General features: G+C 42.8%; 1 protein-coding gene across 1 annotated transcript; it reads left to right on the top strand.

Annotated features, from left to right (window-relative positions):
* Positions 1–37,733: 37,733 nt before the first annotated feature.
* On the top strand, positions 37,734–92,462 carry IRS1 (insulin receptor substrate 1). The gene is made up of 2 exons (XM_004576764.2): positions 37,734–42,067; positions 91,257–92,462. The coding sequence occupies exon 1, from the start codon at positions 38,306–38,308 to the stop codon at positions 42,044–42,046; it is 3,741 nt and encodes a 1,246-aa protein (XP_004576821.2). The 5' UTR covers positions 37,734–38,305; the 3' UTR covers positions 42,047–42,067; positions 91,257–92,462.
* The last annotated feature ends 43,497 nt before the right edge of the window (positions 92,463–135,959 follow it).

Genomic DNA, 135,959 nt, shown 5'->3' with positions numbered 1-135,959 from the left:
GGCCACAGTGTGTGTGGGTTAATGGCGTTCCTCATTTACTGGCGGTTCCCAACAGCAGCGCCAATGAATCTACCCAAACAGCAACTGTGTAAAGCAAAAGAGCTTCTCTTTTGTCATTGTGTTTTTGAAATTTGAAAGGTAAATGAAAAATCGACTCCTGTACGGAATGTGTAAGTCTATTGACGGAAGGATATGTACGCAACTATATATGTATTATCAGACTCTCCAGTGACAAAGAAGAAATCTCAAGTATGTTAAGCTTGACTGGCAGTGAGAAACTGTATTCTTGGAAAAGAAAAAAAATCAAAGAGTAATTAAAAAAAAGTAAATTGCCTTTTTGCATTTTTCTTTAGAAGCAGTGAATTGTAATTTCTCAAAACAAAAGGGATCTCCATTTATCCTGCTGATCCATGATCCTGTGCAGGCATTCAGTCATGCTAACTCTACCTTCACTTCTCCACCATTGAGTACACCCTTCTACAATTGCATAATTTTCTCACCTTTATCAGAATACATCAAATACAGGGTAATTTTAAGGAAGCCACAAGTCAAAAAGCCACAATACAGTAATCTCAAAAACTTAATTATATCTATAATGGTTAAAGGCATAATCAAATAATTCTGTTTCAAATATTATAAGTTAAAAATTTCACATTTAAAAAGACAAAAGATACACCTTTTTAAAAATGACCTCTGCTGTCCTAAATGATTTATTGTGCACGCTGGGTTTCTTTTTTGTTTGTTTAATTCCTACTGAAATGAGCATGTTGTATTATGCTCAAGTCCCATCTAAACTGATAATCGTAACTTGGATCATAATTGCATATCTTTTTTTTTTTTTAAGATTTATTCATTTTATTACAGCCAGATATACACAGAGGAGGAGAGACAGAGAGGAAGATCTTCCCTTCGATGATTCACTCCCCAAGTGAGCCGCAACGGGCAGGTGAGCGCCGATCCGATGCCGGGAACCTGGAACCTCCTCCGGGTCTCCCACGCGGGTGCAGGGTCCCAAAGCATTGGGCCATCCTCAACTGCTTTCCCAGGCCACAAGCAGGGAGCTGGATGGGAAGTGGAGCTACCGGGATTAGAACCGGCGCCCATATGGGATCCCGGGGCTTTCGAGGCGAGGACTTCAGCCGCTAGACCACGCCGCCGGGCGCCATAATTGCATATCTTTAACATATGGGGCAGTCAGCAGTGTTCTTGCACTGAAAAAGGCTTAAAAATATCGAGAATCAAGACTTAGCACTTCTGTAAGCATTGCCATATAAAATAACTCCCCAAAACTCTGAAGTGTGGATGTTTATTATGACAAAATGCAAGCTGTAGAAGTTGTGCACATTGTGTATAACACGCAGGATTCAGCTGTTTGGCTTACCTGGGTATTTCTCACATGTGGTATTGGCTACAGAGAAGTTGTGGCAACAAGCTCTGTGCAGTTTGTGAATCCAAGATTGAAACCGACAGCTAGGCAGACAGCTAAGCCTTCTCAGCTTACAAAACTCGGCGTGAGGCTATGAAGACACAGATACCACCACCAATCAAGAAGCACACACCTGATTCCCCTTTCAAGAGAAGGGCTTCTTGTGTGTGGTCTCATTGCTTGAGCACATGCCGTATTTATTGTTAGACTCCGGACATGCATAGCTGATCAAAGAATTCACAACTTTGTTGCTATGGAAAAGGTTGAAATTTAATTCAAGAATGACTGAAGAACTATAAATTGTGCGTGATGATGATGATGATGAGGCCAACAAAACAACTGCAATAGGCCATGCAAACTTTGACCGCCAAACAGGTAGTAGCTGCACAATAACAAAGTAGTCTCAAAGAGGTATTGCTAGAGACAAAGAGGTGCTTACCAGTGATGAGTAGTAATATTTCAAAAAGATATAACCACTTAACTATATACACTCAACAACAGCCTAAATTCATGATGCAGAAATTGACAAATGAAACAATGGTGGTTTTATATTTCAATACTCTGCCTACTAATGAAGAAAGTTAGATAGTGTTGTTCAAAGATTCTGTTACATGATTTTCTGTCAACAGAACTGATATGAATAGGGCACTCACTGTACTTAATGCCAACAAAATTTAAATTCCTTTAAGAAGTATGTTTTCCGGGCCCGGTGGCGTGGCCTAGCAGCTAAAGTCCTCGCCTTGAACGCACCACAATCCCATATGGATGCCGGTTCTAACCCCAGCAGCTCCACTTCCCATCCAGCTCCCTGCTTGTGGCCTGGGAAAGCAGTCGAGGATGACCCAAAGCTTTGGGACCCTGCACCCGCGTGGGAGACCTGGAGGAGGTTCCTGGTTCCCGGCATCGGATCGGCGCAGCACCAGCCGTTGCGGTCACTTGGGGAATGAATCATCAGACGAAAGATCTTCCTCTCTGTCTCTCCTCCTCTCTGTATATCTGACTTTGTAATAAAAATAGATAAACCTTTAAAAAAAAAGAAGTATATTTTCCAGCATGGCCCTTGTATCCCCAATGTAAGTCAGAAATGACTAGAGTCATATGTTCTATGGTGTCCAGAGATGAATACTAGGAACCAACATGAAAACAATGTCGCTCAGTATGGGCATGGACTGTATCTGGGCCATGCCAGACTAGGATAGATTCTAGCATCCTCTGGTGCTCATGAGAGCCAGAGTGGGTATAGGAGAGGTTGGACTAATTTCTGCTCCCACTGGGCCTCATGAGAGCTGTGTTAGAGCATGGACCAGGTCTGGCTGGTCTGTAACACCCAACAGTAACAACCAGATTGGGTACAGACCAGTTGGGCAGGCCACTACTCCAGGACAGGTGGTGGACTAAGTCAGCCTGGAACAAACACCCTTGGTATGCACAAGATCTACTGCTGAGAGGGGACCCAATAGAGGAGACTGGGGGACTCCTTTGTAGGGGATCAATCCCTGCAGGTGAGCACAAGAATCAAGCCTAGGAGCAGCCTAAACCAGGCCAGACCACAGTACCCACAGGCATATGTGTGGCTCAGGTATGGGGACAGGCGAGGCTGGACCAGTTCATAACACCCACCAGCAGATCTGAAAACCAGAATGGCATGCAAGACAGACAAGGTCAGGTTGCAGCACAATCCAGTTCACATTAGGGCCAGGAGTGGGGGCTGACTGCACCGGGTTGAGTGGCAGCACCCACCAGTGCAAGCTGGAATGGGGGAAGACCGGGCCAGGCCAGGCTACAGCACCAGCAGGCAAATGCTGAAGTGAGATGGGCCATGCCAGACTGAGCTGTAGCACCCACCAGCACACATGAGACCAGGAGTGGGGGTGGGCAGAGGTGTGTGAGCCTGGTAGGGGAGTAGTAGGGATTCCAGTACTGGGCCACTGTTCCTGCTGGTGAGTGTAATAGCTGGGACTGGGGGCAGACTAGGCTAGGCAGGGCTACAACACCTGTTGGCCTACTTGTGAACTGGGTTGGGGAAGAGCCAGGCTGGGGTGGCCGACTGTATCCACTGGTACAGGCATGAGCCAGAATAAGGACAGGTGGGTTAGGCTTTGTCTCAGCATGTGCTGAGCAAAGTGCTGGGAATAAGGGGCAAGTCTTGTCAAGCTAGACCTCAGAACCACCTGGAGAGTACAAGACCCAGGGCAGGGAGTGGGTCCAATAGGGAAATTGTGGATTCCTCTCTGTGTACTACAACTCCCACTTGTGAGCACAAGAACCAGGACTGGGGTGAACCTGGCTGGACAGATAGTGGCACCCACTGGCATGAGTGTGTGCTGGAGGGTGGAACTGGTTGGGTTGAGTTAGGCTCCAATGTCTAATGATGTATATGAGATCTGAATGGGATGTAGGGCAGACCAGACCAGTCCACTGCATATGCTGGCAGGCACAGGAACCAGAGCTGGGGGCTGGTCCAGTGGGGGTTATAATATGGGTCACTCTGACTGGGCTGCAGCTTCCCCTGGTGTACATGAGGGCTGAGTGTGTGGCGGGCAGGGCTTGGCTGTGTTGCAGCACCCACTGGTTTGCAGAGGAAGGAGGGCAAAACAAATTGATTAACTACCCCAGTGAAGCTTGACCGCAAACTTAGACACAAATGGAGACTCTGATGTGGACTATGTCAGCCAATTGACCTTGGAAGGATTTCCTCATTCTTGGAGCGGCAATATCAACGGCATCTCAGAACTATCAAAAGCACCCGAGCAGAACCCTCAGAAAACGTTCCACATTGGGGAACTTGTGATGACATTAGGTGGCAGTTCCCAATCCCCGGGGCAATGCGACATTTGGGAAGCTGGGCATGGTTTCATCTCTTGTATCCCTCTCTCCCCCATATACGGGAAGAAGAAGAAAATATATAATCAAGGGTTTCATGCACTATGCCCTGATTTTTGACCCATTCCACCCTGACCAACTGTAAACATCATCAATGTTTTGAGAAAGAGAGAGAGAGAAAGCATCTTGGCATTAACATCTGTACTGTTCCACCTTAGCAGTGAACAGAGGGTGAGGAATACAAACATTCAGGGACCATGTTCAGGGGATATATGTCATCAGAGTCTGTCTGTGGGAAGCCAGAGAGTAAATAGAAGGGCAAGAGTTGGGAGTTCCAGGGCGGAGGAAGCACATGGCCAAGAGAGAAAGCCCCTCCCTGTTATGGGCCTTCTGGGGGATTGCAAGGGGAGTGGCTAAGCAACAACACAATACTGCCCTCTCTCAGGTTCCTGATAATGATAAGTGAGTGGTGCAGATGGGCAGAAAGGACCACATGCTTGAGGGTGGAGTGGGGAGAGGGTATGTGTGGCTTCTAAGCTCTGAATCCTCAATTAGCTGCATACCCAGCATCTGTAAGCATTGGAGAAAGTGGGTAGAAGTTCTTTATGTCAAGATGTTTTTCCATCTCAGGAACCACCTTAAGCACAGCATCATCATCATCAACATAGTAGTAATAATAATGATAGTAACAATTTAGGCAACTGGGGAGTTGGCACTTTTTGATTCACAAGAGGAGGATAATTTGCATGTAGCTAAAAAAGACTCTCCTCCCTCTTTCAAGGAATCACCTTAAAGGCCTCCTTCTGCTCCCAAAGTTTGTGGCAGACCCTAATAATTCCTCCTTGGACCAATTGATCCAGGCAGCCAATGCCATTTACTATGGTTGAGACTTAAAAGAAGGAAAGGCAGAAAGGTAGGCAACATAGTGAGATGTTGGACACAGTGAGTGTGTCCAGCTCAGAAAAACAAGACCCCACAGTGCTGCTACAACTGTGGGAAGCCAGGCCATTTTAGGAGGAAATGCCTGAAACCAAAAACCAGGAGTTTTTTGGAGGATCATTTCCCATCTGCAAGGGGGATCATTGGAAATCAAAATGCCCTAAGCTCTAGAGGGAGCCAGTATCTGCTGCCCAGGAACCCCAGTGATGGGTCCTGGGCTCTCCTATCCAGTCTTCAACCACCTGGGCTCATACTGAGGAGCCTCATGTCTCCCTGATCGTGGGTTCTCAGGCCAATTTCTTATTAGACACAGGTGTCTGATTTTTTTTGCCTGGTAACTATTCAAGCATCTGTGCCAGCTTCTCAAATGGTGTTTCATCCAGCCATTGGCTTGCACTTGGAGAGGTCTCCATTTCCACCAATCTTTCCTTGTTATTCCTGAGACACTTGCTCCTTTAACTGGGATGAGATATATTGGCGAAGGTCCTTGTAGGTTTAGTCTTACCCCCTATGTGCAAGGCTGTTTTCCATCTCTGATGTACATATTGACTCTACAGCTTGCTCTCAGCGCTCCCACTCAACCAGGTTCTCCAGAACCAACCTGTGGAACAATGGAGGATTTGAAGCTGCGTTTCAGAAAGCCACCTGCCAAATAAGTTTAGCAACCAAAATGTTGTTTCCGTGGGCAAGAATTGCTTATTGCAGGGCTACAATCAAAAATATCAGTCACATTTGAGGACAGCATCTGCTCGCCAGAATAAATACCCTTAATGTCTTGTATAAGTGCTTAGTGGGAATGGTATTAAAAAGTCTGCTCTGTTTGGACCCTGTACTCTGAATTGTCCTGTGTTCTTTGTTTCCCAATTAGGCCCTAAATGTGCAACATTGTATGACAACCAGCTTCTCTCACAGCAGCTTGGATGGCCCAGACCACAGATCACTCTGTGGGTCCCACACTTTCAGAGTCCTAAACCCAAATGATGCCCTGCTTCAGCATCAAGTAGCTAGAAGACATTTTCACTCTTTACCCTTACAGAAGTGGGATGTAGGGTTCCCAGGGGCAGGGTGGTCTGAGACCATTCAAGCCAGCTGAAATCTTGGCTACACCTTCAAGCGGGTGGCACAAGCATTGCCCCCAATTTCCTAAATGGTTAAAAGACCACCAGTTGGGAACCTTTTACCTGTAGGTTCCTGCCCAAGCAGTAGATAGCAGGGAACATTTAAAATCTCAAAATCATTCTTCAAATTTTTGGTGTTTCTCCCTTTCTCCTTTTGAGAGGCACCCCAACTCCTGGCTCCCTCTTAGGAGGTGCTTTCTCCTTCCCTCTTCCCTCCGCATTCAACTGGCAACATTGCAAATAAAACTTCTCTGTCTGAAAAAAAAATTGAGCGCAATAACATACCCTTTTCATTCCTAACCATTGATTAAAATAATAGTGCTATATAAAATAAAAGTGACCCTAATGATACCACTCTTTTTATGTTTGACCTGGAATGTTGTTCTATTCATTAATCAAACAATGAAAATTTTGTGCAACTATGCAGATGAATGAAAACAAAGTTAGCTGTTATGTGGTTGAATTACTTGATAATTGCACATCAGTTTTCATTAATAAACTGAATCTAGTGGAGCTGAGAAGAACTTTGATAACAATAAAATAACTTGTATGACTCTATATGTGTTTCAATACTTAAAATTTAATACTTAACCTCCTGCCCCTAGATCAATCATTCCTTGATTTTCACTCATACAGTAAACAGTTAGATTTATTTCTTATATTGTGCTGTTAAACCATTGAAATGTCATTTCTACATCATGCACCCTCTAAAGTTTTGTGAAAGGAGTAGTCTCCTGTCACAGAAACATGAATTACCTACTTCTTCCTTGCTGTTCCTAGACACCAGCAGAGAGCAGGAATGTAATGTGGGAAATCTCTGAATCACAGACTCTCCCTTGAGCTTTGCACATTTGGGAGGATGTGGAGGTGGCTGGTGATTACATCACCACAGCCTTGGAGAGAGTGTCCTACTGCATGTCAGCCAGGGACAGGAAGGATGTCAGCTTGAGTATCTCAGGATACTCTCAACTTTACCAAAACCCTGAAATATCTTACCTCCTAAGATATTCTAGCCAAGTAAGATAGTGGGTTTTTTTAAATTATTTTTATATTGGAAAGGCAGATATCCATTGAGAAGGAGATACAGAGAGAAAGATCTTGTGTCCACTGTTGCATTCCCCCAGTGGGTACAACAGCTAGAGACAAGCAGAGGGGAATCCAGGAGCCAGGAGCTTCTTCCAGGTCTCCCACAAGGGTGCAGGGTCCCTAGGCTTTGGGCCATCCTCTCCTGATTTCCCTGGCTACAAACAGGGAGCTGGATTGGAAGTGCAACAGCCAATGTATGGACCACACATATGGGATCATGGATCATGCAAGATGAGGATATGGCCATAGGTTATTGTGGCAGGCCTCAAAATCATGCTTTTATAGGTGTTATCAAACTGCATGTACACAGAGCAAGTGCTGTGGCTCAACAGGCTAATCCTCCACTTTGAAGCCCTAGCATCCCGTGTGGGCACCAGTTTGTGACCTACCAGCTTAGCTCCAACTGTTATGGCCACTTGGGAAGTGAACCAGTGGATGGAAGGTCCTTCTCTATGTCTTGCCTTCTGTTAATAAATCTGCCTTTCCAATAAAAATAATTTAATCTTCAAAATCTCTTACACAATAAACATCCAATGCTTTTTAGCTGTTACTATAACTGCTATTCATAACTGTGAGTCGAGTATCTGTTGCATGCTCAGTGCTTAGAGCCATTGCATAGAGGGATGAAGAGTTCAAACTCAACTTCCAGCACATTATTCTACTTCCAAATATTAGATTTCTGGTCCTGAGTGTCAGTGGATGTGGCATCATCCACATAAGAGCTAATTTTGATTTCTCTCATGTGCATTATTGCATAAAGTTTGCATTGTTTCATTAATTATCTAAATTTTAAAAACTTAAAATAACACGAGGTAAGTACCCATTTAAGGAAGTATTTTTTTCTATTGGATATTTTGGGTAATTCTTCCTTAATTTTCTTTTAAGACACTATGATGATTATCCAAAAATTACATTAGTACAGATATCTCATTGTTCTTATGTTTACAGGATAATAGTATAATAATATTGTTTCAGGATTCCTGTTTCTTTTAACTAACAAACCCTAAATAAGAATTTTAGGAATCAGCGCTTTAGAGTGCTTTTTACATCTGCAACTGTCATTTCTATTTTGGGTCAACTAAAATTCCAAAGTGTTTGTGACTACACTTAATCATTTTACTCCAACTGCGCAAACCTATTTTCTGTGTACCATTTGAAGCTCATAGAAGCCTTCCTAAACCACATCGTGTAAAATCTGGCAGAATGGTTCATGAATATCAGGGATGTGCTTTATGAAAAACTAATTTAGGTGCTGAATTCTTAGGAAAAGAGGGCTATGAATATTTTTAAAAATTTGTTTATTTTTATTGCAAATTCAAATATACAGAGAGGAGGAGAGACAGAAAAGAAGATCTTCCATCCGATGATTCACACCCCAAGTATCTGCAATGGCTGGAGCTGAGCCAATCTGAAGCCAGGAGCTTCTTCCGGGTCTCCCATGTGGGTGCAGGGTCCCAGGGCTTTGGGCCATCCTCAACTGCTTTCCCAGGCCACAAGCAGGGAGCTGAAGGGGAAGCGGGGGCACCAGGATTAGAACCAGCACCCATAGGGGATCGTGGTGCGTTCAAGGCAAGGACTTTAGCCTCTAGGCTACTGCGCCGGGCCCTATGAATGTTATGCTAGGAAAAGATGCTTTAAAAAGAGCTTGGACAATCAAGACCTAGTTATAGTCTTAATGCTTAAGTCTCATGCACTTGAGCTTAACTTTCTTTTTAAAAAATTGTTTAAGATTTATTTTTAAATTATTTTGAAAGCCAGATTTACAAAGAGAAAGAGAGACACAGAGAAAGATGTTCTATCTGCTAGTTCCATTCCTCAAGTGGTCGGAAGTGAGCAGATCCAAAGGCAGGAGCCAGAAGGCAGGAGCGTCCTCCAGGTCTCCCACATGGACGCAGGCTTCCAAGGTTTGGGGCTATGCTCTGCTGCTTTCCCAGGTCACAGGCAGGGCCTGGCTGATGGAAGGCGAGAACTTCAGCCACTAGGCTACGACATTGGCCAAGTTTAGGTTTCAGGTGTATATGTGATCTGAGAGTAAGATATCCTTTAGGCATTTGAGCACATACATACAGCTGGATCTCTTCCACTGCCTGCTGTTAATGAATGGTTCTTCAAAAATGTCTTTCCATCCACAATTACATCTAATATATTTTAAATGTAGGATATTAGGAAATGCTTAATAAAGAACGCATGTCAGTTCAAAGTCAGTGGGCCCACAGACTAAAGGTTACCCTGAGTATGACTAGTAAGACCTAAAGGCAAAGGATTCTGGGTGGAAACAGGCTGTCACAAAAGACAGGATACCAAAAAAATTCTGAATTATTGTTCAGATTCTACTCAAATTTCTAGAATAGGGCTAGGGAAAATAGAAACACGCCGTAGAGTAGAAGTATGGAGACTTTTTGATGCTACTGTAATCCAAGTTAACTTCACTTCTCCTATACAGATCTTGTTTTAATTTAATATGTCCAGCTTCTGGCAAAAGCATTCATTTCCCTAAGGGTCTGTTAAATGAGAGCTAACTATACAAGAAATCTTCCATCAGTTTGTGAAAAATGCAAAAGTCCATCAACTTTTTGAAGTTTCCCTATGGATGAACACACACACACACACACAATTTTTTTTCTGAATCATTTGAAGGTATGATGCCCCTTTACTTCATTATGTACTAGTATTTTCTGTAAAGAGAACAAAGATATTATATTATTAACAGAAAAGTATTAATCTATTCTACCCATTTTAAGTTGCCAGTATCCATGTGTCACACTGAGCAGTTGTGGGGAAACCTTGATCACACACCCAAATATTAAATACAATAAAACTGAAGCTTTAAAAAAGTTTATTCTTTTTAAAATTTTTTATTGCAAAGGCAGATTTACATAGAGAGGAGAGGCAGAGAGACAGAGATCTTCCACCCACTGGTTTACTCCCCAAATGGCCCCAGTGGACAGAGCTGGGCAAGTCTGAAGCTGGGAACTAGGAGCGGAATCTTCCTCTGGGATCCCACACAGTTGCAGGGTCCAAAGGAGTTGGGCCATCCTCTGCTGCTTTGCCAATCCACAAGCAGCTGGAATGGAAGTGGCATCACTTGGATGATAACCAGGGCCCATATATGACTCCACGGTGATGGTCCCACAAACTTCATTTTTGAAAAACAAAATACAAATTGACTTAATTTGTGTGACAAAATATCTTAGTCTGGATAGTTTAACAAAAGCTAGGAGCAAGATGAAGGTGCCAACAATGTCAGTGCCCAGGGAGGGCACTCTGCCCCAGAGCTGGTGTCCTTTTGCTGTGTCCTCTTGTGGCAGAGGGCAGAAAGGACCAGAGAAGTTTCCTGAAGCGTTTAGTACATGTACACTAATCCAATTCACAGGACTCCAGTCATGACTCAGTCACATCTCGAAAACCTCACTCTTTGACATTAGTACATTGGGAATGAGATTTCAACGGAGCAATTTGGGAAGGACATAGACATTCAGATCAAAGCAGGCTCTTTGAGCTGAACCATTGACATGGCTTTCTTCATATGCACAAAAGAACTGGCATCCAAATAGAATTGAAGTCATTTAACTAAATAATAGCCCAAAGCCTTCAAATTAATTGAATATACTTTAAGCCAAAAGAATGCAAGTTATAGAACTGGATGAAAGAGATATAAGAGTCTAATAAGCTATGATAAAACTTAGGGTTACCCAAAGCTATAAAGCTATTAGGAGCCTAATAAAAGTTTTTGTTACTAATAATTTTGACTTACAATGAGCAAGAAAGCATAAAAAATTGGATAGTGAAGAGTATTATTTTCAACTTGACCGCTAGCTCTGTGGCTTTGAATAGGTCATTCAAAACCCCTGAGGATGATGCAAGAACATGAACTTATTTCTGAAGTCTCTTCTATCTTAGGTGTTTTTCTAAGATTTTGAAGAAACAGTAGCTAGCAAATTAGAAAATCAAAGAAAACAATCAGGTATTAAGATGACGTGAGAAATGAGTTCCTGAACCAATATAAAGGTAAAATTTTGAAGTGGAAATAAGAAGTTGCTATAATTTTTATATTTAAAATCCACATGGGCCCGGCGGCATGGCCTAGCAGCTAAAGTCCTCACCTTGAAAGCCCCGGGATCCCATATGGGTGCCAGTTCTAATCCTGGCAGCTCCACTTCCCATCCAGCTCCCTGCTTGTGGCCTGGGAAAGCAGTTGAAGATGGCTCAAAGCTTTGGGACCCTGCACCCGCGTGGGAGACCTGGAGGAGGTTCCTGGTTTCTGACTTCGGATCGGCACAGCACTGGCCGTTGTGCTAACTTGGGGAGTGAATCATCGGACGGAAGATCTTCCTCTCTGTCTCTCCTCCTCTCTGTATATCTGACTTTGTATTAAAAAAAAAAATCTTAAAAAAAATCCATAGACTTTATTAAAGTTTTGATACTACATAAAATTGAAAGAATAAAAGTTAAGGCCGAGTGAGTTAAGTTTCCAGTTAGAAAGTAGAGACTAGTGTGAACAGTGCTCTGTTGTGGAGAAGAAATCTGAGTGCCTGTCTTTTCATGGGGTGAATAGAACTGCCTCAAACAGAAATTGAGAAACAGACCTCGTAGTCAGTGCAGCTAAGAATTTACCCCTCACCAATCAAAATAAAGGGGCCATCATCTACTGAATCCATGCTATGCATTTTATCTGTAAAAATACAGGTTTCCTCTTAATTATTCTATGCATCAGAATTATTATCCCATTTTAGTAGCCAGAATTCAGAAACAGTGTCTAGTAGAAGGTCACACAGCCCAAAAGTGAATGCCTTGAAACCTAACCATATGTCATTGTGACTTTATCTGCACATGTTCAGCAACCCTTACTACAAAGGAGACCCGAATTGCAGGAGAAATGCAATACTGTACTGTGTGGTATTCAAACCTACATCTTGACTTCATGTTGTGTTTGCAGGTTTTTAGTCTTGAGTTTCTTTAAGGTTTATTTTCAGTGCATATAATCAGGAGAGTAAAAACAATGAGAGAGGCTTACTTTTCCAGCGCCTGGTTATATTTGAGCTTCCAAAAGGCAATATGTTGTTTAATTTCAAAAGCTTTGCTGAGAAATTATATGAAGTATTTTTGTAAAATGGAAGAAATGTAGGCTATTTTGTCCATTGAAATTTCTTGAACTATTAAGCATGTGTGTTTAATATAACATTTTTTAAAGCATTACTCCATTTGGACAGGAAGAGATGTGGAAATTCCCCTGTGTATTCCTTGCCCTCATGTGTGCACAGCTTTCTATTTTATCAACATCCCCACCATTGGGTACATTTAAACCATTGACAAATCTACCCAGACACGTAACAATTCCCAGAGGTGAATCCTTTCAGATGGCTTTAAAATGACTATATTTTTAAATAAAATGTTGTAAACAGTTACGTTTTCTGTAAAGAAAAAAATGAGAGTTAAAAATAGTCTCTATGATCTTGGTGTAGAAAATACTGGAAAAAATATGCACATCGCGTGGATGTGGCAAATTGTGCAGGCTTTTAGAGAGACTTGAGTGAGGTTGAGCCTTCTTTTGATTAATGGGCTTTCCTTCAATGAATTAGCCTCGATTCTGTGAGGAGCAGAGTGTGGGCATCCCAGGGGAATGTAGTGGAACAAAGCTAAACGTGGAATATCTGTCTTCATCATCAAATACTGTTCAAAAGCAATTGGTTTTGAAGCACTCTTAAGACAGGGGTGATATACTCAGGTGCCTAGAGGATTAAGGAGGTGATCTAAATGAGTCAAGTGGGCCAGGTAGAGGAGAACGTTTGTAGCCTTTTGCTGCCGGGTAGCACCTGACACTTGGCCATGGTGTCAGAGAGATGATGCCAAGTCGTAGGATTATAGCAAACTGGCCACTCAAAGGGGTTGTTGCTTTTCCGTTTTAGCCGCCTTAGGCCATGAGAAATTCGGGAGATGGGGTACTGTTCTCAAATCCTTTGATTTTAAAAAACAAAGTAGAATTTTAGATACTGGTATGTTATTTTCAAATGCCTAATGCTGGAAGTTTAATCTTAAAAATTATGGTTTGTATCATTTGAAAAGATAGCCATGGTCCAACTTCATCTGGACAGCAGACCACCCACCTTTTCACAATTTCTGATTTAGGGAAACAAGACAGATGGAAATGATACCTAAAATTACCTTTCTCATTCAGAATTATTTTACCTCCAAAAATTACTTTTAGGTGATCTTAAAAAGATATGTAACTTATACTATACTGAACAAAGGGAATATTTATCAATGTATGAGGCTGTACACCACTTGATTCAGAATGGACTGAAAAACTTGATAAAAAGCTGCATGCCAACTTTGCATTTAGTAGGTCCAGGTGGGCCCTAGATTCAGACTTTGTACATATGTCCCCCATTTTCTATATGATTATAATACCAATATGAATATTGAATTTCTTCCTTTTTTTGCTAGTTAGCTGCCTTGGCTTCTGTATTCTGCTTATTCTCCCAGGCAGGCCAGCTCCGACTGTTAGAGGTTAAGCTGTAGATTCTTTTGGACACCTGCTTGGTTGGGTGATCCAGAACACATCTATGTGTGTAGGTGAGTTACATGGTCCCAGCTTGATACTTCATGATGACAGATTCTTACTTCATTGGCTTCCATTTTATGTGTATTCATGTAGCTAATTTCTTAGCAGTATATTTCCTCTTGGCTGCCCACTGAGTATTATGTCCAGTAAATGACTTTTGGTAATCTATCTTAATGCATTAAGTTGAACACATCAACCAGGCCTAGAAGATCAACTGTCTGACCAAACTGAACAGTCATTTATTGTAACCTGCCAGGTGTTTGAGTGAGGCCAGTAAGTGGACTAATTATGAGTTTTCAGAAAATTATTTGATAGGACTGACTGGAAGACTCCATCCTCAAATAACTAATTTAATTTCTGGCGTTATTTATTCTTCTATTTATGAAGTAAGCCGATCACTGCTTGTGTACTCTTATATAAGGAACGAACAATATCGGGCCCAGCGTGATAGTATAATGGTTAAAGTCCTCGCCTTGCAGTCACCGGGATCCCATATGGGCACCAGTTCTAATCCTGGTGGCCCCACTTCCCATCCAGCTCCCTGCTTGTGGCCTGGGAAAGCAGTTGAGGATGGCCCAAAGCTTTGGGACCCTGTACCCATGTGGGAGGCGCGGAAGAGCTCCTGGTTCCTGGCTTCAGATTGGCATGGCACCAGCCCTTGCAGTCACTTGGGATGTGAACCATCGGATGGAAGATCTTCCTCTCTGTCGCTGCTCCTCTATATATCTGTCTTTCCAATAAACATAAATAAATCTTTAAAAAAAAGAAAAGAACAATATCATGGGTAGTATGTACATAACACACAATTGGGAGCCAGGAAACAAGAGCTGTGGAAAAATGCTGATAGACTGACATGTTTAAACAACTACATACTTAAATGTATCTTGGGAGAAAAACCCCACAATTGAAATTCAAATTGTTATTTTGCTTCAGTGAAAAATGAACTAAAGGTACATGATGTCCTTTAAAAATATAAAAATCAGTAAAAAGCATTAGACTAGTGTTTTCTATCTTGTGTTCATACCTCACAAAGAAAATAGTCTTGGATGTAGGGCATAGTATAAAATGTTTTTCCTGCCTTTACCTAGGCTATAAATAGACTACTTCTAAAGCTGTTTCAAGCATCTTTTATTTTTTTCCAAGCATCTTTAAGTAAAAGAAAGTATGACCTCTGAGACAATCTTCGCTGTATGGTAAACTGCTAATATTTTGCAAAAGTTGTCTTGTTTTGTCATTTACGTACTTTTCTAGTCAATGCAACTGGGCTGATCATTCAAAATATTTAGATATGCTGCTGGATTTCTGGGAGCAGGGATGGTTCTTACATTCGTCCTAGCAGGGGGAAGTAACATTGAATTTGTCACTGCTTGGTCTAAGTCAGCAAGATGGTACTGTATAATATCCTTAGAAAAACTAAGTTATGAAGTCCGTGGGGAAGAAGGTGGAAAGAAGGTCAGCTACTGATTTCAAATCAAGCACCAGATGCAATGACCCTTAATCAGGGGCTTGTATCCTGCAAGTCAGCGTAATATTGTTGCATCCAGCTGTAAATGGAAGCCAGCAGCCTTGACAGAGACTTCCCCACTTGCACACTCATGCTACATGTCACAAAGTAGAGACCCACAGCAAGGGGAAATTCATTAAAAAAAAAAAAAAGACTGAAAGTTATAAATGGTTTCTCATTTTCTACTCCCAACTCCAAATTGCTGGCCTTTATTTTAATGTCTGAGGGATCCATAAATATGTTATAAACTCAGAAAAAGATGAACATTAACCTTTGAGATCCTGAGTCCTTCTAAAAATTGTACTTTAAAGAACTTCTGGAAAATGAAGTCTTCTATTTGTTAAAAACTGGAATAACAGACTTGAACTAGAAACAAAAACAGTGACAACTCTTTAAACATTTTTTTCCTCTACAGTACATATTTAACAAATATAGCTGGAGCTAGAATGAATGGATGGACTCGCCAGTGCAAATTTTATTGTTTGCTTTTGCCTTCTCTTTTGAATCTCCTCTTTTGATCTTTAGAAATGCACCAACTTTCATATGGTTTGATTAATATAATAAGAAAACTTTCAAAAAAACTGCTGTGTCACCAGAGGAATTAAGAAGGAAAAATATTCCATGCATTTTAAAGTTAAGATGAATGTGAAGTAACTATTGTTTTATATTCTGACCTTTAGTTTAGAAAAAGAATCTCCACACTGGATGAGACGTGAGATTCCAGAGGCAGATTTGAGGAAAACTTTCCTGACAAAGACAGAACTTCGAAAAGTTCCATTAGGGCAAAGAGAATAGATTTCATGTATCTCATAGATTACAATTCTAAGAAAATAGGAGGTAATCATACTTCCTTCCTCCTTCTTTCATTTTGTTTTAATTTCTGGAATTACACAGTTTTATTCCACTCTAATTGCAGGCTTCATTTGTCATAATATTCAACAAGTAACACATTTACAAAAACCCCAGTTCCACCATAACTCCAAAAGGGGTTAAAAATCAAGTTGTCTGTTTAGTTGTTGTATATTTTTTATATTGTATGTTAGTTATTATATATCAGAGAAGACACATGACATTTGTCTGTCGTGTACTAGTTTAGTTTGCGAAGCAATTCTTCATTTTGATAACTGAATAGCGTTCTACTGTTTATATTGCTCACATCTTGTTTATCCAATCATAGGCTGACAGACCTCTGGATTGACTCCATCTCTTAGCTATTGTGAATTTAGCTGCAATAAACATGGGTGTACAAACAATTCTCTAATATGCAGATTTCATTTCTTTTAGTAAATCCTTATGCATGGGATGGTTGGGTCATATGGTAAATCTATTTTCAGCTTTTTTTTAAATTTACTATTGGAAAGGCAGATATACAGAGAGAAGAAGAGACAAAGATCTTCCATCCACTGGTTCACTTCTCAAGTGGCCACAATAGCTGGAGCTGAGCCATTCCGAAGCCAGGAGCCTGGCCATTCCTCCAGGTGCAGCATCCCAAGGCTTTGAGCCATTCTCTACTGCTTTCTCAGGCCACAGGCAAACAGCTACATGGGAAGTGGAGTAGCCGAGACATAAACCGGCACCTATAGGGGACCCTGGGACATGCAAAATGATGATTTAGTCACTAGGCTACTTCACAGGGTACCCCTATTTTCAGATTTCTGATGAATCTCTGTACTAGCTTCCACAATGGCTGTGCCAGTTTACAGTCCCACCAATAGTATATTAGGGTACCTTTTCATCCACATCCTCACTTACACCCTCCTTTCCTCCCTCTTTCTCTCCCTCCCTCCCTTCTCCCTCCCATCCTTCCTTTTTTCCTTTTTTCTCTTCTCTCTCTCTCTTTTACATTTTTGGATGATAGCCTTTGTAACTGGGATGATGCAAAATTCACCATGGTTTTGGCTTGCATTTGCCTGGTGGCTAGCAAATCAGAACATTTTTCATATGTCTGTTGATCATTTGTATTTCATCATTTGAAAAATGTGTATTCATGTCTTTTACCAATTTCTTAACCGAATTGTTTGTTTTATTGCTGCTGCTGGTCTTTAACTCTTTATAGATCCTGGATATTGACCATTTATCAGTTACATAGTTTGCAAACATATTCTCCAGCTGCGTCAGTTTTCTCTTCACTCTGTGGAGGGTTTCCTTTGCAGGGAAGAAGCGTCTTAGCTTCTTGTGTCCCCATTTGTTTAGTTTTCCGCTTTCTGCCTATGTTATGGGATCTTTTCCAATATTATTTTTTGTCTATTTCAATGTCTTGCAAAGTTTCTTTTTATTTTTGATCTGATAATAAGGCTATCTGGTCATTGGATATTTTATACCATTGATTCATCGTGAATTTATTTTGTATAAAATAAGACATTAGCTCTGCAAGCTTAGATGGCATTTTCTCAACTCAGTATGATGAAGAGATTCTCTTTTCTTTAGGGATTGATCTTAGCTCATTTGTTGAAGATTAATTGTTGTAGATGTGTAGATTAATTTCTGGGGTTTCTATTCTGGTCCATTGGTTCACACGTTTATTTTTGTGCCAGTACAGGCTGTTTTGATTATAACTGCTCTTCAGGATGTCTTGAAATATGGTATTGTGGTGATTCTGGCTTTGCTTAAATTGTTCAGGATTTCTTGCATTTTCATATGAATTGTAACATTGTTTTATCTAGAACTGAGAAGAATGTTTTTGGTATTTTGATTGGGATTACATTTGGATAGTTTGGATATTTTGACATACAGTATTTTCCAATCAATGAAAATAGAAAATTTTTCCATTTCTATTTTTTCTTTAATTTCTCAAATTATTTTCTTCAATGTTTTATAGTTTTCATGGTAGAGATCTTTCACATCCTTGCTTAGATCTATTCCAAGACACTCAAATTTTGGGGTAGTTATTGTGAATGGAACTGAGCTTACAAGTTCTTTCTGCACCACAACACTGTCTGTGTATACACAGGCTATTGATTTTTGCGTGTTGATACTGCATCCTGAAAGTTTAACAAACTCTGTTAAGAGTTGCTATCGTCCCTTCATGGAGTCTTTTTTGGAAACAGGGATGTTTTCACTTCCTCCTTTTCAATTTGTATTCTTTTGATTTTTATTTATTTTGTTTGCCTTTTGCCTTTGTCTGAAATTTCTGTATTGAATAGCAATGGTGAAAGTGGGCATCCTTGTCTGGTTCTGAATCTTGGTGGAAATGTATCCAACTTTTCCCCATTGACTATGATGCCGGCTTTTGAACTACCTTGATCATGTTGAGGAATGTCCCTTCTTTACCACATTTGCTTGAAGTTTTGTTTTGTCTTTTTTGTTTTTTGTTTTTTGTTTTACTGTGAAAGGATGTTGTATTTTTACCAAATGCTTTCTTTGCATTAATTGAGATAATTATGTCTGTTTTATCCTTCACTTCTTGATGTGATCTATTGCATTTATTGATTTGTATAAGTTGAACTACCCTATCTTTTTTATGTTTGTTGGATTATGTTAGCTGGTATTTTCAGGTTTATATATTTTGATTTGAAAGGTAGATTTGCAGACAGAAGTAGAGAGGTGCAGAGAGAGAGAGAGATCTTTCTTTGGCAGCTTCACTCCCCAGATGGCTGCAGTGCATACACAGGGAGCTGGATGGGGAATGTGGGAAGTGGAGCAACCGGGGCTAGAACCAGCACCATATGAGATGCCAGTGCTAGCAAGCAGATCATGCTGTTGAACACTGCACTGGTCTCAGTTAACTAACAATTTTTTGAGGACTTCTATATCAATGTTCATTAGAAATATTGTTCTAGCATTCCCCGTGTGTCTTTTTTTCTGGTTTTGGAATTAAGGTGATGCTGGCCTTCTAGAAAATGTCTGAGGGGTATTTCCCATCTTTCAATAGCTTTGAATAGTTTCAGAATAATTAGAATTAGTTCTTGAAGGTTTGTTTAGAGTTCAGCAGGGAAGCCATCCAGCACTGAGTTTTTCTTTGTTGGAGGGTCTGTATTACTTCATTCAGCTCTGTCTTGGGTATTGGGTTATTTAGGTGTTCTGTATCTTCATGACTCACTTTTGGGAGGTTGTAATTGTCCAGAAATTTGTCAATTTCTTCTAGATGTGCAAGTTTGTTGGCATATAGCTGTTTGTAGTAATCCTTTTTTAAAGATTTATTATTTATTTTTATTACAAAATCAGATATACAGAGAGAGGAGGAGAGACAGAGAGGAAGATCTTCCGTCTGATGATTCACTCCTCAAGTGAGCACAATGGCCAGCGCTGTGCCGATCCAAAGCCAGAAACCAGGAACCTCCTCCAGGTCTCCCACGCGGGTGCAGGGTCCCAAAGCTTTGGGCCATCCTCAACTGCTTTCCCAGGCCACAAGCAGGGAGCTGGATGGGAAGTGGAGCTGCCAGGATTAGAACTGGCACCCATATGGGATCCCGGGGCGTTCAAGGTGAGGACTTTAGCTGCTAGGCCACGCTGCCGGGCCCATGTAGTAATCCTTAATATTTTCCCTGTGTTATTCATTATATAATCTCTTTTTTAATTGTTTTTTGATACAATTTGGTTGGTAGTGGGCTATCCCCTCCCCCTCCCCCAAATTCCCTCCCCTCCCCTCTGTTCTCCCCTCTAGGTTCATAATGTGTGTCCATAGTGAATTTTGCCAAGTCATCATGCTTCCATTGGAGTGTCTCCCAGCCATGTAGGAGAAGAACTAAGTTGTAGGTTAATTCTTGTATCCTGGAGTCTTACTAATGCAGGTACAGTGAGGATTAGGCCTTCGTTGTTTATGGGCAGTACCAATAAGTTATTAAGTGGGCACTGACTATCTCAGGCAGTTATAAACAATCCACCTCTTGTGAATGGTTAATTAATGAATTACATCATAAGTTCTTGTTACCTTAAGTACAGGTAAGTATGAAGTAACATTGATTAACATAGAGTAAGATTCACATATGATATCTCTACATTTGACATCATATCATATTATATTAGAACAAAAATATGATATCTGACCTTTTGAAATTGGCACATTTCCCTTTGCATAATGGTCTCTAGTTTGGCACATTTGGCCACAAAGTATTGAGTTGTTTTTTAATTGCCGAGTAGTATTCCGTAGTGTAGATGAACCACAATTTCTTTATCCAGTCCTCTGTTGATGGTGATTTAGGTTGCTTCCAAGTTCTTGCGATTGTTAATTGTGCTGCAATAAACATTGGGGCGCATGTTGCTTTGTCATATAACAAGTTTCTCGGGCACATTCCTAGAAGTGGTATTACTGGGTTATATGGTAGATGAATTTGTAATTGCCACAGTGGCTGCACTAGCCTGCATTCCCACCAGCAGTGGAGTAGGGGTCCCTTTTCTCCACAACTTCGCCAGCAGGTGTTGTTGGTAGTTTTCTGTATATTGGCAATTCTTTCAGGTGTTAGGTGGAACCTTAGTGTTGTTTTTGTTTGAATTTCCCTTATTGCCAGAGAGCTTGAGCATTTTTTCATGTGTTTGTTAGCCATTTGGATTTGCTTCTTTGTAAAGTGCCTATCTCTTGACTGGTTTGTTTTGATGTTTTTGTTGTTCTGGAACTCTCTGCGTATTCTGGAAATTAGCCCTTTATCTTCTGTGTAGTGAGCAAATATCTTCTTCCATTCTGATGGATTCTTATTTATTTTGTTGATTGTTTCCTTTGTGGTACAGAAACTTCTTAGCTTAATGTAGTCCCATTTGTTTATTGTGGTCTTGTCTTCGTTTGCTTTTGGTGTTTTTTCTAGGAAGTTTTTGCTTACACCTATGTCTTGCAGAGTATGTCCAACTTTTTCTTCCAAAAGTTGGATGGTCTCTGGGTGTAGGTATAGATCTTTAATCCATTTAAATTTGATCTTTGTGTATGGTGAAAGGTGTGGGTCTTGCTTCTTATTTCTACATGGTATTAGTCAGTCGTCCCAACAGCATCAATTGAAGAGACCTTACTTTTTCCCTGGATTGTTTTCTGTTTTCTTGTCAGAGATTAGGTGGTTGTATATATGTGGGTTCCCGTCTGGATTTTCTATTTTACTCCATTGATCTACCTCTCTGTTTCTGTACCAGTACCAGGCTGTTTTGATCACCACTGCCCTATAATATGTCTGGAGATCTGGGACTGTGATCTCTTCTGCTAGGTTCTTATTCTTCAGGATAGTTCTGGCTATTCATGGTGTTTTTTTGTGTGTTTCCAGACGAGCCTTTGCATCATTTTTTTCAGCTCTGTGAAGTATGTTCTTAGTATTTTAATTGAAATCATATTGAATGTATATATTGCTTTTAATGTTTTGTAGTTTTCCTCATGCAGGTCTTCCACATCCTTTATTAGGTTTATTCCTAGGTATTTCATTTTCTGCTCTGTTATTTTGAAGGGTACCATGCTAGCTGTTCTTCTTCAGCCTTGGGTTGTTTGCATACACTATGGCTGTTGATTTCTTTTATCTTATACCCTGCCACTTTGATGAATTCTCGTATTAGTTGTAGCAGTCTCTCTATTGAGTCTCCTGATTCTCCCATGTATAGGATCATGTCTTAGTAGTAGCAGTCTCTATATTGAGTCTCCTGGTTCTCCTATGTATAGGATCATGTCATCTGCAAACATAGATAATTTGATTTTCTCCTTTCCCATTTGGATTCCTTTAATTCCCTTTTCTTGTTTAATGGCATTTGCAGGTACTTCCACTACTATATTAAATAGCAGTGGTGATAGTGGACAGCCTTGTCTGGCTCCAGATCTTAGTGGAAAGGTTTCCAATCTTTCCCCATTCACTATGATGTTGGTTTTGGGTTTTTCATATTTTGCTTTAATTATGTTATGGATTGTTCCTTCTATGCCTACTTTATTTAGTATTTTTGACATGAAGTGGTGTTGGATTTTGTCAAAAGCTTTTTCTGCATCTATTGAGACAATCATATGATTCTTGTTCTTGAGCTTTTTAATATGGTGTATCACGTTTATAGTTTTACATATGTTGAACCATCCCTACATACCTGGGATGAATCCCACTTGGTCTGGGTGAATGATATGTCTGATGTGTTTTTGTATTTTGTTAGCTAGTATTTTGTTGAGAGTCTTAGCATTGATGTTCATCAGGGATATCGGTCTGTAGTTTTCTTCCTCTGTCGGATCTGTATCTGGCTTTGGTATTAAGGTAATGTTGACTTCATAGAATGAGTTTGGAAGAATTGCTTCTCCTTTTATTGATTTGAAGAGTTTATGGAGGATTGGGGTCAGTTCTGCCTGGAATGCGTTATAGAATTCTGCAGTGAAACTGACTGGACCTGGACTTTTCTTCGTTGGTAGCATTTTGATTACTAATTTAATTTCTACCTCGGTTATAGGTTTGTTTAGGCTTTCCATTGCTTCTTGGCTAAGTTTTGGTAGTTGGTGGGAGTCTAGGAACCTCTCCAATTCTTGGATGTCTTCTGATTTGTTTGTATATAGTTGTGTGCTGCAACTTCTAATTATTCTTTGTATGTCTATGGTGTCCATTGTGATGTTCCCTTTTTCATCTTTGATGCTATTAATTCTCGTTTTCTCCTGCTTTTGCTTTATCAGTTGGGCCACTGGGGTGTCTATTTTGTTTATTGCTTCATAGAACCAACTTTTTGATTCATTGATTTTGTGTATGACTTTTTTGGGTCGCTATTGATTAATTTCTTCCCTTATTTTGATAATTTCAAATTTTATGTTATTTTGAGGATTGTTTTATTGTTGATTTTCCAAATCTTTCAGGTGTATCCTGAGCTCATATATCTGTTATCACTCCTGTTTCTTGACATGGGCTCCAATTGCAATAAATTTACCTCTTATTACTGTCTTGGCAGTATCCCATAAATTTTGATATGTTGTGCTTGAGTCCTCGTTGATTTCAAGGAATTTTTTTTATTTCTTCTTCAATTTCTTCTCTGACCCATTGTTCATTTAGGAGAATGTTGTTCATCTTCCAAGAGTTTACTTATTTCCTGGGTGTTTCGATTTATTGATTTCCAATTTCATTCCGTGATGCTCTGAAAAGATGCATGGTATGATTTCTGTTTTCTTGAATTCAGTAAGACTTGTTTTGTGCCCTATCATGTGGTCAATCCTGGAGAAGGTGCCATGCACAGCCGGAAAAAATGTGTAGTCTGTGTCCATGGAATGGAAGATTATATATATATTGATTAGGTCCATTTGTTCTATTGTCTGTGTGAGTTCTGTTGTTTCTTTGTTGAGTTTCTGTTTTGTTGATCTATCTAAGTAGGGGTGTTAATGGGGTGTTAAAGTCTCCTGCAATGAATGTGTTGGCATCAATGTCTCCTCTTAAATCAGTTAATAATTGCTTCATATAGATGGGTGCTCTCGTGTTTGGCATGTAAACATTTATTATCATTATTTCTTCTTGGAGGATGGCTCCCTTTATCATCATGAAGGGTCCGTTTTTGTCCCTCTTGATATCTCTTACTATGAAATCTGTTTCATCTGAGATTAAAACAGCTACACCTGTTCTTTTTTCTCCTTTCCATTGACGTGAAATGTCTTTTCACATCCTCTCACTTTCAGCTTCTTTGCATCTTTGATGACTAGGTGTCTGCTGTAGGCAGCAGATAGTTGGGTCTTGCTTTTTGATCCATTCTGCTAATCTATATCTTTTGATTGAGGAGTTTAGGCCATTTGTGTTCAGAGTTAGTATTGACAGGTTGCAGTTTAGCCCGGTCATGATTGTGTGTGTGTGTGTGTGTGTGTGTGTGTGTGTGTGTGTGTTGGTGTCTCTGTCTAGCATTTCCTTTTGTGTGATTTATTGTGAAGATCTTTCTTTTTGCCATTTTGCTTTCAATCCATTTCTTTTCTTTCTGACTTCAGCATACTACCAAGGAACGATTCTAAGGCTGGTTTGGTGTGGGCTTGGATATCCTCTATGTCTGAAATTCTTTCCTCTGCCATGTTCATTCTATTTGTTAAGCTTTCCACCGTGTTTTTCACTTGTAAAATTTCATGTTGGACTTGCTTAATTTCTGTGATAATGTTATTTTTGAATTCCTTGAGCTCTTCCCAGTGCTTCTCACTGTCTCTGATGAATTTTATGATTTTTAAAATATTCCTTATCTGGTAGCTCCTCAATGTCTTCATTTTGCAACTCAAAGATTGAGATCGGTTTTTGGTCATTTTGGGGGGAAGTGCTGGTTCTTTCCTCTGAATAGTTACTTTTTCTGATGCTTCTCCCCATTGCACTGTGGTTTCTTGTCATTTTGGAATCTTAGTCTCACTTGCTTTTGGGGGTTTCTGGAACCACCGCATCTGTGGCTCTGTGGGTTCTTGGGGCCGTCAGGCTGCCCAATTGCCAGGGTGTTTGTCAGCTGCTGCCACCCTGTGGGCAACCAGTGGTTTCTCTCTCCTCAGCTGATGCATTTCCCAGCCTCAGACAGGAGTGGGGTTTTACACAGGTTCACTGTCAGCCGCTTGTCCACAGGCTATGGTCTCAGTGCAGCAGTCTACAGCAGGCATGGTCCAGCTAGCGCCACACAGTGTGCAGACAGCAGCATGATTCTCCATGCTCTATGGGGCACCACAAGCAACCATGGGGGGGTTGGGTGGTTTTGTTTACCCCTGGATTTGTACCTCCACCATTGGGTTCCCCTGTGATCTGTTGGCTATGGCACTGACCCAAGTGTGCCTTCAGGGGTCGAGTCCAGAGAAAGACTTTGTAACCTGGGGGTCCTATGTCTCTGTTCTGATGGGATCTGGGCGCCCCTCCACACGACTTAGGACTGAGTGCCCTGGGGTTGGAGTAGGCTCTGGGCACTCTCCACAGGGCTCTAACCTGCATGTTTCACTTCCCCACTACTCCTTCCCCAAAGGCGTTTCCTTCTCTGGGAGGGGGCTCCCTGGACCATCACAGCTGCTGCGTCTGCCCAGGGTAGCCTTTGAGGTCTCTGTTGCTGCAGCCACTGAGGCCTCCGCCAGGGCCACCCCGTGGTCACGATTGCCACTGCTGCTGAGGGCTCTACTGGGGCCACTGGACAGTTCAAAAGGTCTTTCTAGCTCGGGGCCGCCTCTGTGGTTTCGGTTGCCATGGCCACTGAGGCCTCTGCTGGGCCACCCTGCGGTCATGTTTGCCACCACTGCTGAGGCCTCTGGTGCCCCATGGTCTTGGTCGCCACTGCCGCTGAGGGCTCTGCCAGGGCCACTGGGAAGTTCTAAAGGTCTTTCTAGCTCCCTCCATCTCCTATGGGTCAGCTGAGGCTCCTGCAGGCTTTTTCTCTGCCTGGATTCGTGACTCACCAAGTTTTGAGTTCTCTAGTGGTATCTCCCTCCAGCAGCTCTGGGTGCAGGTCGCTGTCTTCAGGGGCTTTTCCCTCTCTTTTTTATGAGTTGCTGTTCTGAGTTGTGTGAATCCTCTTGGTTCTGTGGGATCCAGGGAGCTTCGGACATCTTTCCCTGGAATTCTGTCCTTCCTGCTCCCTCCTCTGCTTAATTCTGTCCTTCTCTCTCTCTCTGCACTCTCCACTACACCAACCTTTTGGTTTTTGGCCATCTTAACTCTTGAATCTCTTTATTAATTTGAATCTCCACTCCACCTGTCCATTTTTTAGTTAGTTGGGCCAATAATATTTCAACTTTGTTTATTTTAAAAAAATCTTTGATTTCACTGATTTTAAAAATAATTTTGCTTCTTTTTTTTTCTCAAATTTTAATTATTTTTTCCTCCCACTGATTTTAGATTCGGTTTGTTCTTGCTTTTCTAGGCACTTGAGATACATAGTTAGACCATTTATTTGACACTTTTCCAATTTCTTGATATAGGTGTTAACTGTGGTAAACTTACCTCTTAACATTGACTTTGCTGTACCCCTTAATTTTTAATATATGGTGTTGCCACTGTTAGTAATTTCTAGGAATTTTTTATTTCCCTTCTGATATCTGATATGGCCCACTGTTTGTTCAGAAACATGTTCGATGAAAGGCATGTGTTTGCATATTTTCTAGAGTTTTTCAAATTGTTCATTTCTAGCTTTATTCCATGGTGGTCAGAAAAGGTACATGGTATGAGTTAATTGTTTTGAATTGGTTGAGACTTGCCTTATAGCCTAGTCTATGGTCCACACTAGAAAATGCTCCATGCTCCCAGAGCCTATGAAAAAGTGTCACACAATGCAGTGTAATTAATAAAAAAAAAAAGAAGAAAGAAAATATTCCATGCACTGAGGAAGAGATTGTGTGTTCTACAGCTGTGGGGCAGAATGTTCTGTACATATTGATTAGGTTCATTTGGTGAGTGGTGTAAATTGGCTCTGTTGTTGTTTTGTTGGTTTTTTTGTCTAGTTCATCTGTTCATTGATGAGAGTGAAACGTTGAGATTCCTCATTATTACTATTGTATTGGAGCCTAAATATTGTAGATGTTAGGAAAGTAACGTGAACTAAACTCATTTCAGAGATTGTCACTTAATTTCTGGTTGGAAATAACATTAAGACAATCAATGTGCTTGAATTTGTGAACAATTGAAGTTTAAAAATAAGGTTTGTGAAAAAGAAAAAAACATTCTATTAGACATAGGTAAAGATACAAAATTGAAATAAATTGTACCTTAAAAGTGATCAGCTGCATGAACTTTAAAAGAATGGTGTCAGAAGGAGTGTCAGTCTCTGAAAATTCTTGGCTAAAAATGCAGGCTAATCCACCTTGCAGTACAGAGTAGCTGCTGCAGTTGGTCACAGAAGACGCTATCTAGGTCTTAGTGTTACAGCATGACATGGGGGAGCTGCCTACTCCTTGGGAATAGCTGAGTGGAGGGATGCATGTGACTTGCTGCGATGTTTGTTGTTGGCTGGACCTCTGGCCCAGGGATCCTTTCCTATACTACTCTTCAATGTGTCTATAGCATCCATATTGGCCCCCTGTATCATCCCTGTGGACTCAGGGAGTTGTCCAAACGTATTGACTTCCAACACCTACATTTTAATGTATGAAATAAAATCTTTCATCCTTTGCTTGGTGGGAGAGACACATGATTAGGTGTCCCATCACCCAATTATTCAGGACAAAAATTCTAACTATTTTCTACTTTTCTTTTATGATTGTCCCAAGGACCAAATTTGGTTACACAGTGTATTGTGTCTTCTTTTCAGCTTCTTTCCCTGGACATTTTCCTTCCTTTTTATTTCCATGCCATAAGTCTGAGACATTCAAGAATCTAACTTTGACAAAGATTTTGTTTGATTATATTTCCCACACTGGCTTATGTTACTTCCTGTGTTGATCATACCAAAGGTTGTTCTTTATTGACAAAACAAATCCTAAATTTTTGTTTGAATTCAAAGTTATCTATGTGGAACCTCATGGTTCTTTAATAACCATATTATTAATGATAATGCCATCCTGAGTGTCTGGGATATATTACCAGTGGTGCTAGATTATCTGAATGCCTCTCAGCTTCCCTGTGCAACACTTCAGTTATCACTTCTTGTAATGAATATCATGATGGTTCCCAATTACAGAAGGTTTTAAAGATTCATTCCATTTTATAGATACAATTTCATGTTCTTTGTACTCTGGCCCACTTGGGTGGCCTGTGTATTTTCCCTCTTTTTCTTTCCTATCATTGTTAGGCTTCAAATATGTGCTTTATTTGGCATATGTTCATCATGCATTCAAAGACAGCAGAGAAGAATTCAGACAAATTCTGTACTCTCAGAGAACAAGTAAATATAAAACCTACCTGTTGATACACTTAAACGAAAGAAAGTGTAGGTTAAGAGGAGAGATAAACTGGATAATTGTGCCCCTTTCTTAGGAATGAAATCTCTATAAAATTGTTTAATGATCTTTACCTCTATATTCCAGGTCCTGTCCTGCAGTGGAGCGGGAGACTGAGGGGCTTGGGAGATGAGGAATGATGGGACTAACTCCATGCAAAAACATGTGGTGGGTTCAATAATGCTGATGACTGCTAAGATTTATTGAGCAGAGCCAATAAAAGTGTTTTGTGTTTAAAATCACACTGTAATGTATCATCATTCTTTCCCTACTATTATAACCCACAATAATTCATTTAATTTATATAATAGTAGTTTATTACTCCCATGATGCTGAATTGGAAGCATGATGGTGATTACACAAATTGTCTACATTTACAATGATGCAGTGTTAGAGCCAATGGAAGCTCTAAACTAAATCCATCCTAGAGTTGACTTAAAGGGTATCAGAATACTCACAGGAAAAGACAGGGGAAAAGATGGATGCTGGGGTAGGCGTCCCATAAATTTGCGTGTCAAAAACCTCATTGCCTCCAACCTCCCTTCTTCTCAATGCAGCCTCAAGAACTGCTAGTGTGATCTCCATAGCATGAACTGTGTCCTTGTCCTGACTCAGTGACTCCCACTGCTGGAGAGGGAACCTACTGCTAGGTACTTGGCTTTTGTGGAATTAAACAGATGGTATTTGCCTTCACCATCACTTTAAAGAAATTTCTACACCCAACCTGTACCCAATAGAGGAAGAAGAGTTTATTTAGTGGCTTGCTTTATTGGGTACCACAAAAAGAATACTTTGTTGGAGGTCACTGATAGATGGCTGCAAGGAAAATTAGGCTTTTAAAAATATTTGTTTTATTTTTATTTGAAAGGCAGAGTTATAAAGAGAAGGAAAGAGAAGAGAGAGAGAGAGAGAGAGAGAAAGAGAGAGAGAGAGAGTCTTTCATCCACTTGCTTACTCTACAATTGGCCACAGTGGCTGGAACTGAACCTATCTGAAGCCAGAAGCCACAAGCTTCTTCCAGGTCTCCTGCTTGTGTCAGATGCCCAAAGACTTGAGCCATTCTCCACTGTTTTTCCAAGCCATAAGTAGGGGGGCTGGATAAGAAGTGGAGCAACCTGGATATAAACCCGTGCCCATATGATGCCAACACCACAGTTGGAAGTTTAGCCTAATACACCTGGACACCAGCCTTGGAAATTTAGCTTTTATCTACAGAAATTCCTCCTTATGAGTATTACAGCAAAGTCAGTTCAATGCAGGGATGCAAAAGGAAGGCCAATTAGACACCAAGTCTCTGAGCCAGACTTTGGAATTGTAGTATTATTGTTCTTTGAGCTTCTGTGGTCTCATCTGCTACAGCCTTGCTTGCAATTGGAGGATAATGTCTCCCTGTTAAAGTTGCTGGTAACAAGTGAATGAAATGATATATGGAGAGGGTTTAATACAGCACTAACACAGCAGTTTCTTTAAAGAAAGGCTCAATTCACTTGATTTTTCTTGTATAAAAGCCATATGTCATAACTACAGCCGGAGCCTAAGCCCTTTTGTACAGAGGCCACATGGGCTAGTGAATTCCTGATGGGAAACTTGAGGGATACAGTCTCTATTACTGGAATCTATTTTATTGGAAAGTCAGAGTTACGGAGGGAAAAAGGGAGAGGGGGAAGGAGAAAAAATCTTCCATCTGCTGGCTCACTCCCCAAGTAGCCACAATGGCTAGAACTGAGCTGGTCCAAATCTGGGAGCCAGGAGCTTCTTCTGGGTCTCTCATATGGATGTAGGGACCTAAGGCCTTGGGCCATCCTCGGTCATCCTCATTGCTTTCCCAGGCCATTAACAGGGAGCTGGAATGGAAGTGGAGCAACCAGAACTCAAAGTAGGTGGAGGGTTAACTTGGTAACCAGAATGCCAGCCCCATCGGATTTTTCTATGTATATGTGCATCTTAAAAAAAAAAAAAACAGAATACTTTTAATGGAATTCTGCACCTCATTTTTCATCTTTTTCCTGTGAGGATTACTCCCTATTAATACATTGAGGTTTCATGAGTCGTCTCTAATGGCTATACAATACTTTATTATACACATGTAGCACACATTATTTACTAAGTTTTCATCTTTTTCAATATTATTTATTGGAAAATTAGAGTTACAAAAAGAGACAAGATGGGGAAGGAGGGAGAGAGAGAAAGAGAGAGAGAGAGAGGGAGAGAGAGAGAGAGGGAGAGAGAGAGAGAGAGAGAGGGAGAATCTGCAGGTTCCAAGAAGGTACTAGAGAGCTTGGAGACAGGTGTGTATTCAAACTTCCTCTGCTCATGTATCCCAAATTGTACCATTTTTAATGAATCATTTCATTGCTGTGGTAGTTCAGTGTACTACATTTTTGGAAAACATGAAACAAATTTTTTAAATGGCAGCTAATTGAACACATGAATGTTGAAAAGATGTTTTGTGCTGGCAAGTGGTGCGTCCTTCTCTCATTATCATCTCATCTGTCAATAGAATTCAACTGAGAAGCTTAGACAGTTTGGTAGAATGTCGGGGAAAACAATTCCCCCACATTTTTAGGGAGTTAGAATTGTATTGTGATTTTAGATGACAGACATTCAGAAGTTACGTTGAGGTCCGATCTTCTCTCATCTACTTGAATGAAATATCTTGGTGCCTCCCTTCCTGGTACTCTCGGTGCCCTGAACCCCGCCCCCCTCCTGCTTCAAATGCTCTCAGCAAAAAGAAATCAACACACATTGGGACACACTGAAACGGAGCAAGCAATTCAGCAAAGAACTGCTGCTTTGAGTAAATGTCCACTTTGCACACGTAAAGTGACCTGGGGGTGGGAGGATGCAGACTGTCACAGGGAAGAAGTGGGACAGGCAATCTACAATTCACAATCGACACAAAACAGATTGTACATTTTTTTTTTTTTTGCTTTTATATGATGATGAAAAAATATAAAACTAAAGCAATGTAACTTAAATTTCACACTCCACAAGATTGTCTAGTAGCTCTTTGAAGATATCAAAAGTGATGTTTTTTATTCTGTGGCACGTTTTGTGCTCCACCAATGACAGTAGTCTTTTTTTTTTTAAGATTTATTTTTTTATTATTTTTTTTTTAAAGATTTATTTTATTTTTATTACAAAGTCAGATATACTGAGAGGAGGAGAGATAGAGAGGAAGTGGAGCTGCCGGGATTAGAACCAGCAGCCATATGAGATCAAGGCGAGGACCTTAGCCACTAGGCCACGCTGCCAAGCCCAAGATTTATTTTTATTACAAAGTCAGATATACAGAGAGGAGGAGAGACAGAGAGGAAGATCTTCCGTCCGATGATTCACTCCCCAAGTGAGCCGCAACGGGCCGGTACACGCCAATCTGATGCTGGGACCAGGGACCTCTTCCAGGTCTCCCACGCGGGTGCAGGGTCCCAATGCATTGGGCAGTCCTCAACTGCTTTCCCAGGCCACAAGCAGGGAGCTGGATGGGAAGCGGAGCTGCCGGGATTAGAACCGGCGCCCATATGGGATCCCGGGGCGTTCAAGGCGAGGACTTTAGCCTCTAGGCCATGCCGCCGGGCCCAATGACAGTAGTTTTTATTTTACATTGCTCTATTTGTGAATATGATTTATTCTACATTACGCATTATTTCATATTACGCAACTTAATCCTCAGTATTGGTATTAACGGTTTTTTTGAGTACATTGTCAACTTGTACTAATCTTTAAATGTGATTCAAAGTGAAAATGAAAAGTGCTACTTAAGAAATTTGCAAATCAGTAAGCTGTAACACATTTAAAACATTTCTAGAAATAATTTTTTATTAACATAATTTCAAAAGATTTGACCAACAGTCAAGACATATACTGTTGGTAACATTTTTATTGAATGCCTCTTCTCAAAATGTTAAGAGGTCTTACTTCAGAGGCTAAAATGCTAGAGTGAACGGCAACAGATAACTAACATTCAATGTAACTCAGGTCTCCATTCTCATTGCAATGTTTTATGTTACAATTATTGAATATGAAAAGTTGTAATGATGATCCATACAAACAATACATATTTACTATATGCATCTGAGGGATTTGCTTAACTCATCCAATTTCACGAAGAATCCATACATATTCTAAGCCCGCAGTGTTCCTGGGAGACCAATGTTCATGTCTTTTATGTGAGGCACCAATGAAATGATGCTGCAGCTTACGGCAATCCCAGGACTTCTTTGGGTTGGACCATCTGAGCAACTGACTCAGTCCTCCACCCTCTTTATGTGGCATCTTCTCTTTGCCTAAAAGAGAACAAGCTTATCACTGTTCTTGTTGATGTCCTTGGCTGGCAGCTTAGCCCTTTGCTCAGTTTGCTTCCACACCTTATGGTTTCATTCAGGGTCCTGAACTCTAAGTCCCGCTCCTATGTGGACAAAACTTTCTATTTATAGCTCAGATCCATCTTCTCAACTCCAGTCTCAGACATTTCCACCTGGTGGTTCAACGAGCACTGTGGTCAACAGGGTTGGCACTGAATTCCTCATCTACTATCTCCTTCTTCCTACTTTTTTTTTCTAATGGAAACAAATCATTTGATATTGACTGGTTGTTACATGATTTGATTTCATCCGATCCGTGCCTACTTTCCCACAGATGAGAATGCTCTGTAATAATGTTCATGTGCCTCCTGTCTCCACTGTAAGCTTCCCGTGGCAAGATCATGTCCTGGCCCTCTAAATCTCAGGGTCTAGCTTAGTGTGTAACACACAAGGAGTACTCAAAAACAAAAACCCTTGGATGAGGAAAAGAGTCTGCCAGCTGTAACTACCTTGCAGATGGGAGCTGAAGCTTCTCTTTCTCCATTGAGAATACTGGAATTGCATCTGCCATGTCCTCCACACACTACGAGGAAACATGATTTCTTTAACATTTTCACATGTAGTTGACATTGGCTGTCATTATCTTTATTTTGCGTGCCTCGTTACCTAGGTGTAAGGCGGTGTGTCTATGTGTCTTGTATTGCCTGACAGAAGAAACATTCAAATATTTGTGACTAATGAGCTATGTTCAAATAGAAATGGAGCTTACAATGGGAAGATTCACATTCGTATTTTTCTTTCGGCACTATTACAAATCCCTGAAGTTGAATCCGAGATGCCAGCATTTGAAGAAGCTGCTCCAATTGTGGTCCTTTCATTTAAGGAAAACACATGTTATCATACAGAAAATGCTGTAACATTTGCTCTCTTATTTACTTATGACTTGGAAATGATTCATTCCAACTTCATCCAACTCCAAAAGTTCAGGGGTGTATCTATATATAGTAATTTATTTATTGTCACATTATTATTATTTTATTTTCATGATCTTTACATAGTTGATTAGGGCACAAAGGGTCTAGGGCTACAAGAAAGTGAGTAACATCATTGTTTCCACATTCTCTTTTTCCTTTCTGTATCTGGCAGAAGGGGGGAGACAAAGGCAGAAGCCACACCCAGCTTCCTACCCATTCCAGGGTTCACAATGTGGGGCAAGCTCCGAGGGCATTGCTCAAGTGGTTTTGATAGTTCAACAGTTTTGAATTGCTTCCAATCTCGCCATTCTAAGCACGATGAAATCTCTCCAGAATGCACTGCTGTCACGGTCCACCTTAGAGTCTCCGTGGCTGGCGTGGTTGATCAGTTTGCTCTATCTTCTGTCAAGGTGTCCTCTGCAGCCTCGGACGTACTGCCATATGCTTCCTGTGCACCTGGATATACTGTCCACTGCTCTGTCTAAGCCACTGAGGAGGCCCAGCTCTGACACACACACTCCACCGTCAGACGATGGAACCTGTGGTTCTCATGGTTGGGGTTCTGAGTCCAACAGTTTAGTTGGCAGAGAGATCCCCAAAGAAACTTCGTCTGATTCTCGTATGTGTCTGCAAATACAGGGTCTGGTACAGACCGTTGCCCCAGTCGGCCTATGCTTATGCTGGTGGTTGCAATTGCTGGGTCAGTTCTGTCTCCAGTCCTGTCTTCTAAATTTTGTCTGATTTTACTAAAATCACCACACATTTGCATTTTGAAGACAATTGCAGACGTTCTGCATAGAAGTGAATGCCTAGAATGTAGAGCGTTAACTCCTCAAATCATGACTTTACCTGTGATAGCCACACAGCCCTTTTCAACGTTTTGATAAATCATTTCATTCCTTGAAAAAAAAAAAAAAAAAAAGCACTTGTGGGTATTGAATAAATCATCTCTAACTGTCCGATAGGTGGCAGCAGTCAGCAGCATATTTCGGAGGTTGGCTGCTTTTCTGTTTTGTGAATTTTCAGCCAGGAAGGGGTTCTTTTGTACTGTGCATTTTATTACAATACACCACAACCTAATTTGGCATAAGATGACAGGATAATACCTGCACCTGATTAGCGTTTCCTCAGCTAGATTCCAGCAAAGTCTCTCTTTCCATGTGCATTTCTAGTTAACTCAATAGCAGAACAAGTAGAGAGCTTACTGTAACTGAATAAACATTCACTACAGTTAACATTGGTAGAAAAATGCCAGTCAGAAGCAAAACCCGGCAGGAGCATCCTAACAGCAGTGACTGTTTTTTCAATGGAAACCCAGGTCTGGGTAGAATTTGTCTACCCATCGAACAGCAGTTCGATTTAATCCATGATTTCTACAGAATATTTCAGCCATCTAAGTTATGTTTTTGAAGCAGAAATCTTTTGCCTCCAAGAGATTTTTAAGGGCCATTGCAATAACAATCAGCTTTATAGATCAAAATCATAACGTTTTTGTGAAGATTATTGCAAAATATTTTCAAATTCAACGAATTTTCCAGTACCTCTTTCCCTTTCCTTACAGGAAAGAGTAGCCTGTTTGTCAGGAATGTGCTTTCCATCCCTTCGGCCTTCTGGGGAATACGGAAGGCGGTGCTTTAGAAAAGCCTGTGGATTCGAACTGTTTCTCTACAAAATGTGGGACTCCTCCCACTCCCCTCCCAACTCCTGAACAAAATCTGCAAAAACACCCCTTTCACTATCTTTTTTTCTGGCCTAGGATGAACCACTGTCTCACTTGCCCACCAACTGCGGGGTCCCCTTCACTGCCCCTACAAGACACCTGGATACGTCCAGGATTCCTGCCTCTGTTACTGCAGCCTCGTTACCCTTCCCAAATACCTGCTATTTATAGCTCTGCTGTAGTGGGCACGTATGCCCACATCACCAAGCTGTCAGACGCAAGGAAGGGAGGGCTTTCCGCTCAACATGTGTCCTCGAATTACAGATTAACCAGGGCAGAAGAGGCTGCGCCACTGCAGGAAAGGCGAAGGTGAGAGAGGAGAGGTGAGCCGGGCTACGGCTGGGGGTAGCCCCTCTGCAGAGGCGAGACCCCCCCATTCACGTAACGCACGCGGCCGAATGGTTCCTGCGGTTCTTTTTCTTGTTATTTTGTAAACTACGCCTCACAACCTACCTTGGTACCCTCACCCTCTCTCCCCGCCACCGCTGGAGAGACAGGGATCCCCGCCAATCCGCAGGTTACCCCAGGAAACTCGCCCCGCCCCTCTCTCCCGCTTGAGGACCAGACGCGCCTCCTCGGTGCCCAGCGGGTCCCGGCCATTTAGCACACCGGGCTAGTGGAGCCATGAGTTTCTCTGCGATCACCTTGCAGCGCCAGAGACCTGGAGGCTGCAGAGCGTCCCAGGCATAGCAAGCAGGCAGGACGCCAAACATGCCAGGGATAGAGGGGAAAAACAAGCAGGCATTAAACAGAGAGCCAAGCGTCATCTTCATAGGTCTGAGCAAAGCACGGACAAAATGCTTATCTGTGGGTCTGATTGGAACACGCGCGCCCCCCCCCCCCCCACACACACACAACTTCGGGGAGCGTCATCTTTCTGGGAAGGCAGGCACCGTCAGGTAACCCAGTGAGGGCTCTCCACTTTCTCCCGAGCTACCCGTTTTCCTGTACACTTGAGCTGACACCATCCTCGTTTTCTGCGGACTGTGGCCAAGGTGAAAGACGCATGGGGTGGTTGGTTCACTGGGTGTGGAAGACTGTGTGAAACCTTTCAGCCAATAGGGCACCGCAGTGTTTTGGTCTTGAAAGCCTTCTAAAGGTCCCTAATAATCTTTTTTTTTTTTTTTTTTTTAATCACAGTGGACTGCAGAGTATAAGGGCATTCCCCCAGCCCCGCAGTCGCCCTCCCCATTCCCTCACCCCCAGGTGTGACCATGTCCCCACCCTCCCCATCCCTGGGCCAGGGGACACTGTGGTACGGACATTTCTCTCCCTAATTGATCCGCAGTGGAAGGCGCAGGGCTTCCTGGGGACCCCTTCGCCCCTCGGAGTGACCGTAATTCTCTACCCGTTGTTATTGGGTGTCCCTCTGTCCTTTCGAGGTACCTCCTAGCAGCCAATCCGGGGATTCCAAGGTGGGAGGCCGGCCGCAAAGTCCCTCAGCCCACGTTAGAGAATTTCACATGTTATCACCATGGCCTATCACCCCAAAATGGAAATCCAGCTTTTTCTATCCCCTGTGTGGAAAAAGCTTTGCGAAGAACCCCTCCCCTTCCCAACCCCCGGCGCGACCCCCTACTCCCACCCAAAGGGTCGATCTTACCTGTTAGGTAAGATCCAGCCCAGCCCCTGCGCCCCCTCCTCCCCGGCCCTCCCACGCGGGGCTCGGGAGCCGCAGTGTCCCCCCCTCCCGCCGTCCCCCACCCTCACTCCTGCGTCTTCCCCAGCTCGCCCCCTCCCGTTTTCCCAGACTCCCCTCGCGCGCGCGCGCGGGGAGCCACCCAAACACCCCCCGCCCGCGCCCGCCGCGGGGATTCCTGCGGCCCGGGGGCGCCCTGGGCGGCGCGCGGGCGGGGAGCGCAGCGGCGGGGCGGCCGGCCGCGCAGGGGCGCTGGCGGGGCGCAGCGCGGAGGCCGGGCGCGGGCGCCGCTGCGGCACGGCCCGGGGGCGGGGAGGGGCGGGCGCGGGGCGGGCTCGGCCCGGAATGTAGAGACCCGGGCGGGAGCCTCCCGGCGGCGGTGGCGGCGGCCGGGCTGCCGGGCGCGGAGGCTCCGTCACGTGTTTTTCTCCTGCGAGGGAGACGGCGGCGCGGTCGGAGGGGGCCGGAGCGCAGAGCCAGACGCTGCCGCTTGTTTTGGTTGGGGCTCTCGGCAACTCTCGGAGGAGGAGGAGGAGTAAGGAGGGAGGAGGGGAGAATTGCGGCGGCAGCGCCTCGCAGGGCACAGGCGGCTCCCCCCCCCCCATCTCGAATCCTTCCCAAATCTCCCCGCCTCGCCGCCCGCCCTAGTCCCCTCCCCGCCTCCCCTGCAGACTGGAGCGAGGGGCAGGGATGAGCCCGGCCCTCCGGACCATCCTCGGCTCCCCCGGCTGCGGGGAAGCGCTTGGGGTGGAAAAACCACTTTCTCCGCCCGCCGGGATGGGCTTGAGTGCGGGCTGCAGAGGACGCGTCCGCGGGCGGCGGCAGCGGCAGCAGCAGCAACAGCCGCAGCGCCGCGGTCTCTGCGCCTGAGCTGGTATTTGGGCGGCTGGTGGCGGCGGGGACGGCTGGGGAGAAGGGGGGTAGCGGTGGGAGGAGGAGGAGGAGGCAAAGGAGGAGGAGGAGGGAGAACCCTGTGCAACGTTGGGACTTGGCAGCCCGCCTCCCCCTGCCCAAGGATATTTAATTTGCCTCGGGAATCGCTACTTCCAGAGGGGAACTCGGGAGGGAAGGCGCGCGCGCGCCTGCAGGGGCAAGGCAGGGACCCCCTGGCCGCAGCTGCCTCGCTGCGCAGGACTTCAGCCCGGCCGGCGAGCGATGCATCTTGGCTGCTGCTGGGCAGCGGCGGCTGAGTGGACCACTCGGATCTCGGAGGATCGGGGCTACCCCTACCCCGGACTCACTGCCTCACCCCTGGGCATGAAACGCCTGTGAACTCGGGTCGGGCTATCTGCTTGGCGCAGCCACTGCGTCCTTCTTTGGCCTGCCCTCCCCGGCGCGGGGGACGACGTGGGTTTCGGAGTCGGGGGTTTTTGCGCCTCCAGCCCTGTTTGCTTGTGCGGGGCCGCGGCGAGGAGCCTCCGCCCCCCACCCAGTTGTTTTTCTGTGCCTGCCTCTCCTCCGCGGCGGCGGCGGTGGCGGCGGCAGCATGGCGAGCCCTACGGAGACCGAAGGCTTTTCGGACGTGCGCAAGGTGGGCTACCTGCGCAAACCCAAGAGCATGCACAAGCGCTTCTTCGTGCTGCGGGCGGCCAGCGAGGCGGGGGGCCCCGCGCGCCTCGAGTACTACGAGAACGAAAAGAAGTGGCGGCACAAGTCGAGCGCCCCCAAACGCTCGATCCCCCTGGAGAGCTGCTTCAACATCAACAAGCGGGCTGACTCCAAAAATAAGCACCTGGTGGCTCTCTACACCCGGGACGAACACTTTGCCATTGCGGCCGACAGCGAGGCCGAGCAGGACAGCTGGTACCAGGCCCTCCTGCAGCTGCACAGCCGTGCCAAGGCCCACCACGATGGGGCCTCCGGCTCTGGGGCGGGAGGTGCCGGGGGCAGTTGCAGCGGCAGCTCTGGCGTGGGCGAGGCTGGGGAGGACCTGAGCTACGGAGACATGCCCCCGGCCTTCAAGGAGGTCTGGCAAGTGATCCTGAAACCCAAGGGTCTGGGTCAGACAAAGAACCTGATCGGCATCTACCGCCTGTGCCTCACCAGCAAGACCATCAGCTTCGTGAAGCTGAACTCGGAGGCCGCCGCTGTGGTGCTCCAGCTCATGAACATCCGACGTTGCGGCCACTCCGAGAACTTCTTCTTCATCGAGGTGGGCCGCTCCGCCGTGACCGGGCCAGGCGAGTTCTGGATGCAGGTGGATGACTCCGTGGTGGCCCAGAACATGCACGAGACCATTCTGGAGGCCATGAGGGCCATGAGCGACGAGTTCCGCCCTCGCAGCAAGAGCCAGTCCTCGTCCAACTGTTCCAACCCCATCAGCGTGCCCCTGCGCCGTCACCACCTCAACAACCCCCCGCCCAGCCAGGTGGGGCTTACGCGTCGCTCACGCACCGAGAGCATCACTGCCACCTCCCCGGCCAGCATGGTGGGCGGGAAACCAGGCTCCTTCCGGGTCCGCGCCTCCAGCGACGGCGAGGGCACTATGTCGCGCCCGGCCTCGGTGGACGGCAGCCCCGTGAGCCCCAGCACCAACAGGACCCACGCCCACCGGCACCGGGGCAGCTCTCGGCTGCACCCACCGCTCAACCACAGCCGCTCCATACCCATGCCTTCTTCTCGCTGCTCGCCTTCAGCCACCAGTCCGGTCAGCCTGTCGTCCAGCAGTACCAGTGGCCATGGCTCCACCTCGGACTGCCTCTTTCCGCGGCGGTCGAGTGCCTCTGTGTCAGGTTCACCCAGCGATGGCGGCTTCATCTCTTCGGACGAGTATGGCTCCAGCCCTTGCGACTTCCGAAGCTCTTTCCGCAGTGTCACTCCGGATTCCTTGGGCCACACCCCGCCGGCCCGCAGCGAGGAGGAGCTCAGCAACTACATTTGCATGGGCGGCAAAGGGGCCTCCACCCTGGCTGCCCCCAATGGCCACTCTGTTTTGCCTAGGGGAGGCAATGGCCACCGCTACATCCCCGGGGCGGGCCTGGGTACCAGCCCCGCCTTGGCTGCCTTGGCTGTGGATGAGGCAGCCGGGGCTGCGGACCTGGATAACCGTTTCCGAAAGAGAACCCACTCGGCGGGCACCTCCCCTACCATTTCTCACCAGAAGACCCCGTCGCAGTCCTCGGTGGCCTCCATTGAGGAGTACACGGAGATGATGCCAGCCTACCCACCAGGAGGTGGCAGTGGAGGCCGGCTACCCGGCTGCCGGCACTCCGCCTTTGTGCCCACCCACTCCTACCCGGAGGAGGGTCTGGAAATGCACTCTTTGGAGCGCCGTGGGCCCCCCCACCGCCAGGACACTGATGATGGCTACATGCCCATGTCCCCTGGTGTGGCCCCGGTGCCTGGTGGCCGCAAGGGCAGCGGAGACTACATGCCCATGAGCCCCAAGAGCGTGTCTGCTCCTCAGCAGATCATCAATGCCATCAGACGCCATCCCCAGCGAGTGGACCCTAATGGTTACATGATGATGTCCCCCAGTGGCAGCTGCTCCCCAGACGTTGCAGGTGGGCCCAGCAGCAGCAGCAGCAGCGGTGGTGGTGGAACCAGCAACATCAGTGCTACTGCTTCTGGGAGCAGCTATGGGAAGCTGTGGACCAATGGGGTGGCAGGCCACCACACCCATGCTCTGCCTTCCCCTAAACCCCCGGTGGAGAGCAGTGGTGGCAAGCTGTTACCTTGCACAGGTGAATACATGAACATGTCGCCAGTGGGTGACTCCAACACCAGCAGCCCCTCCGACTGCTACTACGGCCCCGAGGACACCCAGCACAAGCCAGCCCTCTCCTACTACTCCTTGCCAAGGTCCTTTAAGCACACCCAGCGTCCAGGGGAGCTGGAGGAAAGTGGCCGGCCCCAGCATCTCCGCCTTTCCTCCAGCTCTGGTCGCCTTCTCTACACTGCAACTGCTGAAGATTCTTCATCCTCCACCAGCAGTGACAGCCTGGGAGGCGGCTACTGTGGAGCCAGGCCGGACCCTGGCCTCCCACATCCCCACCATCACGTCTTGCAGCCCCACCTGCCCCGAAAGGTGGACACTGCTGCTCAGACCAACAGTCGCCTGGCACGGCCCACGAGGCTGTCCCTGGGGGATCCCAAGGCCAGCACCTTGCCTCGGGTCCGAGAGCAGCAACTGCAGCAGCAGCAAAAGCAGCAGCCCCTGCTGCTCCCTTCGGAGCCCAAGAGCCCAGGGGAATATGTGAATATTGAATTCGGGAGTGATCAGCCTGGCTACTTGTCAGGCCCTGTGGCTCCCCACAGCTCTCCCTCTATCAGGCCACCGCTCCAGCCAGCTCCCAGACAGGAGACGGCCAATGAGGAGTACATGAACATGGATCTGGGTCCTGGCCGGAGGGCCACTTGGCAGGAGAGTGCCGGGGCTGAGACAGGCAGAGTGGGCCCTGCCCCTCCTGGGGCTACTAGTGTCTGCAGGCCAACCCGGGCAGTGCCCAGCAGCCGAGGGGACTATATGACCATGCAGATGGGCTGTTCCCGCCAGAGCTATGTGGATACCTCCCCAGCTGCCCCTGTCTGCTATGCTGACATGCGGACAGGCATTGCTGCCCAGGAGGCCAGCCTGCCCCCGGCTGCTGCGGCTGCTCCTTCTCCAGCCTCGGCTGCCTCTTCTCCCTCTGCACCTCAAGGAGCCGCCGAAGTGGTGACCCGCTCTTCCCTGCTGGGGGCGCCTCAAGGAGCTGGGGCCGTGAGTGCCTTCACCCGGGTGACCCTGAGTCCCAGTCGCAACCAGAGTGCCAAAGTGATCCGTGCAGACCCACAGGGGTGCCGGAGGAGGCACAGCTCCGAGACCTTCTCCTCTACACCCAGTGCCACCAGGGCGGGCAACACTGTGTCCTTCGGAGGGGGTGCCGCAGGAGGGGGCAGTGGTGGTGGTAGCGGCAGCAAGGAGGTGAAACGCCACAGCTCTGCTTCCTTTGAGAATGTGTGGCTAAGGCCTGGGGAGCTCGTGGGAGCCCCCAGGGAGACAGGCCAAGTGTGTGGGCCTGCAGGGGCTGTGGAGAATGGTCTGAACTACATAGACCTGGATTTGGTCAAGGACGTCAAGCAGCGCCCTCAGCAGCGTCTCCCTCAGCCGCAGCCTCCTCCGCCCGCGCCCCCTCATCCTCACCAGCGCTCAGGCAGCAGCGAGAGCTGCTCCACCAGCCGCCCCAGTGAGGATTTAAGCACCTATGCCAGCATCAGTTTCCAGAAGCAGCCAGAAGACCGCCAGTAGCTCGACTGGACATCATAGCAGGTGCGTTTCAGGGTGACAGAGTCAAGACAGAGCGGCTTTGACTCTTGCACCTGCATTTTCTTCTTGGCTTCTGCCCTTGGCCGTTTCTTCCCACTGTTTCCTTCAGGGAAAATGCCCTTTGGGAAGGTGGGTTGGGGGAGGGGGAAGCAGGGCACACAGATGCTTGTCTCCAAGTGACACCTGGCACACAGTGAACCAAATGTGTCCAAACAGCCACAGGAGGGCTTTTCCAGCCGCAAATTCCCCAGGGCAGTACTTCCGGTAGTGTTTTAAACACTTAGGGTTCTATAATACCACTTCTGAGGTTGGTGACATTCATGTTAAAACCTTTCATGTCTTCCTCAGTGAAATTTGCTTTTGACTGTGTGTTTGGGTCAGCCTCTCCAAGGAGCAGTGGTACAAATAATGTGTTCATGTAGGGGCTAAGATTTAAGAGAGTTCCCGGTGCTCTTGGGGGTGATCTTACCGAGTTGGCTCAGCGTGTTTTGGTCTGTGGTTTCACAACACCAAGGCAGTCCAAACAGCAGTAGGAAACATCACATTTTAATTCACTTTGCCCTACAATGGTTCAGGAGTAAGAACTTTGCAGACTTGCACGTTTGGGGAGAAAGACTTATCTCCTTCTCCTGGTAAATTTTGGGTGACGTGGTCTTTCTGTTCCTGGAGCGGGACTCCTGCAGCCACGTTCATGCATGGGTCCACCATCTCACTGTCATGGCTGCTCTCATGTGGGTGCACGCACGCACCTGGAACCCACTATGAGTTAAGAGTTACAAAAGTTCACCTCAGCATGTCCCTTGATGTTCTCTCTCGCACTGAGACACTGTGCCTTTGGATACTACTGTACGTCTTCTGTACAATTCCATGGTCATGTTTGTGTTGAAGAGAAGGCATGTGCGGTCAGGGAGACGGAGACTGGGTTGTTTTGAACCGAATGCTGGAGCTAACCCTTGTCCTTTTCCCTTGCATTCCTTGAAGTTCCAGTGTTGATGTCACAGTGAAGGGTCAGAGTTGGCTTTTAGGTCTCCTGCGGCTCAGGCTTCTTTCAAAAACAAAAAAACACTCCTCACAGGACGTTAGCCTGCCCTTGGTTCTGTTGAGCCTGTCTTCCTAATTGTGGAAAGAAGAGACGAGAACGGTTTGCAAATAATGTGATAAGCTGGCATTCTAGAAGATTCCAGCATTTGGAAATACTTTATTCTGACAAAGTGATTACGCTGTGAATTTTGTATATGCGCTGCAGAATGAGCTTATGAAAGCATTTATTCTTCTTACTATGTGTCCATTCATAAGAAATTAAGTTGTGCCTTGGGTTCCTCTCAATAGGCATTTGTTGTTTATGTGGTCACAGTCTGCTTGCTTTCTATTTATAAAACAATATAATACATCTACCTTTCTCTTTGTAGAATAAGATAGGGCACAAACTAAGCTTTTTAGGTTGTTGTTATAAGATGCATTTGTTTGAACAGTATTTCAACATTTGCTTTCATCGTTCATGAGAGGTAACTACTTGTGTGAATGTCAGCAGGAAGGATTTTGCTTACTGTCCATGATGTTTTTGGCAGTTGGGATCGTTGTGACACTAACCGTTTGCATTGTAAAGTGCTTGTTTATAAAGTTGTGAGACTCTGAAGGAAACAAACCTAACATAATTAAAGGTCTGATGACAGAAGCAACTAACAAGTATTTCTTACCTGTTTTTAAACACTGGATAGGTTTCTTCTATAGTGTAGAATAAATAACGTTGGTTGTGAAGAAAACCAATGGCAAATAGAATTGTCCTTGTAAAAGGGTCTGAACTAAACACTTCCTCATATAGAGAAGACATTAAAAACCAAACCAAGTCTTCCCCTCGGCCCCCATCCCAGGCCTTCTAGTCTTCACTTTCTTAGGGGAAATGTTACATTCTGGAGTGATCCTGTAACCACATCTCTAATAGTCCTGGTGTGGCTGCATGCCAGAAAAACACAAGGTGTGTTTGTAAAAAAGTAAATGTGTGGGCGTGTTTTAAGTTCTGCCTGCCGCCCTTTGCCCTGAAGAGTGTAAAGATGTTATTTGATTGCTTGTCACATGACACAGAAAGAAGTCCTACTGTCACTGGCAGGCAGCTTCCGCTCAGCCTGCGACTTTCCTCACTTCCCCAGCAAATTGCTGTTTGTCTCGTGCAGACCCTGAAGGGGCGCGGGAAGAGGTCCATCTTCCTGCCGGCCTCTCCTCTTCTTGGGGTGCACACTCTGCCCGCCAGCCCGCTCAGATTGTCTCCTGCCTGCCAGCCTCCCTGTCTCCTCCAACTTGGCTCTGAACGCCAGAATGCTCCCCACTGGTCCCTTTGTTTTCCGCCTCTTTTCCCCCTCCTTCGTGGCACTGGCTGCCCCCCCCCCCCCCCCTTTTAAGGTTTCCCCAGCAGAGTCCTCATGGTCCACCCTCTGTAGGGGAGTAAGCTGATGAGTCTTAGGAGGAAGGGAAAAGGGAGGCCTGTCAGGCTTAGCATAAACCAGCATTTACCTCAAAATCTGCCTTTCTAATTTTGAAACTGCAGCTAGCGGGGATAGATCCAGCAGGTTCTGGAAGACAGACCCAAGCCATCCTTTTTTTCCCCCCTTGTTTTTGTGATGCCCGCCCCTCTTCAAAACAAGAGGAATATGGCCCTGTCTCTTGCTCCTCAGCCGGCCTCCCTTCTCCGGTCTCGGGCATTCCAGACGTGCACGACCACCTCCCCCTTCCCCTCGCCCTGTGGCCTTTCCGAGCTGGCGCAGACCCTCTCTCGGCCCTGGCGCGTTCTCCTTCCCCGGGTCACCTCCGCTTCCTGCATTCCTCCCTTCCCGGAGCCCCCGGGCCCGGCCGCCCCGGAGCCTTGGGGGCCGCGGGGCCGTGCCTGGCCGCGGCCGGAGCCAATGGGCGCGGGGAGTGGGCGGGCCGGGGTCGGGCGCAGCGCCGGCGCCTCCGGAGCCCAGGCCTCCCGAGCCAAGGCCTCCCCGCGCCCGGCCCCCCGACAGGATGTTGTGCACTGGAGCCCCGTTCGTGCCTCCGGAGCAGAATCCCAAGAATGACAAAGTCCCAACCAGCCCCGCTGACGGAGGCCGGAAACGCACACTTCTGCTTTCTAATTGAGAAAAATCCAGGCCGCGGCCATGTGACGCGCCCCATTTTGTTTCCCTCCCGTCTTTGCTAGGGTTTACTACGATGCCACGTTCCTGCTAGCAGCACGTGCTTGCCCCAGGGAGAGGACGGTGGCAGCGCAGGTGCCAAGAGGCCGAGCGCTGGCTGGGAAGACGTTCTGGCCAAAAAAAAAAGCAAACAAATAAAAAGCTCTTGGCTCCTAATATTTTCTTGTGCACACCTGCAGTTTGATAAACACTCGGGAAACGGGGGCCCTCGCAGGCCGAGAGGGCCTTTACAGACGAGTCAAAAGGCGGGCTATAGGGCTATCGCTCGCCAGCCTTGGACATGCAAACCTTCCACGGCCAAGGCCCCAGGGAGGCAGGAAACACTGCTTGATGCCAGGGTGTTGTTCGACCTCTCATAACCAAAATTAGGCAAGGGATGTTACTACCCAGGGATGCAAAAGGTGTTCAGATTGGGCCCTTCAAATAGTAGGACAGAACTGCTGCTCAGGCCATGCTGTCTCCATGGCTTTGTGCTGGAAGAAGTCCTTCCAACCAGCCAACCCCCTAGGCGGCTCTTTGGTCTGGGGGTGCCAATTGGGACTTCCTCGGAGAGCTGTTGATCTAGAAAGTTCGGAGCGTCTAACAATCTTAATTTCTGCCACTGTTTAGGTAGCTTTTCTATGTGTAAAAAAATGCAGCCCTGGTAATGATTTATCAGAGTGCCCATATATAAATACTACCCACAGAATTGCCTTCCAGGAAGGGCCTTCACGTTTGGGAGGTAGGTAGAGAGGAGAAGGGAGGGTGTTATCAAATTCCTGGAAAACAGCTTTGTGCAATCTTGCATGATGCAATGGAAAAAGCAGGAGATGTGGGGTTCCAATGCAACCTGTGCCCTTCTTCCACCGAGTGACCTTGGGCCAGTGTCTGAGTTTCCCCGGACCTATTTCCTCCTCAGTAACTTGAGAGCTTTGTTCTAAATTGTTCTAACCTCTTTGCTGCTCTAAACATAGGAATGTTTTGGAGAAAATGACGGGTGCTCTTTAATGGGTCAATTGTAATGAGGATTCTTTCTGAAGACTCTGTTGACCTGGCTTGGTATTAAAAAAAAAGAAAAGAAAAAAGAAAAAAAAACACCTGCATCGGAAATCTACCATTTTGCCCTGTGTGAGCCACTGGATCCAGACAGTATTTCTGGACAGACTGGGATCTGGAAGGAAAACCTTGAGTTTTGAACTTTCCTGCTTGGAAGGAGCTTCTTGGTTTTAACAGGCCATGAGAAAAACCTTTCTGACTTTGTCAGCCTCTGTTTGGACTCATTCTCTATTTCCCAGTTGTGAAAATAAAAGGCGTGTGTGCGCACGCATGCCCTGTGCGCACGCGTCCCCTGCTAGCTCTGGCACCCTGAGGGCAGCTGTCAGAAGCATCCCGGCCCACATGGCAGAACAGGCCTCACCAGTGTGTGTCCGGTGTTATTCTGTGTCTGTGTCTGCTGCATTTGAACTCACACCTTCGTGTTGGCTGTCTCTCTGCAGGGATCTTGTCCCTTGTTGGTCCCTCAAGATTGAGGTAATGAGAGAGCTACCTGCTGCAGAGAAAAGCTGAGAAGCCAGCTGAGAACTATAGGATGTGTTACATGCTATTTGGTTTAGTTTTGCTTTCCTCTGTGTAAGCGACTGAGTGCATCACTTGCTGATGGAATGAGTCTTGTCCGGTGTTTTTGTAATTCAGGAATGTGGGTGAGTTCCTTGAACACTGCTGCCGCCGTGTCACGATGGCTGTGGAGTTGTCTTGCGGTTGTCACACCTCTATGTGAGGTGCATAAGTCATCAGAACAGTCCAAGAACTTTTCATTCACAGCTCTATTGACCTTCTCTCTTCCAGTCCTCCTACTATGTGGTCAGATTTCTTAGTTGAAAAGCGTATGAAATGGTCCCTTTTACTTGGTGGGTTGGTTGGTAATTTAGTATAATGGAACGCTTCACAATCTTAAGGTTTGGTTTGGTTTTTAAAGAAAACCATTTCCTCAATTATTTCCTCATGTTAGAGAGTTACTGGAAATTGTATTAAAGGAAAATATGTGTATTTTGTGAATTTCGTTTGGAAGTCAGTTCAAAGCTCAGGATTCTGTAACTTTTGTTATCCTAGTACTTATTTTTTTTACATTTAAGATGTATAATTAAGTAGTTGATTTATCATTTTATTTATGAGCCAATAGCTATGTGACAGACTTTAAAACCCCTTTAAAAATGTTATGGAAACATGTTCATAACGTGTGATAATATTAAATTTTAGTTAAACAGAATTACATTTTAGTATTAGTACAGTATCATGATAATAATATACTAACTTAAAACTAATATGGAATAGTCACCAGAAGTTACTGTAAGGCTTGTATAGATGGTGGGCTAGTATGCATTTTCTGTCTATTTTGTCTTACATTATGGAATGGTAGGATCACTCCCATTTTTAATTCACCAAAAAAGGAGGAAGACTGATTAGATCAATACATGCTACTGCCATCCACAGTGAAGAAAAACACTTTCCATTTTAATAACATTCTTGCTGCAGGCTCTGCTATAACCTACTGTTTAAAATACGTTTGGGTGGATAAATGTTATTTGTGCTGCTTCAATGAGCCGGTGCTCTGTGGATGATATTAATAGTGATGTTGTTATGCTGGAAAGGCTACATTTCTTTTTTCCACCCCTTTTTGGGATCTTAATTCATGGTAGCAGTGGAGGTGAACCTATGGGTCACAGTATGGTTTTGGTTGTATTTATCTTCAATTGTTGAGGAGATATGCGGATTTCGTTACATTGGCCTAAATGCTGTCCTGGTTAAGCTGGGTGACATTTGCCATGTTTCTTTTACTGTTCTAAGTTTTTCTTATTACATGTTCCATGTCCTAAGTTTTTCCTGTTACATGTTCCATCTGAATCCTGCCCTTTTTATTGTTTGAACATAGAAGTCCTTGTATCTGAATTCTCTGATCTTGTTGCTGCACAGAATCATGTGCTCTTGAAATGTTCATAGATGTGTTATGTGAATGAAAATGCTCAAAGCACAATATTTTTTCAGATGTGTTTAGAGTAGCCAACAAATTATACTTGGCACAGAAAGTCATGATTCTTGCTTTTAACAAGGGTAGTATCTAGGAGCCGGTCCTGTGTTGTAGTAGATAAAGCGGTAGGCAGCGGTGCTGGCATCCCAAATGGGCTTGAATCCCAGCTACTCCACTTCCAATTCAACTTCCTGCAAATATACCTGGGAAAGCAGTGGAAGATGATCCAAATGCTTGGGCAGAAGAGAACCTCAGGTATTGGTTCACTCTCAAATACCTGTAACAGCTGGTGCTGTGGAAGCCAGGAGCTTGCAACTCAATCTAGGTGTTCCATGTGTGTGACAGGGACCCAGTTACTGGAGTCATCAACTGTACTTTCCAGGAAGCTGGAATAGGGCATGGAGCCCCGCCTTGAACGTAGGTCCTCCTGTAGGTGATCCGGGCATCCCATGTTCCATCTAAATTGCAGCACCGATGACAGTCTGCGTTTCTGAGCTGTTCTACCTGTGCTTCGGGGTGGCAGAACTCTCAAAGGAGATTTCCTCATTGCCGTCCCTTCGCTTGTCTCTGCTCTGGTGATGTGCACTTACACTTGTTTTTAAGTTAGAGTAAGCTTTTTTTCTGAAAAACTAAAGACATTTGTTTAGACCACTAAATTTTGTTATGTATTTTTGGAAGTATGTATGCTGTTTTTTTTCTTCGTTTTTCTGATACATGATAAAAATTTCAAGTGCTTCCAAAGACACAAAGCGACAAAACAAAAAATAAGGCTGTTTCCATGTTGTTGCCTAGCCTCCCTTCTCAAAGCCCATCGCCATTGGTGGATTGTTGCTTATATTTTCAGAGAAGAACTGCTCATAAGTTCTGAATCTTAGTAATAGAAAGTTGGTTACATGCTCATCTGCTCTGAGTCTTCTATGGAACCATGTATTCAGATCCCACATTTCAGAGAGCAGCAGGGCAGATAAAACAGAATTACTGCCTTTTCACTAAAAAAAGAAAAAGTGCTATGTATTTTGCCTCTTTTGAATCCTAGAGTTCAAAAGCTGCCACAGAGTAATTTAGTGAAAGGGAAAAATATTGTTTAAGAACTTGTTGATAGTTGAAGCTTCTAAGTATTTGTGCACATTAACGACGGGAACATATTTAAAATTTCAAACACTCCCACATTAGCCTTCACTGCTCTCTCGTCTTTGTTCACTTTCCTGGCAGTCGTCAGGAATCCCCCGAGCCCCTGCTGACCTAAATAATTCTTTCTTTTCTCTCTTGTTTTTAAAGATTTATTTATTTTTATTGGAAAGGCCAATTTACCGATAGAAAAAGAGTCAGAGAAAAAGATCTTCCATCTGCTGGTTCACTCCCCAAATGGCCTCAACAGCTGGAGCTGTACTGATCCAAAGCCTAGAACTTCTGGGCCTCTCCCACGTGGTTGTAGGGTCCTAGGGCTATTGGAGTGGGGTAGCTCTTCCTATAAAATAGAAATTTCCATGAAATATAACATAAATATCTAAATCAAAATGACCAATGTTAGCTTATTTTCGATGACTTGACGTTAAGTGTGTGCTAAAGCAGTACTACTCATTTTCTACTAGATCGTCAAAATCAAGGAAGAATGAAATTCGTCATTCTAAAGAAATTTTTAAGAAACCATCTTATATATGAAATATGGTAGCTGGTTTCTGAGGTTTACGCATCAATTTGCTTTTGATGTAAAAAAACTATGTGCTTCACAGCATCTTGCGTTTATTAGATTATAATTCTGTGGGTTGTTGATTTGGGGTGAGTTCAGCTGGGTTGTTCTGCTGGTTTCATGTGGGTATGTAATCTGTTTGCAGTCAGCTGGAGGGTCGACTAGGGAATGGTTGTTTAGGGTGCCTTTCCTCACGTGGCTGGTGGATGACCCTGCTCCCATGTGGAGCTTGTTACTGACTGAGAAAGCTAGCCCACATTTCACAGTTTTGGGTGCGTGCTCAGCAAAAGAGAGGGAAGCAATGAATATATAAGTTTTTGAGTTCATGAGTCTCTGCTTCTGTCACATCTTATTAACACACTGCTTAAACTGTTCACATAGCCATTTCCATCTGTAAGGAGGGAAAAAATAGATGCCACTTCTTGGTTGGATAAAACACTTTGGCATATAAGTGATCTCCTTCATTTAGGAACACTATCATTTCTTTCATCTTTTTTTTTTTTTTTTTTTTTTGGAAAAACATAGATGCTAAGAGTCCTCCAAGTACATCTCTGTTCAGTTCAAACTGTGAGCCAGGTTGCAGGGACTAAAATGAACGGGATCTTGTCTTTGTGTTACTTTGTGACACAGCAGAGGATGTTACTGCAAAGCATAGTCAAGGGAAAAGGACAGGTGAGGTCTTTGTAATGTGAAATAATGGGAACCACTTGAAGTGTAGGAGCAGAAAACTTGAGAATATAGAAGGACATTCTATCATTTGGATTTACAAAAGGAAGATAAATATTTTTATATTACATGTTCTGTGTGCTGGGTACTCACTTAGGTTTTGGGATGATGTCTTTTTAAGAGTTAAATTACCTTCTTGAGAATACCTCATGCTGGATGAGTGAAGGCTGAAAGCTCATCTCAAAGTCAAACATGGAGTGATGATTACATTGAGGTCGCTGGCAGCAGGGGCTGTTTGTGTCTTCTGTTCCATTGGTAGATTGGCTGGTGGGTTACACTTTGCAGCCATCCTCAGGCTCGTGTAGCAACTAGAGCAAAGGAGACATGGAGGGGAATGCAGAGCCAGGGGATGTCCTCTCATTGTTGTTTCCATGGTGATTGTCCTTCCCTTTGCTCAACAAGCGGTGCCCATGAGGTCTGGCCGCGAGACATTTCAGCCGCAGGGGAATCGTCAGTGTCCACCTGCTTGCTGATGACTGGAAACAAACACCAATGGTGTGCGACACTGCACTGCAATCTGAAATGGGTGGTTCTTTCTGTTGGCTCTTTCAGCCAGTTATTTACATTTTTCAGATAAGATTTATTTATTTACTTGAGGGACACAGCGACAGAACCAGAGGGAGTGACAGAGAGAGAAAGATCTATGCTCTGATTTTACTCCGCTAAGCCAGGTCTCCCACATAGGTGGCAGGGGCCAAAGCACTTGAGCTTCTTCCTAGGCACAACAGTAGGGAGCGGTATAAGAAGCAGGACATCCAGCCCAGTGAGACAGCTCAGTTAGCTAATCCAACAGCTTGGAGTGCTGACATCCCAATGGGTACCAGGTTCATGTCCTGGATGCTCTGCTTCCCATCTAGCTCTCAACTTCTAGCCAGTGAAAGCAGCAGAGGATGGCCTTGGGACCCTGAACCCACATGGGAGACCTGGGAAGAAGCTGCTGGCTTCAGATCAGCTCAGTTTTGGGAGATGTGGGAGATGTGGCCACTTGAGGAGTGAACCAGAGGATGAAAAATTTTTCTGTATCTCCTCTCTTTAAATTCTTTCCACTAAGAAAAAAGTACATCTTATTTTTAAAAGCAGGGCAACTGGGACATGAGCCAGTGCTGGAGTTTGGGGTGCTGGCATCGCAAGCAGTGGTTTAACCTATTGCTCCACAATGCTAGCCTCATGGCATTTTTCTTTTACCAGAATCTCAAATGCTTTAAATGTCCTCGTCATTACAGAACAAAACAAAATGGGACACTGCATACAGGCCGTGGAGGGCGAGTTGAGCAGTGATATTTGTGTTTGATCTTGGCAGTTCTCCTTCACCCTCTAGTCCATGCCCACCCCCCACAAGAACCTGCCTGTCTGCCCCCTCCTAATTCCAGCTCGGTCTTTGAACCACAGCTAAACAATAAATTTCTTTCAAAGCGGATCCTGCACTCTTTAGCTAGATTAAGGAATATAAATATTGCATTTTAAAAAAGAAAGGGTAATGAATTAGTGTCTGAAATATTTTAGTTTCACTAGGAGGACACCCTGGAAGTTACTGGGGGTATAATTAAAACTTTCCCTTTCGCTTAAACTTTCCCATATGAGAGTAGTGTGTGTGTGTGTGTGTGTGTGTGTGTGTGTGTGTGTGTGCATGTTTGGTACTGGGGAGGCGGGTTACGGGGTGGAAATTACAGTCCAATAAAGGTTACATTCCTAAAACTAGGCCTTTAAAAATCCTTTGCAGCCTGAGCCTCTGGTCCCTCGCAAGTCCCTGCAAGGGAGGACTTTGAGCAAATGTGCAGGCTTGTTGTTTCTCGGGCCTTTGAACTGAGTGAAGAATGTGTCTCAGGATGGAAAAATGAATGACTGGGGCTTTTAGCCTCCAGCTTGAAATTCGCCTGAGGAATGTTATTGTGCCTTCAAAGCCTGCTTCCCACCATGCCGTATTAGATGGGCTCTTGGAAAGCGTCTTTGCATTATCAAGTACACAACAAAAACCCATGCCACCCAATTCGATCTAATTCATTGGCTCCTTTTGGGTGGATTTTTAATTAATGCCTCCTCTCTAAGAGCAGAGTCCCTTCCCCTCCCCCCGCGAAAGGATTTATTGCCACTCACTAGGTAGGAACTCTAGGGGATTTTTTCCCCTCATCTCTTTTTTTTTGCAGCAGGGGCAAAGCTGTTTTTGAACATGTGACAAAAGGTAAACAAAGGTAATTAAGAGGCGCTTTCAGCTCTAGCAGGTTCTGAATGGGTTTCCAACATAAATAAGTAACTTTGTATTTACAATGTAAAATACATAGAGGAGAAGTGCCAAGGAAGACACCCGAAGTCTTTCATTAGCTGGGTTGAAGTTTTCCGAGGACCGGGCTGAGGACCGGGCTGAGGACCGGGCTGAGGACCAGGCTGTCTTTCCTTCTGAAGGCTCACCTTTTCCTCAAGCGTGATGGAAACCTGTGTCCTCGACATAGGGGCCTGTTTTCCTCCTAAATGTGAGTGGGTACAGGATGTCTTCCCAGTTGGTGCTCACACTTGGTACATTGCAAACAACGTGTTTATGAACAATTCAGGGTAGAATCCTTGAACGTAGGACGCGTTTAGGAAAGTCCCAAGCATAAACAATTCTGGGGACACATTTTGAGTACCTCTGATCATTTTCTTCATCAAGTATTTCAAAAGTTAAATGTGTATTTAATAATATCAGGCATATTAAAAGCAAGCATGATTAATTGAAAAACTTCCATGATATTACACAACTGTATATGAAAACTTGGATAAAATTATTGAGTCCTTCACCATTTACTGGTCAGAAATCCCAGCGGACCCAGAAGTCTTGGATACTTCCTCTGTTCCCCCATACCATCCTTTCCAAGATTGACAGGAATGTGGCTGTGTTTTGACAAGATTTATTTCTCTGCTCTCAACAGTAGCTCATCAACTTTTACTCTGCTAATTTTGCTCTTCTGATGTTAATTGCAGCTTACTGATTTGGGTCATGGCACGTATTTGCACTGAGGTTTAAGATATCAAAAGCAATGGAACAATTATTTGAAAGATAACTATTATATCATACTTACCTCTATTTTTAAAAAGAGGCCAGTTATTAAGTTTGTGATTCCTAGAGCTCCCCCTGTCCCTCTCCCCCACCCCCCAAATGTCCCTCTGCTCATTTCTTTTTCACCTCTTGGGTATTTTGTTGCTAATTAGCCCTTGTACTGATGTGTGGGGCAAAGTCTGGGAAAGGAATTAAATTGAAACACGAGGCAGTTTTGCCAGTGTGGTATTTGTTAGCTACTCTGCTAAAATGCTACCTTGGTCTACACAATGGAACCTCATTGTTACAATTTAAGGTTTTTCTCCTGCACTCCCTTATGTTTTGCACTTGTGTTAGACTGAGCGAGAGGTTTAACCAAAGTAATAGAAAATGCATTCTAAACTAGTTTGTCAGCTATTACAGCTATTCTTGCTCTTTTGAATGTGGAACTAAAACTTAGTTAGGACTCAGGCAGTTTTACACATAGTGAAACACTGAGACCATTGTGCTAGTTTATTTTTGAAAGAGTGATACAGAGGAGAGAGGGAAATATAGATGATACATAGATGGCTGGATAGATAGAGAAATAGATCTTCCTTCTGCTGTTCACTCCCCAAATCCTACAACCAGCCAGGCTGGGGCTAAATGGAAGCCAGGAGGTAGGTACTTCATCTGAGTCTCCTATTAGCTGACAGAACCCAAATTCTTGCACTATCTTGTTTCTTTCCAGGTGCAATAGCAGGAAAATGACTGGAATGTGAAAGCAGGAGCCAGTCCCAAACACTCTGGTATGGAGTTTGGCTGTCCTGTGTTGGGGTTTGCCCTGTTTTGCCACAGTGCATACTCCCGGACCATCCATTTTTAGAGAATAGCATGGGAAATACACCAGCATCTCAAGTAACATAGAGCAGAGCCATGGCAGTTTTCTTTTTCTTTTTCTTTTCTTTACCTAGATTTTTCCCATTTGTTTATATTTTCATGGTGTTGTTTCTTAAAAAAAAATTAAATAAGGTGAGCTTGAAATTTCATCTATTTCACATATACAGATTTTGAAAAAAATTTCAAGCTCATCTAGACCTTCCTGTTTTTGTGAATTGGTTAAGTGGGAAGACTATAAATAACCAAGTGGGTCAGGAAACAAATGCGAACCACTGAGAGAAGTGGTAGGGGATTCCTCCTCCCCTTCATGGACTGAAAGGGGCCGATGCTGATGTCTGTTTAACTTCACTAAAAACTCAGGACCTCCTTCTGTTTAGATGGAAGTACGCCATAGGCCCTCCTTGTGGCTTTATCATGACGAAGGTGACCTTATGACACACAAATGACGTAGTAGGTCAGTGTGTAAAAGAAAAGGATGAGTAGAAATTGACTCAGTGTGGTCTGCTTGGGAGAGAGTATCTTAGGTGAAGCCCTTGGGAATAGGGGTCACCGGGACTGGGGGAAGGGTGTGAGGAGTATGTGGTGTCTCCCGAAGGTCTGTTCACAAGTTTGGCCAGAAATGCATTGGGCCACTCTGTGTGTGTGGATATGATGGAACACAGCTTATTTTTCAGCCTTGGATATTAGTTATTTTAATTGGATAAGAGTTCTTCTTTTAAGACAACTAGACAAAACTAGCAATGTGTACATAGCAATCTTTCTCAAAATTTTATTTGAAATTCTTGTTAGACAAATATTTAATATATATATTTTTCCTAACAAAAAGGGGAGAAAAACAAATATCTTGAAAATGCTCTTACATAGCAAAATTTCAATTTTGATGTTACTGTGTATTTTACAACTCAGAATCTTCATGTTCAATCTGTACATTGGAGAAAGAAATTCCACAACTCAGGGTGAGGCAGTGCCTTTAGAGGTCTCTCAAATCTTTCCATTCACAGTGAGAACATTTTCCTTATTCTGATTTTTGTAGTGGTGACAAATGATGATCCTTAAGAGGCTCTATCCTTGCAGTGACTGAGTCACAGCCTAGTACATCTGCATTTCCTCTCAGAGTGTTCCTGCTCCACTTCTCACCCAGCTTGCTGCCAGTGCACATCGTGGCATGCAGCAAATGGTGGCCCTAGTACTTGGGCTCCCTGCCATGGGTGCGAGCCCTAGTTTGAGTTCCAGGCTTTTGGTTTCGGCTTAGCCTAGTCCTGGCTGTTACTGGCATTTTTGGGAAATGAGCCAGTAAAGATCTCCTTCTACCTTTTAAATAAAATGAAAATGAATTTTAATAAATTTGAAGTATCTGTGAGGCTATAAGAATAAATTACAAAGAAGGCATGGGGGGCACATTTGAATACGAAGCGGGTAAAATGGTGAATCTAACAACATATCCCTGGTCGTTGTGGCCACTTGGGGAGTGAACCAGCTAATGGAAGATCTCCATCTCTGTGTCTTTTAAATAACAATAACAATAAAATTAAAGAGAAGAAGTAAATGAGAAAAATTTGAGAATATACTGTATGCTTTTTCACTTAGTAATGTACTTCTTCCTTACCAAACTGGACTCCCAGGCCTCAGGGAATCAAGTCAATCAAATTCCTTTGAGCTTGGTCATTTCTACTTTGGATACCCAGCAGAAATCTGGCATTGATCTCCCACCTGCTCTGGGTACAAAGTGGCCCATATGAGGTGGTCACCTGCTACGTCCTCATCTAAATCTATAGTCTGAGGACAGGGCTTTCCTTGCTGGGCTGCACAGGATTGTTAGGTAACCTTTCGATCCCCTTCCGTGTCCCTGCTGGCGCACACGTGCCTGGGGAGAAGAAGCAGGTCACGAAGATGTGCATATTTAGCTCAAGTCCTAGGACACAGAAGAAAATAGCAAGGTTCAGGTCTCTGACACTCTCTGGTCCTACTCCATGTCTTCTTTCCATTTAAGAACAACAGACATTGATTTCTTTCTGCCTCCTCTGAAATTGTCTCGGCTTGTTGTGTAATTCTGGCAGTAAAATTCCTGACATACTAGATCATACAGATTATGGCTTGGCTTCTTTTATACCTGTGGACGTGTGTGTTCTCTATATATCTCACCTTGAGTTACATGTGTAATTTTTCAAACACGTTCTCTTATAATCAGTTTTGCTGTCTGTACTTGTTGACTGTGAAAGCCTCCAGAGGAGCTGTTTCAGAGGAGCACCCGGAGGTTTTTGCACACACATCTGTTTCGTCAAAATGAATCTCTGCATTAAGGTTGCTTTTGCTTTCCAAACTGTTTAAACATTAACGGACCTCAAACAAATCGTATGTTCCATTGTGAGTTGTATACTAAAAATAGGGATAAACGTGTGTATCTGCTAAAAGCCTTTACTTCAAAGTTTCCAGCAAAAGTCCAAGGAGAGTTCTAGAGGTCATTAGCTGTAGGCATTTACACTTTCATCTGCCAAATTTCTGTGACTGCTTGATTGTACGCCTTCCATATTGTCACCAGTGTAGAAAAAGGAATTGGTATTCCTGGACTATATTTACACATTGAGTGTCACCAACCCTCCAGAGTACATATGCTGGGCTATTTATGAAGCAGCTTCAGCTGACAGCTGAAGATCACAGGAAGCTATTCTGGGAAGTGTCCTAAATGTAAGGTTCTATGGTGAAAAAAAATTTAGTGTCCTGCAGATAAGAATACTTAAAACAGGAAGCAGTGGTAACTCATTGCTTCCCACCTAAGTATCCTTATCAGTGTGATAAGCTTTAGGTTTCAGCTCTGCTTTCCTGATCCCAAGATCTCTTGTAATCATCTTTTAAGAGGATTAGAAATTTTAAAAAGGAGGTGGGGTGTTGGCAGGAGGAGGGAAGAGGATTCACCAACACCATCAACCCTTTCATTTCCTGCTTATGTGTTTGCTGGGCAAAGAGAAAAATTGTACACTACAGGTCAATCACACCTTGTCTTTATCTGTTGTGTGTGGGTGATATCGATTACATAAATTTTGTAATGCAAAGCTCGATCATTAAGTGGGGGGTTGAATGGCAGAATAGAGCCATGGCAGAATGGACAAGAAGACAGACGTGAGTTGTATGTCTTGAGTTTTATTCTGCCACCTCCTGAGACTTGTCCTTCTTTGAGCTGATTTTCTGGTTTATAAAACTAGAGGGGAGGTAGTCGTGTTTTCCAATCTGTCTTATAGTGTTATGCTCAGGATCAAATGATAGCATTTAGGAATGTGCAGCTATAAACTGAATTGTCTTTCAAGTCCGCAGTTTGTACTGGATTGAGTTAAAGCCCACCAACTATCCTTTCTCCCTTAGCGCACAAGGGTGCTTTGGTTTGTGTTCCTTATTAAAAATATTTTTCAAATTGAGTCACCTTCCTACATTTCCTGGCTGCAAGAGTGTATTCTGACCGAGTGCCTCAAAAGATGCATCAACGTTGACTCAAGTTCACGGAGCATGAATATGCAGTACTGTCACACTCTAAGAAACTGGGTTGTATTTAACATGGCATAGAAATAATGAAGTTCTACAAGTGAACTAAATTATTTTACAAGCTTAAGTATAAATCAGGATTAAAGGCTGAAATACATTTATGAAATTTTTAAGAGGAGGCATGCACATACATTTTATAGTTCCTGTGGATTTAATTATATATGAAATAGGGAAATGAAAGTATTACTGGGTATCAGTGAATGTTTTTTCTCTATAGAATTCTTGTTGCTAAACATCTCAGTTTCTGACTCTCAACTTCTGTGGCAAAGCTGCACCAGCAGAAGGGCGACCATCTTGAAGAGATGGGTAGATAGATGGAAGCCAACAGCATGACTCACCTGTTTGCTCACTTAGTAAATAGAAGAGATCAGCTCTTTGAGGTTGGTTACAAACCCTAAGTGCAACATTCTGTTTGTCTCAATGAAAGAAACCTTTGAAGACTGAGAAAGAGTTAACTCTCCTGTTGGTGTTACTAGCCATCTCACCATTCTAGAATAACTTGGAGTATGTTGCCGGTGCTGCATGTGCTTTTAGAGGTTACTCTACATTATTGGGGGAAGTTGGCTACATAAGTGTGAACTCTTTGGTCTCAATTTGTGTTAAGATCATAAAGATTTGGGGGAGAAGCAATGATGATAGGGTGCAATGTGGCTGCTGAATAGTTTAGAGTTGGGTTCCCTTGCCTGTGATGGCGTGTGTGAGCTTAGCCAATTACTGAATGACTCACTGTGTTCATTTCTATTCCAAAATTGTTTCAGTTCATTTGACTACATCATTCAGAAAAATGGGACTATTAAAGAAAGAGATCCAAAAGGAAGGCTGAAGAGAAGTGGAGATGTAGAACAATTTTAGAGAGAGCCATTGACCATAGCTAATGGTTTACAATTGCCCAGAGATAGTTATTTTTGCTATTTTTCTCTTCTTAGAGGATTATGCAAGTTGTATGTGTTTCTTGGCTTTATTAAGAAAAGTGCCAGAGCTGAATGTTCTCTGAACCACAGGAAAGCTCAATGTGTTCTTTTTGCAGATAAACAGATTCAGGACTTGAGATTTTAAGTAATTGTTATAGACCATATAACTGTTCCCTGATAGAATAAACAACAACAACAACAACAAAAGATAAAACCAGACAATAACTAGAGTCTTTTCAGTTATCAGTCCTGTTACTGAAAGGCAGCTTTGCTTGACTACGTTGACGTTTTAGCAGCGTGTTGACAAACTACTGCTTTTTGGGTAGAACTCTCAATGGAATGTCTCCTGAGCCTTCTTAGCAACCCTGAAATGACACCTGTGTGTCTAGGTCTGTCCTGCATGGACTGAGTGATTGCATAGAAGGGACCAGAGATGGAGTGTGGTTAGATAGAGTGCTGAGTGCCTGTGTTGATTTTGTCTGATCTTCCTTGTACCAATTTGCTTCTAGAGGACACTTCTCGAAGTCTCGCTTAAACTTTCTTTTGCTTGTAGATGACTGATTATTTGAAGCCATTGTGTTCAGTGTTCTTTGTCCATGCTTGCATTCCAGAGACACTCCTCAGCAGAGCTCTGTCTGATGGACTGGCTATTTTCATTGCACTGCATTCCCATAACTCATTTCTATGTCCAATTCATGGAGTATTATATTTGTGCTTTAGGAGCATATTCATGATCACAGCATGATTTAGAGATGGTGATAATTTGAATAAGAATTCTGTTACCAATTTCTGGAATCCCATTATCAGTCTAGTTGCATACACCATATTGAAGTATGTTAAATAAGGTAACATTGAATACATTGAAAGTCAGTGGTCCTGTTAGGCCAATAAGTATTATGATGTTTTTGGAGAATGAGTCACAGAGGGTTCTGTTTCTGTTGCCTCAGTCAATGCTGATGAATTTAAGGAACAATCAAGATCTTGGTGATTTCCTAGGGCATCCATGTTGGCTTAATAACAGCCAGAAGTGAATGGATTTTAAGGTTAGCAAATACAGGGGTGTCCACAAAGTGGTATTACCATGAAGCGCTTGGTGCAGTCTGTAATCCATGAACATTTAAGTCTTTGATTAGCCCTTTTGCTTTGGTTTAATTTCTTTTAGGCTTACCAGAGATTGCTTGTTTATTTAAAAAAATATTTCATAGAATATATTTGGCTATATTGCATCAAATATATTTGTACCCATTCATTTCACAAATGTTTGCCTGTGGAAGCTTATCAGTTACCCAGATATGGCTTTTGGAAGACAGAGGCACTGAGCGAGTCAGGCAGAATATTGGGTTTCTATCTTCTTTTGAGTACATATTATTGTGATGGAAGAGACAAATTATTACCAAGTAAACAAATGTAGTATAGAGTCAGAGAACCGTACAGAAAGGATAGGGAAGGGGCCTGGCGTGGTAGCCTAGTGACTAATGGCTTTGTCTTGCATGTGCTGGGATCCCATAGGCACACCTTCATTTTCAGCAGAGACCTCTTCCATAGTACCTAAAGCCACCGTGACCTGGATTTTTGTAGATTTGAATCCAGCATCACCCAGGACTGTTGCAGGGTTCCTCAAGGAGATTTTTATCAACAGTCTGAGATACTTTTTGACCAAACCAAGCTTTTGGAATGTTACACGTGGCTTAGTTCTAGTTCCAGACTCTGTGAGATGCTTGGCCATTCATGTGATGACCCTTGATACATTCCTTACAGTGCAGACATGCTTGGTTTCTTTAAGCTTGAATCTCAATTCTTCCATAAAGAATAGCTAAAGCAAATCCTTCAGAGATAGGATCCTTGTTTTAAATCCTTAATATTCTACCCATATATAATTTTACCTAATTTTTGTATCTCTTGAGTTTGTCCTTCTTGTTTTCCAAAACCAAGTCGCCTGACATGACCTATTCACTTAGTGGCCCTCATTATGACTTGCACGTATTATAATTCTCTTTTTTATCTTAAGTGTTTTTGAAGTTATGAGGTCCAAATTTAGCCGTGCTGATAACACTTGGCTGCCAGCTGACTGGCACTGTGTGGAAGCCTGTATATTTTAGGAAGTACAGTATTAGTTCCTTTTAATCCTTTAATCTTCCTGTATGCTAGATACTAGTCTGCTTTATACCTACATTTCAGAACATTTTGGGGTAACATTTAAAACCCTGAGTGAAACCATATGGCATCAGTCAAATAGAGTGAGTTCGTTTTGACTTTTATTGTTTGTTCTTAAAACTTGATTTTTACCTTCTTCCTAGCAAAATTTAATGGCTGAATTAACTTTAGCAATGTTTCTGATCCTGACATTTGCTCTCAGGTGTTAATTCTGTGATCGTGGTTGTTGGGGGCTGTTCTGGCTGGCTCCACTGCTCTCAAGGGGGAATGCAATTTAGCATGTTGATGAAACCAAATCTCACCCACTGTGTGTGGTATGGGGGGTGGGTAAGGTTGGGCAGAGATCATCATGATCCGAGTTCCTGCCATTAAAGGACTTAGTAGGGAAGTAAGAGTTTTTAAAATATCCTAATGAACTAAATACTTCTAAATATTCTCCCTTCTTTTTAAAATTCAATTATTTAGTTTTATATTGTGTACATAGTTGAGAGGGATGCACACTCATGTGGGTCTCGGATTAGGATGGGGAAGGTTAGGCATGGAGAAAGGTGGGTGGGACAAAGTGTTTCAATTTTTTTTTGCTAGTCCTCAAAGTCAGGGGAAGGAGAGGGATACTTCTTGCTGTCAAATACATCAGCATCTGGGTTTGGGGATGGTCCTTTGATGAGGAGAAGATTGTTCCTAAACCAAGGGTTACTTGAATGGTTTTGATAGTGCTGAGCAGGTGTTGACTTCATTGCACCAGAGTTAAGAAAATCTTTCCAACGGCCATTGCTGATCAAATCCTCCTTAATGCATCCCGAGGCCAAGAAACATGTTGCAGAGCTTTCCCCAGCAGGTGCTACAGCCTGGCTCAGCCCGGCCTGCCCCAGTTTCAGCTCTTACCTCTGAGTGCAGCAATCAAGCCAGTCTGGCCTTCACCTCATTCTGGCTCTCTCTTGAACCAGTGGGTGCTGAGTCCAGCCTGACATGACCTGTGCCCAGTCTTGGCATTCACTGGTGGCTACTGTGGCCTGCTCTGGCCCACACCCATTCTGGCTCTTGCTGGTGGGTGCTACAGCCTAGTCCAACCTGGCCCGCTCCTAGCCTGGCACCCACGGATGTAAGGTGAGTTCTCTGGTCTAGCCCAGCTCAGCCCATCACCATCTCCAGTTCTCTGCACAAGCCTATTTTAGTGCTGCAGTCCTACAGAGGCACACAAGAAAATTACAGAATCTGCCCCCACATCTGGTTCTCTCATGTTCAGATGGGTGCTGTGGCCCAGCTGGACGTGGCCCACCCTTGGCTTAAACACTCATGGACAGGTGCGATGACCAAACTCTGCCAGGCATGCCCCTCAGCCTAGGCTTTTGTATGTGCCAGTGGGCAGTGGGTGATGCTATTTAGCCTAGCCCAAGTTTTCCATGGGGGCAGGTGCCTTGGCCTGACCCAGACAAGCTCTCTAGCTTCTTTCTAAACCATTGTGACTCTGTTCCCTCACCTGCCTGCAAGTGCAGTGGCCTGGTCCGTGGAAGATTCCAGAAGTCATTCTGCTCTTGTCAAACATTCCCTCCACTGCTTCCACTCCAGTGCGTTCCCAGAATCCTTTCTGTGGGAAATCTACAGACAACTCCCCTTCCCTGCCTACCTCCCGCCGCCTGGGGGCCAGGATGGATATGTCCAGGCCCAGCATTCTCTGCCCTTGCCACATATCTTAAAAAAAAAGAAGAAAAGAGTAGGTAACTATGCTAGCATGCTGGTATAGTTAAACAAATTTGGTATTAGTGAGGCCCAGAGTGCCTGCCATCTGTTGGCTGCTTTTCTCCCAGCAGGGTAACACTCGACTAAGCACAAGTCAACGTAGGCAGGTGCCTTCTACTAGGGTTGTTCTCCTTTCTTTTAGATTGCTGTATTGAGCACCAGTGACTGTTCCTTTGTCAGATTTATTCCATGTTGGAAATGTACATTTTGCACAATATGCAGTGTCTCATGAAGTTGGTCAATGAGATGTCGAAGAGCTGCTGCTTTCCACGTGGTAAACATGAAAGAATCTAGCCAAATGACAGGAGTCAACTTTTGAAGAAACAGATACTACTGCAGTACTTCTAAAAACATGATAAAAATGTTACAGGGCTGAGAGGGGGCCTAGGGAAAATTGATAAAAACCAGTGGGTGTTTCTACAGGAGTGGTCCTCTTAGGATTGTTCTGTGACATCCAAGCAGGAATTCAACCATTAAGAAAAAAAGGAAAAGTAATGCCCCAAACTGATAGCCAGTTAAACTTTGTTCATTTGAAAACTTCGCCAGGAGATGCAATTAACATTTTAATTTTGTTAAGTGTGAGGTGAAATAGACTTTTTCCTATATTTCATTTTTGTGTTCCAACATACAATTTGAACTAATTTATTTGTAGTAGGAAATTTTGTTTATGTTTTCATCAGAGTTGTTTCGTCAAGTGACCTCTTTCTAGTTCCTGTGATGTTCAGCTAATGAAATCATCCCATGAATTTCTCTTACAGCGATGACAGAAGAGAGTCTGGGAAGGCTTTGCCTTTTTCTCCCAGATTTTTACCCACTAGAAGCTATCGTTTCTTTTCGCTGCAAAGCTGCAAGGCCAGTTGTTGAATAAGATAAGTGATAAAGCCAGTGTACTTCACTCTGGCAGCCCAAGAAGGGCCATTTTTGTTCAGTGATTGATTTAGAACACTCATTAGAATGGACAGTGATATTTGCCAATTTGTGGGAAGCATAAATGAACTGTTGGGTTCCACAGGGCTGCAGTAGGTAGTCCTTCTGGTTCTCATAACTGGTGTTGCGCTAGTCCTGGGGAAACTTGTAAAGAGAGAGAGAGAGAGAGGAGAGAGAGAGAGAGAGAGAGAACATCCTGTTGCTGACAACAGTCATTCATGAAGAGTATGCTGCTTTCTGATCAATAAACATGTAAAGCCTTACATGTAGTTCCCATTGTAACCAAATGGTGTATTTTCTAAAGAGGTAAGTTTGAGCAGATAGATAGAACTTTGAATTGGTGAACTTATAATGAGAGGTTGGGAGAGGTGGGGACGTAATGCAGAGTGAGGGAGGTGGAAGTACTTGCAAATTTTCTTGGTTCTGAAGAGAAGTAACTAGAAAAAGAAGTTTATGTGAAAGAATTCTTCTAAGTGCAGTACTGGCAGCATCCCTACCATGATCACGTAGGTATGCTTGTGTGCCGTTATATCTTCAGGTAACTGACTTCCTTGGCATCTCTTGGTGCGTGATCATACAGAAAAACCAGCGTGGCGGCTAACTAGCATCTAGTGTACTCTGATAGCTGAGCTCTCGACGGTTGCCAACACAGGAAGCACATCGTACTGCACTTCCGTCACGGCCTGATACAGTGGTTCCTGTCACTGTGCTATGTTGTAACTTCATTTTGTAGGATCAGTGATAGCATCATCATTCATTCGCTCTCCTTTTATCTCCTGGTCTTTGTTAAAACTGATGTATGTTTTAGGCTTACAGGGAACTTTGTATAGCCACTTAGGAGTTCATATTTACAAAAGTCTAACTCTGTGACCTGTCCTTCTAGTGATAATTTGGTATTGTTTATGGAACAGTTTTAGGATGAATCCTAAAACTGATTCTTGGACTGAAAGGGAATGGTTCATGTTAAGTCCATCCGGGCACTGCTTTTCATCATTTGGCAGGAAACACAGAGTTCTGTGTAGAGATTTTCATTTTATTGAGATGATATTGATTCAAACTTTGAAACTCTGACCACTTTGTAATTGGCCCAAAGATAATCATATTAAGCAGGATACATCAATATCTTGGGTATTGCTAAAGGAAAGTTTAATTCAAAAGCCAAAGCTTCTGTAAATCATGGATTTATCCAGAATCTTTTTTGATCATTTTTTTAGAAAAGATTTATTTATTTTTATTGGAAAGGCAAATTTACAGAGAGGAGGAGAGACAGAGAAAGATCCTCCATCTGTTGGTTCACTCCGCAAATGGCTGCAACAGCTGGAGCTGAACCTATCTGAAGCCAGGAGTCAGGAGCTTCTCCCTAATCTCCCTTAGGGAAGGAGGGGCTCAAGGCTTTGACCCATCCTTTAATGCTTTCCCAGGCCACAAGCAGGGAGTTGGATGGAAAGTGGAGCAACCAGGACACAGACTGGTGCCCATATGGCATCCTGGTGCTTGCAAGGTAAGGATTTAGCTGTTGAGCCATTTCACCAGGCCCTTTGATGGTATTTAAAGTTTACTTGAAATTATTGTAAGGATAGTAAATTATTTCAGATGGACTAAAACTTGGCTAGTGTCACAAAAACCAACAAGAAAGACCACAAAATTGTTGATACCTTGGCCACTGGATGATCTAATATTTTGGGTTGCTGTTACTAACAAAAGCGAAAACTATTTCTGCTTCTGTTTTGCTTTTCAAAAGCAGATGGTATCTTTTTAAAAATACCCTTGAAATTCAAGCTCTCTGGGTTGCTCATTTTATTTTAATGTTGGCATTCAGAAGGGTAACCACCAGGATCTGAGATGTGGCATCTATGGCACATTTTGCGGGTTTTGTTTGTAATATTCCTGTCATAAATATGGAAAGGAGCCTTCCCCAAGAACCTTAATACAGGACTCTCTAAATCTTGCTTAGTTTTAGGACTGTAGAAACCACATTTGGTATAAAAAGAAAAACCCCAAAAATGTGGTAATTTGAATAAAAAGAATCCAGAAATAAGATGGTATGGGAACTGTTAAGGGGAAGGTGAATTAAGGCTCACAAGACCTCCAGCAATATTAAGCTTTCCCTGCAGTTCGTTTTCCGTCCCCTCCACTCTTCTCTCCAACACCAATCATCCTCCTCCTTTTCTTTTGGAGGTATAGTCTTCTCTCTTTTCCCCTTCTGCGTTTCCATTCAGAAGAGTGCTATGCAGCCTTTCTTACAAAAGCCTTTAAAGAAGATAATGATTCAGAATGTTCTGAAGTTAGTTTCATTGTGTTTTGGATGCTCATAGTATTTTGGAAGAAAAACAAGAGCACACCCATTCATACTTCCACAGGTCCTTTGTCAATTGCTTAAGTTACTTAACTCCTCTGCATGGAGACACTCTTATCCTTCCTATAGATGTAAGGTTGTTACTTTGTGCCGATTCTGTGTTTACCTACAGCCCCTTTTTCAATCCATTTTCTTGATTTGCAATGTCATGTGTAGTCTTACTCATGGTACACTACGTCAGAGGCTGGCAGACTAGAGTCTGTTTGCCAAATCTAACTGGCACTGTTTCTGTTCAGCTTTAGTGAAGAACCATTTTTTTTAATGCATTGTATGTGGCTGCTTTTGAGCCATAATGTCAGAATTGAGTTGTTGCGATAGAGAGCATATATGCAGCCCACAAAGCCAAAAATACTTATTGTGAGGCCCTGTATAGGGAAAGTTGAGTGATGCTTCACTAGCTGTGAACTCCCACTCTAGTGTCTGCAAGTTACATAGATGCTTCCTTAGGAATATCTGGTGGGTAAAGCTTATAGTGTTTTTGCTTGTTTTCATGTCATTTAGCTAGTAATTTCTCAGGAGGCATGAGCTATGTGTCTTGAATTGTCAGTACAATAATGTATAAATAATGACTTTTCAAACAGTCCCGACTGGTGATTCCAAGTCAGGATGCTACATTTGAGTGCTCGTAGAATATATTTATATTTACTATCGGTAAGGCTTTAAATAACTAAATTAATACATCAAAGCAAATCCATAAGTATGGTTTTGTGAGAAATAGTGATGCCAGTAGTTGTGGGGGAAAGGAAAAGTGAACCTTAGGATGCACGTGTGTTTGCAGTACTTCTGTGGTGAACAAGGGCTGTGCTGGTTTATCCACACTCAGTATTTATAACCATACTTGGGGCTCTGTTGTCATTTCCAAATTACATTCATGAAACAGTCATGTATGTCTCGAGTTTTATGGTTTGTAGATAATCAAGACAGTTCTTCCTTAAGCAGATTAGGGCTTGGGAAATTTCAGGTTTATTAAGTACCTATAAGATCCTAGTTCTGTTCACATTTTAGAACCCAAAATCATCTACAACTTGGGATTCTTTATGGGAACAGGAAAGCTCTCTGAAACCTTGGAGGGTCTTTATGCAGCTTAACATTTGCTAACAAGTAAAACTTTTTTTTTCCACAGTGTGTGAGGGTTGACCAGAGTTGGAGAAGTGGCTTGGAAAAATTACATAGAAGAGTACCAGAAATATTTAGAAAAATTTCCAGCTTTTCAAAACTGAGATAAGTCTTTTGGAAACTGGTTAAGAGTGGCTTAATCAAGCCTTGGGTCACTTGAGGTGTGCACGCCACATCTCTGAGGTACAGTCATACATGTTGGTGTAAATATTACCCATGTCCACGTACTCTCAAAGCCTCGGTCACAGCAATAGCCGGACGTAATACAAAATGCATTCCAAAGCAATCACTTTGCTGTTAGATTATTTGGAGAGTGACTCTCTTTGGTTTGCTGCGATCACTGTAACAACCTTTCAGAGTTGAGATGGTCTGTGTCGTTACATGGCTGTACACAGCTAGTTGGATTGTGCAGAGTGATACAGAACCAAGCTCTATTTCCAAGTTTAGCTTTGCATTGTGAGCCAGCAGTGAAACCTAGAAGTATTAGTTTTCATGGAAGCAGAAAGAAAAACCTCAGCAACTCCCAAATCGCTGCTGAAATGCACATGTGTGAGTTGTAGAATTAGATTTCTTTCACTACATTGGCCCTAGTATTATGCATGTTTGGTTCCAAGGCTTCTAGTAATGAGAAAAAATAGCACCTTGGACTTAAGACAGCTTCCATGGCAAAGTTTCAAGCTTTGTTCTTGCAATATCTTTTCAACAGTGAGTTGTTTGGTAATAGTCTACAGTCTGGTTTTTTTTGTTTTGTTTTTAAAGCAAATGTCCTACTTTGCAGCATCTGAAAAGAGAAGAGGTTCCTGTAGAAATTACACATTTAGCTATGCGTGTGGAAGTAGCTGCTCTTCTACGTGCCTGGATTTCCATCAGCTGTGTAGTTATTCTTCTGCGAGGCAAGGGCTTTCCTCTGACGTGGAGACATTCCAGATGGACAAGAGTGTAAATGCCAGGTTACATTTTTAAGGGCTCACTAATGGAGTCCCAGCAGATTAAGAAGGAAAGACAAGTACAACTGTGTGTATTTGTTGGGAAATGTGGACCGGATACATTTAGATTTGCTATCCGTGAGATTTCCTTCTGCTGACATTTTGTAAAGTAATTGGGTGTTTTCAACTCCTTCTAAAATTAGAAAGGAGATTCTTAATGCTGGCTTTATGGAAATAATATTTCAGGCAACCTTTTAGTAAAACCACTGATTGAATGTTAATTCTGAAATTATTTTTTCATCCTATGAGGCCCCCAAATTTGGATTTATACTCATAAAGGACTTATTTAGAGGATGGATTTGTTGTAAACATTTTTCTTTTTCTTTTTTTTTTTTTAAAGATTTATTCATTTTATTACAGCCAGATATACACAGAGGAGAGACAGAGAGGAAGATCTTCCGTCCGATGATTCACTCCCCAAGTGAGCCGCAACGGGCCGATGCGCGCCGATCCGAAGCCGGGAACCTGGAACCTCTTCCGGGTCTCCCACGCGGGTGCAGTGTCCCAATGCATTGGGCCGTCCTCGACTGCTTTCCCAGGCCACAAGCAGGGAGCTGGATGGGAAGTGGAGCTGCCGGGATTAGAACCGGCGCCCATATGGGATCCAGGGGCTTTCAAGGCGAGGACTTTAGCCGCTAGGCCACGCCGCCGGGCCCGATTTTTCTTTTTCATAAGTGTATCTTCTTTTGCCACGACAGTGCTTGGCGACAACATCTCAGTGGAGTTTGCTGGCTTCATTATATATGGCACCTGTACTTTATTTTGAGTTGAAATTCTTTCGAGTTTTCTCTGCTGCAAAGGAAGTGACCCTTAAAACATTATGTCCAAAATTGTTCTTTATTTCTTTGCACAGATTTTCAAAAGTAAGTTTCTTGTTGTTTTTTAGTTTATTTAAAAAATGATATTTTCAAACACTGATGGCTCCTAAGAACTCTCCTCTGCTCACGTGTTCACTTCATGTTTCTGAAGTGGATTTGGTTGCGCACTATGGTTTGCTGTGATAGGCTGTTCTGGCTGCCTGGGCAGCTGCTCAGGGGCCGTGATAGGCTGTTCTGGCTGCCTGGGCAGCTGCTCAGGGGCCGTGATAGGCTGTTCTGGCTGCCTCGGCAGCTGCTCAGGGGCCGTGATAGGCTGTTCTGGCTGCCTCGGCAGCTGCTCAGGGGCTGTGATAGGCTGTTCTGGCTGCCTCGGCAGCTGTTCAGGGGCTGATGGCTCAGGACATTTACCACCTGCCCTGCTTCACTGGGGCAATGCAAGACCATTGACCCTTCAGGCTCCAGAATCTAGTGCTTACTTGCCCTTTATTAATCGTGAAAACTATGTTTAGAAGTTTGTTTGCTACACACTGCCGTACGAATTTTTCTCTGGACAAAATGTTTTGCTCTGTGGAAAGAACTTTTCCTTTTAGCAACATGGCATTATAAAAATGTGGCAACTGTATCTTGTTTGTATAAATAGGCTTACAGAATTGTCTTTGAAAGTCACATGGGTGCGTTATTAATGTTACACGCTTGTTGTAACTTTTGTTTGTGCTTTGAGCTGTGTGTAACTCCCCTAACTGCCCCAGAAACAGGGACTTTGCGATATTAGAATTCATTTTTTTATCATGTTTTATTGACCTCTGAGGGTCATACTCTGAACAGAAGTGAGTATCTAATTGGGTAGCAGCTCTTATTCTTTAGCTGCTAGGCCACGCCGCCGGGACCAGCAGCTCTTATTCTTATAGTTGTGTGGTGAAGTAGTTTGTAATGTTCAATGAACAGCTCTGCTAAGGAAATTCGTAAAAATGTTATTCTCCACATCTGTCTGTAGAACCCCAAACTTCACTTCCTGGGACATTTTAGGAATTTGGTTTGGGTTGTGTCTTAGCTGGCTAATCTTGATGATACAATTTACATCTGACCATTTAGCCTCATTCTTTACTTAAAGCTTTTTTTTTCTTTTACTTACTATTATGTGATGACCTGTATGTTCCATTCTCACATTTCTGGCAATGTATAATTTACACGATGAAGATATCTCTGAAAATATTGCATATCATCACAGACCATCAAAGTAACAACATGATTCACTATAATTATTTCTATATCGCATATATATTGACCTCTTAATAATTATAAAATTTCAACCTGAGTCTAAATATTCATATTTAGACATTCAAACTCCACACTTTCCACAGTACAGAAAGGCTAAAAAGTAATAAGACTAAAAATATTATAATGTTCTGTTTTGTATTCTGAACAAATGTTGTTGGGGTTTCATTTGTGGTGTTTTTGATTTGTTTTTATAAGTACTCATTAAATATATTAGGTCATGATGAACCAAATGGTATAGTTAGCTTTCTAGCAATGTATTTATATTTTTGTTTCTAGTTCTGCAACTATTTTTTTTTAAATATTTATTTATTTTATTACAAAGTCAGATATACAGAGAGGAGGAGATACAGAGAGGAGGAGATACAGAGAGGAGGAGAGACAGAGAGGAAGATCTTCCGTCTGATGATTCATTCCCCAAGTGACAGTAATGGGCAGGAGCTGTGCCGATCCGAAGCTGGGAACCAGGAACGTCTTCCGCGTCTCCCACATGGATGCAGGGTCCCAAAGCTTTGGCCAATCCTCGACTGCTTTCCCAGGCCACAAGCAGGGAGCTGGATGGGAAGTGGAGCTGCCGGGATTAGAACTGGCACCCATATGGGATCCTGGGGCGTTCAAGGCGAGAACTTTAGCCGCTAGGCCACGCCGCCGGGCCCGTCTGCAACAATTTTTTTAAAGATGTACTTTTTGTTATCTTAAAGGCAGATTTACAGAGAGAAGGAAAAACTGAGAGAAAGATCCTGAAATGGCCACAATGGCTGTAGCTGAGCTCATCTGAAGCCAGTAGTCAGGCGCTTCTTCTAGATCTCCCATGCAGGTGCAGGGTCCCAAGACTTTGGGCTGTTCTCCACTGACTTCCCATTGCCAGAAGCAGGGAGCCAGATGGGAAGTGGAGCAGCCGGGACACGAACCAGAGCCCATGGAGCCCATGGGTGATGCTGGCACTTGCAGGCAGAGCATTAGTGCTGGTTGAGCTAATGTACCAGCCCCTCTGTAAAAAAAAATTTTAAATCTTTGAATGGAAATAAGCTGTTTCGTTTATATGGGATTCATTACCAATTCTGTGAAGGTAAAAATGAAATAGCTTTCCAACATGAATCCTGAAATATGAGTATGGTTTCCTGTGTTCAAGTTAAGTTTATTAGAAAATGAAGTTATCTCCTGCCCTCCGTTCTCTGCCTGTGTTTTTTTTCTTGTTTTGTTTTGTTTGCTTGTTTGTTAGGAATTTTATTTATTTATTGACAGGCAGATTTACAGAGAGAAAGAAATAGAACGAGAGAGAGGGGGAGAGAGAGAGGAGAATTTTCTGTCCACAGGTTCCCCGAATGTCCTCAAGGGCAGAGGCTGGTCAGGCCAAAGCCTGGAGCCACGAGCCAGGAGGATTAACAGGAAACTGAGTCGGAAGTGGAGCAGCTGGGACTCCAACGGGAGCCCACGCGGAATGCCGTGTTAGAGGCAGCAGCCCATGTGCTCGGCCACAGTGCAGCCGGCTCCTTTGGATTTCCTTCACAAATAGAGTACCAAAGAAGTCTTCTGACAAATCAGCATCCTTCCAAATTATACATTCTTGGTGAATTAATATCTTGACTGCAGTCATAGTAGGAATTAGAAAAATTAAGTGGTATTTCCAAATGAAGCATTTTTGTGGCTAGTTACTGTTGATCAGTTTCTATTTTGAAACATTTCTTTTGCTTGTGCCTATGTAATTTTGTTATTTTATCAGAATGCTTTTGAACCACAAAGTTCATGGGGAAACGTGTCCTGAGGGAACGTTTTAATGAAGTATTTCTGGAAGTGTGTTTTAAAGGAAGTTTGAATACTTGGGACGGCATAAAAAGCACATATTCCTGACCGTAAGTTTGGGAGACAAATGGTCAAGCCTCTAATACGAGATGGGAGAGGTCGAAAGGGCGACAGGACTTCCTTTCTGATGAAGCTCATGTTCTACAGAAGAGATCTTGGAACTTTTGGTGTGCTGCATGTTCAGGACATGATCTCTAAGACCCAAATTTTGAGCCGCCAACGCCCCTCTAGTCGTTCAAGCATCCTGTTCTATCTGTATTAGATGTTGCTAAATGGTGTATGCTGTGGGGGCAGTATTGTAACCCATTAACTGCAGTAGTCAAATGTGCTGTGTTTCCGATACGCGCACTTCACTGCCAATGGAAGCCTGTCGACTTCTTGGCTATCTATGTAGTGTTAAGCAAAGGAGCCTTTCTCTTATAAAAGGGAACTTTCTGTTATTTCCTTTCCCAGTTGTGGATTGCATCACTGAGTATAAGTTCATATGCTACCATAATGCATCACAACACATTACAGTTAATAAACTACTTGATTAGAAAAAATTGTCCATACTTGCATTCTTTAAATTTTTTTTAAAAAAATTTGAAATGGAGAAAAAGAAACAGAGAGAAAGAGAGCGCTGCCTTATGCTGCTTGTTCATTGCTACTTGTTCATTGTCCAAATGCCCATACACGCTGAAACTGAGCCAGGTCAAAGCCAGGGACTCGGAACACAGCTTCTGTCCTTCACCTGGCTGACAGGAAGCCAAGTCCTCGAGCTAGCTCCTGCCGCCTCCCACAGCGTGCCATAACAGGAAGCTAGACTGGAAAGCAGACCTGGAACGTGGACCTAGGTACTGTGATATGCCGGGCAGGCACCCCAAGTGGAATCAACCAGTAGTCCAAGAGTCCGACCTATTCCTTTTTCATTTAGAAAGGAAAAACTGTTTTGTTTCCTCTTGTTCATTGTCATGAAGTCTTGGGCTGCATTAACGCTGGAGCCGCTTCTTAGCGTGTCAGTACTTTGGCTTGTAGGTGCAGGACTCGCGTGTAGACCTAATCCCGGGGAAGTTGGGAGAGACAGTGATTCACCGCCAAAGGGTGTTTCACCACCTTCAATAGAGCATGTGTTTTGATTCAGTGAGGTCAGCGATACCAGCTTTTAACATCCTAACTTTCTCACTAAGGTGAGCTGGTGAATCACTTTGGCTTGTACTGTGGGCATGTGGGCATGAGATGAATGGTTTCTTAATCATAGCTCAACCCTGCCAGGTTTTTTTTCTGTTTGAACTTATTGACTTTCTTACCATTGATATTAATTGGCTGTTCCTGATGGAAGCTGGCTTGTTTTGTATTCAAGACCATTCTTAGCTTGAAGTATTCCCTCTTTTACAGGCGCAACTGAAAGTAAGTACGTGAGATTTGTGAATGGACTTTGTTATTTTGCAGCCTTTTTGTCAGAGTGGTAAAGACGTGGCCGTTCCTTGTTTGTTTCTCTTGCACATGCATGGTATTGGACGGACGGGGAGGGATCCATGCTGCTAGCAGTAGCTTTTCTTTAAAGCAGTGTTTTGATACAAAAGAGTTCCCCCAGATTTTGTTGGCGTGGGTGCCCTCAGTGTTCTGAGTATCAGTAATGAGCTGAGCAGTGTCTGTGGATGGCGCCAGTTAAATGTGAGAAAGTTTTAAGGGATAAAGGAAGCAACTGTGGATAGACGCAGGTGAGAGGTAGGGAGTGAAGAGACAGAACACCTCCCCAAATTGCCTTTAGTCTCATGCAGGCCTAGAGTGCTGAAGTTCAACTTGAAAAGATTGTTTTGATTTTTTACAATCACTTATAGAGGCGACTGTACATAGTCGGGAGTAAATACTCAAGCCTAAGACTATTTTAAAGCTTTTAGATATATATATATATATTTTTTTTTTTTTCTGGGGACGGTGATAATTAACACGTACAATTATAATTCTGTTGAGCCATTGGGATCACTTGCGGCCAGCTAAAATAGTGTGCACAAACTTAGCTCTGTTTATATATAAACTGTATAATATTTTAAAGCTGGCGTCATTGTTTCCTCTTCTCAGAGTACAGCCTGTTTTGATCTACGTAGGGAATATTTTTAAAAAGTGGATGTCTAAGAATGTCAACAGTCAGGAGGGGAGATACAGCTGTTTATGATTGCCTTTTAATCTCTTTTTTTTGTGGCTTCTTATTCGAAGGACTTTTATTCAACTATTACAGTGCACGGCTTATAACTTCATAAGTGTGTTTCTTCTGGTTTTTATTTTGCCTTTCTAAATACAGGACAAAAGAACTATAAGAGAGCTGTTGGATAAACATATCCTCATGTCTGCCAGGTCTTGCGCTGGCAGCGGCTGGGCAAATGTGCTAGCACTGGAGTTCTGAGAGTGAAAAGGGCTTCTTTTCTGGGGATGAGTAAATGTCAGGGCTTGAGATTTTTACCTTTTGGCCCTGTTTGTGTTTGTTTGTCAGAATCTATTAGTCACACTCCGTTGCTTGTGTCTGCCACTGTCTAGACTCACTCAGAAATGAGAGATCTCCTGGTTGGTGTTTTTACAGGACACATAATCAAGGATGCATGTGTGCTTCGAGGATGGCCATCTCTTGCAGATTGTTCTGTAGCCGGGGAGGTGGTCCTCATATCCAGGTGCCTCTTCTGTGAAATGTTGTTTTAGGTGATTTGGTTTAAATTGATCAGAATGGCATTTCGGTATGTAACTTCTCATTACCCTTTGTAAACAAGAAGCTGACCCTCTGTTTCCTTCTATAAAAATAACTTTGTATATTCTAGTGAACTCTATTTAGATGAAGGGTTTGACAGTACTTCCACCCATGCTTTTTTATAGTGTTGTCTATAAATTGGCAGGTAAAAGCATGCATTTTGAATTCCAGTTGCATGATGAGATCTTCAGGAATTAGCTTATCCTTTCTAAAGCTCGTTTTCATTGTCTTCAAAACAAGAATAGTGATGTGAGGGGGCTGCAGAAAGCCGTTGAACTTCTCTGGACAGTAAAATGCTGGACTCTATGCTTGGTATATGCTTGCAATGAAAGAATCTCAATTGAACTTGAACTGTGGCAATGCAGCAAGGTGGAAGAATCCACCATGGGGGAGGGTTTGGGGAGGGGTGGAGGGAATCCCAGTATCTATAAAACTGTGTCACATACTGCAATGTAATAAAAAAAAAAAGGAAAACGTCCAAAGACAAGGGGACGCACAGGTTCAATAGCAAGAAAGTTTTGAACACATAGCAAGAAAGGAAGAGGAAAGTTGTTAAAAAAAAAAAAAGAAAGAAAGAAAGCAGGGGAAAGATGTGTGCTATGAAAACTCTGCGTGGATTTCAAAATTTTCTGTTTCAAAATAGACTTTCTTATTTTATTTTCTAATAACGTTTGGAAGTCCCTGTATATAATTTCAGTATTTTGGTGAGGATTAAATGAAAATGTACATATTAAGACTTCACATAATGCCTGACATGTAGCAAATGTGGGCTGTGGTGTTAGGGGCTCCGTGTTGCTGTGCCTGGATCTGTGGGTTGGGATGCTGTATATACCCTACTCCCACTACAGGGGTGGCTTACAAAACACCTGGGGAGGGGGGAGGATACATGTTTCAAGGCAGTTATCATCAGTATTAACATTGATTTTATTCTTAAACATGAGATTTAATTTTCAGCATTACTTTTTAGCATGGTGTTGAAATATTTTATATCATCAAAAGGAGATAGCATCTTTAAGAGGTTGAGAAAGGCTCTACTTCAGTCACTGCTGGATGTGAGGATCTCTCCATCCAAGACTCATCAATCCATCATCAAGTCATATGGACCAGATGTGTACGAGTGTCTAGAATCTTTTCATATATCTTGTCTTAGACACGGTGGCCATTCATTATTGAATGCATGAAGTTATGGGGGAAGATACCATGAGTTGTGTATGGAGTTGGGGATGATACATTTTAGGGAGAATTTAGCAGAGGGCATATGCATTTCCAGAATCACAATATTGCATTTAATGGCATGTTTGGAATCTGGCATGAATCTACCATGCCCAGACATAATTTTACCTTTTAGCTAATGAAGTATAGACATGCAGGTTACAGAGGGTCAGGGTCCTGTGGAATTGGCATTTCAGGTGTGCATAATCAATTTAAGATAAAGATTCAGCGATTACATTGATAAGTTCAAAGCCAGATAGGAAACACCTTCAAATCCAGGAATAAAATAGGAGTAAGGTGGCAAAATCCCTTATTTAGTCTTGTGGTATCGTGTTGGGGATATAATGGTCCGGGTTTCAGTGACATGAATTTTGGGGGTTCTCCTTTCTGTGAGCTTGTGAAATTGCTGGGGCAGAGCTTCAGTGTCCAGTGCTTTTCTCCCCTTTCAGTTCTTTCTGCCATACTCTGCCATTCTGGTGTCTGACAGTTTCTTTTCATTGTGTAGAATGAAATAATTTCCTATCATTGCTTAATTGTCAGGATCTTACCACAAACTTCATGGTGGCCATCTCATTTAATCCTCGCTATAATCCAAACACCTTGGTACTTTTAGCATGATTTTGATAGGAAACTACAGGTCAGTGAGGTTCATCAAGTACCTGAGGCCCCATACATATGTGCACTGTGGCCACATGGGTCTGATGTTCAGTGTGCGGTAGCCAGTTTACATCTCTGGAGTGTCCTGTAGCCCTTGGTGAAATATGTTCTCATTCTGTTCCAACTGGCTAGGAAAACAGCTCATGTGAATTGCACAGCATGTCAACTGCACTGCCCAGCACTGGCTTCGCAGTGAAATCTTGTGGAGTATCTCTGGCCACCTCATCATGTTCCTCCCATTTCCTAAAGTCATTATAAGTTTATATTTGTTCTGCCCAGCTTTTCTCCCAGATCCGCAAAGCTGCATTTGGGGCTGAGCACACAATCAGGGACAGAAAATGGCCGTCAAATCCTTAAGGCCTGTCATTGCTATTAAACATCCTTGGCTGGGAGGCAAAACTGCAGCTACTTTTTCATGTGTAGAACCAAAGAATGTGCCTGTTCGCCATCCTACAGAAATTGGGACCAGTTTGCTACTGTGTGCTTGTCTGCTTATATTTTAGCTTTTAATGCATTCTATTTTATTTTTTAAAGAGTTGGTTACTTATTTGAAAGGCAGTGTTAGAGATGGGGCGCAGGGAGACAGAAAGAGCAGGATATCCTGTCTTCTGGTTTACTGCCCCAAAGAGCTGTGATCCCCAGATTGCACTAGGCTGAAACCAGGAGCCTAGTACTTGGTTCTGTCTCCACATGGCTGCTAGTGGGCCAAGGACATGGGCCATCACCTGCTGGTCTTCTAGGCACATTGGCAAGGAATTGGATTGGAAGGTGAGCAGCCGGTATTCAAACCAGCACTCTCACATAGCATGCCAGTTTTGTAAGCTGTGTGAAAATGCCATCCCTGCTTTTCCAAATTTTAGTATCCAAGTCATTAGACTTAGCTGCTTTGCATGATGCCATGGTATGTGCTATTTCTGGATCTCTGCCTGTATTTCGGGGGATGAGCTCTCTGCATAAGGAGTCAACAATCTTAAATAAATAAGATGGAGCGAGGATGGGAGCATACTTTGATATCAATTCATTTGATTATCTCCATCTTATTGATTTGGGATGAGATCTAAGCTGGAGGTTTGGTGGCTTTCAGGACCTGCCAATCTCCTTAAGTAGTAAAGACCTAGAGTTGGGACGTGGCCTTCAGTTTGCACCCTGGGCTTTACTTGGTGGGTTGTAGTCTCTGTTTCATTGAGAAGTGGGGCTTGTATCCTTGATTTCCTTCTCGTTGCCTTTGAGCTGGTGCACTTGGCCTGAGCTTGCTTTCTGATGGAGGCCCTGGGATGTCAGAGTAATCTGCGATCATAAAGAGATGGAGATGCACCGGAAACGCTTCGCCCTGTCCTTCTTCCTCATGTCCTCAGTCCAGCCACCTCACTGGGTCTGGCTCTTCGCCTTCCACACTAAGCAGGGTACTGCCACACAGCAGCAACAAAAAGCACAAGCAAGAGTGTGGAGTCTTAAAGAATTCTAACTGTTGATGTCTTCCACCCCTTTCCTTTGCAATTGTCCGAATCTGTGTATTTCAAGAGCCCTGGGGCAGAAGTGGCAGACGTTTCTCATTCTTCTCTTGTTTGTTCTTCTAGAACCTTCTCCACCTGGAAATGTTTCTTCATATTTCAATTCTGCAATTTAAGCCCATTTACCCTTTGGAGATGGAGGGCAGATGGATTCTAATCTGCCCCTTCTTGTTAGCCCCCTGGCTAGGCCTTCTGGTTACAGTTTGATGTGATTTAGAGGTTGTGTTTCCTCTTTCGTTTAGTTTCTTTGCTCCTTTGTTACCCAGTGGGGTCCTCAGAGCAGAGCACTAGGGTACACGGGAGCTCCTTGGAAATGCAGGGTTCCAGGCCCCGTGTCAAACCTAATGAATCAATGCCTGCATTCTAGCCTGTTCTCAAATCTATCCTAAAAATGGTAAAGTTTGAGAAACTGCTTTACTGTGTGTTTTTATAACTTAATTGTTTCCTCATATGGCTTATAGTGCGGGGGCTATCAGACATGCTATTAAAACAATGGCATAGTTGTTGGAAATATTTGCAGGAAGTATTTGTGGATTTCAAATTCTTAAGATTCAATATGAAAACATTTCAAACTCAATTCAATTCAGTTCATAAGAGTCATTGAAAAATATGTCTTAACAAGGGTCCCTTCTTTAGGAATTGTCCCCACGTAATTAAGCTTTCAGGTCAACTGTCCTCAGACTTCCTCTGGTTCAGCAAGGCAGCCAGCTCAGCACCACCCAAAACATGCAGCCCGCCCCGAAGCAACGTTTAAGCAAATGGCATTTCACATGTTAAAAAGGAAAGAGGCCCAGTTGGCATTGTGGTACAGTGGATTAAACTGCGGCTTGCAACACTAGCGTCCCATTTTGGAGTGCTGGTTTGAGTCCAGCTGCTCTGCTTCCAGCCTCGTGCTAACGTGCCTGGGAAAGCAGCAGAGGATGGCCCAAGCACTTGGTGCTCTGCCACACATGTGGGAGACCCAGAGGGAGTTTGAGACTCCCAGCTTTGGTTTGGCTCAGACCTGGCTGTTGTGACTATTTGCAAAGTGAACCAGTGTTATCTCTCCCTCTCTCTGCCTTTTGAATAAATAGTTCTTAGAAACAGAAGAAACTAGAAACCAAAATGTCAGATGATGGAGCATATAGAAGAAACAGGAGCAAAGAGGAAGTAAGACTTGAAAGATGGAAGCTAGGGAACTGGAGCTGTGGGGTCAGTAAGGGAAAGGTAAGTCCTTCCTTCGACACTGGAAGAACATTGCCTCTTTCTATGAGAAAAATCAAGAGGTGTTTTTAGTCCCTCTTAAGAAATCCACACCATTTTCTGCCCTAAGACCTTAGAGCTGCAAGTGGCAATGTGTGCTTTATCAATGTATGCATTATCAATTACTTCAGATCACATTGCCCATCCTCCCACAGCCCCCTCCTCCCAAGCAGCCAGCCCCCTTTTGCTTTTCCAGCTGCCAATGATTAGACGTGCATCTGGCAGCAATTTTAGTTTTTCAGGTTACCCAGGCAGCATTGATGGACTGGCACATACTCCCACTGAGTCCCTTCAGATGGGAGATTGGGGAAAGGAATTTGGAGACCAAAGCCACCCAGTTCTTCCCCCAGCAATTACAAACCTGAAGATAGTGAAAAGACCTCACCTCACCTCCATTTAAGCCCATTCCTGTGATCTCCTTGTAAACGATTTCCTGTATTTATGACAAGGCTTTCATTTGTAGACTTAGAAAGGCTGGGGTGGGGTATGTGTTGGGTGGGGGGGAGCTTCAAGCATCTAATTGCTTCCAGTGATGCAACAGGCTGTTCCGTAGTGTTTCTGAACTTCAGTTTCTTTCCAAGATACCACTCCATTTGTGCTGTTTCTTGTATAAGAAGGCAAATCTTCGAATAGGATTGTATCACGGGGTGTAGGATCAGCTTCACGGCTGCTTCTTTGGGTCCTAGCAGTCCCCTCTCCCACGTCTTCTCTGAAATACCTTTGTCTCATTCCCCAAGCAGCATCCTCATTTTGGCCTCCTCTTGGATCCTTGTCTGTGGCATGTAGTTTGTGTAGACATTCTGGCTTCCTGCTTCTTCATGGATTGGGTATCAAGTGATATGAAAGGCAAAGGACGAGTGGTCACAGTAAGAACAAATGACTGCTGGCTTTTTGTATACCGCACACTATGGTACAAACTTTTGTGTGTGTTATCTCTTGACTTGAACAATAACCCTTTGACATCATCGTTGCTGTACTGTGTCATGGATGAAAACCTTGAGCTTCAGCAGGATAAGTAACTTGCAGAGGGAAAAAAAATGAGAGAAATAATGACAGTTGTCTCAATTTCCTTTCAAACTTTGGCTTAAAAATAAGCTTGGAATTAAGCAAAAGTATCATTTTTATTAATTTTTACTTGAAAATAGTTTTTACATAGAAAACTGTTACATATTTATGGATATTACATAATGATTTGAGTAGCATTCAATCATGCTAAATATATTAATCTCCTCCAACGTTTTAACATCCTGGTAAGAACATCCAAAATCCTATCTTCTACATTTTTCTTTAAACAGAGAGATGCACAGTGTATTGACATCATCTATTGTTATGCTCCTATACAGCTGAATCCTCGAATTCTCATTCCCATCTAACTGTAACACAGCACCTTTCAGCTTTTCCTCACCCTGCCCTCTCTACTTCCCTTTCAACCCACTGGTAGCCAACAGTATATTTTTGACTTCTATGAAATCAGCTGAGTTTTAGGTCTCACACAGAAGTGGAATTGTGTGTTACTCATCTTTCTGTGCTGGCTCATTTCTCTTGACATACTCACCTCCAGCTGCATTGATCTCATGTGACACATGGCAGGATTCCATCCTTTAAATGGCTGCATAGTGTTCCGTTGTGTAAATGTATGCTTTCATCAGAGAGTGCACAGAGTGATCAGTATTAAAAAAAAAAAAAAAACACCTGGCAGTCATGTAGTAAGCTCCATTGTCGTTTTCCAGATCACCTTTCCAGGGGTTGGGGGAGTAGACTTCTAAAATTACATCACGGAATTCAAAATTGCAATCAGGCTGCGCCCTTCGCACTCAGGCAGTGGCAGTGCAAGAGAACCTGTGTTTATTGCATCGTTGCTTAACTTCAGGCAGCAGTCACAGCTTATCTTTCACGTGACCCAGTTACTACCAGTCCTGCCTGTTGACTTGTATAGCTTAAGATAGATCATACCATTTCCCATACTCTTCAGCATCATTTTTCAAGAATCACTTAGTGCTGGTATTTTCTGAACAAGACTTCTTAAGTTGAAACAAACAAGGACTGTGGATTGAATACATCTGAATATGTGGCCATGTACTTTTATATTTATGACTAGTTGCAGTTGGTTTTAGAGAGGTAGTGTTCCTCCATTGGACTGCCTTTTTTGCGGGGTGGGTAAGGACAGTTCACTGAACTTCAAGGAATCCTACAATAATTCCTCCCCTTCATTTTCCCCTTGGTATTCTCTCCTTAAAGCAAGAAGGAAGACAAAGGGTCCAACTGTTTTTTTGCTTGTGATTTAAGAGGGTGGTTTCCTGGAGATGTGAATTCCATGTGTGTCCCAGGGAAAGTCTTTTGCAGAGCTTGCCCTTATTAGGAACTATTGGGAGCGAGACACTGTGAGGCCTGTCTGATGACCAGCAGGACCTCTGGGAAAGGGTCAGGTCCACACAGCTGCCTTACCTCACGGGTCCTTCCATCACAAATGCTTTCTTCAGCGAGTGGATTTTTTTCTTGTATTACCAAGTTCTTCCATAAAGTCAACCACAACCCGTATTATCGGGGATTCCAGCTGAAACTTGTGGTGAGTAGGAAATAGATTGAACACAGGTTTCCCCACGTCTTCAGCTGCCAACAGTGATGTCAGTGCTGTTAATGACCCTTCCCTCAGTTCTCTGCACATCCAGGGCTGTCCGTGTGCAGGCTTGTGCTGTTCCCAGTTCGTGCACACTGGCGGAAAAACTGATGTTGATGGAGAAACAATTGTGTAGCTGAACAGTTACTCAAATGTGAAACTGGGCACTTGTTTTCTTGCTGCAATCTGATTCCAGGGAAGGGGCTAAGAATGAGAAATTAATTAGTATTTGACAGAAAAAAATCAGTGGGATTAGGTCTGCCTGATTCTCTTTGTCTCATTAAAGAAACAGGATTGCAAACACATTTTGCTGTCTTTATACTGCAGTGTAAACGAAGCTGTGATCATAATTGAAATCTTCTGGTTTGTAGCATAAGCCAGACCCATAAAACCTGCATCCTGTATGGGGACTGTTACAAACAAAACAAAACCCAAACCCTCCAACTGATGTGATATTACAGTAATAAACTCTCGGAACTTGACTGTAATTCCTGGGAGGAAGAATATGCTACAGAAATAGCTCCCTCAAAAGCAGCAGAGAGATGAATTTTTATGACTTTCTTATAAAGGTAACAAAAATTATCTATTACTTTCATGGCTTTGTGTGGCAGATTCATTTGGTTTGAATTTTGTTGATGTGAATGCTTTCTACCTTACAGTACCTGTGGTCCGACTGGGATTGTTTGTTTTTGAGTCCTCCTGGCTTGATTTTGTCATGTGAATGGGATATATTATAATGTTAGTACGAGAGAGATTGCAGACATCTTGATTTGCTTTTGGTAGGTGAGGGGGCTGTTGGGCACCCCACTCTGCTGGGGAACAGACACAGTCTGCTTAATCTGCAAATGTGTCTGCTCCCTGTTAACAAGAAAAAGGGCATCAGTGAAGCGGGCATTCCTTGGCTTAAGAGTTCTCCCTGTGTATTTTGATTTTCTTCCACCGTCATTGACAAGACTTGAATGACTGAGAACTCCATGTCGCTGCTGTGTTCATCGATCTTCTTCATAGACCCCTAAGCATCTTGCAAAGTTTCCAGAACCTTCTCCCACCCTTTGTCACTGGGGAAAGGAGATGTGCCCGGTGCTGACAGAATTCTCCCTGGCCAATCGCAGCGGGAGCTGACGACTCTGGTCACTCCTGTCCTTTTCCCCTTTCCTAATGCGTGTGCCTTCCTGCCTTGGTGGCCTCCCGAAGTCACCAGTCCTGCCAGAAGGTCTTTCACGGGGACAAAAGGGTAACTGGAGCGAGATGGCCTCTCACATATTGGCTATTCTCCCTGAATTTTCTTCTTTGGCAACCCTGTGCCTGGTGAAGGCCTGGCCAGCAACCTTGTTATTTTCACCAGCCCTGTCCCATGTGACTTGTGCCAGGCGAAAGTGCTATTTAAGCAGCTCCATGAAAGCCCGAGTTTGGCTAGCTGTCCACACTTTGCCATTGACGAACATGAAACCAAGTCTTTCCAGCGCAATTCTGGCCTGTTTTAAAAGAAGTCCGTTTCCTTTCTTTAGCTCATACAGCTTTCATCTTTCAATGTCAAGTAGCAAACTTTGTGGTCATCTTGATCTTAGTTCTAACTTGATTCTTTTTTTCTGATGATTATGGTCTGAAGGCTTTAAAACTGAGGATGCTTTTTGAGTTTTCTGTTTTATCTCTTCCTGGAACTTGAGTTTGCCTCCACACTTCCCACCCGTGCCTTGTAAAGGACATCAGTCTCTTATGAGAGAAATGTTTGCAACTTTTTGGACTTGGCCTTTTTCCTGATGATCTGAGAGATTGCCGTAGCTAATAAGGTTGCACTGTGCTACTGAGGCTTCCTCCCTTGATGCTACCATCCAACTCAAATAGGAGAACCAAGGCTATCACCTAGGAATTTTTTCTTTTTCTTTTTCTTTTTTTTTTTTTACATTTTAATTTAACTTCTTTTTAAATTATTAGCATTATTCTATGATACAGTTCCATAGGTCCTGGGATTCCCCTGTCCTTTGCCCAAGTCCCCTCCTCGTCACCGAATTCCCCTCTATTACTAGTATAAATAGCCCTTCATAAACAGTCACATGTTCATCCATGTGGGCATGGACAGTGGCAGAGAGTCCAGCTTCCTATTGTCAAGATACAGCTAATAGTTTCATTAGTAGTCCATCTTTGATCTGGAAGTAGAGATGCACACTGCACTGCATCCTCACATCTGGACATGATAGTCTCCATTACACAGTCACCACACATCCCTCTTAAATGCAAAGTCACAATACAAAATCAACAACAGGAAGAAAAATAGAAATTTACAACTCCATGAATTTCTCAAGAAGTTTCAATAGTTCAACAGTCTTGAATTGCTGGTGATCCTGCCACTCCAGTCACGATGAAATCTCTCCCAGATCCACTGGCTGACATAGTCCACCTTAGTGTCTCCGTCTATCCAGATCTTCATGCCAATGATTGGCTGGGATAGTTGATCAATTTGTTCTGTACTGGCAAGCACAGGAACCAGGGCAGGGACAGGCCTGGTGGGGGGTTTTGTGGGTAGCTCCGACTGGACTGCAGCTCCCACTGGTTTATGTGAAGGCCGAGTATGAGGTAGGCAGGACTGGGCTGGGCTCTAACACTCACTGGGCTTCATAAAACACGGGGCTGGAGACAGAACTGACCTAGCAATGGCAACTATCAGTGTGCGTAGGCTGATTTAGGTGACAGACTGAGCCAGACCCTGTATTGGCAAACACACACAAGAATCGGGTGTGGAATCACCTCAGATGAGGTTTCTTGGGTGATTCCCCACCAACTGAACCACTGGACTCAGAACCCTAACCATGGAGAGGCTTGCATGTTCCTTTGGCCTCACTGTTGGAGTGGATGTGTCAGAGCTGGGACTCCTCAGTGGCTCAGATGGAGTAGAGGACAGCATATCCAAATGTACGTGGAGGATAGGGCAGTACAGCGGAGCCTCCGGAGGAATTTTCTTTAATGAGGGTGTTACAGTCTGTGAAATATATCACTGGTCTCTTTGATTCACTTGAGATTTTACAATGTGTAAGTTAAAATGAGGACTACCTGCAGAATTGTAAAGATTCTGAAGGCTGGTGATTAAAAAAAGAGAAAAAGTTTTAGTGGGCCAGCCAGATGCAGAGATGTGTGAAATCAGAGGACTTGTTCAGTTTTGTGAGTTACTGTATTAATGTGTGATCTGCTTCACATGAATGGTGCCGTGAATTCATTGAGTCAGCAGCAGGTGTGCTTGTATGTACTTGTATGTAGTACTTGCGTGCAGGTGTGTGAGATATGAAATCAGCAAACCGGGGAAGGCAGATTAGAGAGAGTTGTGGCATCATTGTGGGCAACTTGTAAGGCTCCTGCCAACTTACACACTCCACATTATTAATACCTTTTGGCTCCGTAGCCCCAAATGCAGTAGTCTTTTTCCCTCCTTGGTTCTTTCAAATATTTGGCCTATGCAAAGCCCCTTAAGGACTTTTGAAAGTCAAAGCCAAAAACTAGAAGTTTTTTTTTTTTAACTTTCAAACTATCATGCCATCCCCATGTATAACAAACTGGAAGAGGATAGAACATTTTGCAGATTAACCTTTCAGGTATCTTGCAAGTACTCTCATCACAGACATCGAAGAAAAAGGGAGAAGTATGTAAAATTATATACTTGTTTTCTTTTACTGTTTCCCATTTTGATATCAAATGCAGAAGTTTCAAAGCTCATGTCATTTTAGTGAGTACAGAAATTAGACATGAGAGTTGAATCATTTCCTTAGATGATGGGAATTATAAGTAGCATTCTGTTTTAAGTTTTCTTATATTGTATACATTTTTTGTATTATAGTCAAGGTAATTAGCTTTTTAAAAAAAAGATTTATTTATTTATTTTAATTAAATTTATTCATTAATTACATTGTGTTGTAATTACATAGAATCTGGGATTCTCCCCCCACCCTTTTTTGTTATTAAAAAATTTACAGAGGGAAGGAGAGACAGAGAGAAAGATCTTCCATCCGCTGGTTCACTCCCCAAGTGGCTGCAGCAGCTGGAGCTCAGCTGATCTGAAGCCAGGAGCCAGGAGACTCTTCTGGGTCTCCCAGACGGGTGCAGGGTCCCAAGGCTTTGGGCTGTCCTTGACTGCTTTTCCCAGGCCACAAGCAGGGAGCTGGATGGGAAGTGGGGCTGCCAGGATTAGAACAGGTGCCCATATTTGATCTTGGTGAATGGAAACTGAGGACTTTAGCCACTAGGCCACTGTGCCAGTCCTGGCTTTTTTTTTTTTTTAAGCTGCTTATATTAAATGAAAGGGAAGTGTGCCATTTTGACACTCTTTTTTTTTTTTTTTTAATCATTTGAAAGGCAGAAAAGTTGAAAGCGTTGCGGAGTCTAGGCCAGGCCACAGCCAATGGTTGGGAATTCAATCTGGTTATCCCACATGCGTGGCAAGAACCCAGTACTGTTGCGTCCCAGCGTGTGTGTGAGCAGGGAGCCATAATTGACATATTTATTGAGAGGAAATAATTGGATTTCATGAAATTTTTAAAGTTGAATCTACAGTAAAATATTTTGAGAATGCATTCCATTGAAAAATTTTGAGTGTGATCCGTTGTTTAAAGCTTAGTATGACCAGAAAGAACTCCTTTCTGGCCCCATTTTAGTAAATATGACAAAAGCCCAGCAAAGTAAGAGGTGCTTTTCCTTTTATTTCCTTAGGCAAAGTAGCGATTGCTGACAGTTTCCTGACCAGAAGCTTACTACTGAAGAAACTGGCAGGGAGTTTCAAAGCACATAATTATAAGATGACGGCATTTGTCAGTGGTTCTTGTTAAAAATGCGATGCTGAAAGGGTGCGGGTCCTCGCATTGCCCTTGCGACGTGGCCTTGTTGCTGTTCTGCACTGAAGCTGACCAGTGTGCTGGGACCATGAGAACAGCAGCCAAGGCCTTATTTGTTTTTCAGCTCTCGTATGCATAGTTTAAGTGGGTTGAGTCCAGACAATGTGAATTCCTACCAGATGCAATAAAGCAATAATCCATAAGTCTCAAGTATCATTGCGCAAGTGTTGACTCGCTTGATAATGCCTTAAAAATTACATTTTTCATGACTGGCGACAGGATTAGATGGGTTTGATCTTACAAGAAGAAAACACACGGAAGAGTACGGTTGGTACTGACGTGATGATGAAATTTTGTCAAAATGCAATTTCCTGCCACTAAATCTCATGACAGGTGCATTGACTTTCGCAGTTCAGGAGCTCTTCCCCAGTGAAGTCACTTGAGAGAATGTGTCTCAGGAAGATCACCACTTGACATTTGCAGGGTCTCAAGGAAATGTTTTGCTTTGCTTTTTTCTAGTTTATAAATGCTACAAATGAGTCTTTGGGTTTGTAAAGCATTTTGATCATATGTGCCATATGTGGTTTGTGTCAGTCAATTGAGATTGTATATACAGGATGTATATATATACATACATATGTATACATATGTATATTAACATATGAACTTCTAAGTGTTTATAGAAAATGCACATAAATATATAAATGTGTGGATTTTATCAAGTTTTTTTTGTGACAAAGTAAGCTTATTTTTAATTTCATTTTCCACAGACTTTTTAGGCCCCTAATATATACAAAGTGCATTAAATGTAATATTCCTGTGTCAGATTTTTTTGTACTCACCATTACAGTCATATCTGTATTTGTCACTCACCAGATACTGACGTGAAACTACAAGAACATGGTATAGATAATGGTTTTCTTCTTTCTTGAAACAGTCCTCAGTTGCAAAAATGTATCTGTATAAATTTTTGTCTTCTTCAGGTGAATTGTCTTGTTCACGCTTAGACTTCCTTCCCTCCTTCCTTCCTTCCTTCCTTCCGTTCTGATACAGTTCCATAGGCTCAGGGATTTCTCCTCCCCCCTCTGTAATTCCCCTCTCTCACTGATTTCTCCTTTATTATAACTATTCAAAAATAGTCACAAGTCCATCATTCTGCTATTTAAGTGTGTCCTGGTGTTTTAGGTATAGACAATAGCAGAAAGTCCAGCATCCTATCTTGACTGCAAGTGTGTAAGGGCAGAGCTGTGGACAGATGAACTCAAGTTCCCTAGGTGGAGATCTGCCTGTAAAGTGATAGGACTTCCTTTCCATTGGGCTCATCTGTGTAACTGTTGTGAACAACTGTGGCTTTGGAACCTTTGCTTCGGAGCTCTTGGCTTTTGATAATACCTCACTGGGAACCGTTACCCTGCTGAATCAGGTCTTTGATTTGCCATATTTGGCTTTCAAAGCTTTTTGGCTGTCTCTGAGGATCAAATATGCCCTCAGAGGGCTAAGAGGGCTGCATAGAGACTGTTCAAAAGAATATGCCCAAGGCTGAGAAGGCAGTTGTAAGAAAGAAATGGGAACTTGAGGAGGCGTTTCAGAAATGTTCCAAACAATGGCTGTGTAATTGGAATGAGTGTATAACCACCCTGAGCCATATTCCACCACTGCCATTATCAAAGTGGCTGTTGTGCAAGACAGTTCTCCTGGTTGGGGGAGGAGTCTGCTAAGACTCCAAGTCATTTCTCAGTAGCTGTGTTCGATGACGTGCACAAATGCTCACATTGTTGTGTGAAGTCAGACGATGTGAACCCCAGACTTCTCCTTGCATCTGCAGAAGCCTCTGTTGCCTGCTCATAGGCACCTACTGCCATCCCTCCCCGACCCCTATTTCTAGTTCCCCCCCTTTACCTCTTGCCCCCACTTCTTCATCAGCCCCTAAGCTTATGGCACCAAGAAGTAGCATTTGTGGCTGAGTTGTGTGCTAGTTAAAACTCAAGACAAAGGACTTTGGAGAGCAGTGTGCGGTGACTTAGAAAGGAACATGTATGATGGAGTTGATGTGTTCCTTTATTTCTGGCTCTTTGAACATCCTTGTGGAAATTACAGGCATGGGTTTGGAGTGACCCAAAGCAAAAGATTTCAGACACAGTGAAGCCATGTTTTTTTGTTTTTCTCTTCTCCCTGGGCCCCCAGTCTGTGCCCTTGTGGAACCACGCAGGTTGGCATGTGTGATGATAAAACTCGGTACACTTTGTTCCTGTGCTAAGCTGTTCATCCAGTCCTCCTGGATGCAAGCCAGCTGTGAAATGAAAAACATGTCACCTGCCCTTTGTCCCCCCCCCTCCAATTTATGTGTGCCAGTTTGTTTGTCACGGGTCCTTTAGTGAAGTGTGGTCTCCCTGCATGTTAGGCTCGCAGGAGGTGCGAGCTGTTCTGGTAGACAGGAGTTCAGGAGAACTATGAAAGTAAACGAGAGATCTGGAGCTCAAGGAACAGCATGGAGCTTTTCAAATGAAGGACAGTGGGCTGTCCTGTCACAGACTGAGCCCTTAGGAAGGAATCCTGCTTTTGTGGCAATCACAGGGATAAGCCTGGGATGTTCCTGCTTTGGCATCTCTACTTCCAAGTCTTTATTAATAAGTAAAACCAAACTAAGCCAAAAGAAATAATCTGTTGACCTATGTTTTAGAGACAGACGTAATATTTTTAAATCAACAAACATCTCCTCCTAACACTCAACTTACCTGAAAAGCCACTATACAGCGAATGATGACCCCACTGTACTGTAGTCATCCTCTTCAAAAGGAGAGAGAAGGCAAAGAGTTACTTTGGTCCATGTTTGTGTTGGTGAGTTTCTGAAAACATTGATTTCCCCATAGCTGACGTGGGTTACTGCGACTGAATCTTGATCCTATCACAAAGCATGTCCTTGTTGTCCCCGTAATTAGATAAACACAGCTTGTCCTTCAAGGTTCTTTGCCACCCAGCCCCACCTCTGCTTGTGTGCTTCACTGTCTACTGTCTGCAGACCCCTTGTGGTCCCAGGAGACTGCTGTCCTCCTGTGGCTTGCTCCTGGCTGCCCTTTCCCCTCTGGCCAATCATTTTTCTAAAATCTTCCGAGAGAACCATGCTTTGTAACTCTCACCCATTTAGCTCACATAATTGGAGCACGTGCTGTGTGGGGCATTTGGGGGATGTGACACTGAGGCACTGAGCTACAAATCCCTGTTTTTTTCTTCCTGTATTATTGCTTTGCTTCCGGACTAAGCCATGTGTGTCCACAGATCCTTCTTATTTCCTAGGTGGAAGTGTTTTCCTCTTCCGTGGCTCTAGCGCTTTCTCCTCCTGTATATCTGGGTTGAAATTCTCTCTTGTTTGCCTTGCATTCTCTTTGTGAATGGAGCTGACTGATTTCTGGAATTTCTGGAAAGCAAACCTTTGTATCGGAGTTCAAATTTGATTCTTCTGTAGCACTTAGTGCTTTTGTTCGCTCATTTAACCAGAACTGGTCCGTGTCTTCTGTCTTGAGGGCACTCTGGAAATACTAATTGGATGGATAATAGACGATAGATAGGTAGATAGATAGATAGATAGATAGATAGATAGATAGATAGATAAGGTGATTAGTTTCATTTTGTGAAAAATCTAGTCCTTTTAAAGACCAACAAATGTTAACTTGAGATTTAAGGATGCTTTGTGAGGTTCCCCTTGACATCTGCCTTCTTGATTTAAGATGGAAGAGTACTTCTGCCTCAGTAACTTATTTCTAATAGACCTAAATCAGAACACTTTTCTTTTTTCCCGTTGATTTGGTCTGTTTTGTTGGAGTTTTCCTTTGCGTTTAAAATTCTCATGGCAAGCATCATGTCAAAAATCGATTTCGGATTATGTGTTGTTAAATCACCTTCAAATTCGAAAATCTGCTGCACAAGTGTGGCTACAGAACATCAAGCACAGCCTGACTGAACTGGCTCAGCATATTTTGTACTGACTGCACACACTGCCTAGGATGCACACTTCTTCCCTCATCACGTCCAACAACTTGGCATTTTGTGTTGCTAACCCTTTGACGTGTTCAGAGCCCATTGATTTGTTTGCTGACTTAATATTGACTGCTTTCAGGTTGTGATTGCTTTAGGGTCTCGTGTTTTGAGAGGAAAAAAAGTTAAATACAGTTTGTTGATTTTAATTTAGGTACACAGTACTTTCTGTGCCTGTAACTGCAGTTTATCTGATACTACCCCTTTAAAGCAGAGCACTCAAATAGCGATTCAGTGTGTGTTTTGAGATGCCTGTGGTGATGAACTTTTTCATTTTCCTTTTCAGAATGAAGACCTAAACAACCTCAGCAAATCCTCCTTTAACTCATGGGTACCCAGACTCTGAATAGTTCATAATTCACATCTAGGACCTCATATCCTCCTCTTCAGTAGATGGTACGAAGCCTCCATTTCAGTTTGTTTACTTTCCACGATCCTCAGGAGTTAGTTGACTGAACTGCACACTCTCTGTTGTGCCAAGCAAAAAAGCACTGTGACACCAGGACAATGACTCGGTGTAAACTTCATCCTCAACATTAAGGACTTAGCTGGCCATGATGAGTTGATGTGCCCACCACAAGCCACCACGGGAGAATTGGCTTTCTGCTCATCGCATTGTCAAGATCCATTTCATTTGCTGCTGAAACTGTGTGTGACAAAGCGTCGTTGTAAATTATTTGCTACAGAACTGTTCATGTTGGGTGGAGAGAGTGTTAACTATTTAACATAGGTTTTGGTTTCTATGTGTAATTTTTAAAGAAAAAATAGCTTTTCTTATAATACATCTTTCTGTTTTTGGATGTGGGACTGAGGTATACAATGTTCTGTTACAAAGAGTGGAGCGAATGCTTAAAACAAGGCTAAAAAGAGTAGCATAGAGTATGATCCTTGTTTTAAGATAGTAATTCAGAAAAATAATATAATAAGAATACTAGTGCCATAGACAGTTCTCAATTGTATAGCTGTATTTGCTGATACTGTCTCTTGTAATATAGACCTGATGCTGGGCTGAGTTCCTTACAAGAAATAATATTAATTTTGTATTTTTCCTGTAAGACCATAGGCCATGTTAATTAAACTGAAGAAGGATTTATTCATCCTACTGGGTGTGTTCAACTGTCAGCTTAAAATTGGCACTTGAATGGAAGCAAAATTACAAGTAAAGGAAATCCAAGTCTTCCATTGTATATATTGTAAAGAGGAGGTAAGGGTGACCCCTTCAAATCAAAGTCACTCTTTGGAATGAACCATGTGGGTGTTTGTAAATTCTGGAAATGTCTTTCTACTCATAATAAACTAGATACTGTCGAGCCTTTCTTCTCTCCCTTCCCCCACTTCTGTAGGCTTCCCCACTCCATTCCCCTAGAGATTTTTTGGTGTGTGTGCACAAGTTATGATATTTCATTTCCTGCATTATCTTGAGAAAGGTGGTAAGACAAGTGAGTGCTTGCTAACCAGAAATTAAAATTCCAGAAAGTGTTTTTGATCATGACCAGGGCTACATCTCATTTTCCTTAAGACCCTTATCTCGTTTTCTGAGAACTCCCAGTGTTCTCATAATAATTGAATGTAACTTGCTTGTTTGCCCTGGTGGCTACTGGGCTATTAGCATCTAGCTAATAACATACAGTATACAGAGAGCACATCCAAGCATGAAGACCTGCTATGGGAACATCCCGCCAGCATTGAAAATGTTAATCCTTTTCTTGTTTGCAAAATATATGCCTCCTGGAAGTTTTCTTCATGAGATAGATATCACAATGTATGCGTTTATAAGGTGTTTCCGACGGAAGTTTTAAACTTTCTGCCTGGAAACTTTCTAAAGGTTAAGTGAATTAGTGAAAATACCCGACTCCCTCTGCGTCAATGTGAACTTGCCCTGCAGTTGGGAGGAGTAACATTTTATCTCTGAAGGACTGAGCTCCCTGGGAGGGGCCACGAGGAGGGCACTGCAGTCATGACCACCCTGTCAGCTGGTGTGGTCCCTCGGAGATCATAGAAGCCACACTCTGTTGAGGCCCATGTTGCTGTTGATTCACACAGATGGCATGCACCTCACTGACTGTGCTGCAGTGTGTGTTTGGTACAGGTTTTGATCATTTGCATGCTCATCTGTTTCTAAGATAAGTAGGTCGACAGTCATAAGAAAGCATTGTTTTCAAGGAACTTGCTGACAGACATCTTTTCCTATTAGTAGAAACACTACCAGTTTTGAAGCATCTGATATGAAAGCTGTTTTCTGCTCTTGTGTAAAAAAAAATAATTTGTCATTTTTCAAGTGTTCTGATTGCTACGCTTCCTTACTAGTCCAAGAGAGAGCAGGCTGCGCTGCTGTCTTGTACCACATGATGGAAAGAGAAATTAGTGAATATTGTCAGTCCCAACCATTTTCCTAGAAAGCTGGTTACTATTCTCAAGGAAACTAAACTTTGAATATGTGTTAACCAAAATACCTCTGCATGTAGAATTATGGATGTATTTTGGGTGAGAACAGAAAGCAACAGACTGGAAAAAAATCCATCTCTTGATTTCTATTTCTCTGACATTTTTTGGAGCCAAATAGCATTAAGGTAGAAATTCTTTAAGCTGCTTCTGGTGGCATGCAAGTTAGGTTTGATAGTGGTACCAAGCTTTATCAATTTAAGACTGGAAGTGGCTGGTACTCAAGCCAAAAAACTCGTGCCCTGGCTCCACGAGGGGTTTACTTTGAACAACATCAGCTGCTAAGTCCTTGTGTGCAGTTCCCATTGAAGACAGTTGGCTTTTATCCATTTCAGAGTATTTGTAGGCCAGCCAATGGTTTACAGTAATGGGGCTTCTCATGCCCCTTGGTTAACCTAGAAGTTACTTGCCTTTTCTTTTTGAGACCATGCTTTCAAAGTGTTCTTTCTTAGAGACATCGACAGAGTTTCAAAATTCTCCTTTGAGAAAAGAACAAGTATGTTTTGTGACTTTGATGATATCTTCACTGTGTGCAAAAGAATGGCCCTTGAACCAGCTGGAAGTGAGAAGAATCTGTTCATGAACAACCATTCGAGTCAACAGTGACACATCAGTACCAATGTTACGTCGGTGGCTATTTTTTGCCAACTTTGAAAGGTTAGGGATTCTCTTGACTAGTTTAGTGACTGCCAAAAATGAACCTACTTAAAGTCTAGCCAGGAGTAGAGATTTCTAACCTTTACCCCTTCCTGGCCTTTGTCCCTAGCTATCATTTAAAATCTAATATGTTTTAAGTGTTATACAACCTTATTGTATCGTGAAAAGAAGTGCTTTCATTATCACATCCTTACTTTGTTTAATCTTGCATTCGAGTGCGTTGTGTTGTGTATTTACTGCAGGTGGTTTAAAATGGAGGAGGGGTCACCCACTGACAAGAGCCTTGGAAGCTAGCATGGCGGTGAAGTGCTCCTAACTGCCAGCAGCACTGCACCCATATTTGGTCTCATGCTGCTTTGGCAGAACTCTATAGGTTGGTCATCACACAAGAAAGCCCTGAAACCAGACACTGGGGATTCTGATCTTCATTAAGGGAGAGATGAGACCCCTGGAAGGCATGCAAAGGAGAATGAGTGGAAGCCAAATAATGATTTGCTTCTTTGCAGTGAATAATGTGGCAGTGTGTGTCCTGAGGACAATGTGGATTCTAGCTACTAGTGATGCTACATTCATCAGCTATTGAGAAGCTTGAGCGGAGTAAGCACGCACTTCCAGGGAAGAGAGAAATTACAGTCACTCTAATACTAAGAGAAAAAACCTCCCGCCAGGCTGTGAGCCTGATTAGGGAGAACAGAAACAGCCTTTTCATAAGCAGTAGAACATCAAGGCTTAAACACTGGTGCCTTCAGGGATTTCTAAAGCCTAGCCTGAGAAGATTTTTTTCTTCTTTGTCTCCAAGGTGTGGATAGGAAATGTGCAGGTCAGGTTGGCTCTCTTTACTGAAGTGTCGCGTTAGGTGCTGGAAGTGGACTAATTGGAAGTGTTTGCCCTACTGTTAAGGAACTTATCTTTAATAAAGATCTTACCTTTAGCTAATATGATTAGAAAACATAAGACTTAAATGGAGAGTTCTCTTCCATTCCTGGTTTGTCAATGACTTGGCTTTTGCGATGTTTACACCAAGAAATCTGGTGTTTTAGAATTTCGCCATTCACCTGGCACATGAATTTCTCTCCTTAGGCTTATGTTGTTGATTTCTGAAGTGTTAACCAACATGCCATGTAATAGAACAAATTCATTAAGCAGGAAAGCCTGTTGGTGTTTCTGTAGTGTAGACATCTTTAGCACTATTTTTTTTTAAAGCTTTACCGTTGCCTTCTGAATGCAGTTTCGGAACATTTCTGCTTTTTTTTTTTTTCCAAAATATTTTCCTTACCCTTTTTGGCTACAGGGTGGGCCAAATGGAACCATGCATCTTTTCATTTAGTGTCTGTGTAGTTTGGGTTTTGCTCCGAAGATGGTGGTGCTGTTCATGGTGCTACTACATCTGTGTACACAAAGACCAACACATGGTCTGTATTGCTACCAAAACATGTATTGTATATATGTGTATAACATATGTATTATGTATATATGTAACGGGTACCAGGCCAAGTCTATATTTTTTATTTAGAGGTGTTTCACTTTTCCAAGTTTTCTTTCTAGTGTTTATGCTGATTTTCATTTTTTTTCTCCACCTGTTTCTGTCTGGTACTTAGACTGTAGTGTATTCGTCATTAATTAAAAAAGAACCTGTCTAATGAATTCATGGATATTAATGTTAGTGATCCTTACTGTCTTTAATTACAGGGCATGAAACAGAAACTGCCAATTAAATTTCTCTGGGGCGTTTGATTGAGGGCAACATGCGTGGTTTACCTTTCTGCGTAGATGATTTTGGATTAGAGAAGTTTATCTCACCCTGTCCTCTTCAGATGCCTTTCAGGAGCCCTGTGTATAAACAGAAATATCTCTAACAGCTGTTAAAGCTGCTTTTACTGGTGGTGGCACAAAGATTGGGGCAAGGGTGGCAGCAAAAAAAAAAATCCAAATTCTGGCCGGGAAGATTTGTGTTCTGTTTGACAGGCATGAGAGAGAACATCCTTTTCAAACATAAATATATGCACATATCCCCCTGAAAAACTTGTGAAAGGGAAGCCTGGCATTGCTGGGGTCTTGGGAATAGAGCTGAGGTTCTTCATTCCTTACCAGAGAAGGCCAGTGCTGCTGGTTCAGGTGTCTGACACAGCCACTCTAAGGAGTGGTGCTTCTCAGTGCTGGCTACGCAGCAGCATTGCTATCATGGCATTGGCCAGCCAACCCTGGAGATGCTGGTTTAGTTAGTGTGGAGTGAGGCCTGGAAATTGGTGGTTGTTGTTGATGTTGTTGCTTTTTGTGCTCTCCAGGAGATGCTAGCAAGTGGCCAGGGCTGAGAAGCACCGCTGGGAAGGGTTGCCCTGACTTGTTTGGTGATTGGAGCTGCTTATTGGAAATATTGGTCCCCTGGAGAGGTCTGGGAAGTGTACTCTAAAACCAACAGTTCTTCCAGGTTGGCATGCTTGAAGACATCCTGATTTTTGTACAATCAACATTTGAGATGGGTTCATCATTAGAAGGTATCATTAACAATTACTCTTTTTTTTTTTTTAATAAAGAACTTTGTTCCTAAAAAGAGAAACAGCCAGGCCTATTCCACTGTGTCTTTGTGCTTTCTTGCTTCAACAACTCTAAAGAGAATGATTGATGTATCCTGACGTTGTCAGGGCAAACTCTAGCTATTGAACATTTGGGAAACAGATGTAAGAATAATTTTTTTAATATTTAATTTATATAGCTGAAAGCATGAAGATGGACTTCCATATCCATCTGTGGGGCACTGGCCAGTGGGAGCTTCTGGCAGTGTGACAGTTCGTTAACATGCACCACACAACATGATTTCATGAATGCTTCAGTTCACTATTTAATATTCACTTCCTATTAGCTTTCTCCATGTATACGTTTAACAAAAAAAAACTGATTTTTCTTTTCCTACTGAAATTGCAAAGCAAACGTGACTGAAGCATTTATTGAGATTACACAGATCTACCACTAATGAGTATTCGAGGAAAATCAAGTTGGAATGAATTAATGGTGTAATTGTAAGCATAATTGCCTTATTATCTTTACACATATACAGGACCAAGCAATAGCATACAAAATGTCATCAATAAATGGTCTTTAAGGATTTATAGCCATGGAGAATCTGTCATGACACCACTAGAGTCCATTGTAAACAGTGACCACATTTATTCTGCATTTATTTTAGGTTAACCCATAGGACGTACATCAATCAATGTGTTATTTCATCAACTGAGAGGTAGATAAGGGTGCATCTGAGGTCACAGGCTAAGGAATGAGATCAATTGCTCACACCAAGGTTGATGGCAAAGCAAGTTCTCCTGACATCAGAGTCTGATTTCCAAATACTTAAAAATGTTATTTTCAATACATTAAAAACACTGTCACTGCAGCTCCTACATGTCATGATTTTGCAAAGCAAAGTTCAAAGGTAAAGCTCTGTCCAAGTTATGCATTAGCCCTACGAGGTATCAGTGTCTTACTCCGTTTGTTTACATTCTTTATGTCAAGAGTCATGATCTAGTTTCCAGTTGTTTTTTCTCAAACACAATACCACTTCTCTGCATCAGTATCAGAATGGAAATGTCTGGCTTTAACTTCAGAATACATAAGGACAGTAAGTTCAAACTAAAAGGTATAAAACATAAACAACCACATTTTGAACACTGGGTTTTGCTATTTCTTCTTAGAGCTCTTTAAAATCACACTTTCTAATGGTCTCTGCTAGGATTACTGATAGAACAATTGCCACAGCTGGTGTTTGGAGCGATGGGCTGGAGGGGAGGCTGGGGAGTGACCCTCATCAGCGGGTGAGGGGTGGAGGGCCACCACAGGACAGGAATGCCCTCTTTCACACTCACCCCATGCTTCTCAAAGCTCACGCTGGAGACTGCTTGTGTCAGGCTTTCCTGAAGGGCTGGTAACAATGGAGATGTAATGAAGAACTGCAGAAAAGTCAAGTTTTAAAAGACTTATCTATTAGAGAAATGGAGTAACAAGGAAGGGGAGAGAACAAGAGCAAGAGAAAGAGATCTTGCATCACTGATTCACCCCCCAAATGTCTGCAGCTGTGAGGGCAGGGTCACAGTGAAGCTGGGACTCCTTCTACATCTGCTCTGTGGCAGCAAGGACCCAAGCACTTCAGCCATGCTTCACTGTCTTCCTAGGCATATTAGGGCGCTGGATTAGAAGTGGAATAGCTAGGACTCGAACCGATGCTCTAACATGGATTGCGGGTATTTGTAGACCTTCTGCTATATGGTGCTGGATTGCAGAAAACTCAATTAAAAATAGATTGGTTTCCTAACACTCTCTCTCTCTCTCTCTCTCTCCATACAGTTTCCTTCTCTTCAGAATAATATTTTATACCTTGATCTTGCAGAAACATGCTACTGGAAAGTTCATTAGGCAATATCCTGTTTTCCTCTCTAAATTGTTTCAAAGCTACAAATTTCTTTTTTTTTATTTTTATGTTTTTTTATTCATTAATTACATTGTATTATGTGACACAGTTTCATAGGTACTTGGATTCTCCCCAACCCTCCCCAAACCCTCCCACCACGGTGGATTTCTCCACCTTGTTGCATAACCACAGTTCAAGTTCAGTTGAGATTCCCCCATTGCAAGCATATACCAAACATAGAGTCCAGCATCTTATTGCCCAGTCAAGTTCAACGGCTTCTTAGGAAGACCCTCTCTGGTCTGAAGGCAGAGCCAACAGAGTATCATCCCGATCAATTAAAAGCTCCAACATACCATCAGCAAAAATTTACATCATTATGGAATTAATTGACATAGTAATGAGTAACCAATATGTTAAAAATAAATGCGAGTTCTTAACCACCTTCTGTGACCACCTCATTGACATTTCAATTTTAGTTTATACACAACATATAACATACATAACATAACATGTTATACATAACATCATATCATCTTAAATTAAGGCAAACATGTGGTATTTAACCTTTTGGGATTGGCTCATTTCCCTTAGCATTATGGTTTCCAGTTTGGCCCATTTGGCCACAAAGAACTGCATTTTGATTTTTTTTAATAGCTGAGTAGTATTCCATGGAGTAGATGAACCATAGCTTTCTTATCCAATCCTCTGCTGATGGGCATTTTGGCTGCTTCCATGTTTTTGCAATTACTGATTGTCAAAGCTACAAATTTCAATCACTGTAAATGTATGAGAAAAAAAAATTTTTAGTTGGAGTTCTTCGGTGTTCCTGAAAAAGACAAACAAGGCTAGTGCAAAAAGTAGAAACTAGTAAAATTTAGTCATGTAAGAAATAGCATGAAATTAAGAGTATTAGTAAATTTTATAAGTAAACACTAGCACAATGTTAATCTAATTCTATTATATGAGTGTGTCTGTGGAAGGCTGTGAGCAAAAATATGAAGAAGTGCTGTGTGTGATGGCTTTGTAAGGATACTTCTTTTCTATGTCTCTTTGAGCGCTCATAATGATTACATCTCTTTATAATGAGAAAGAAAACAGTAAAATATGCAATGGACAAAGGAGTTAGATAAGAATCTCAGTGAACCCTGCCATTAACCTCACCACACATGGTCTACAAATCATACCTGTTTTTCTGAATACATGTGCACAGTCATTACACATTACCTGCAACAGCCCTGTAATAGCACAACCGATTGTGACAAGCACTCTGCTTGCTGGCCCCTGCACTAGATGTTTGAAGGGGCAGAACTAGTATCCAAGGTCAAGGACCTCAGCTTGGGGTTCTGAAATCTCCAGGACCTGCTGTCAAATTGATCCTGCTGGATCCTGGAGCTCTGAGGCAGGGTGAGGGTGCTGTTGATGGAATTGCGATCCTCCCTTAGTCCTTGCCTAGTTTATTACTGAAATGCTAAGAGGACTTGTTTACCATGATTCTATGCACAAACATGAAATTACTGTTCTACAGTGAGATAAGTGAGCTTCAAGCAAGGATTATAGCTTTTGACATCTCCATTTTTCTAGATTAAAAACCCAAACAAAATGTAAAAATAGAAATCAGTTAAGGATTGCCTTTTTTAAAAAATTTATTTTGTTTAAGGGTTGCATTTTTGGAACAGGGATGTTCCATTTCCTCCAGCGAGTCCAAAGAACTTCCTAGCAGGTCCTGGTGTTGCAAACAAGAGGACCTCTTGTTTACTTCTGCTTAGCTGTATTGCTAAGATTGAAGATGAGCAAAGATAAAATAGCATCATTGTATTTAAAAAAATGACACATAATTCTAAATTAACTCATTAAATAAAAAAGTTAATTTCATTAAGAAAATACTATGTCCTATATGTGAGATATGACATAAAGCAAAGTCCTTCTCACTCTCTATCCCCATATTAATTCAGAAAGTGGTCTCAGATTTCAACTTGTCTGGACTACATGATTAATAGAGAATGGTTTTATTTTATTTACTTTGCTGTTTTAAAATATTTTGTTTATGTAAAAGGTTGGTTTGCTTCTTACATGGCCATAACATAACGCTGGAGTCAAGATCTCCATCTTGGCCTCCGCCATACATAGCAGAGACACAGGTATTTGAGCCATTTTTCACTGGTTTCCCAGCACATTAGTGGGAAGCTGGGTTGGAGGGGGAAAAGCCATAACTATAACTGTCACTCTGATATGGAATGCCAACACTGTAAGCGTGTACTAAATACACTGGACCACAATGCCAGCCACATAACTTCATTTTTAAATCATTTAATACTAGATTGATCAAAGCAGATTCCAAAAAGTGTGTTAATATACTCTCCCCATCAATTTATTGGTGAGCCCGTCCTGCAGTGGAAGAAATTGCTGCACAAGAGTTGAGAAATCATGACCTGGAGGGATGCTGAAGTCCCCCTTGGATAGGCAATGGAAAGAGAAAAGATGGGTGTCGCACAGAAGAAAACAACAAAAAGAAGCAAAAGGTAAGAGGAGGAGAAAAAGCAGAGGTAGGAGGGCAGAGGCATTCACAGTGGACTTGGAAGGAAGTCAGAATCATCATACAATCAAATCTGATTGCTGAGTGGGAGCCTTCATTGATCATCTGATGCAACTACATGTTTTCATGGATAGCCAAGCCCCTACTGTCTCCCCTCCCCCACCCCCAAGATCCTGACTCCGGTCATGGATCCAGGTCATGTGGTCTCCACATAGCCTGTATGTAGCTAAAAGATATAGACAGTATCATCCTTTTTACTTAATGAAAACCTTAGCTCTAGAAGTGAACTTGTCCATGATCATCCAGTTGGTAAGTGGGATTATAAATCATTTCCATTAATAATAAAAAGATGTAGAAACTATATCTCTGAAACACAGATGTGTTTATGCCACCAGGTGGTCAGAAAGTGCCATGTGGTGTATACTGATTGGGTGTCAGTATTTTTCAGAGACAACCTGCCCCTGCCCCTTCCCTTTTTCTACTTAGGTCCAGATTTCTTCTACAGAGCAGTTTTAAAGTAAATTTTTGCTTATTTTTATTGAATAGGCAGATAAGATTTTACAAAAAGATGGAGAGACAGAGAGAAAGATTTTCCATAAGCTGGTTCACTCCCAAATGGCTTTAAGGGCCAGAGGTGAGCCAATCCTATGCCAGGAGCTTCTTTTAGGTCTCCCTTTCAAGTTCAGGATTCCAAGGCTTTGGGCCGTCCTCGACTGCTTTCCAAGGCCATAAGCAGGGAGCTGGATGGGAAATGGAGTAGCCAGGACATGAACTGGCACCTGTATGAGATTCTGGGTCTTGCAAGATGAGGATTAAGTCATTGAGTCAATGCACCAGGCCTGAGCATTTCTACACACACACACACATTCTCTCTCTCTCTCTCTCTCTCTCTCTCTCTCTCTCTCTCTCTCCCCCTCCCTCTCTCCCTCTCTCCCTCCCTCCCTCCCTCCCTCCTTCCCTCCCTCCCTTCACTTATTTGGGATGCAGAGATGACAGAGAGAACTGCCATCTGCTGATCCACCCTCCAAAATGCCTGCAACAGCTGGGGCTATCTCTGTTACAGCTCAGGCTGTGGCTGGAAGCTGGAACTCCATCCACGTCTGCTCTGTGGGTGGCAGACCCCAACTATTTAATCTGTTGCTGCTGTCTCCAAGAATCTGCACTAACAGGAACCTGGTATGAGCAGCAGGAGCCCAGAACTGAATGCGGGCCATTGAATGTGGGATGCAGGTATCTTGATTGCTAGGTTAAGCACCCGCTCAACTCATGTTTTGCAGAATCCTAGCTAACTCAGAATATAAGTGTGTTAACCTCTTAGCACTTCATTCTAATTTTGCAAAAGATTTTTTCTTTATTTGAAAGGCAGTTACAGAGAGATGCAGCTGGAGAGACAGACTTCCATCCACTGATTTATTTCCCAAATGGCTGCAATGTCCAGGACAGGGACAGGCTGAAGCTAGGAGCCAGGAGCTTCATCAGGATCCCCCATGTAGGTGCAGGGTCCCAAGGACGTGGGGGCACCTTCTAATGCTTTCCCAGACGCATTAGCAAGGATTTGGAAGTAGAAGAGCCAGGATCTGAACCAGTATCCATAGGGAGTGCTGGCATTGCAGTCAGTGGCTTAATCTGTTGGATCATGATGCCAGCTCTGGCATACAATTCTTAATGAAGTGTTGTTGCCCCCTGTAGCCATCCCCCAAGGTAAATGTAACATCCCATTTGCTTTACACAAAGGACAAAAGCCATCCTAACACACACACACACACACACACACACACACACACACACACACCCCTACTTCACCACATCTAAGTGTCCAATCTTTCCCATACACTTACCACCTTACATATATAATCCCCATGTACCTCCCCCAGTCTACATATATACAATACACACACACACCCTCACACAAACACACAATTCAAGGAGGTAATGTTAATGATATATCCAAGGTATGCCAAACTTTTTTATATCAGCAGCATGTTTCTGGTTTAAATCTACACTAATCATTTCATTTTGCATAGCCCTTTCATCTGCACCACACATCAGTTCTAGCACGCAGAGTCCCATGCCTTGTATGTGGAAAAATTTTGTGAATCTGGCTTACTTCATCTGCTGAAAAATAAAGTAAGTTTGGCTGAGCTAAACAAACTTCTTCCTGAATAGAGTACTACTCTTATTTCTGTTTGCTGAACTGTTTGACAGATGGGGATCTGATGGGAGGCTATTTCGTTTAATGACCGTGTGAAAACTTTAGTTCTCATCTTTGTTTTGCCGCTGTCTGTGTGACTTGGAGCAAAGCACTTCTCTCTGGCCCACCACCTCCTAGTTTACCAAATAGAAGGGTTAATGTGTCTTAACTTGGACTTCAGAAATTTTTCAATGCTCTTAAACCAATTGCAATGATGTTAATGGGTGTGGCTATGGGCAGTTTTTATTCCTGGGAAGCAAGGATTGCAACATCAAGGGGGTTCACTAAAGGTTCCAGATTGCAGAGAAGTGGTTTCATAATATCACAACACTTTGCTTTTCATGACAACATTTTCTTGATTATGTGGGGCAGGCACTGTGGCACAGAATTATTGCTGGCAATGCTGGCATCCCATGTGGATGTGAGTTCATGTCCAGGCTGCTCCACTTCTAGTCCAGTTCCCTGATAATGGCTTGGGAAAAGCACTGGACGATGGCCTGGGTGCATGGACCTCTGCTACTCATGTGGTTCAACTGGAGGAATTTCTAGCTTCTTGCTTTAGCCTTGCCCAGTGCTCGCTGATGTGGCGATCTGGAGAGTTAAACAGCCAATGGAAAATCTCTCTTTCTCTGGGTCTCCCTCCTTGTAACTCAGACTTATAAATAACTGAATCAATCTTTTTAAAAATGGATTAGGAATAGACCTTGCGAAAAATTGTTACGTCAGTCAAGTTTGTCTATACTTCTCTCTTCATGCTACAGGTTGATTGAGGTTGGGCACGCTTGCCTGGTAAGTACCTCCAGGGGAGCTAGGTTCTTTCTGAAATGGAGAATACACATCCAAATTAACAGTTTCTCCAGGAGATATTTGAAATTATATTATTGTAATGCATTAGCTGCCAAGACACTTGCTTAAAAAGAAAAACCTACCCTTAGCAAAAGGAAGCTGACTGTTAATGGTTGAATTGTGTTACTGTGAATGTGGGCACATGGAGCACTGTATATGCCCTGAGCCTTGAGAAGGGTTACGGCTAACCGATTGCTTTTCCTAAACTGAGGGACCTTCAGCAGCTTCATAGGAAACGAATCCTGCAGAAACACTAAGCTTGGATGTTGAAAATGTTGTATAGAAGTCAACTCACCTTTTAAATTTCATTTCTACCAACTTTTTGACATACTGTCAAATGCAATTAAAAATAAAACTTTAAAATTGGCACAAAATTCATATGTTTAAACAGTGAAAAGCTTTCTTTCTAGATTTCTCAATAGTTTTAAATTCTGGATGGATTCATAAATTTTTTTTCTCTGTTTTTTGGGGCGGAGTGGGGTTAAGGATCCCCGCATGGCTGCTGCTCTCATGTCTTCTCACAGATCGAAGGTCATCCTTTGTAGATGACCGGCTATTCCACCAGTGCGTAAAGTTGTCTTCCACCTACTCCAAGATGAACCTTGCTTAATTATATTGGCAGAGAAACAACTAAATCAGGAAATGTAGGAAAAGAACTAAAGAATTTCCTTTTGGCTGACTAGCAAGTCCTACTTGTTGCTATTAATGAGAAATCTATTTTTAATCTTTTGTGTCTCTAGCCACGGAATTGATCTTAGTGACACAAAGCAACCTGAAGCCAAAAAAATGTAAGAAGTGGGTTGCTCTTTGGAGATTATAAACTCAAAATATGTTTTTTTTTTTGAAGAAACAACACTGCAGTAAGAGGACTGTCGGTTGTGTGCATGTTCTAAAAAATACTGAGGCTCCAATGAAAATATAATCAATATCAGAGGCTTTCACTCAGAGATGATCGTGAAATTGAACTCTACCATTTAGTTTTTATATTGGTCGTGAATAGATGAATTATTCTAGAAAAGGGCTTTCTGGCACTGGAATTAGACAATTAGGCAAGCCAACCTGGAAGCTCAATTCACTGGCTGAGAGACCATGGGAGAATTGCTTAACTTCTCAGAGCTGTAATTGTCCCGTCTGTATCATGGGAACGATGCGCCTTTATAGAGATTGGGTGAATGGGAACAGCACTCATGAAACAGGCAAAAACACTTGGACTACTTCTCCGTCTATTTTTGGCACCCACTACATTGTATAATAATTTTAATTCTAAACAGCTTTTATAACTTGGACAAAATCTCTTCCTTCTTGCCAAAAACAGTTTGCTCTACCTTTTGTAACTGTGAAATTTAAAATGACACAGAGGCAGCAGTGATTCCTGTCTCAGAGTCCTCCTCCTTTCTTTGCAATCCGAAGGGCCTATGCCAAAGGAAACTCAGGCAAGCCTGCTGCTGACATTCTGGCTTCAAGACATTCTCAGAGATGTGCCCCTACAGCCTCCTGAACACAAAGCTGGCCCCCAAAAGGAAACTGGATCCTGCAAAAAAAGCTTCTTCCGCCCAATCCGGCTACTGCCTTGCTTCCCCGACACAAGGGATGACTACACCTGCCAGCCGATCCAGGCTTGTGACCTCAGCTGGATCATCTTTGCTGCCCTAGGCTCGTGTTCTCACACTATGGCTCCTCCAATGGCTGCTCCTTTGGTCTGAACCACTTGCATTCTGAGATGGTCATCTGTGAGAGAGAGAGAGAGAGAGAGAGAGAGAGAGAGAGAGAGAGAGAGAGACTGCTGGTCCATTGGCCCACTGAACTTAGCCAGGCTTGAGTTATATTCTTTTTATATCCAAGACCACTCTTTCAAAAGAAAAAACATTTTAAAATACGCAGTTGTCTTGCCTGCATTTGCCATCTAGGTTGCCTCCGCTGTGGCACTGATAAAGGAAAGAAGAGGGCATTCTGCCTGGCTGAGTTCTGCTACCTGCGTGAGGGACTGCCCTCCTGCAGATACAGGAGCCAGCTGGACCGAAAACGCCTGGGCTGCCGTGCCTCCTTCCTATCTGCTTTCTCACCTTCTCCAATTGCCTTTCACTTGTCTTGCCTTCCATTTCTGGGCTTGGCTAAGGTGAGCTCTTGCAGCATTGCTTCTGGTGCTCATCTGGGAACTCCAACTTGCTTCCCTCCTCGCTTCCTCTTCCCCTCTACCAGAGTTGTGTGATTATCCTGCTGCTTGAGTGCTCAAGGGTGTCAGGAACACTGTGTGCTTAAGTTTAACCCCTTGCATTTCCCAGAGGTGATTTGTTCAGTTGCACATGAACTTTTAATTCCTTTCAGGCTTGTAAATTTTGTCCAGCCTGCAGCTTCTCTGAAGCTTGGCCTGCCTCCTCATTTGGGGAAAGCTTATTGCTTCACAGTATGACCATCTGATGGTTGTTATCTGTGACCTGAGAGACAGAACTGCCAGTGACGAGTGCCAGAGACAGCAATGACTTGTTTTTCCGCAAGACCTCCCAGCTCCCCAGCTCCCATCACCATCTGGGACCACTCGAGAAAAGAGATCAGTGTGACTCCAAATGTGCCTAGGAGAATGAAAATCTTATCCACCTACCAAAGCCAGCCTCGCTCTGAACTTGAGCCTTGACAAGGGAGAGCCATCTCATTTGTCTGTCTGGATGTGTACTGTGGCATTCTAGCCCTCCCTCCACTCTTGCTCTCCGATACTCTCCCTTCCTTCCCTCCCTCTATTGGTCACAAAACTGTCTGGCAGGAGGCAAGACGTAACACCAGGTGCAGCCCAGCAAACCACGCCTTCAAGGTGTTCCCTGTCACCCTGGGAACAAGCTCCAAGACCTTCACCAGGGTCCGCGGGAGCCTGGAGGGCATGAAGGCTCCAGCATGATGCCTCCCATGTGCTTCCCTGGCAGCCTGCTCTCAGCCCAATGCTCTTCTCCCAGAGAGGTCTTTATGACCTCACTTTGTTCCAGCACCCTTGATTGCATGTCTTGTTTTAGCTCCTTCGCTGCCCTATCTTCATCTGAAAACATTTCTGATATATTTGCTGATTTTCTTCTTTCACCCCTCAAACTCTCTTGTCTCTCTTTTTTTATTTCCCTGTGATCTCATGCATAGGTTGTCCTCAGTAACTTTCTTTTGACTGAACGGTGAAATGAAGACATTAGAAATATCAAAAAGAACATCACCAATGCAGATAGCAGCACTAATGACTGGCTTTTCCCCTGGAAGTGTTTCAGCAAGCACTAAGTTTTTTCCACAGTATCTCCAACCCTCAAAATAATTATGAGAGAAAGAGAGGGAGAGAGGGAGAGAGAGTATAATTTTGTATTTTGCCAAAACAAAAAATGGAGGCTCCCAAGAGTTGTTATTTTCCCAAGGCCACCCACCTAGCGAGGGATGGACCTGGGATCCATCCTCAGACGGGTCTGCCTCTCGAGCCAGCAGCCTTTTTCCACTGCAGCAAAATGTCCCATACACGTAAACAACTGTAAGAAGAGACAGAAAGATTAGCTCGGAGAGAGAGAGAGATAAAGCTTTGCGGGAAGTCCAGGGAGGAGTGAGGCAGCAGGAGAGGGCTGGTGAGGAGCTGATTTGGTTGTTCTGGTGATGAGCTCTTTGGTTGTTCTCATTCCGTGAGTTTGTGGGCTGTTGGCGGAACTTCGGCAGTTAGAGATAGAAATCCCAGGACACGTGGAGGGAGGACATTGGAGGCTTTTGTCGAGGGGTGGTGTGTGTGTGTGTGTGTGTGTGTGTGTGTGTGTGTGTGTGTGCACGTGGTGCTGTGTGCACGAAGGTGTGAGTGCATGCGTATGTATGTGTTTATGTGTATAGCAGGAGACAGAAAGACAGGATGAATTTAAATTCTGTTCAGAGCAAGGTTAAAGTAGCAGGCATTTTCTTCCTCGGCTCAGTTCTCTAACTCCTTGTTTAAAGACAAGGGTACACACCTGTGTCCGGTACAGAAGTCCTGAGGAAACAGTTCATTATTTGCCTTAAAATATGTCCCTTGTGGAGCAGACTGTTCACGCAGCTGCCTGGGATGTCAGCATTCCCTGCGGAGCCAGTTCGTGTCCTGGCTGCTCTTCCTCCATTCCAGCTCCCTGGTAGGCATCTGGGCGGGCAGCCCAGGATGGCCTGAGTGATTGGGCTGCTGCTCCCACATGGGATCAAACTCCAGGATTCTGGTTTGGGTCTGGCTTAGCCTTGACCTTTATGACTGCTTAGAGTTTGAACCAATGGATGAAAGGGTCTGTCTCTCTTTTTCCTTCTCTTGCTTTTCAAATAGACAAATCGCACAAGCATGTGTGTGTATGTGCTTACATGCGTGTATGTGCATGCACATCAATGTACTTTCTGCTTGAGTCACATTCATCTCAGACGTAGAGTCCAGCCTGGGCATTGGCTCGACCATGTGACACTTCAATTTCAGTTTTAATGACTGAATGCCCCCTCTGAGCCACATAGGACATATGCCTGCTGCAAAGGCCCTGCCCTGGCTTCACTGTGTCTTCAGGGGACACACTGGCTCTGCTGCTCCCCTGCTGTGCACCTACTCTGTGCTTCTGGTCCTTGCTGTCTCTTGCTCTGGGACTCTGGGATTAGCTCCAAGTCTTCCTATCTCCAAGCTTAACAGTCTCAAGTTTCCCAACTGCCTTCCTTAGTCCTCATGACACTGGAGGTATACACAGTGCTTCTCGTAGGACAAAGACGCACATTTCCTCCTCCTGAGCACGAAGACTTACGGGAGTAGACCAATGAGCAGAATTGGAAGAACGTTAACAGGCGAATAACTGAAGAAACTGTCCAATGGAAAAACACTCAGGAATGAAAAGGTAGGAACTATTGGCACATAAAATGACACGAAATGATCTCAACAACATTTTAAGTACATAACTTTTTTAAATGTGAAGAAATGCCTTTCTGATTATGGAGGACTGTTGTTTTCACAATAACTTGCTAACGTGTGGAAAGTTCTCTTTGTACATCTTAAGACAAACATTAAGTGCATTTTCTTTAATATCAGAAATAAGACAATGATGTCCACTGCTTGTGCTTAATAGAGAACTTGAAATTATTGCCAATGCTTCAAAGAGTGAAACAAAAAAGCATGAATAAAAGTATTACACTGCGAAGAAAGTGTTAACATTTTTCTTATTTGCTGATCACTAATCCAGGCAAGCAAAACAAAGTATAAAGTTTCTAGGGATTAACCTAACCAAAAATTCATAATGTGAATATTAATAAGGACCCCTGAAGATGCTCAGAAAAAATGTTGGGATATCTTAGCTCTTGTGTGACACAAATTTATGCACAGTGTAATCCTAATCAAAATTACATTTGGACTTTGAAAAAAATTGAAAAACTTATTCAAGACTCTACATTGAAGAAAATAGGCCTACAAATAATGAAGTCAATTTTAAAAGGAAACTAAGCATGGAACTTCCAGACTACATATTACAACCTCCTTCACAGACTTAGTGAGAAAATTCTCTTTCTTTAGAGGAAGGCAGACCCCCAACTGACTGGGCGAAGTCCACTCATAATACGGAAACTTGTTTTAACTAAGTCTTCCATCTAAGTGTTACGTGTATCCAAGCCATTCTTAGAGAAGCATCCAGAACAATGTTTGATCACATATTTGAGATCCATGGTTTGACTAAGTTGATATATAAAGATAAACTTCACAAATAAACAAGATTTTGAGATTAAGGCAGTATTAGAAAAGGTTTGAGAAAAATATAGGGTGGCCGGTTAGCTCAATTGGATAGAGCGTGGTGCTGAGAAACATAAATAAGAACTCTTTCTTGTAGATGAAGTACAAAAATAGAACAACTGTATAAAGAAAGTGAGCAAAAGATGTGAAAAGTTTATGGCACACCACAAAAGCTAGCCAGTATCAAAAGAAAAATCTAAATTCAAATCGCAATGATGTATCAGTGGAAACTGCTGGACAGAGCATAATTAGGAAACTAGACAATCCCCAGGATTGCAGAGCAGAAGTCCCTACAGATACTGGTGGAAGTGTCCACTGGCCAGAGGATAGTCTGGCATAGTTGATCAATTAAGTATCCATAAAGCTTGCAATGGAGTCAGTTCTCCAGATTCTCATTTGCGTCTCCACAGAGCATGTGTAGGGGTTGCAGCAGCGCTGCCTGTGGAAGGAATGTTAGGATCACCACAAGAAGAGTGAGAAACAGAATGGAGAGGACACACACCTGGAAGCTTATCACGCTAATGAGAAGCAATGGACCCAATGTTTGCAAAGTGACATGAATGAGTGTTGAAGTACAGTGTTCAGAGGAAAAGATAGTAAATGACATGAAATAAGCAGAACAATACCAATTTTGGAATAAAAGAATGCATGTACAATGCATAGTTTGAGAAGAATATGTATTTTCAACATGTATGTGTACTAAACACATTTAGAAAATGAGAGATTAAAAAAGGAATGAATACTTCTAAGAAATAAACAAGAAAAGCACTTGTGAAATGAATGATAAATATTTAACTATTTAACTATTCATGAATAGCTATGCCAAACCTGACCTTGTGTCTCCAAGGTTTGAAAAACAAAAAAATAAAACAAAATAAAACAAAACAAAAACAGGCCAAACACTACAAATGAAATAGAAAAGTTTGTGAAAGTGAAGCCTGGGGAAGCACCAGGGTCAGATAGTGCCACAAAGTTCTCCCAAGCCTTCCTAGAGAAGATAACTCTGACATTATTCAAGCTGTGTCGGATTAGAACAAAGGAGAAGTTTCTATGAATTTTCAGGAACAAGAATCATGCTTAGCTCACAGTTCAATAAAGAGAGCACAAAGAGAAAGTCATAGATGGAATTCTAGGACCACCAAAGTGAAAATGCTAAATAAAAATATTAGCACATAGATTTCAACAACACATTAATAAGCTAATTCACCCCGGTGTGGTAGCCTGGTGGCTAAACTCCTTACCTTGTTTGTGCCAGGATCCCATATGGGCACCTGTTTTAATCCTAGCTGCTCTACTTCCATCCAGCTCCTTGCTTGTGGCCTGGGAAAGCAAACGAGGATGGCCCAAAGCCTTGGGACCCTGCACCTGCATGGGAGACCTGGAAGAAACTCCTGGCTCCTGACTTCGGATTGACTCAGCTCTGGCCCTGTGGCCTCTTAGGGAATGAACCAGTAGATGGAAGATCTTCTCTCCTCTCTGTAAATCTGACTTCCCCAAAATAAATAAATAAGCAGATAGATAAATAAATCTTTTAAAAAACAAACAGAAAGGCTAATTCAGCGTGTTTAGCTGAAGTTTTTTTATCAGGAATTTAAAAATAATCTAAAAATAGGGAAGTGGCCTTTTATACATAAATTTCTAAATAATTTCTGGCGGCTTAAGAAAGGGAAAGGATGATTGTTGAATATAACTTTTTTTAAGATGTGGGGAAAAGCCAGCACTATGGCTTGATTCATAAAAGCTGCTGTCAGCTGCTCCATTTCTGATCCAGTTCCCTACTGATGTGCTTGGGAAAGCAGCAGAGGATGGCCCAAATGCCTGGGCTCCTGGAAGATCCGGAAGAAGCTCCTGGCTCCTGGCTTTGGACCAGTCCAGCTCTGGCTGTTGTGCACATTTGGGGAATGAAGCAGCGGATCAAAGATCTCTGTGTCTGCACCTCTGCCTTTCAACTACACGAACAAAAAAGAGGAAGTGGAGGAAGAGTGGGAAGTAGGTAGAGGAAGGAAGGCTTTTACAGAAAACCTTTTTTCACTTTACCTTATTCCAATGCCATGAAGGCATTATCTGTTAAGAAATTAGATAATTTGAAAAAGAAGTGAAAAGTTTCTGTGTTAGCATGGTTAGATGTGTTCTCACAGTGAATGGTAATTCTTCCGAAGTTGCTTTTGGCATAATATCACATTCATTTGAAAATATATAAATAGTCACAGTCATTTTAGAGTGGTAACCATGAGATTTTTCATTTGATGAAATTCAAAATTCTCTTTGTCAAATGAGACCAGTGAATCCCAGGGGAGTGCATTGGTTTATCTCCCCAGCTGTTAGAGACGGGAGCTCAGGGAGATGGAGTTTGACTGTGTGTTCATTGATAGATTTGTTTGTCATTCCTGTCATCCATTTCCAGTTATATCGGCTCACTCATGTTTCTCTGGGTGACTCTTCTTCAGTGTTCATTGTGTAATACTGCTACATGGGTCTGCCAAGGGTTTTCTTTCCCAGTGCAGAGTGGATGGCAGCAACTCAAGACACACACACACACACACACACACACACACACACACACGATTTACCTGAATGCAGAAAGGTTTTGCTGGCAGTCACTTTTGTTTTTGATTTGCCTGACTCTTACTCTAAAGTTATACATCACTAATCACTCCAGGAAAAGGGACTTCACTTCAGGAAGCCGAGAGTTGACGGTAATTCCGGTTCTCTGTGAACTCTTTCTCTCTCTCAACATCAATAAACTCCATAGCTAACATAGGCCACTCTGAAAGCAAGGAGACAAAGCGGACGCTGTATCTGCACTAACTCACGTAGTTCTCACAATCCTGCGAAACAGACACCACCACGAAACCCTATCCCTTACGAAGATGAAAGACAAAGAGAAAATCCTTTTATAGTAAAAAGCATAAAATTAACAGCTTCTTGGGCTGTAAGTGCATTTGCTTGGCAAGTTTGGGACTGTAGAAAATATTCACTGAGAAGCAGTTTCTCACCTATGTTACCTATGACACTGCATACATTAATTTCTTTAACAGGTAGCAATCAGCATTTCCTGCAGCCTGCCTGGATCTTAGAGACTTTGTGAGTTTATTTCAGGAGGTGTTTACAGACAAAATACATGTTGTGATAACTCCTAAAAGTTTATATCGTTTGTTAGTGTTCAGCTAAGAATGCAACAGTGCAAACACATGTTTATACTTACTGTAAAATGAAAGGTTTGGAAATAAATGTGATACTTAGTGAAATACTTGCTTAAATATCTTAAAGCTTGACAAATATGGTAGTTACAGGATCAGCTGGCATTATTTTGCTTGCTGTCTTAGAATTTAAAAAGATATTGAGCCTGTACGTTTTGAATTTGTAAGAGGAAAATAATCTCATTTGAAAAAGAGATTATGATAGCATCTATCTATCTATATCTATCTGTCTATTTTAAATAAGTGCATAGGATAGGGATAAGGCAACTCAATCATCCTTAGGATTCAGAGCAAAACACATATTTGTGGTGTGAGAAAAAAGAACAGATTCCTAGAGAATAAGAAGCTCCAATTATTTGTCCATTGCAGTGTATGCCTGTGTCTTAATTATCCAAATTTATTTCTCTTCGCGCTCCATGGAGAGTTGATGGGAAGAGTGGGCTATATGAGCAGAGCTTGTTGACTGTGGACCTCTCAGGAGAGTGATAAATGGGGACACTGACCACCACTGTGGCTACGAAGTGTTTTACAATCTCCTGTCTGCTCTGGGGAGAAACAGGTGGATGTACAAACTTTGAGACGGACAGAGGAAGCTCAGGAGAAGAGGATGATGATGATGGTATTGAACCTCTCAGCCTTCCTGTATCCTGGGCGTTGTGGCATTGGCTCAAGCTGCTGGAATGGCCTCTCCAAATTGAATGACAATGCCCCCCATACGTTTCCTAGGGCAAAGAATCACCAAATGAGGGGCTTAAAGCAACAAAAATTTATGCTTCCAGTGTTCTGGGAGACAGCTCTACCTAAGATGTTGGCAAGGTTGATTCCTCTGGTTAGATCTGAGGGAAAATCCGATGGTGTGCTTGTCGCCTAGTTTCAAGAGGCATTCCATGGCTAAGGGCAGCATCATCTCCAGTCTCTGCCTTTGTCTTCATGTGAGCTTTTTCCACAGGGTCTCTGTCTTGTGTCTTTGATAAAGGTTTTTATTGCATTGAAGTTCATGTTGACCTCATCACATTCCTTACCTTATGCAAAGACCCTTCGACACAAGGTCACATTCTGGGGGTCCAGCTGGATGCCTTTCAAGGACAATCCAGTAGAATTACCATAGCACGCTTGTTTTTATCAAGCAAAAAACCCCGGGCAGTTCCAATTGCTAAACTGAGCAGACCGTCAGGCAGCTGCCCTGCCTGGGCAGAGTGGCCTGTAAAACTGTGTTCCGTGCGACCTCTCTCCTGCCAAGCCTATGGGTGAAAGATGAATGGGGAATGACAGTGGCTTTCATGGAGACTTGAGCTTTCCCGAGGATTCTCTGGGAGAAATGCATTTGCTTTAGGAACACTGAAGTTGAAACATAAGTTATCCCCCACTTCCTTCAGAAGTTTCCTTTTCTGTGATTCCCCTTTCCATTTTATGAACCGTTTTACGGCCTCTCAGTGGAAAAATGACAATGAGAGAACGGCTCTGTGAGTGTGGAGAAGGGATAGGTGCAGTAGCAAATGACCTTTATGTTCTTTAATGTTATTAAATTCGCAATAATTTTAAAATTATGATTGAAACTTCATTTTAAGTATCAGCTATACAACCCCCCTCCTTTTTTTACTTATTTGAGAGGCAGAGAGACAGAAAAAGGAAGACACAGAATTCCCATCACGAAGGTGTATTAATATGTGTTACTGTTATGTGAAGAATCAAACTGAAGAAAATTGGAAATTTGTACTTGTTAATACGAAAAAAATAAAAATAAAAAGCCATAGCAGCAGAAAGAAAACACCAACCTGAGTCTCTTCCTTCTGCGTCTGCAGGGCTGCTTGCATGGTACAGGGCCCAGCTATTCTGGGAATGGAATCTATATGGACTCCCTAGAGCAAGCAAGCCCTTCCTCCCAGCTGTCCTCCAGAGCCATGCCCCTGTGGCATCGGCTTTGCAGATTCTGACCCCCTAAGCCTGGCTTCTTCATGTGTCATTAAACCATTCACTCTGTGGGACTGAAGGGGATTGGTTTTATTGTAGCTACCAATTTTGAACAAACTTTGAAGTCTTCTGTGTTTCTGCCTTATCCTTCCATGGCGACCCCTTTCCTCATGCCACCTAGCCGAAAGGGCAGCAGCAAGTGGTATCTGCTTACTACACACGCACTGTGGTCATGGACAGTGACAGTTCTTCCTCTCTTGTAGTCATCAGCTTTGCCCTGAAAAAGGTAAGAATTGATTGGCCAAATCATCTTGAGCGTATTTTGAAAAATCAAGTGTTTGAGACTTCTTTTCCCCATAAGAATATTGATTGATCAGTCCTACACATTTCAGAAAAGCTCAACACCAAACTCTTCCTCCAGCCCAGAGCTTACCTCTGACTTCCGATCCTGCTAACCAGGGCTGAGATGTCCTTTCTGATCCTTAGATAAATTTCCCTGTTACTCACTCACTTTCACTTTTCAATCTGCCTGCCAGGCATCTTTTGCCTGCTCAGCTCGAGCAGTTTCTGTCTCTAATTTTTTAGTCCTTGAAACATGCAGACACATAAGCAAATGATGTGGAGTGTGTGCATACTGCTCTTCTGAATCAGGAAACAAAACTCTGAACAAATGCTGTGATGCAGTAGTATTTTCCTAGTGTTTAAAGATCTTGTCAACATCCTAGTAAAGGATACATTTTTTTTAAGAAAAAAAGGTACGTTAAGTGGCACCTGTATTTTGATAATAATGCAAGTAAATGACACAGGACTGTTTTAGGGCCTGTGTTACAAGCTTTGGTTATGTGTGTGTGTTGCTCATAGATATGCAATGCGCTGTACACAAAAACATTTAACTGGGCACAACAACTATTCATGGCAGGTTGTTGCTTGCTCTTCTCTACAGCCAGGTGCAGGAATGCTAAACAGGGCTTTGTAGGTTGGCAAACCTGTACTTTAGAAAAATGATGCTACCTGTAAGGAACACAGAACAGGAATTTTCAGAACAGCACTTCCAGATTCCTGTGGCTAACATAGGTATGTTACTGTCTTATCCGTTATATTGTTAATCTGATAATAAAAGGGCTTATTGAATATAATTTTTAAAGAATTGCAATATGGAGAAACATAAAGAAAAACAGCAATAATTAAAAACTCAGAGAGACCTATATTAGGATTTTTACTTGCTATCTTAATTTTTAGTATACTTATAAATATATGAAGATAATATTGAATTTGTAATTCCGTGTCTTGATTTTTATGGCATAGAATGTTAAGAATTTCTTGGGGCTGTTATTGTGTATAGCAGGTTAAGCAGCAATTTGTGGCCCCAGCATTCAACGTAAGAATGCTGCTCTGAGTCCCAGCTGCTCTTTTTCCAGTCCAGCTCCCTGGTGATGACACATCTGGGAAGGCAGCAGAAAGTGACCAAAGAACTTGAGCCCTGGCCATCTAAAAAGTCAGTGAGAAAATTGTCTTGCGCTATCATGATAATGCCACGCAAGCTGTGAAATCATCTAATTTGTTCTTGAGTGTGTGAATGTCTTCAAGTTTGAACTCCACTGTTGTCTTCATCTTAGGGTTAATTTAATACTGCTGGTCATAGTTAAAAATTCTCCTGTAGGAACTTGCACCACATTCTGTACTAACTGTTTTTCCTTTCTGGATAAATAGAAAATATACCACCCAGTTTCAAATCCGTATTTGGTGAGTTCTCTACAATTACACATGTAAGTGCCAAATAACATAATGGATTCATGGAACTAGCTTTATTAGATTCACTTTAACAAACTTTATTTCAAAAGAAATTTGCTAAGTATTTATATTGAAAAGGAAATCCATCTACACAAACAAAATTTGATCCGAACTACCAAAAGTTGTATTTTGAATTGAGGTGTGAGGAACTATTCGCCCGAATGAAGATGTATCTATTGGCTAGGAAGTGTGCTAAATATTCTGAGGTTTATACTGCTAAATAAGATAATCAGCACCTTCAAATCATTGATAAACTCCTGAGGGAGAGATGAAGTAAAACATTACTGTCACATTTGATTAATATTTAGGTATTAGTAGGCAAAGAGGTGTATGGTGCCAGCTTGGGAGTTCAGAAAGGGAGAAACGCACTCTGAGGATAATGCTTGAAACATCGAACACTACCACCCCTGCTTGGGTGGATCCCTGTTTCCTCAAAAATACCGAACACTGTTCACGTTAACTGGGTCGGTAACCCATTCTTTTCAGGTATTTTCTCAAATACTGCCTGCTATGGAGGTTTTCCCTCATCATTTTAAGCTGCACCATCTGCCTGGGCTTCCTGCAATGCATTTGCTCACTTACCTTTGTGGTTTTTTTTTTTCTTTTGCTCTAGCATACATCACCATAGACCATATTTGTTATTAATTTTCTTAGCTAGCTCCTCTTTCCCTCGCACTAAGTGCACAAGTCTAAGCTCTAGTCCATATAATTGCATCCTCAGCACCCAGAACAGTAGCTTCCACGGAGGAAATGCTGAAGAAATGTTTTAAGTGAAAGAGGACAGTTCTGAAAGCCACCACTCATTTGCATGAATAATTGCTGTAAAATGCAGCTGGTGCTACCTCTTTTGTAAGCTACTTCTCACAACTGTGAATACGGATTTCTCTCTCAAATTCCTTTCCTGGCCCTTTGCATCTTTGTTTATTGAAATTTCCTCCTTTTGCATTGGATTTGCTGGGATGAGGAGACATGATTTCTGTGACTCAAGAACAATTAAAAGGCAAAGAATGGAAACCCGATTCTTGGGGCTGGCTTTGTGGTACGTATATTAAGCCACTACTTGCAACGCTGGCATTCCATATATCCCGTATGGATACTAGTCCTTGCTCCACCAGTTCTAATTCAGTTTCCTGGGAAAGCAGTGAGAGTGCTTGGGGCCCTGCCACCTAGGTGAAAGATCTGGCAGGAATTTGGGGCTTCCGGCTGTGGCCTGGTACAGGGATTTGGGGCTTCGGGCTGCAGCCTGGTACAGGATTGCTTGTTGTGGCCATTTGGAGAGTGAACCAGCAGAAGGAAAATCTCTCTCTCTCTCTCCTTTTTTCTCCATAACTTTGCCTTTCAAACAATAAATAAATAAATAAATAAATAAATCTTTAAAAATTGAGTGCTTTCATTATTGGTAAAATGAAATCAAATTTGTTAGTCATTTATAAATTATTAGACTAACTTTATTTGTGGGGTCAAAGCAGGTATTTAATCTAGACTTTGATGATCATCAAAAGGAACCATCGGAGAGCGGCTTATCAGGAGAACAAGAAGTTTGGGGATTCTGGTGGACAAGTCCACTACTGCTGTTCTTGTAGCATCCGCCACAACCAACTACACTCGGATGGACTTTGGCTTTGACTGTGAATTCCCAAATATTCAGAAAATTTGTTGTATTTACAGAAAATCTCCCTCCTCTGTTTGGATGTTTCTGAGTTCATACCATTTTCAAGGACCTCTGCATTTCTTTTTTCTATGGAAGGGATGACAATCCATAAACTGTTTCTGTTTTGCTTATATGTATGAAGTTTACAGGTCGAATTAAACATTTAGAAATCATGGAATTAATTTCCATTGTAGAAAATTAAAGAAGGTATAGACAGGATGAAATATTAATGGACAACTTTAATTTTTTTATTTTATTTTTTAAGATTCATTTTTTTTTTTTAATTTGAAAGTCTAATGTACAGAGGGGAGGAGAGACAGAGAGGAAGATCTTCCATCCGATGATTCATTCCCCAAGCAGCCGCAACGGCTGGAGCTGAGCCAATCCGAAGTTAGGAGCCAGGAACCTCTTCTGGGTCTCCCACATGGGTACAGGGTCCCAAGGCTTTGGGCCATCCTCAACTGCTGTCCCAGGCCACAAGCAGGGAGCTGGATGGGGAGTGGAGCTGTCGGGATTAGAACCAGTGCCCACATGGGATCCCGTTGTGTGCAAGGTGAGGACTTTAACCACTACGCTATCATGACTGGTCCCTAATGGACAACTTTAAAAAGGCAGTCTTAGGCAGGGGGTAGCATTGTGGCATAGCAAGTTAAGCTGCTGTCTGTGATGCTAGAATCTTGTGTCAGAACATGCATTCATGCCCTGGCTGCTCTACTTCCAGTATAGCTCCCTGCTAATGCTCCTGGAAAGGCAGAAGAACACAGCCCAAATACTTGGATGCCTGCTCCTCATTCTGGCTTTGACTTAGTGGGCCCAACCTTGGCTGTTGTGGCTATCTGGGGAATGAACGAACAGACAGTAGTTTCTCTGTCTTTTCCTTCTTCTGTCCGGAACACTGCCTTTCAAATACATATGAACTCCTTAAGCTAAATAAATAAATAAATAAAGGCAGACTTTTACCATGGCTTTGAAACCATTCACCTGCATCTACCTTGCCCAATGTAGACTAGCAACGAGGAGAGACAAAAGTACAGTTGTCAAGTAGGCGGGGTTTCACTATCTACTGATAAACACATACCAAGTGCAAGGGATCGGTTGGTAACAACAGACCTGGTTTAACGTGACAAGTCAAGTTTCAGCAGTGGCAGTTCAGTTGTAACTTATGCCTTTAACATCCACAAGCCTTACAGACTGCAAGGCATAAGATGATTCTGATTTATACTGTCTTAGAATTCATAAGCCATGAAAGTAGAAAGTGAGCCAGGGGAATAATTCATTTTCCCAAATTTATAATTAATCTCGAATTTATCATTACTGCTTCATTTGGGCTATTCTTGTCTCTAAGAATAGATTGGATTTCTTGAATGTAGTACAGAATATTTGAACTTAAACCATCTCAAGTTGGCTTTGTTAGATGTTGGATTAATTGGAAATAATTAAATATCTTTTTATTTACTATAGGAGCTAATCATTTGCAATGGGCTATTATTGGATCTTAGGGTATGTGTAGACATACAGAGAAGGTAGATAAAAGGGGTGAGGGAACAAACTTGCTGGAAGCAAAGCAGAAAGAGGCAAATTGTTTTACAGCAGATTTTCTACTCTTCTGCAGCTCTCATAGCTGTGCAAGTCATCTAGTTATGTGGTTTTAACTTTTTACTTGTGATCTATAATTTTAAACGCGATGTACTAACTGGTGTTTAAAAGCATGAAAGTAGAGACTTGATATTTGCCATGAAATGCAGGAAGAACAGGAAAACAGGAGCTAGTTGGCACTTTGTAGATCATTATTACCCTTGCTTAATAAAGTAATAGAGGCTTCAAAATTGCTTTGAAGTGGTTGCCAATTCCTTCACAGTGCTGTGAAATCTGATACTTCTGCCTTTAAACAGAATGTGAAAGTGCAAATGGTAGGTAGTACTTGTGAATTCATTCAGAGATTTCCAAACTGTAGTCGGAGCAGGGAATGGGAATCTTAGGACTGAGAAAAGAAGGAAAAATGGTCTTCCCTGGCTCCAACAGTCGGGTGTCAGAGATGGCCGACTTTTAGTTATGCAGGCTTGAACTTTTCAGAAACGGTGGTTTCTCTGAAGGATTTAAAGAAATTCAAAAGAAGGGACTTTGATGTTTTTCACAATTTTTTAAACAGGCTCATGGCAGAGTTAAATGAAACGCAACTCAACCCACATTTAATAAGACACTTATTGGGATATCAAATTTAATAGATGTGTTTTAGAAGGTGGACATCAATGTCCAAATATAAAAGGGTCAGAAAAATATTTCATGTATTTGAACTGACTACTATTGAAATGTGGCCCAGGCCTCTGTTGTCTGTCTTCCCTTCCTGAGCAGGTGGTCTGTATGTTGAAGTTCTTGGAAATGTCAAGAGACGTTTTTACAAGTGCCATAAATGCCATACAGGAACATGAGGAAACTCTATTCCCAGCATTGTGTTATAACCTTGACTATATACTTGTAATCCCTCTTGTGCTTAGGAAGAACATGATAACTGGATTGTTGTCCTTGCTCAATGTGCTTGCTAACAAAGTGGGATAGAACAAAGGTTGTCTTCCTGCTGGTCAGTGCCTGCTGGATTGTGTAAGTGAGAAGTCTGAACTTGTGACTTCGGATCTTTCTGAAACAACAAGCTGAGAAGTCAGAGAGCAGGGTGATGACTTGTGCAACCTACTGGATCCTTCGAAAGGGTCCTGGTGGTGACATATAGAAGTCTGTTTTTGAATGCTGGTCCAGAACAGCAAAAATTCTCTCCAAAGTGCATCATCTTAGGGAAGTTCTTCAGCTTTGTTTTATCATGAGAAATATATATCCAACAGCATCATTGTCGAATAAAACTTTCCACAATGAATCAAATGTTTTATATCTGTACAGTCTGATACAGTAGCCAGAAGCCACATGTGGCAATCGAAACTGATGAGCTTAGTGCTCAATTTTACTTATTTTAAACTCATTTTTTCACTTCAGGAGCCACATTTATCTAATGCACTTTGTATAGTCTCAGAAGAATAGAAACATCCACAAGTGAAAATTGATGGAGATAGTGTCCAGTGTTCTTAAAATATTGGACTTCTTCACTCATTCACATGCGTTTCAATGCTGCTCTTAATACAAAGTCATGTTCTTTCAGTTTGATCTTTGAAAAAAGAAACTAATGAATAGAAAAAAAATGAGGTTATGGAGAAAGAATAATGATTATTTCTGGGCCAAACACTTGCAATGTTTGAGCAAGAAGACCACTTACCACTGTCAGCCACTTTCAGATCAAATAGATTCCTGCATCTGTGCCAAGTCCTTTCCATGCCACTCCTAAGAAAAAGAAAAACCTGAGGGAGGAAGATGTGCTCAGTGTGAGAAAATACTTCACAAGGCACATCCCAACTTTCTACTAGGTCATTCCATGCGTGGCTGTGAGCCACTTGTTTGGAATTTGGAGTACGTCTTGCAGAAACACTTTCATCATTTGCTAGTTTCCAACACTAATTGCTGGTAGTTCTTGCCTATCATTGAACTAAAGTAGGCTTTATCGGCAATGAAAATACATCAAAATGCTCTGTTGAATACCATTTGTTGGAAAACCAACATTGAATTCTTGTGATATGAATATCCTAAAAGTTCTCTCCAAAATATATATGTAAGGTTTATACACAGAATAAGAACTAGATTTTGTTTCAATTTTGAAGTGTTGGTGGTGGTTTAGAGAAAAGGGCATTTGGGGTTCAGGAGTAGAGGGTGGCTTCTGAGGTGTTATGGGAAAATTACATTGCATATTCTACGCTTACATTTTAGGACATTAGTGTCAATTAATCCTAGTTCTAGGTTTCATTTCAAATATTTCCTTTTGAAGTTGATGGTTTCCATTTACCAGCAACACTGGTTTTCACTCCACCAAGGGGCTATAGTTTGGTTTGTGAGTGGAACTACGGGCCAAGGGGAAGGGGGAGAAAAAAAAAAGAAATGTGGAAAAGAGCAATAGATGTGATGCATGATGGACACAAGGTAAAAGGAAAAAAGAATCAAGTTTAGGATGATTGGTGGAGATTAAAGTCACAAGCAGGTGAATAATAGTAATTTTCCCAATTTACAAGGCAGGAAGTAGACTAGTTATGCACATTGTTTATTTCATGTGATTCTCAAGACAAATTCCTCAAGTGGTGAAATCAGTTTAGCATTTAAACAGCTTGTTTAAGATAAACTCTCACCCAATCCAGGTGTAAGTACATGAGTTTGGATCTAAATGTGAGGCTGTTGACCACTTCAGCCCCCACTACTTCCATGCCATACACCTGACACTACAATGAATGTGGTGTACAGTGGAAGATGTGCGATGGCATGACACGACCGACCTGTGAGAAGCATGGAAAGCCGTGCTAAAGACGAGTGTTGAATTAGTTCCCGGTGGTCCTCCCCCTAAAGGGCAGAGGGCATAGGAAATTAGTTAAGACTGGTGAAGACTGCAATAGCCTAGTCATTAAGCATTTGATGAACAGCAAATTGATCAGAATTTTAACCAGTCAGGAGTATCAAGAGCAGGAATGCCTCTAGTTGTGTCTGTGTTAATTGAAGAACATTTCCAGAGAGGAAGTGATGGAGATAGCTTGCAAATGCAGACTGTTGGCCCTCATTGTTGGGAATGAGTTGAACATCTTGAGCTTTTGCTGGGAATTGGCATCAGGGAATGTTTGTTCCACTTTCAAGGGGTAAACTGTTGACTTGATAGATTCCTTCATGCAAGCAACCTTTTTTGGGGGTTGATTTCTAAAATTTTATTAATTTATTAATTTTTTCACATCCATAAATACTTCAAGAGGGCCCACCATGTTCTGGGTGCTGTCTGATGCCACATAAAGTGAACATCACCTCAACACAATGGACAGGTTTTCCAAAAAGTCAAATGTTAATTTATGTCACTTCTTATTTTAATAGACTCCTCTTTGCCCTTTATAGCACAATAATGTGTGGCAGTAACATGCCACTTCGAAGAAACAAGAACATTTTCTTTGCAGTGTATTTATGACTTCCTCTAGACTTAGTGCTTGCTATGGTTGAGTAGAAAACTAAATATAACTAGTGTTTGTATTTTCTCTCATAATCTTATTGGATATTAAATAGGAAGGACAAAAATATGCACATTGTGAAAAGCCCTTCCAGTGTTAATGAACAGATGTATGTATCTCAGGGAAACAGTTGTTAAAAATAGCATCTATCCAACTTTAGCCACTCAGAGCATTTAATGCCAATTCTGCATGGGCCTGAAATAAATTGAAAAAGAGCATATGATTAAGGAGTGGTAGTGCGAAAACAATCAAAACTGTGGCTGCACATACAGGGTTGCATCAATCTGCTTATGAACTTCAGTGCAAAACACTTGCTTCATTCACATGAGATTTCCTCAGTCTCAAAGACAATTAAAAAACCAGTGGGTGACAATGAAGCTCAAAAGAACGACAGTGCACAAAGGCTATTTTTAGCACACTAAACCAAATTATATTTAAAAAGAAAGAAAAAGAAAGCAAGCCAGGAATAATAAGTAGAAACAAAAGCAATATAAATAAGCTAAGAAAAAAAGCTTATGGAAGCCTCTTATTGGGTAGCCATCATTTTCTAAAGGTGCAAAATACATCCTGAAGAACCTCACATGCATTTATTTTCAAATGGCCATTTCTCTGTTTGTTAGTATGCATTCAATTAAGGTATCTAAAAGACTGTTTCTGGGTTAGAAGGTCTAGGATTTTTTGTTGCTGTTTATTATTGCAAGGACTAAGTTGTGTCTCTACTTCACAGATCCCTATGTTGGAAGGCAGACTCTCCACGTGGTGGTGTTGGGCATGGGGCCTTTGGGAGATCATAAGGTTTAGATGAAGTCATTTGTTTGGGGCTCTCAGGATGGGACCAATGGCTTCTCACTCAGAAGAAGAGGCACTAAAGTCTCAGTCTTTCTCTGTCTCTCCTTTCTGTCTCTTTTCCTTTGACTTCCCTCCCCACAGACCCAACACTTTCTCTTTCTCTTTGTCTTTCTCTCTCTGACTCAGTAAGAAAGAACAGAATCACGTGCCAGCCAAGAAGATTGACCTCAACAACACCCATGTATTCCAACTTCTTGATTATGAACTTCCTGGACCCAGAATTGTATGAAATTAATGTCTGTTGCCTAAGATGGTTGAGCTGTGCATTTTGCTGTGGTAACCTGAGGTGACGAATGCAAACTGCATTGCAACAGGCAGGTTGAAAAGTCCTGGGATTGTGTCTTGGTACTCAAGGAGCACCCATTAAACACTGTTGTTCCTCTCTGTATTCATTTTTCCTCCCTTATTAAATATTGAAATCCTTTGTAAATTCCAACGGTATGATTCTCCTAATGCACCCTCTGATCCTAATTGTTTTCTATTTGGTAAAATGTTGAGGATATTTTCACAATACACAGCTTTGTAATTTTTTCTTTTAAAGATTTATTTGTTTTTTATTGGAAAGCTAGAGAGAAGGAGAGACAGAGAAAGATCTTCCACCCACGGATACACTCCCCAAGTACCCGCAGTGGCTGGATTTCAGCCCATCTGAAGCCAGGAGTCAGGAGCTTCTTCCGGGTCTCTCATGTGGATGCCAGGTCCCAAGACTTTGGACCATCCTCAACTGCTTTCCCAAGTCACAAGCAGGGAGCTGCTTGGGAAGTGGAGCAGCAGGGACACTAACTGGCACCCGTATGGGATCCTGACCCATGCAAGGTGAGGGTTTTGTCACTAAGCTATGGCGCCAGGTCCAGCTTTGATTAAACGACATGCCTCAAAGTGCAGAGCATTCTGCCTTCATGGAAATTTGATACTTAAAAGAGGAAGACTGATACTTCCCGTGTTTATAGTTCTAGAACCACATCTCTGTTTTGATTAGTAATTGTTATGATCTTGCCAATGCAGGATGACCTGGTTCCAGAAACGCAAATACACATATTAAGGAAATAAAAACAAAACTTTCCATATTAGTTTTGTAATAATTTGAAAAATTAAAATGAAGCAAACAGCTGGCCTGATAGTTAAAATGCTAGCCAGGTAAGACACCTGTGTCCCCTGAAGGACTTGACTGGGGCTTTAGTCTTTATCTGCAACTTTTGACTTCAACGTCTGGCCAGTGCAGACCCTGGGGGACAGCTGCGTCGACTCAAGCAATTGATTTCCTGCCATCCATGTGGCAGACCCAGATACAGTTTTTGGCTCCTGCTTTTGGTCTGGTCCAACTTCAATCATCATGGATATTTGGAGAGTGAACCAGCAGACAGAAATACACTCTTCCTTTCTCCTTTTCTCCCAAATAGGTAAACTAAAATTAAATGGTATTTTGATGACAAAAATAAAGAATAGGATCATTCTTCCGAACCTTTCACAGCTGACTGTGACACTTAGGTGGCATTGGCAGGTGCAACTGACAAAAGTTTCCCCCGAGAAACTCTAAACAAACTCATCTGAGCCCTGCTCTCAGCTCAGCCTCAACTGGTGCCGTGTGAGTCTTTTTTTTTTTTTTTTAAAGATTGATTCACGCCACTACAGCCAGATATACACAGAGGAGGAGAGGAGGAGAGGAGGAGAGGAAGATCTTCCGTCCGATGATTCACTCCCCAAGTGAGCCACAACTGGCCAGTGCGCGCCTATCCGAAGCCGGGAACCTGGAACCTCCTCCGGGTCTCCCACGCGGGTGCAGTGTCCCAATGCATTGGGCCTTCCTCAACTGCTTTCCCAGGCCACAAGCAGGGAGCTGGATGGGAAGTGGAGCTGCTGGGATTAGAACCGGCACCCATATGGGATCCCGGGGCTTTCAAGGCGAGGACTTCAGCCGCTAGGCCATGCCGGGCCTGCCGTGTGAGTCTTAAACACACACCAACACAATTCCTAACTGCTAAAGACAGTACTATGAGGAACCCAGGTCACTGAAAGTGCCCGCTAGAGAAAAACCGAAGCCTGGTAAAGAATTACTATTGTTCCCAACAATTATCTGTATGTAGGCCTGTCTTCTAGCATCATTGGGGTTAGGAGCCTAAATTTGAAAAGTATAAATGAGTGGGAGAAAATATTTACACATTACACAAACAAAGCAGTTAAGAAATGGGCGAAGGAAATGAACATTTTTCAAAGGAACAAACCCAAATGGCTAACAGACGTATGAAAATGCTCAAGCTACCTAGCAAAGGAAATTCAAATAATAACCACTCTGATGTTCAACTGAACCCAAGTGAGAATTGTCTACATACATAAAAATCAACGACACCTGCTGGCAAAGATGTAGGGAAAAAGATACCCTACTCTACTGCTGGTGGGACTGCAGACCAGTTCAGTTCAGACTGGTGCAGTCTGAATGGAGAATACTCTGGCAACTGAAAACTCACCTACCACATGACCCAGCACTCCCACTCCTGAAAATATATCCGAAAGAGCTGCTGCACACATATGAGAAAGCAACCTGAATTGCTTGTATTCATGGCAGCACAATCAACAATTGCAAAAATATAGCAACAGCCTAGATGTCCATTGAAGGAGGACTGGATAAAGAAGCTGTGGTACATCTACTCTGGAATGCAACTCAGCTACTAAAAGGAACGAAATGCTACCATTTGCAATTAAATAGTCCCAGTTGGAGGCCATCATGCTCAGTGAAATGAACCTATCTCAAAAGGATAAATATCATATGGTTGCCCTAATATAAAACAACCTCCACTGAAAACACAAAACAAAAAATACAGGTAAGCAAATACACACTTGTAATATCACAAATGAAGGATGTAATGGAGACTAGAGTACCAGGAATCAGAGAAAATCAATAGAAGGTATCTCTACTACTGAATAAAAGTAAACTTCCAACGAAACTTCTAAACAGACCTAGTTAACAAAATATTAAACTTTCTACCATTGCCTATACCAACAGCATCATGACCCACAAAAAGAGCCGAAAACTGGAGTCAAGACTACACCTGCTTGGCTATTTTACTACAAAACACAAGGGACAATGGGGAGGAGAGGAGAAGGAGGAGGAGGGGGAGGAAGCCCAATACCCTACAAAATTGTAAAACGGAAAATAAGAATTAAAAAAAAGAAAGAGTAGTGTCAATGAATAATTGATAAATCCAGGCATAGACGAACTCCGGTACTCCTGCTTTTTTGTAATTTCACCTTCCGATTCTGTTGAACCCAACCATCTTCATCCCTACTCCTTTTTTTTTTTTTTTTTAAATGCCCAGTAACCAAAACTTTCCCCTGTTGTCATGTGACGTGCAAGTGTCTGAGATGTCCGAGCCTGACAATTACCAGTCAGGCTCATGGAAGTCTGGCGTGTTACTTCCTTTCAAATTCTGGGGGAAATGGGACATTTCCACTGCAGGTTATAGGGAGGATAAGGAAATCATATTTCTCTCCCATTCCACAGGCTCTCCAAGGTCTCTGGTGGGATCTCCATTCGTCAGGGCTCCTGGACACACGCTCCCTAATCCTGCCAATAGTGTTGCACTAGTGACTTTGGGAAATGGACTTCAGCTCTGGCGAGCTTCTTACAGAATCCTCTTTGCCGCACTTCCCCCTACACCCACTGCTGACCTGCACAGCCATGGAGCTGTACCAGCGACTGGGTGGGCAAAGCCTTCTGTTGCAGGGGTGGCTGCTTCCTGTCCATCCTAGTTTTGCTAAGCCGTGTGTTGCATCGTGGCTTTTGTCAGCTGTCACGATGCTGTCCAAATGTCCATTCAGCTGTGCCTCCTCTGTGACCTCCTGCCAGATGGTCAGGCAGTCCTAGATGCTTCTGAAGTGTTGGTTGACGTCACTGGGACCCAGCTAAGGGTTGCTCATGTAGTCGTAAAACATTATTTCCGGTCTATTTGTGAGGTGTTTTCTTTCCTGAAAGAGATCAGCATTTGAATGGATAGACTGAGTTGAGATCTGTCTCCCAAGGATGACTGGCCATCTTCAATCCTTGAGACCCCGAATAACACCACAAGTGAGGGAAGAGTGGATTGGTTTCCACTTGAGTTGTGGCATCGATTTTCTCCTGCCCTCACAAGCAGTGCTCCTGATTCTCAGGCCTTCAGACTCACAATGAGACTTCACACCTTTTATTTTCCCATTTCTCAGGCTGGGATTGAATGACACACCACTGCTTTTCTGGGCCTTCAGCTTCAGTAGATGGCAGGATTGCCAGCCTCCATAGTCATATGAGCCACTCCATCCCAGTGAATCCATTTTTAGGTCATTGGATCCATTGGTTCTATTGCCTTGTGGAGCTCTGACTCATCCAGGTGCATAGACTCTGGAAAAGAGGTAGCTTGAATGCAAAGTGAACTTGTTTTATTTATATGGGATTTTTGGAGCAGTATTTCTGTGTCTCAGTTTCTTCATTCATAAAATAGGGGTGATGGTAGAATCTACCATATGGGGTTATATGAGAATTTAATCAGCTAATTCTCAAGGCTCTTAGAACAATATGAGAACCGGAAGCTTGTTCTTCATAGGTGTGAGGAAAATTTATCTGTTAATTGAGTCCCCAATACCATCTACTTATGGTCTTCGCTAAGCAGGTGGTATTGGCTTGTTTTCTGTATTAATTCAGTGAGCATTCTAGCTCATATCTATTTATGCTAGATAAATAGAATCAAAGTAAATTTTGGTCATTTTTTTAAAGAGGCACAGATGCTGCTCCTTGTTGAGGATGTATAGTTACTCTTATTCTCTTGGTATCCACGGCTTCAGGATTTCCCATAAATATAAAATTCTAAGGGTGCTCAGAAGCCTTGTATAAATGGCCTATCTTTTATATATAATCTACTTATATTCTCCTGCACATTTAAAATAAGCTCTGGATAGCTTGCACTACCTAAAATAATGAGCACACTATGTAAGTAGTTGTTACACTATATTGTTTAAGGAAAGCTAAAAAAAAGGCTTCATGTACATTGCAGCTTTCTTTATTTGGTATTCAGGAGACTGACACAGAAAGACAGAGTACTCCGCTTTGCTGGTTTCCTCCCTGGATGCCTGCAGTGGCCAGCAAGGCGAAACCTTGATCCAGTGCCTCAGTCCAGCTCTCCAACACAGCTGGCATGATCTAATTAGTTGGCTCATCACCTGTTATCTCCCAGACTGTATTAGCAGGAGCAGGTCCAGGAAGTGAACGAAGGCACTCCAACTTGGGTCAACGACATCCCAACAGGTGTCTTAACACTTACACCAAATGCCTGCTCACAATCTCATTTTTTTTTTTTTTATAATCCATTTTATTGTATTGTTGTTGACAATCTTTACATAGTTAACTATAGTTGAAGGAAAATCAAGAAAGAGAAGAAAAAAAAAAAAAGGTTCAGGGGGATAGGGAGGTGGGCAATGCTATTATGTCCATATTGTTTCCATCATGTATCTGAGGTAAAAGGGGATATTGAGGGAGAAGCCCCACCCGGTTTCCCGCCCACCCCAAGTCCCGGATGTGGGGCATGCTCTGAGATATGTGCTCAAGTGGAGACTGCACAATCTCATTTTTAAAAAGGTTTATTTATTTTTATTTGACAGGTAGATTTAAAAGAGAGAGAGAGAGCAAGCAAGCACAGGAGAGATTTTTCCATCGGCTTGTTTACTCCATAGATGGCCAAAATAGCTGGAGTTAGGCTAGTCTGGTACCAGGAGCCAGGAGCTTCTTCCAGGTCTCCCATGTGGATGCAGGGACCCAAGTGCCCGGGCCATCTTCCGCTGCATTTCCGGGTACATAAACAGGGAGCTGGATTAGAAGTGGAGCAGCTGGGAGTTGAACTAGCATCCATATGATAACCACAGCTGGAGGCTTAGCTTGCTGTGCCATGGTACGGGCATCACCTCTCCAACCCACATGTTCTGTCAACGATTTCTTGGTTCAGATGCAGAGCTCCTGGATCTTGAGGGTTGATTATGTGTACTGCATGGCTGAACTGGTTAAGGCAATGAGTCATTTGGCAGAATTCTGTGAGATTGATAGCTTCATAGAACCAAATGGCTACATATAAGCAGTTGTATGTGACTTAATTCTACTCTTCTCTACAGATTGTTACATAGTCACGACTTGCAATTGTCAAGGGGCCCTCCCCAAAAAGTCGCTGGGCCTCCATACCCAAAGGATGCTCTGGATCTTTCTGTGGATCCCAGACTGCTTGGCTCCCTTGATATTATTACAGGTAAGATTTCTGAGAGTCACTTATTTCTTGAGTATTTGATGACCTATGCTAAAGGTTGATGCTGTGCCAAGCCTCAATCTGTGCTGCGGACTTTAATGTTCTGGAGCCATCACTTAAGAAAAAAAAAAAAAGAAAAGGATTCGCACATTGAATCTTTTTTGAAGCATTGAAACATTTGTGACCTTTTAAAATCTCTGTGCCATGTTCTTGTGAGTCTAATTATCTCAGCTCTCAGACACGTAAGGCTTACTGTCTAGTTCTCTTAGGAGAAGCATGGAGTGTGCCCGATTAAGCCAAAGACCTAAAAGGATTATCAGCAGCCTCGCGGCTCCAAGTGTCCACCAGCCAAGTACAGGCTCCATGGGGTGTGAAGTCCCCGTGTCCAGTGACTGCGAGCAGATTGAGTGCAGGATCACGTGGCTGGGCTACTTCTTGACACTGCGGTAGGCCACCGCACGCACAGAACTGATCTGACAGCTGAGCTGACTCAGGAGAGCTGAGCATGAAGAGTAATTATTTTGGCTGTTATGAACCTCCAGGATTTGGCTCTGTTCCTTTGTCTCTTCTCCAACAAGTCATCCCGTGCTGCTTTCCGCCTCTTTGTTTTTGGTCCTAGTCTTTCGCACCCGGCATTGCTGAAAGGGAGAACCTTGGAAAGCCACGCCAAGCAGCGTCTATGACCTGACGGAACCCTGGGCTCCCTTCACCGTGCTTTGTATTGATTTTAACTTCCTTCTTCAAAAGTTGGAACAGTAGGAGGAAGAGATTGGCTGGAGAGAAACTTCTAAGAATCGACCATTCCTAGGGCAACTGTTTCTGTGCCCTGTATTCTAGCTCTGCCCATACTCTGGAGGGTAGGACACAGTCCCTACCCTTCCAGACAGCCTCTAAGCTCCCTTTAATTCTAGAGCATTCTCTCTATTTGTAAAGCACAACTGAAATGAGGTTGTTTCAGAGCCTTTCATTTTCGAAGATCATGTAAGTAAACACAAATATGTGTGAAGTAGGTACTACACATGTTTGCTCCACTGTGAAACCCTTTCTCTGGATAAAAGCATTGTCATCATGCTTCTGTTGCTTCTCCAATTCAGGAGGGGAGTTCAAAAAGCTCGTGTAAAAATAGGTTTATATTGATGCCCCAAATTGAAATTTTTGCACTTTTTGTGTGTGTGGAAGATACTCATGTTTCTTCATACACTGGGTATAAATAATAATGATGAAAAACATGGAGGCCATGTAAAATAGAACAGTTCAAGGTACATGTGCCTAACGCCATGTGACTTAAGAGCAGCTGCCTTCCCCCTTATCCCAATGTAACTCCCACGATAACACTAAGCATTTGTCACTGGGCTCCAGAGGCAGTGCAGATGTAAGTCAGGCCACCCACGTGGGGAGGCCTGCTTCATTGAACAGCCAGAGTGCAGAGATACGGACAGGTCCAGACTGAACTCGGCAGCAAGCTCATGCTCGGATAAGCAAGGTCAGGTGTCCCTGGAGGCACCAACAATTACAGAAAAGGTGGCTTGCTGTAGCCAACCGATAGGTTGTAATTTGCTCTTCGCATTGTTTTGGGATTTGGGCCAATGTTGTTCTGATGAATGGCATTGTAATTCTCACTTAGAAATAAAGAAACAAATAGAAGTCCAGGCTAGTTTTTGGTAAGCATAACAACTAATTTTATTGCAAATTTTTAGTCTCAAAGGGGTTTTTGTTGTTATTTGGCTTAATTTTGCAAGCATTTTCTGAAGCTGTTCTTCGTATGTGTGATCTGTGGTTGCATGGTAGATAAGCAGTCCGTTTGTCAATGGGAATAAAGCAGTTGCTATTTGTCGAAGCAAAGACTTTAAATAAGAGATAGTTTGTTGACCTTTCCAGGGGAAAAAATGTTAAATCAAGTTTCTCTGGTTTGAAGTCAATATTCAGGGGGAGTAGGATAGTTATGAGAATAATGCAGATAACTTGTAATTAGCAAAATGATATTTGAATAATATAGCTATGGATCTAAGGAATAATGTCTTGAATTGCCCTATGATCCACTCCAAATGAAGTCCACAGCAGTGCAGCAGACAACCGTGGAAACTGGCTATGAAACAAACGCTGTTGTGTCTCTCCAGTTCTGCTCACTCGTTGGAGTCCTGAAGGTTGACTATGAGTGGACACTTCTTTGAGATACTTTGGGCATGCTGGGTCACATCTCTGCTCTGAGGATATGATCTGTTGAAGTTGTATTTGTTTTTTGTCCTTCGAAACAAAACATAAGGAGCAAAGCACATCTGTCAGTATTGCATCAAATCCGTTCTCCCTTTGCAGGCTCCTTGTGTCTGCAGAGCAGATCCAGCCAGGGTTATTGTGCTCGGACCCAACATTTATTGTGCCCATTTCTTTCCTGTGAACACTGTGTACTAGCTAAATGCAGTTACCATCTAATTAGGCCAAACTTCACTAGCGGTTAATAAACATTTTCATCACAGTCAAATTTTTGGTCTCCTCTCTCATGTTTATTATTAGGCATTTTTTATTGTAATCAACTTGATGAGCTCTTAAATAATCTAATAGCTTTTACACATCACTCTTGTTTGTGAATTGCAATGACCAGGCTCTTATACTCCAGGTGGGGGCCAATGGTGGGGCAGGTCTGTGCTAACTATGGCCTCCCAGTGCTGTGGGTAATTTCCAGGTCCCTTTGATAACCACCTATTGTTCTCCTCTTGGTGCCAAACCTGCTCGTTCTGTGTGAACTTGATGGGGCCAGAAGTCACACGAGTCTGTCCTCTGACTACAGGATGGAGGCACATGACTTCAGTTACCCTTTCTTCCTCATTCCAGGAATGGATTAATAGTTGAGCACATGTGCCAACGGAAGCCAATTCCTGCAGATCCTGAACTTTTTAACTTGAACTTAACCGTTTTTCTGTTGGAGATTGTTGCACTGAGAAGATGTGGTAGGCAGTTCTCAGAAGCTGCACTAGGTCAGGAAGATGAGAATTAGAGAACCTTATAACATTGTTTAGATCTTCACACTACCTGTGTCTGAAGCCAATGGTACTTCTAGACCTTTCAGATAAAATGACAGAGTCTTTTTGGCAAGAGCTGGTTGGAATTGAGTTGCTCTGGGTTAAAACCCTAGAAGTCATTTTAATGTAGAAGGTGGTTACCTGGTTGCAGATATTTTTAGATTAAGAAACATATGCATAATTACCTTTACAAATTGCACCAAAACTGGTCTGCTCTACTAGAACAGAAGATAATCCTGCTAACTTAATAAAAGTCATTATTTGCATGTTATCAGAACCCTTCAAAAAACAATAAAAGTTTTTAAAGATTTATTTTATTTTTATTGGAAAGGCAGATATACAGAGAGGAGGAGAGACAGAGAGGAAGATATTTCATCCATTGATTCACTCCCCAAGTGGCTGCAGTGGCCAGAGTTGTGCTGATCTGAAGCTAGAATTCAGGAGTCTCTTCTAGGTCTCTCCTGCATGTGCAGGGTCCCAATGCATTGGGCCGTCCTCGACTGTTTTCCCAGGCCACAAGCAGGGAGCTGGATGGGAAGTGGGGCTGCTGGGATTAGAACCAGCACCCATATAGGATCCTGGCACGTGCAAGGCAAGGACTTTAGCCACTAGGCTACCGGAATGAGTGCCCCAAAACAATTTCATATGTTGACATGATGTCTACCTTAAACACTGTATAATTTTATAAGGTGTCCTCTTGGTAGAGATAGTTCATTCCGTGTGTTGAGTTACACAGGCACTTACAAAGTAACACAGAAAGCAATAAAAGCTCACTGCAATCAAAGCAAAAGAGAATATCTACTTTATGATGGGCTGAGTTTTATCTCAGTGGCTCCTCAAAGAGTCTGTTGCTTTCTCCCTAACGTTCTGTGCTAAGCTCTCGGAATTAATCCCCAATCTCACCTCACTGCTTAACCCGCAACCTCAATGCTCGATTTATTTCGTCTTTGTTTTGTGATTCCTCAGCCTTGGTCTGATTTGGAATCCCTACTTCCCCAACTCAAATTACCATCTGTCTTTCTGGGTTGTACACTCACTTAACAACAGTTCTTAAGATAAAATTCCTGTTAGCTGATCTATTTTCCAGGGCTCTTCCTTCCATCACACTGACTTCACAGAGAACTTTCCTAATCTCCTAAATCCAGTTTGTCATCTGTAAGTAAATGACGCTAAACCCTTAAAGAAACTTTCCCCAGGCGGTTCTTTGAAATGCACAATTTCAGTGGTCAATGTATTTGCCTTATTTTTTACCTTTGATGAATGACAGATGATTCTGAGGGAGATGACACAATTGGTCTCATCAGTACTGCTTTCCTTTGGGATATACTGAACCCTGATTCCATTCCCTCCACTGCACTGTTTCCCTTGTGAAGAGCAGCAGTGGGGACGAGGAGGTTGACCTGACCCAGGAAGATGAGTCCCAGCCAGTGATGGCAATCTTGGGATTAGCATCAGTGATTGCTACAAAAACTCAGAGCACAACCTTCAATGAATGCCAAGGGAGGGATAAATGGCATACATTGGTCCAGTAAGATAGAACATAAACACCTTGGATTGTATGGCCCGAGGCCAACCTCTTTCCTTTTCTCTCTCCTGGCCCTCCTTGCTTGCTGCTTCTTGGTTAGGAATGAGAAAATCCAGGGCCCTGATTGATACATGTTCCCCTGCTATCACCACATGGAAAATCTGGGATGAAGCTGACATCATGTTTAGCAGAGCAGAGATAGGATGAAGCTGAGTGTTTCATGACATTCTACAGTCCCTGGATCGTCCAGTCTTTATCAAAGCTTTTGGAGAAGTGAGTCATACATGTTGATTTATTTAAACCCCTAGACCAAGAAATCTACAGTAGTTAATCCAGTATTCTTTTCTGGAATCAGGTTTTGATCAGGGAAGGAATAGAAATAAGGAAAAAGGAATATTTTCCAGATAAAGATTGGGTTGGTATTTAGAGTGCAGAGAAAGAAAGTCAGAACAGCAGAAAACTAAATCTTCATGCTTCACAAAATGCCAAACAGTCAACATTTCATCCATGTATTTTGGAGAGAACATTATTTTATCTCATTAATTAAAGAAGACTCATGTTTTGAGAATTTTTCCTTGAGACCTTCCAAATTGTACTACGCTGAGGTAGAGGCTCCTGCATTTCCAGGCCAAGATGAGAAGTTTGGACCACAAGTCCAGCAAATAATAGTAATAAGGCTAGCATTTGCATTCATAGATTGTATTCTAATTTCTGAAAAACTATCAACACTGAATTTCATTGAGTCTTAGAACAATTATCTGGAATCAACTATATTGTACAGATTGGGGAAGTAACCCTCAGGGGGAAGAAGCCAGTGGCATCAATTTCTGCAGCTTTTGCTATGAAACCCAAGATTCATGCTAGAGGTCTGATTTGGGAGTTGAATAGCTTGCTGGTTTTGCACCTGGCACTGACACTGTCTGTCACTC

This window comes from Ochotona princeps, chromosome 5, assembly GCF_030435755.1.
Source record: "Ochotona princeps isolate mOchPri1 chromosome 5, mOchPri1.hap1, whole genome shotgun sequence".
Classification (NCBI taxonomy): Eukaryota; Metazoa; Chordata; class Mammalia; order Lagomorpha; family Ochotonidae; genus Ochotona; species Ochotona princeps.
The sequence above is the reverse complement of the archived record's forward strand: the minus strand, read 5'-3'. Positions and strand labels throughout refer to the sequence as shown.

Excerpts from the sequence above, each read along its gene's own strand:
- IRS1 (XM_004576764.2), top strand. The coding sequence starts at position 38,306 with ATGGCGAGCCCTACGGAGACCGAAGGCTTTTCGGACGTGCGCAAGGTG.